This window comes from Ahaetulla prasina, chromosome 9 (genome assembly GCF_028640845.1).
Source record: "Ahaetulla prasina isolate Xishuangbanna chromosome 9, ASM2864084v1, whole genome shotgun sequence".
NCBI classification, from domain to species: Eukaryota; Metazoa; Chordata; class Lepidosauria; order Squamata; family Colubridae; genus Ahaetulla; species Ahaetulla prasina.
The window spans coordinates 31,106,369-31,213,258 of record NC_080547.1 but is presented as its reverse complement, the minus strand read 5'-3'; the positions used below and the strand labels follow the sequence as shown (position 1 = coordinate 31,213,258).

General features: G+C 40.1%; 4 protein-coding genes and 2 long non-coding RNA genes across 12 annotated transcripts; 3 read left to right on the top strand and 3 right to left on the bottom strand.

The window, feature by feature from the left end:
- Positions 1-8,376: 8,376 nt before the first annotated feature.
- Positions 8,377-10,944, bottom strand: LOC131203781 (uncharacterized). Its single transcript, XR_009156480.1, has 3 exons — positions 10,515-10,944; positions 9,866-9,953; positions 8,377-9,423 (listed from the first exon to the last, which is right to left on the bottom strand). It is a non-coding gene; the product is annotated as an uncharacterized LOC131203781 (long non-coding RNA).
- On the top strand, positions 9,962-15,301 carry LOC131203780 (uncharacterized). Its single transcript, XR_009156479.1, has 2 exons — positions 9,962-10,163; positions 12,267-15,301. It is a non-coding gene; the product is annotated as an uncharacterized LOC131203780 (long non-coding RNA).
- Positions 15,302-28,350: 13,049 nt separating this feature from the next.
- Positions 28,351-35,981, top strand: PLPP5 (phospholipid phosphatase 5). Of its 3 annotated transcripts, none has more exons than XM_058194440.1 (7): positions 28,351-28,503; positions 29,598-29,706; positions 30,701-30,791; positions 31,245-31,308; positions 32,189-32,313; positions 34,377-34,547; positions 35,422-35,981. In XM_058194440.1, the coding sequence occupies exons 1-7, from the start codon at positions 28,427-28,429 to the stop codon at positions 35,589-35,591; spliced, it is 807 nt and encodes a 268-aa protein (XP_058050423.1). In that variant the 5' UTR covers positions 28,351-28,426; the 3' UTR covers positions 35,592-35,981. The 3 variants fall into 3 exon arrangements, with proteins under 3 accessions (XP_058050423.1, XP_058050424.1, XP_058050425.1); XM_058194442.1 differs by lacking the exon at positions 28,351-28,503 and adding an exon at positions 28,550-28,887; XM_058194441.1 differs by lacking the exon at positions 34,377-34,547.
- On the bottom strand, positions 30,731-70,600 carry DDHD2 (DDHD domain containing 2). 4 transcript variants are annotated; one of them, XM_058194437.1, is made up of 19 exons: positions 70,475-70,512; positions 68,563-68,658; positions 67,632-67,850; positions 66,397-66,587; positions 63,066-63,155; positions 61,287-61,407; positions 59,673-59,762; positions 57,498-57,630; positions 56,711-56,919; positions 54,186-54,253; positions 52,164-52,286; positions 51,316-51,411; positions 49,341-49,457; positions 43,419-43,574; positions 41,727-41,829; positions 40,927-41,100; positions 40,087-40,249; positions 39,386-39,507; positions 30,731-30,868 (listed from the first exon to the last, which is right to left on the bottom strand). In XM_058194437.1, the coding sequence occupies exons 2-18, from the start codon at positions 68,579-68,581 to the stop codon at positions 39,426-39,428; spliced, it is 2,154 nt and encodes a 717-aa protein (XP_058050420.1). In that variant the 5' UTR covers positions 68,582-68,658; positions 70,475-70,512; the 3' UTR covers positions 30,731-30,868; positions 39,386-39,425. The 4 variants fall into 4 exon arrangements, with proteins under 4 accessions (XP_058050420.1, XP_058050419.1, XP_058050421.1 ...); XM_058194436.1 differs by lacking the exon at positions 30,731-30,868 and adding an exon at positions 37,719-39,171 and having other exon boundaries at positions 70,475-70,511; XM_058194438.1 differs by lacking the exons at positions 30,731-30,868; positions 68,563-68,658 and adding an exon at positions 37,719-39,171 and having other exon boundaries at positions 70,475-70,600.
- Positions 70,601-77,258: 6,658 nt separating this feature from the next.
- BAG4 (BAG cochaperone 4) lies at positions 77,259-88,159 on the bottom strand. 2 transcript variants are annotated; one of them, XM_058194572.1, is made up of 5 exons: positions 87,877-88,159; positions 84,094-84,195; positions 82,963-83,217; positions 82,062-82,307; positions 77,259-80,643 (listed from the first exon to the last, which is right to left on the bottom strand). In XM_058194572.1, exons 1-5 carry the CDS (start codon positions 88,024-88,026, stop codon positions 80,155-80,157), a joined length of 1,242 nt encoding a protein of 413 aa, XP_058050555.1. In that variant the 5' UTR covers positions 88,027-88,159; the 3' UTR covers positions 77,259-80,154. The 2 variants fall into 2 exon arrangements, with proteins under 2 accessions (XP_058050555.1, XP_058050556.1); XM_058194573.1 differs by lacking the exon at positions 87,877-88,159 and adding an exon at positions 87,525-87,848.
- A 231-nt stretch (positions 88,160-88,390) lies between these two features.
- Positions 88,391-99,547, top strand: LSM1 (LSM1 homolog, mRNA degradation associated). Its single transcript, XM_058194787.1, has 4 exons — positions 88,391-90,454; positions 92,267-92,335; positions 97,742-97,857; positions 99,015-99,547. Exons 1-4 carry the CDS (start codon positions 90,253-90,255, stop codon positions 99,183-99,185), a joined length of 558 nt encoding a protein of 185 aa, XP_058050770.1. The 5' UTR covers positions 88,391-90,252; the 3' UTR covers positions 99,186-99,547.
- The last annotated feature ends 7,343 nt before the right edge of the window (positions 99,548-106,890 follow it).

The window sequence follows — 106,890 nt, the reverse complement described above, 5'->3', positions numbered from 1 at the left end:
CTCAGGTTCAGAGGGACATCTCCACTTTCTTCTATTACATTTCTGGATTGCTTGTTTCCCATAGCCATAACCCCACTGGCTATGAAAGATTGTGTGTGGATGTCTAAGCAGACTTACTGTTATGTCTCTGAATGCCAGTAAGTGAACCCTATTATAGCCCTATTATATATAGAGTGGAACAGGGAAATATATTAGGATTTTGTCATCTGACTCTACAAGAAAGTGAATAATTGACGTGCATCAGGATAGAAGTCCAAGCCCATGCACCAGGGGTGAAATGCTCCCAGTTCGGACCAGATCGCCTGATCCAATAGTGATGGTGGCGAGTGGTTCAGAGAACTGGTAGCAAAAATCCCTGCCCCTCCCCCACCCATGCCCAGCTGAGCCGCGTGATCATCAGAGGGTTTTTTTTTACTTTTTTTTTTACTTTTAAAAGCATTTTCGGCCAAAAAATGCTTTTAAAAGTAAAAAAAAAGCCTCTGATGATTGCGCAGCTCAGCTGGGATCATTAGAACCCTTTAAAAGCATTTTTTTCTACAACCTCTTCAACTGAAAAAAGGCTCCTCTGGCGATCCCAGCTGAGTTGCCTGATCATCAGAGGCTTTTAAAAGCCTTTTTTTACCACCTCTTCGGCCAAAGAGGTTGTAGAAAAAATGCTTTTAAAAGAAAAAAAAAAGTTGGCCATGCCCACCCAGTCACATTACCCACTACCACCAAGCCACGCCCACAGAACCGGTAGTAACAAATTTTACATTTCGTCCCTGCCATGCATATTTACTATGCACACCAGTTTTTTAAAATGTTGCATTGCTGTTCCTTGATAGCAGAAGAAACCTCACTCTGAGATTCTCCAGAAGTATTGGAATAAAATTTGCATTGTCCCAATATAAATTTTAGCCATAGTCAGGGCCAGCATTAGGCCACGACTAGGTAGGCACTGCTCTAGAATGCCAAAGCTTAGAGGTGCCAATGTTGTCCCTTCTAAAAATGCAAATCTTCACATCGGCAGGAAGTGGTATTATCCATCGTGTCTTTTAGGAGACAGTGCTTTTTTTGACTCCTGGCAACAGCAGTTTTCTTGTACAGGCTTTTCAGAAGTGGTTTGCCATTTCCTCTTTCCTGAGGTTGAGAGAATAGAATAGAATAGAATAGAATAGAATAGAATAGAATAGAATAGAATAGAATAGAATAGAATAGAATAGAATAGAATTTTTTATTGGCCAAGTGTGATTGGACACTCAAGGAATTTTTCTTGGTGCCTATGCTCTCAGTGTACATAAAAGAAAAGATACCTTCATCAAGGTACAACACTTACAACACTTAATGTTTGTACACATAGGGTACAAATTTAACACTTAATGATACAACACTTAACGATAGTCATAGGGTACAAATAAGCAATCAGGAAACAATATCAATATAAATCATAAGGATACAAGCAACGAAGTTACAGTCATACAGTCATAAGTGGGAGGAGATGGGTACACATAGGTCTTCACAGAAGCTGACATATGATGTTACAGTATCTGTGAAAGAGCACAACTGGCCCAAGATCACCAGCCTGGCTTTGTGCCGAAGATGAGACTAACTCAGACCTTACAGATTAACAGAGTTGGAAGGGACCTTGTGGGTCATCTAGTCCAACCTCTCACCCAAGCAGGAGACCCTACACCAGGAGTCTGCAACCTATGTCTCTGGAGCCACATGTGGCTCTTTCACCCCTCTGCTGTGGCTCCCTGTCATTCAAAATAGGCATCACAACCACTGACGTGCGACACCTGCCAGAACATGAGTTATTGAGCTTTTCAACCCCTGGTAGGCCAACCAGGGTAAATCCAAGAAAAGAAAAGTTTCAGAAGAAAACAGAACGTTTAATTCAACTACATATGGTAGTTTTGTGGCTGCTCAAGAAATAGTCAGGCACAGGAAGGGTTTTGTGTCTCCCAGTGTTTTCTTTTCTGTGAAAAATGGGTCCAAATGGCTCTTTGAGTGTTTATTTATTTATTATTTATTTATTTAATCAAATTTTTATACCGCCCTTCTCCCAAAGGACTCAGGGCGGTTCACAGCCAACTAAAACCACAATAATAAATATAATAAAACAATAATTAAAAAACCTATCAAATATGGCCAATTTAAAATATATATAAAACAATAAAACCCAATTAAAATTTAAAACCCCAATAGTAACATATAAAATTCTAAAATCCTATGCCAGTCCTGCTCGAAGAAATAGATACGTCTTCAGCTCGCGGCGAAAGGTCCAAAGGTCGGGAAGTTGACAAAGTCCCGGGGGAAGTTCGTTCCAGAGGGTAGGAGCCCCCACAGAGAAGGCCCTTCCCCTGGGGGTCACCAGCCGACATTGCTTGGCCGACGGCACCCTGAGGAGTCCCTCTCTGTGAGAGCGCACGGGTCGGTGGGAGGCAAACGGAAGCAGCAGGCGGTCCCGTAAATAACCCGGTCCTAAGCCATGGAGCGCTTTAAAGGTGGCAACCAATAGCTTGAAGTGCACCCGATAGACCACAGGCAGCCAGTGCAGCTTGCGCAGGAGTGGTGTTATATAGGAGCCACGATAGAATAGAATATTCACCTGCATTCTGGACTAACTGCATTCTGGACAACTGCATTCTGGACTAACTGGAGTCTCCAGGTGCTCTTCAAGGGGAGCCCCATGTAAAGAGCATTGCAGTAATCCAAGCGAGAGGTAACAAGAGCATGAGTGACCGTGCATAGGGCATCCCGGTCAAGGAAGGGGCGCAACTGACGGATCAGGCGAACCTGATGAAAAGCCCTCCTGGAGACGGTCATCAAATGGTCTTCAAAAGACAACCATCCATCCAGGAGGACGCCTAAGTTGTGCACCCTCTCCATCGGGGCCAATGACTCGCCCCCAACAGTCAGCCGCAGCTGCAGCTGACTGTACCGGGGTGCCGGCATCCACAGCCACTCCGTCTTGGAGGGATTAAGCCTGAGCCTGTTTCTCCCCATCCAGACCCGTACGGCTTCCAAACACTGGGACAGCACTTTGACAGCTTCATTGGGGTGGCCTGGGGTGGAAAAGTACAGCTGCGTATCATCAGCGTACAGTTGGTAACTCACCCCAAAACCACTGATGATCTCACCCAGCAGCTTCATATAGATGTTGAACAGGAGAGGCGAGAGAATCGACCCCTGCGGCACCCCACACGTGAGGCGCCTCACGGTCGATCTCTGCCCCCCTGCCAACACCATCTGCGACCGGTCAGAGAGATAGGAGGAGAACCACCGATAAACGGTGCCTCCCACTCCCAAACTCCCCAACCGGTGCAGCAGGATACCATGGTCAATGGTATCAAAAGCCGCTGAGAGGCCTAACAGGACCAGGGCAGAGGAATAACCCCTGTCCCGAGCCCTCCAGAGATCATCAACCAACGCGACCAAAGCTGTCTCTGTACTATATCCAGGTCGGAAACCGGACTGGAACAGGTCTAGATAGACAGTTTCATCCAGGTACTGGGGTAACTGATGTGCCACCACACTCTCTACAACCTTCACCACAAAACGAAGATTGGAGACTGGACAATAATTTCCTAAAACAGCCGGGTCCAGGGAAGGCTTCTTGAGGAGGGGTCTCACCACCGCCTCTTTCAAGGCGGAAGGAACAACCTCTTCCAACAAAGAAGCATTGATAATCTCCCGGAGCCAGCCTCGTGTCACCTCCTGCGTGGCCAGCACCAACCAGGAGGGACACAGGTCCAATAAACAAGTGGTGGTATTCAGTCCTCCCAGTAACCTGTCCATGTCCTCAGGAGCCACAGGGTCAAACCGATCCGAAATAATCTCAACAAGACGAGTCTCTAAGACCTCACCTGGATCTACCCAATTTTGATTTAAGGTTGCAGACCCCTGCCCTACACCATTTCTGACAAATGGCAGTCCAATCCCACCTTGAAAGTCTCCAGTGACAAAGCTCTCACAACTTCCAAAGGCAAATTGTTCCATGGGTTGATTGTTCTGTCAGAAAATTTATCCTTATTTCTAGGTTGAATCTCTCCTTGATCAGTTTCCATCCATTGTTCTTTGGCCTTCAGGTGCCTTCAAAAATAGCTTGACCCCCTTCCTTCTCTCTGTGGCAGCCCCTCATATATTGGAAGACTGCTATCATGTCTCCCCTGGTCCTTTTCTTCACTAGACTAGCCATGCTCAGTTCCTGCAACTGTTCATCATATGTTTTAGCCTCCAGTCCCCTAATCATCTTGGTTGCTCTTCTCTGCACTCTTTCTAGAGTCTCAACATCTTTTTTATAGTGTGGTGACCAAAACTGGATGCAGTATTCATCCAGACTAGAATCATGGTCTTCTGGTTTCTAGCCTGATACCTTAACCAGAACAGCAGGCTGGCTCTCTCAATGCAGCTTTCCCATACAGCTCAGATTGCCAATGTAACTAGCATAACAAGATCTTGTTCATATTCAGCATTTGTAATCTTTGCCTCATTTGTCTCCCCCAGTCCATTGTCTCTTTTCTTCTTTGAAGTCAGACTGCAAATAAATCGGGGTGTGTCTGGTTTCACTTATTTTGCAATCTGCCATATATGTCAACAGTGGTACAAGGCCCCTCCAATACCAAACCTGCATATTCAAGTTCAGAAATAAAACTGAGCCTCCACCCAATATGATATACATTTCTTTACCCTAGAAATATTCACAGTATATATATTTGCTGATACCTTCAAAAGAAGAAAAGTTTTAATTAATTCCTACCACTCCCAAAGAAAATCAACAAGTCCCTGCAAACTCCTGATTCCGTAGAAATTGCCTTGCAAGAACCTTATTCCGGGTGAAGGATATTAAATTACTCAAGATATAATAATTCTGAGTGTGCTAATGTAATGTGTAAAGCCTACAGGAATTATTTTATTATTATGATTCATTGCACAATCAGCCAGATGTTCAGGCTGGATTTGGCATTTTTCTTCACCTATTGAGTCCTTCTCAAGGAACTGGGATAAGCAGATGTAAATATTTAATGGTATTAAGATATTATCACAGGATATAAGATGTTCCAAGTAAAATTGTTGTCAGGTTTTTTATTTATTTATTTACATTTATATCCCGCCCTTCTCCGAAGACTCAGGGCGGCTTACAGTGTGTAAGGCAATAGTCTCATTCTAATTGCATATTTACAAAGTCAACTTATTGCCCCCCCCAACAATCTGGGTCCTCATTTTACCTACCTTATAAAGGATGGAAGGCTGAGTCAACCTTAGACCTGGTGGGACTAGAACCTGCAGTAATTGCAGGCAGCTGTGTTTTAATAACAGGCTTCTTACAGCCTGAGCCCTAGTGTTTCCAAGTAACACCCCCAATGAAAGAAGACTCTAAGGCTTGAAGTTCCTCTAAGTTCCATTTTATTAGAGATGTCATATTGGCACATCTGGGCAAACCCGAATCTGAAAGCTTCCAGGTTTTCCCCACCCAAAGGAAAGTCCAAGTCCCTGCCCAGCACCCACATGTCCATCACATGATCCAATCAAAACACCATCCCAATTGGAGATGCCTCCCAGTTCCAGCCCTCCAGGGACAGGGCAAGATGTCCTTGACTGTCGTGTCCCACTCCTCCGCTGACGGCCGGGTCAGGGAAATCCGAATCAGGCTTGCCTCTGCAGCTCTGCCCAAAGTCCTAGCAAAGTCCTCAGAGCAGGCAGGAGACCAGTAAGTGACTTCAGCAAGATAAGTTCGACTTTTGCCTGACTCAGAGACTGCCAGAAAGCAGATCCTTTATATAGGCCATGGGGTGTGGCTCCATGACTCAGCACTCATTAAGGCCTGCCCCTCCCTTCCTTCTGTTGCCTCCGCCTATCCAGCCTTCTGATGCGAGGGTCACACCAATCAGCAGCTGTTGGGAATAAACCCTCCTCAGGCTCACATGCTGTGGAGGAGGGGGAGGGGTCTAGCTGCTCCGTTTGCCTGGGCATGGAGTCAGGGCTGGGGCCGGGAGATGCTCCTTCTTCTGCAGTTTGTGTGGGCATGGAGCCAGGACTTGGGCCGGGAGGCATACATTCCTCAGTGTTCTGGAGCAGGTAAGAAGGCCCCGGCTGCTCTGAGGGCGGGCAAGACACAACATTGACTCTCTAAGAAAGGAATGTTATTATGACTATATATGCTCTATACAATCCCCCCCTCCCAATTTCCCACAGTAGTAAATATGGCAGGCCTGAAGGCCCAATGCAAAAGATGGCTTCCAGGCCTGAGAGCTGCCTTTTGCAATTGATTAATGGTGAATCTGTCAATGCCGATGATGTTCAAGTGGTGCTCCAGTTGTTTTGGAATTTTATTATTATGGATCATTGTACAGTCAGCCAGATGTTTGGACTGGATTTGGCATTTTGTCTATCTATTGAGTCTTTTCCAAGGATCTGGGAGAGGCAGATGTGAATGTTTGATAGTATTAAGGTATCATTGTAGGATATAAACTATTCTAAATAAAGCCACCTTTTGCAATTGACTGATGGTGAATTTTTCAATGCCAATAACATTCAAGAGATGCTCCAGTTGTTTTGGGATTGCACCCAAGGCACCCATTGGTATTACTTTTGCTTGTTTTTACTATTTGTTAAATTTATTTGCCATGTATCTCACCATGGAGCTACTCTAGGTGACTTACCACAGTAAAAATCAAGGAATGAAAAGAAAAATGTAAATGTAGCAACATAGTGAAACAATACAACAATGAAATAAACAATGAAAATACCATAATATGAGTTTAAAAGATGGGCAGGGGAAGCAGGTAATGCAGGGGGAGAGTGGAGTTTGTTGTCAATCTATTAGCCACCTGCAGTTTGTTTGATTTGATTTGATTGGAGTCAGTTTCCCTGCCTGTCTCCTCAAATTCAGTTCTCTTCCCTAAAAATGGGTGCGGCATATTTGGTGTAAACAACAGACAGTTGTTTATGACTGCAAATTTGCCATTAAAACTCTGGACCACATTCTACTAATTGGATTAGGAAATGAGAGGGATTGAGTGCTGAGGAAAAGCAGGAAACATTTGCCTCTGGTCCCTGTTTCTAAGGATGGCTCATCTGTCAAACACCCGTTTGAGAGAGCATCTGATTCTATTTCCTGATTCTGTCTCTTAGTATGAAATTAATCACTCTTTTGTCAAACATCCATGCCTCGCGTATGTGAAGATGTGCTTCCTATCTACAGCCAGTGCAAATTTTCTCTTTTTTCTTCTCCTTCGTCCAATCTGAGGAACAGAACACAAATTACAGTCATGGATATGATTTCAACTTGACCATGTAACATTCCCAATTTCATCCCAGCAAAGCCACAACAGTAATAATCATAGAAATAAGTTATTGGGGCAACTGCATTAGATAATCTATAATCTCAAGGTGACCCTGAGGACACAGATAAACCTCCAAATGCTTCAATGACCCTCTAAAAGGATGCAAATTATCAACTGTCCGCAAGGAATATAAATCCTTTCATTCCCCACTATCCTGTCAAAGCTGAAGAAGCTTCTTGGATGAGAAGTGAAACGTCTTCAAAAGAAAAAACAAAGTCCAGTTGCCGCCTGAAAAAGCACCTTTGGAACAACCATGACCTGGATGACTGAGAATCTCTACAGACTATTTATTTATTTATTTATAATTTAATTTCTATACCGCCCTTCTCCCGAAGGACTCAGGGCAGTTTACAGCCAAGATATCAGATAATTGAAATTTGAAATTTGTTGGCCCCCTATATATTTATCCAGATGTCTAATGTTAAGCAGGTATCGGAGTACATTCAGTGTCAAATTCAGTGGAGCATGTTCAGTGTCAAATATCACCTATGGCTTACCTTGCAAAACAAAACAGAAAACAGCAGCCTTTGAAACAGATTATCATTCTGCTAAATGGATTTGGAAATCAGATATTTTAATGTGTAATTCCCAGTCTTCTGAGGAAAAGTAGATGGCTCAGTAGCTTCTAGTAGCTTCAGTAGTAGCTTCTGAGGATAAAGTTGAATGCTGTATCTTTTAAAAAGATTAATTTTAGTGCCACGAATGTCCACCTGGACTGGTCCTGGGAGCATTAAGGTAGTTTAAATGATGCACCGAATCTTGCATGGGGAAAAGAAATTCAGCAACTATCAGTAAATGGATTTCTTTTTTCTTCCTTTTGTTGGCATTTTTTAAATTCAGGCTTACTTTTTAAATCACCAGGAAGTATCATATTCCTACTGTGCCTCCAAGTCTTCAGCTGCCATTTTCCCCCAGAATCGTATATGTAAAGGGATGTATCACTTCTTTGCAAATAGCCTTTCCAGAAACATAAGAGAAAACAATTGATTGGTACCAAAATATCTATCTGCATCTCTTTTCTTCTCCTTCGTCCAATCTGAGGAACAGAACACAAATTACAGTCATGGATATGATTTCAACTTGACCATGTAACATTCCCAATTTCATCCCAGCAAAGCCACAACAGTAATAATCATAGAAATAAGTTATTGGGGCAACTGCATTAGATAATCTATAATCTCAAGGTGACCCTGAGGACACAGATAAACCTCCAAATGCTTCAATGACCCTCTAAAAGGATGCAAATTATCAACTGTCCGCAAGGAATATAAATCCTTTCATTCCCCACTATCCTGTCAAAGCTGAAGAAGCTTCTTGGATGAGAAGTGAAACGTCTTCAAAAGAAAAAACAAAGTCCAGTTGCCGCCTGAAAAAGCACCTTTGGAACAACCATGACCTGGATGACTGAGAATCTCTACAGACTATTTATTTATTTATTTATAATTTAATTTCTATACCGCCCTTCTCCCGAAGGACTCAGGGCAGTTTACAGCCAAGATATCAGATAATTGAAATTTGAAATTTGTTGGCCCCCTATATATTTATCCAGATGTCTAATGTTAAGCAGGTATCGGAGTACATTCAGTGTCAAATTCAGTGGAGCATGTTCAGTGTCAAATATCACCTATGGCTTACCTTGCAAAACAAAACAGAAAACAGCAGCCTTTGAAACAGATTATCATTCTGCTAAATGGATTTGGAAATCAGATATTTTAATGTGTAATTCCCAGTCTTCTGAGGAAAAGTAGATGGCTCAGTAGCTTCTAGTAGCTTCAGTAGTAGCTTCTGAGGATAAAGTTGAATGCTGTATCTTTTAAAAAGATTAATTTTAGTGCCACGAATGTCCACCTGGACTGGTCCTGGGAGCATTAAGGTAGTTTAAATGATGCACCGAATCTTGCATGGGGAAAAGAAATTCAGCAACTATCAGTAAATGGATTTCTTTTTTCTTCCTTTTGTTGGCATTTTTTAAATTCAGGCTTACTTTTTAAATCACCAGGAAGTATCATATTCCTACTGTGCCTCCAAGTCTTCAGCTGCCATTTTCCCCCAGAATCGTATATGTAAAGGGATGTATCACTTCTTTGCAAATAGCCTTTCCAGAAACATAAGAGAAAACAATTGATTGGTACCAAAATATCTATCTGCATCTCTTTTCTTCGCTATAATTTAATTGGGAGAAGAACAATGGCTTTAGTTGTATTCCATTTTATTTACCAAGGAAAAAGTTTCCATAGCAACAGATATATGCTTGCTGAAGTTTCAAGGTTAATGATAGATGTGACTGAGTGTTCCAGCTTTTTTGTCAACATAGTCAGTTACTATAGCTGTTACAAGAAAAGATCCTGATCTATACAGTACTGATTTCTTAGTCTGGTCTAGCTTGTTGGGCTGACATCATATTGTATCAATCTGACTTTGCTAGAATTGTACTCAGAGGCATATGCACTTCACATAAAAGACCTTCAGACACTCCCAAGTAATGATCATATACTCCTAGTTTTAAAACTAAGGTTAAGGGATATAATTTATTCTACCTTCTCTCTTTGCGATGGTCACTAAAAGCACAGCTTCTGCCTGTGATGGTCTGGTCGGGTTTTCTTTCCACTGTATCAGAACATCCCTCTAGAAAAAAATATTCAACTAATTGCAGATGGTAACCACAGAGTTCAGGGATGACGGATCCTCTGAAACATTGCCCATACTTGGCATTTAAAGAACCCCTCCTGCCATTATAAATTTCAAGAGAGATCAATCCTCCAGCATACAGAGAGACCTGCCTTTCCAAAGAATACACCTCCAGATAAGCCCACCAGGAATAATTCCTACTGAGAGGTAAGTTACTCCCAAGAGTATTCAGTCTTTGTAGTGCTTAAGCAGCGTTGTAGCAGCCTTCCTCCCTGGATAGGTTGGACTACAGTTTTTTTTCATCCCCAGATAGTATGAATAAAGCTATTCACTCTGGCTGTGAACTTTTACTAAAGGATTTATTAGACCATATGGGAGCCTAGCCAGAAACTAACAAGTAAAATTATCTGGAGAATCAAATGAATACTTACAAAGACTCTCTCCCAAAGTGCCAATCAGCTTTTCAAAGCAATCAAGCTTCTCGTTTACTATCTAAAGCATCTCAAAGAAAAGAAATAACTGTTTCTGCTATAAAAAAGGATGCATTTACAAACATACCTCCATGGCGAGTTTCCAAAGGTGGTTGTAGAGAGCTTTCTCCTAACTCATTCGGAGGAAGAGATCATGCAGAATCTGTTAGAACTGTAGGTAAAGGCTGAGAGTCCAGCAAAGTAAATCTATTAGTGGATGAAAAAGTTTCCATAAATATCTTCAGTTCTTTCCTTATTAGATAAGAATCCATTTTTAGCTGTTTTGCTTCGGTGTGGCTGGTAGCTTGTTCCAGGAAAAGACATGGTCTCTTTTTAAACTCCGTTCTTCAGGTTATAATGCTTTTTATCCTTTGAGATAATTTTTAAGCCAACAATTCAAGGGCTAAAGTGTAAAAAAATGAATGTCCAGCTGAAAAAGATAAAAGTATATAAAATAGTGAAACTGGGGTAGGTTTTCATGGCTGGTATCTGTTGGACAGTGCTGAACTTCAGGGTTTCGTGACCGTGATCTACACAACAGATTTCCTCATATGTTGCTGGCTTGTCATCTTCAGATGCAGACACAACGTATCAAATTTCATCAAGAGCTACACGTAATCTTAGCAAAATGCTGAGGAGCCTCTTGGAAACACGTTTTTACAATGTCTAATATTTACTAAGTTTTGTGGAAAAGAGGATATATAAATATGTTTGTGTGACGGAAGCTAAAGTTGTCAAAGGATATTATCTTGAGTTGCATACCTAGTAGATGGAATTTGATAGGTTGACACTGTAAATGGATTCTCTGGAGCCCTACTATAGCCAATAGACTGATAATGCAGTACTGGAAAGATAAATGTATGGTCCCATTTACTCAATTTATTGAAGACCTGATTGGACTAATCATCTATGAGCAGATTGCCTATAGACGTAGACTTTGTCTGGCCAAGTATAATGAAACATGGAACACATTTCTACAAAATACAGTAGGTTAAAAATAGTTATATAACTGTATTACCATTAGAAATAAATATGTATGCACTTGGATAATATTTACATTGGAAAAGTATATGTAGATTTGTAGCTGTTGGCTGTTTTGACAATATCTTATGCTTTGATTCTTTTTTCCTCTTGCATTTTTTCACTTTTTAAAAAAACAATTTTCTAGTATATATCATAATTACACGTGTGTTTATTCCTTTTCTTTTTCTGTTATTTTAGAACAAAAAATAAATATAAAATTTCATCTATGTCTTTGCTGTTATCTGCCATTCAGTCTCACTCCTTTCACACACAAGCACACTGGGATGTAGTCAGGATTCCCGGGGGGGAGGGGGAGGGCATTCCAGAGGAGCAAGAGACAACTCAGTTCAGATATTTTGTGTGAGAGACACAGGGTGAAGACAGTTCCTCCCTAAGAGTTCCCAGAGTATATGCCTCAAGGAACTGTGAGCATGCTTTTGTTTAGCAAGATTTCTGTTTATGGGTGAGTGACAAAAAAAATCTGTGGAAAAGAATCACAAGATGTTTTTCTTGGTTTTTGGAGCTGACACACACACTAGGGGTTTTTTTTATGGCTTAAATGTAAAGGAGTTTTAATTTGATCTTGGCTGGGTAGTGCAGAAGAATCTATCTGGATGTGAATCTTAAGTGAAAATGGAGTTTCTGTGGGCTAGTACTGTTCTTGCATGCCAAAGGAAGTTTCTTTTTCCTTAGCAGGCAGAACAAGAATTAAACTACTTTAACTACAAGAATTCTTATAGTTGCAACCATTTCCAAACTTTTTCAGTATTGCTACTTATGCGATATGTGAGCACTTACCTTCTTTTTCTTTTCAAAGAGTTCACAATGTGGAAAAATCTGCTGGCCGTGGTCCTCCTTGCAGGCCTCTGCAGCGAAGTTGGTCTCTGCGTGAGAAGGAGCGGCTCATATAGAAGGCCGTGGAAGAAGTTCTTCAAAAATGTCAAAAAAAATTCGACCACCCTGCAAAATCTTTGCTATGGCAGCGCAATGATTGAGAACATGACCCTAGAGGCCAATGACACAATTTTTTACAGGGAGAATGCCAAGGAGTTTCCCAATGGAGTTTTCTACCCCAACTGTTCTTTGCCCCTCCAGCTTAATGAGAGCAGAGCAACTCAAACTGAGGAGTGTGTTGACTTCATCATCACTTTGACCAGCTTGAGCCTGCCCGATGGGAAGAATGCAAGCGAACCCAGCAAGAGGGTGATGTGGCACGTGATCAATCATTTGTGTGCCAATGAATCCTGCAGCCTGCCATGCCCAAGGTCTTCAAATGTTAGCAGGGCCCATTCCTTCAGTCAAATTCTAATGATGAGCCTTGTGGCTTACTCCGTTCTTAGCTCACAGTAGAGTATGGGAGAAAGTCCGATGAAAACCAAAAGGGAAATTTGCAAATAACGAAGCTTCCTTCCCCATGCTTGAGTTTCTATGGATAGGGAAAAGATTAGTCCATTATGTGCAGACATTTCCAATTTTCATTCAACCATCAGCTTCCCCATTCTGCTCCCACAATAGAGGAAAAAGTGCATGCTCTAAATGCAAAGGGATGCAAATGTGTGAATGATATAGAGAATTGTGATTTAATTAAGGCAGTGGTAGTCAACCTGGTCCCTACCACCCACTAGTGGGTGTTCCAGCTTTCATGGTGGGCGGTAGGGGTTTTGTCTGATACTGAAGCACTTTCCTTTTTTTTAATTTAATTGACTTTAAAAAAAATATTCATAGCATTATTTAAAAACATTTTCATTCGGTTTTCATAATTTATGCTTCTATGTATGCAAAGTATAAATAAAAAGATAGATTTAACTAAAGCAAGTTGTTTTATAAAGATTTAGTCTGCCAAACTTAGCAAAAGTCCGACATAAAGTATTTGGTAAGTAATTATTATTATTATATGCTTTAACTTGTTGTATCTCTCCTTTATAAATTTTATAAAGTAAAGTTACTTCCCTACTTTATAAATCACCATTACTGTGGAACCAGTGAGCGGTTAGAAAATTTTACTACTAACAGAGATACAAAAGTGGGTGGTAGGTATAAAAAGGTTGACTACCCTTGAACTAAGGTCAGAAAAAATCAAGGTTATCTTTAACCAGCCTTTGAGCTTTGTCAATCAGGGTCACTCTGGAATGAAATATTTCTCTTTCTAAGCAGTTTCCTAACAGTTAGAACAATTAATCAGTGGAACAACTTGCCTGCAGAAGTTGTAAATGCTCCAACTCTGGAAATTTTTAAGAAAATGTTGGATAGCCATTTGTCTGAAATGGTGTAGGGTTTCCTGCCTGGGCAGGAGGTTGGACTAGAAGACCTCCAAGGTCCCTTCCAACTTTGTTATTATTATTATTATTATATGAATAGGCACCTCTGAAACTATTAATCATGTTTTATTATATTGCAAATTTATGCTGATACATATTTGGATAATCCCATGTCATCTCAATCTTATATCTCTTATTTGATTTATAGATATGTGCAGTTCTATTATTGTAACTATATCTCACTATATCATGTGTAAAAACTATAGCCATCTTATAGATGTGTCTACTTAGTCTATAATTAATATTTGCCATATTTATTTAGGTATAATACAATAGTTATTCATGAAAATAATAAAGGCGATAGATTAGATAGAATAGAATAGAATAGAATAGAATAGAATAGAATAGAATAGAATAGAATAGAATAGAATAGAATAGAATAGATAATTTATATTATCAAGTTTAATTATGTTCTGGTCATTGACCACCTTAAAGATTTTCTTCTTGTGTGGCAAGAAAATGTATATCAGGGGAAGAAGACAGGCAAGTGCCATCATGTGCATCATACTAATTGCACACATGATGAGTATTACATAATTTGTATCACTTGGCATCAGTTCTGCAAATGACATCTCTGTGAATTATAATTGATGCTCATGTATAAATGGTAGGATTTTAGAAACCAGTTTAGAGAAATTACTGTAGACCTATGCAGGAAGGCAGATTGGGATCTACTCAAAGATTTCTGGATGATTAGGAACAGCTCAGTCGTCTTTTTTTCAGATCTCCATTTAATATATATATATATGCCAATCTCAAACACATGACTCCAGATGGCTTGAAAATAAAATAGTAAAGTAAAAAATAATAATACCAATAAATAACAAATATAAACTACAGGTGAGTAGCTAGACTCAAAACTCATATTAAATTATTTTATGAATGCCACAATAATTTATAAATCACAATATATCATATATTATGACTGAGTTTGTAAAAAACAAGACACAGGACAGTTTTTGCTCCAAGCCTGAAGATGCTCCAAGTCTATCTGTAAGATGAAATCCCTTTATCACTATTTTAAACCAAAATGAGATAGTCTCTTCGGGTCCAGTGCAATTAAGAATGAAAATGAATAATAAAGGTGCTCTCATAAATCTCCATTTATTCACTAGATTTTTACATGTGAAGCTCCACCATAACCCGTTAGCTATCAATAAAGAAAGGGAAGAAGAAATATCCTAAAGAAAACCACCTTTGCAGGCACTGCTTCTACTTCTTTTTATTTCCATCGTTTTTCTAACTTACCTCCAAGAGTCATCTTGTATGATGGAAAATGCATCCATACAGGGCCAGGGGTTAGTTTATTTATTGCAGCCAAACATAGAATGAACCAATTGCCATAACTACAAACCAAACTTTGCTTTCAAATCCAAAGGAGAAGCAGACCATAATTCTCAACTTGTAGACCATAACACTTGATTAACTTGGCCAGGTTATGATTGATCATCTTGGGATTAGTTTGGTTTTCGCTCACGGTGTTATGTAAATCCAATCAATTGTGATGCAATCAATAAATAATAGTTATAGAAAAGTCTGACTTTGTGCAATGTATCACCTCAGTTTATAATAAATGTCAGCAACTATCAGGGACTAGAGACATCCTCATGGACTATGATTTGGCCATGTAAAAGAAACATCCATTTTAAACCCTCTCCTACAAATTGTCCATAAGTGGATGCCTCACTGATGTTTGCTTTGAGCTTTTTTGTGTCAGTAATGGAAAGTCTGATTCTTCATTTTCCATCCTTATTGACAAATGTACACATTAATCTTATCGTTCTGAGTCTTCATTGGTTAGAACTTTCCTTCCCATTAACTGAGCCATTATCTCTTAAGTAATCAGTGGAATAGCATCCATTAGATACACCACAAAGAAGACACGAGCAAACACTTTGAGTTGTTTGGCAGGGGGCCCATTTTCTACCAAAGACCTCCTCATCTGCCATCTTAATTTATTGTAGTTGAAAAGCAGTGGTCTGGATACTGATAGAGAATATTTGTAGCTCAGGATTGAACTGTGGGGTCCTTGGTACCCTCTGAACTTGGTGGTTTTCTTGCCAACGTTTAATTTAGCAGCCCTAACGATCAGCCCTATCCTGGATTCCTCCCCCCCCCCTCCTACATACTTTTTTTGGGTGTGTGTGGTGTGTATAGGGGGAGGATGCTGGCACCGACTATTTTAACACCTGGAAAGAGGATTCCATGTGAGAATGTCCATCGTTTTACCATCTGTGGGTCTCACGTCATCGACCCAAATATGACTGCTTTACCATCTTCTACGGATGAGAGACATATTGCACCATTTATGCCTGATTGAGATATGATTTATTCTTCAGCTGAACTCCATCATCTGCGAGGGTCCTTCGCCTCGCAGAAATGGCCCTCTACGTTATCGAGGGCTTATCTCAATGACGGGTTTTGGGACCCAGAGAGATGGCATGCGTTGAAAAAGAACCTATGGGATTTTTTAGATAAACAATTTTTAAGGGGTGGGAGGGTAAAAACGGGTATCGGAGGAAACCCATTGGGGAAAGAGCCAGTTCTTGCAATTGCTCGCGGCGCTATTTCATTAGGTCCGGAGGTAAAGGGGAAGCTTCTCGTTCCAAGTCCAGAGGGTTGTTCCATCAGTACGGTAAGTGGGAGAGGCAGATATGGTGGAAGGGGGGGGCGTATCATGTTCAGGGGGTGCGCACTCGCTGTTTAAAAGCGATTGCGCGCTCCGGCCCCTCAGACTTTTCCCGTTCCCCGAGTGGCCAGTCTCCTCAGGGCTTGGACCTTCGGCTGATGTTATGTAATGCCAGATCCGTAGCAAATAAAGCCCCCCTGATTTATGATCTTATACAGGGGGGGGCTGCGGACCTTATGGGCATCTCGGAGACCTGGTTGGGCATTGAAGGAGGGATGCCCTTGGTGGAGATGTGCCCACCGGGTTTCTGGGCATTTCATCAGCCGAGGGCCCAAGGTAGGGGTGGAGGGGTGGCGGTGGTTATTAAAGAGAGTCTAGAGCCGATGGAGGCCACTGTACCTCAGATAGCCGGTTGTGAAACCCTTTACGTGAAGTGGGGACGTCGGATGCAGGTGGGCTTGTTGATCACGTACCTGGCTCCTTGCTGCGTGACAACAGCCCTGCCCGAGTTGCTGGAGATGATAGCCGGGTTGGCAGTTGATACCCCTAGGCTTATGGTCGTGGGGGACTTCAACCTGCCATCAGCCGGTATGTCGTCAACGGCGGCTCGGGAGTTCATGGCCTCCATGACGGCCATGGACCTGACCCAATTAGTTGACGGCCCCACTCACGTTGGGGGAAATACACTGGATCTGATTTTTGTCTCTGGACAGTGGTTGAGTGATCTGGAAGTACGAGAATTAGTCAATGAATCTTTGTCATGGTCAGATCACTCCCTCCTTCGCCTGGATTTTCGGACCACCACTCAACACCGCAGGGAGACGGGATCAATGCGTTGGTTCCGTCCCAGGCGACTGATGGACTCGGAGAGGTTCCTGATGGAGCTTGGGCCGCTCCCTGGCGATCTGGCCCACGGCTCGGCCGAGGAGCTTGTTGCGACCTGTTCCCAGGCCGCGGCGGGAGCCTTGGACCATGTCATACCTATGCGGCCTCTGACCCAGCGTAGGTCTCAACCAGCTCCTTGGTTCTCCGAGGAGCTGAGGGAGATGAAGCGCCGGAGAAGACGCCTAGAGAGCGCTTGGAGGTCCAGCCGTTCCGAGGCTGACCGTACACTAGTTAGGTCTTTCACCCAGACCTATCTAGTGGCATTGAGGGAGGCCAAGCGGGCCTATGTTTCTACCCTCATTGCGTCAGCAGAGAACCGCCCAGCCTCCCTGTTTAGGGTGACTCACTCACTCCTACATCAGGGGGGGTGCGATGATCCCTCACAGGGTTGTGCTGAGGAATTCAGCAGGTATCTGTTTGACAAAATCGCTTAGCTTTGGGACGGTCTGGATCAAAATTGGGTAGTTCCGGGCGAGATGACGGAGGCTAGTCTTGTTGAGACCATCTGGGAGGAGTTTGATCCTGTGGCTCCCGAGGACATGGACAGGTTGCTGGGACGGCTGAATGCCACCACATGTTTATTGGACCCGTGTCCCTCCTGGTTGGTGCTGGCCACCCGGGAGGTGACACGAGGCTGGCTCCAGGGAATTGTCAACGCTTCCTTGGGGGAGGGTGTTGTTCCCACCGCCTTGAAAGAGGCGGTGGTGAGGCCCCTCCTCAAGAAGCCCTCCCTGGACCCAGCTGTTTTAGGTAACTATCGTCCAGTTTCCAACCTTCGCTTTGTGGCGAAGGTTGTTGAGAGTGTGGTGGCACATCAGTTACCCCAGTACCTGGATGAATCTGTCTATCTAGACCTGTTCCAGTCCGGTTTCCGACCCGGGTACAGCACGGAGACAGCTTTGGTCGCGTTGGTGGATGACCTCTGGAGGACCCGGGATAGGGGTTATTCCTCTGCCCTGGTTCTCCTAGATCTCTCAGCGGCTTTTGATACCATCGACCATGGCATCCTGCTGCGACGGTTGGGGAGTTTAGGAGTGGGAGGCACCGTGTTTCGGTGGTTCTCATTCTATCTCTCCGACCGATTGCAGACAGTGTTGGCAGGGGGGCAGAGATTGACCTCGAGGCGCCTCCTTTGTGGGGTGCCACAGGGGTCGGTTCTCTCGCCTCTCCTGTTCAACATCTATATGAAGCCGTTGGGTGAGATCATCAGTGCTTTTGGGGTGAGTTACCAACTGTACGCGGATGACACCCAGCTGTACATTTCCACCCCTGATCACCCCAATAAAGCTGTCGAAATGCTGTCTCGGTGTTTGGAGGCGGTGCGGGTCTGGATGGGGAGAAACAGGCTCAAGCTCAATCCCTCCAAGACTGAGTGGCTGTGGATACCGGCATCCCGGTACAGCCAGCTGCAACCGCGGCTGACTGTTGGAGGCGAATTATTGGCCCCAATGGAGAGGGTGTGCAATCTGGGTGTTCTCCTGGATGAACGGTTGTCCTTTGAAGACCATTTGGCGACCGTCTCCAGGAGAGCTTTTTACCAGGTTCGCCTGGTGCGCCAGTTGCGCCCCTTTCTAGACCGGGATGCCTTATGCACGGTCACTCACGCCCTCGTCACTTCTCGCCTGGACTACTGTAATGCTCTCTACATGGGGCTCCCCTTGAGGAGCACCCGGAGGCTTCAGTTGGTCCAGAATGCAGCTGCGCGGGTGATAGAGGGAGCCACTCGTGGCTCCCATATAACACCAATCCTGCGCAGGCTGCACTGGCTACCTGTGGTCTTCCGGGTGCACTTCAAGGTGTTGGTTATCACCTTTAAAGCGCTCCATGGCATAGGACCGGGATATCTTCGGGACCGCCTTCTGCTACCATATGCCTCCCACTGAACGGTACGCTCCCATAGAGAGGGTCTCCTCAGGGTGCCGTCAGCCAAACAGTGTCGGCTGGCGACCCCCAGGGGGAGAGCCTTCTCTGTGGGGGCACCTACCCTCTGGAACGAGCTTCTCCCAGGACTTCGACAACTTCCTGACCTCCAGACTTTTCGCTGCAAGCTGAAGACGTACCTATTCTTCCGAGCAGGACTGGCTTGATAGGGGCTTTTAATTCGGTTTTAAATGGGGCTATTTTATATTATGTATTTTATATCTAAATTTAGGCCACATTGAATAAGTTTTTTAAATAGTTTTTATTGTAATATATTGTATTGTTTTTACTTGGCTGTTCACCGCCCTGAGTCCTTCGGGAGAAGGGCGGTATAAAAATTAAAATATTATTATTATTATTATTATTATTATTATTATTATTATTATTATTATTATTATTATTATTATTATTATTATTATTATTATTAGCAAGCTAGGTAACATCATCAATGCTAGCATGGTGTTAGTAATGAGCTTAGTAATGAAATATCTGCAAAAAAACCAGCAAGCTCAGGGAGCAGCGGTCCACAGTGGTCTGCATGTTATAACAGTGATGTTATGGACCCCCTCCTTCCTTTTGGGAGAGGAGGGGTGAGGGGTTATTCCTCGGGTTTGTAGATCTACCGGGGGACCTCTTTTCCGGGAATTGACAATGCCAGCGATGGTGGGGACGATGATGCTATTCACCTACTTTCCATATGGGATTGCTGGCCCTTTCTGATTTACCACTGGACATAGCGGCCTCCCATTGGACGGATCATCACTAACTTGCCTGCCCATTCTGAGGACATGATTTTATCTCGCTGTCTCTGTTTTCAACATGTGATACTCCGCACATGAACTCCTCCGCCTGCGAGGTGCCCCCGCCTCGCAGGAATGGCCTGCTACATTACCTAGGGCCGGCCTCAATGATGGGTCTTGGGACCCACAGAGGTGGCATGCGTCAAGGAAGAGCCTTTGGGGTTTTTTAAATAGGGAATTTTTAAAGGGGGGGAGGGTAAGGACGGGTGTTGGGGGTAACCCGTCGGGGAGGGTATGTCCAGTCCCAGCGCGTGCTCACGACAGTATTTTAGTTGGTCCGAAGACAGGGGGGAGGGGATTGTGCAGAGCAGAGAATGTTCTTCCATCTGTACGGTAAGTGGGAGAGGCAGATATGGCGGAGGCAGGGGGCCGTATCGTTTTTCGGGAGCACGTGGTCGATGTTTAAAAGCGATCACGTGCTCCGGCCCCCCAGTCCTTACTCGTTCCCTGGATGGTCAAGACCCTCAGAGCTTGGGTCTTTGGCTGATGCTTTGCAATGCCCGGTCCGTGGTCAATAAGGCTCCCCTGATTTGTGATCTTATTCAGAGGGAGTCCGTGGACTTTATGGGCATTACGGAGACCTGGTTGGGTACAGAAGGGGGTGTACCCCTGGTTGAACTGTGCCCTCCGGGTTTCCGGGCATTCCATCAGCCGAGGGCCCAAGGTAGGGGTGGGGGGGTGGCGGTTGTGATTAACAAAAGTTTAGAGCCGAGGGAGTCCACTGTTCCTCAGATAGCTGGCTGTGAATCCCTCCTTGTGAAGTGGGGCCACCGGAATCAGATGGGGTTGTTGATCACGTACCTGGCTCCTTGCTGCCTGACTGATACTCAGCTGTACTTTTCCACCCTGGACCATCCCAACGAAGTGGTCGAAGTGCTGTCCCGGTGTTTGGAAGCTGTAAGTGTCTGGATGGGGAGAAACAGACTCAAGCTCAATCCCTCCAAGACGGAATGGCTGTGGATGCCGGCACCCCGGTACAGTCAGCTGCATCCGCAGCTGACTGTTGGGGGCGAGTTAGTGGCCCCAAAGGAGGTGGTTCGCAACTTGGGTGTCCTCCTGGATGGACGGCTGTCTTTTGATGAACATCTGGCGGCCGTCTCCAGGAGGGCCTTTTACCAAGTTCGCTTGGTCCGCCAGTTGCGTCCCTTCCTTGACCGGGATGCCTTATGCACAGTCACTCACGCTCTGGTTACGTCTAGGTTGGATTACTGCAATGCTCTCTACATGGGGCTGCCCTTGAGGTGCACCCGGAGGCTACAGTTGGTCCAGAATGAGGCTGCGCGAGTAGTAACGGGAGCCGTTCGTGGCTCCCATGTAACACCACTGCTCCGTAGTCTAAACTGGCTTCCTGTGGTTTTTCGGGTGCGCTTCAAGATTTTGGTTACCACCTTTAAAGCGCTCCATGGCTTAGGACCTGGGTACTTACGAGACCGCCTGCTGTTACCCTTTGCCTCCCACCGACCCGTACGCTCTCACAGAGAGGGTGTCCTCAGGGTGCCGTCCGCCAAACAGTGTCGGCTGGCGGCCCCCAGGAGTAGGGCCTTCTCTGTGGGGGCGGCAACGCTCTGGAACGAACTCCCCCCCGGCCTGCGTCAAGTGCCTGATTTTCGGACCTTCCGTCGTGAGCTTAAAACACATTTATTCCTTCAAGCGGGACTGGCATAATAGTGTGGAATTTTAATTTCGGGCTTTTGTTAATATTTTAAAATTTTAAACTTAAATTTTAATTATCAGCCTTTATAATTGTGCTAAGTTTTAACTGTGGTTTTAATTGTATATATTTTGTGTTTTTACTTTTGGCTGTACTTTTGGCTGAGTCCTTCGGGAGAAGGGCGGTATAAAAATTTAATAAATAAATAAAATAATAAATAAATAAAATAAAATATTTTTTTACATTTGGTTGTAAAATCTGATGTCAACAATTTGAAAGCAGTACAGTTAGACCTCGACTTACAATAGTTCATTTCGTGACTGTTCAAAGCTACAATGGCACTAAAAAAAAGTGACTTATGACCGTTTTTCACACGTATGATCATTGCAGCGTCCTCATGGTCACGTGATCAAAATTCAGACACTTGGCAAGTGACTCATATTTATGAACATTGCTGTGTCCTGGAATCATCTGGTCACTTTTTATGACTTTCTGACAAGCAAAGTCAATGGGGAAGCCAGATTCACTTAACAACTGCAATACTAACTTAACAACTGCAGTGATTCAGTTAAGAACTGGGGCAAGAAAGGTCATAAAATCTCATTTAACAAATGTCTCACTTAACAACAGAAATGTTGAGTTCAATTGTGGCCATAAGTCAAGGAATACCTGTAATTATCAACTAGGAAAAGAACATGATTGAAAGAATCTCTCCGTTCAGCACTTAACTAAGAAAGTTATCTATTGTTTCTCATTCAGAAGTCCATGTATCATTGGTGATCCACAGAAGTAACCTAGCTGACAAATGATTCTTTTCCCAAGATGGGACAGCAGAGCAGGGGGCCAGAAACCACAGCCTCCAGGTGGGTCCTCTGAACAAAGAGCCACCTAGCTCAGCAAGGTTTGGGTTTAAAAACTAAGCTTAACATTTTGCAGTAGTTAACTTTATCTTCTCATTTGGTTATATAGTGGGGGGAAATGGTTAAGTTAGGACTTAGGAGCAGACACTGCATCAATTCCAGCGTAGAGAAGTATTGCTAATAGTACCATAGCAATTTTAATGCTCTGAAAATTTGTTATAATTGGCACATACAGTATAACAGAAGTTCTGGTATCTCTCTCTTCTTCTTGGAAAAACTAGACACTTTATTTCTATTTTCTGGGGACTCTCATTCTTTGATAGATTGATTTGACTTTGGATGCAAAAAGTTTAAAAACAATGAGCTAAGCTTGTTTGCACATTATGCTATTGGCTAGCAATATAGTTTCTATGTTATGTTTTAGCTATGATTTAGTTATGATTTTTTGAATAGGCTGGGTTAATGCCATACACAGTTATAAACCATGATATTCAAATCATAGTGGATTGAATTCAGACCACATAGCCAAAGGAAGAAAGAAAAAAATGTGCTAATACATTATGTGAATCCAAATACAAACAATTGAGCTTGGGATCCTGATAGAATTTTATTATGCAGGATGATTTCTTAGGCATCCGATGTAAGAAAATGGATTTTATTCGCTGTTGAAATGTTCATTCTGTGTCTCTATCTTTGCTCAACTGCAAATTAAACAAATATTGCAAATGCCATTCAGTTTCCAGTGCATTTTAAGAAAAAGGAAAAAATGTGGATAGGAATTTACACCTTGGATTTTCTCAGACTCTGAAGAAGTGCATTAAGAGTGAAATCAAGTCAAGCTGTACTTAATTCCTGGATGTCTCAGATGTCCATGAGTACTTGGCTTGCTGCTACCTTCTTCTGGAATAGTTTTTGACTTTGCAGTGTAGCCTATCAGATTCCTTGACCATTTCCCATCCCAATACACACATACAATTCCTTTTTTCCCCCCAAAGACATCAATACTTTTTAGATAAATGATTCCATTAGCAAAGATGCTTGGCAATCAACCCTTAATTAGAAATTGGAATAGTGCTTCTGTGACATGAGTCCAAACTATATGTGTCGTGTATAAAACAGGGTGGGTCACTTCCATTTCCAAAGAGTGGTTAAAATACATCAGGGTTTCAGTTCCTTGCAATGAAAGCTGTTAAGAAGCCCATACTAAACGTATTAGACCGATTCAGAGTACACTGTATAAGGAAACTGCAATTCTGAATACTGCTTTTAGAAAGAACCTGACCCTATTTAGATCTTGAGTTCAGACATAGAAGACCAGAACGCTACCACCTACTGAAATCAGGCGCAAATCATTAATTTAGATTTTGATTAACTCCTAAGAAGAGAAGTGCCATCTCAGCAACAGCTGCAACAAATCTAAATGCCGGACTGGCTTTCCAGATGTTGCTGAATTGGAGCTTCCTTCCCTCCCTCACCTTGGATCCACTAGGTAAAGCTGCCAGTTGTCTCTTCCTTTATGCCAAGGGTCTCCAACCATGGAAACTTTAAGACTTGTGGACTTCAACTCCCAGAATTCCTCAGCCAGCAAAGCTGAAGTCCACAAGTCTGAAAGTTGGCAAGGTTGGAGACCCCTGCTTTATTCAATGTCAATAGGGCCACCTAGTGGTCAACGGATTATTGCCACCCTTTTCTAGTAGTCTTATTCTGGTTAACCATGGATTATCAATGAAGAGGGGCTCCTACTGTATACAGATAGTCCTTGACGTAGGTCCACATTTGAGCCTAAAATTTATGTTGTTAAGTGAGACCTTTGTTAAGTGAGTTTTGCCCCATTTTACGACCTTTCTTGTCACAGTTGATAAGTAAATCGCTGCAGTTGATAAATTATTAACAAGGTTGTTAAGTGAATCTGGCTTCCCCATTGATTTTGCCTGTCAAAAGGGAATCAAATGACCTTGGGACACAGCAATGATCATAAATATGAACCGTTTGCCAAGCATCTGAATTTTGATCAGATAATCATGGGGATGCTACAAAGGTGGTAAGAGTGAAAAATGGTCGTGCGTCACCTTTTTAGTGCCATTGTAACTTTGACCAGTCCCTCAATGAACTGTTATAACTTGTACATCAGTGGTGGGTAGCTACCAGTTCAACCTGGATCAGGTGAACTGGTAGCGGTGGTGGAAGGCTCCGCCCACCCACTCAGATATCTTTGCACATGTGCAGAAGCATCATGCGCATGCGCCCACGACCGGACTGGTAGCGATCAAAATTGAGACCCACCACTGCTGTACATCTATGGAGTTGATCAGTCATTTCATTATAGCAAACCCCACACTCACTTGCACTGATGTTAGGTCGTCAGGTAATGAACATCATCACGTCGTCATTAGGTCATCAGGTAATGACCTACCTGCACTCGTCAGGTAATGAAAGGTCTCCAAGCCAACAACTAAGCTCAGAGGGCACCAAGAACTCCACAGTTCCTCCCCCGAGCTATAGACAATCTCTTTTATTGGAATAGATGATACAGATATAAACAAACCTGCTCGAATAAAGCCCGAGTTAACTGTTGGGAAAGTCACAATCTCCATAATTCTTTGCAAAACCACAATGTCTGCATTCACACAAGTTGGCTAAGTAGCAGATGACTTTGGCCAACAAGCTTGGCTGAGGTTAACCTTGGTTAGCTGGGTGGCAGTGAGGGGAGTGCAGAGATGGAGGGCTCATCCTGTTGTCCATACTCAGCTCTGAGGGGTCCTTGGTACTCTCTGACTTGGGTGGTTTTCTTGCAGATGTTTCATCACCCAAACTAGGTAACATCACTGGGACCACTAATGACATTACCTACTTTGGTAATAGAACAGAATTCTTTATTGGCCAAGTGTGATTGGACACACAAGGAATTTGTCTCTGGTGCATACGCTCTCAGTGTACATGAAAGCAACAAGTGATAAATCATGATCATCATAAAATATGATCATCATAAATCATAAGACACAACACTGATAAGTCATAGGATACTAAATAAGCAATCAACATAAATCATAAGATACAAAGACCCTTTGAGCTGTATGCAACAAAATTTCATTTTAATATATGCCAATTACTGTACGTTCAAAGTGACAATAAAGTTATTCTATTCTATTCTATTCTATTCTATCCTATCCTATCCTATCCTATCCTATCCTATTCTAAAAACAACAGTTATAATCATAAGAAGCTAAGGAAATAGGTAATCAAAAAAATGAGAAGGGGAGGAAAGAGAGCTAATGAGCCACCAAAGCACTAAGGACCCTTCATTTCAACCCTGAGCTACAAACACCCTCCTTCATCAACCCTCAGCTCTCCTCATCACTGATGGTTCCAGATTTGAAAACTGCTGATCCAGTTCTACAGAGGAATTATTGAGTCTGTCATTTGCACCTCTATAACTGTCTGGTTTGGTTCTGCAACCCAACAAGAAAGACACAGACTTCAGAGGATAATTAGAACTGCAGAAAAAACAATTGCTACCAATCTGCCTTCCATTGAGGACCTGTATACTGCACGAATCAAGAAAAGGACCGTGAGAATATTTACCAATCCCTCACATCCCGGTCATAAACTGTTTCTCCTATCCTCAAAACAACACTATAGAGTACTGCACACCAGAACAACTAGACACAAGAACAGTTTTTTCCCGAATGCCATCACTCTGCTAAACAAATAATTCCCTCAACACTGTCAAACTATTTACTAAATCTGCACTATTAGTCTTCTCACTGTTCCTATCACCCATTTCCTTCCACTTATGACTGCATGACCATAACTTTGTTGCTGGTATCCTTATGATTTATATCAATGGTAGTCAACCTGGTCCCTACCGCCCACTAGTGGGCGTTCCAGCTTTCATGGTGGGCAGTAGGGGTTTTGTCCAATACTGAAGCATTTTCCTTTTTTTTAATTCAATTGACTTTTTTTAAAAAAAAATTCATAGCATTATTTAAAAACATTTTCTTTAGGTTTTCATAAAGTTCCCAATGACAATTTAAATTTCTGAAAATATACTATTTGTATCACCCGTGCATAAATTTAATTCACGTTACGTAAGTGAAACTAAATGGCGCTATAGTGCAACCACAAACAAAAGAGTCTCGTCCCAGAATAGCTCACGCATTTCCCCCCACACCACCCAGCTGTAACAGACAAGCAGAGCTGGTAGCAGCCCCCCCCAAACCCAACTCAATCCACGATGTGCGAGAGGCATGCACAGACAATGATACACTTTATAAATCACCATTACTGTGGAACTGGTGGGCGGTTAGAAAATTTTACTACTAACAGAGATACAGAAGTGGGAGGTAGGCATAAAAAGGTTGACTACCCCTGATTTATATTGATATTGTTTCCTGATTGCTTATTTGTACCCTATGACTACCATTAAGTGTTGCATCATTAAGTGTTAAATTTGTACCCTATGACTATTTTTTTAATTTATTTATTTGTCAAAAACAACATTATATATAAATATCAGCCTGAAATAACAATACGAATTGGATACAATCAAGGGAACATTAGGACAAGAACGGTAGGCACACTTGTGCTCTTATGCACGCCCCTTACAGACCTCTTAGGAATGGGGTGAAGTCAATAGTAGATAGTCTTTGGTTAAAGCTTTGGGGATTTTGGGAAGAGACCACAGAGTCAGGAAGTGCATTCCAGGCATTAACAACTCTGTTACTGAAGTCATATTTTCTACAATCAAGATTGGAGCGGTTCACATTAAGTTTAAATCTATTGTGTGCTCGTGTATTGTTGCGATTGAAGCTGAAGTAGTCTTCGACAGGAAGGACATTGTAGCAGATGATTTTATGAGTTATACTCAGGTCATGCTGAAGGCAGTGGAGTTCTAAATTTTCTAAACCCAGGATTTCAAGTCTGGTGGCATAAGGTATTTTTTTGTGATCAGAGAAGTGGAGAACACTTCTTATAAAATATTTCTGGACACACTCAATTGTATTAATATCTGAAATGAGGTGTGAGTTCCAGGCAGGTGAGCTGTATTCGAGAATTGGTCTAGCAAATTTTTGTATGCTCTGGTTAGTAGTGTAATCTTTCTGGAGAAGATTAAGTTTACAACTCTTAAAGCCTTTTTGGTGATGCAGTTGCAGTGGGCTTTGTTACTTAGATCGTTTGATATGAAAACTCCAAGGTCTTGACAGGGTGAGGCTCATCTACAAGGTAATGTCCATCAAGCTTGTATTTAGTGTTCTGATTCTTTTTTCCAATGTGTAAGACAGAGCATTTGCTGGTTGATATTTGGAATTGCCAAATTTTTGACCATTCTGACACAAAGTCAAGGTCTTTTTGAAGGGTAGCCGCATTGTTGGTAGTGTTGAATAGTTTAACATCATAATAGTTTTAATAGTTTTATTAATTAATCATATTAATCATTATATTAATTAATCATAATAGTTTTAATAGTTTAATTAATTAATATTAATAGTTTAATATCATTAACATCATAATGATACACTTAATGATAAAACACTTAATGATACAACACTATCATAAGTGTTGTACCTTATGATTCTTAACAAATGTATCTTTTCTTTTATGTACGCTGAGAGCCTATGCACCAAGACAAATTCCTTGTGTGTCCAATCACACTTGGCCAATAAAATTCAATTCTATTCTATTGTATTCCTTGTCCCCTCTCCACCCTCCCCAAAGAAGGTTAATGCAAGGGCCAAACGAACAGCGCCTCCTGCGCTCTTCCTCTCCCACTTCAGCCGGGATGAGTCACCTCGGCTGCCCGCCTCTGGAAGTGGGGGGGGAGGGGGGAGGCGAGCGAGGCTCCGCCCCTCTTTCCTCCCCGGGACGCGAGCGAGAGCGCGCGCCGCGTGGCTTGCAGCCGCAGCTGGAGCGAAGGATGTGGCCGGTCCCGCGGGCGGGGCTGGCCCTGCTGCTGGAAGTGGGGGTGCGCGCGTTGCTGCTGGGTCTCTTCTTGTGAGTGCCGAGGAGTGGGAGGGTCTCCGTCTCCGGAGGGGGTCGCGAGGCAGGAGCAGAGAAAGGAAGGGGCGTTTCTCTCCCGCTTCTTGGGGACGGTTCCCACTCCCACGCCTTACCGGAATGCCAGTGGGCAGCCTTCGTCTTTCCTTCCCCCTTTCACCATCCTCCGCACCCGGAGCTTTTCCGGGCTTGCAAAGAAGTTACGTGGCTTTTCGGCAAGCTTGAGGCGGCCTTCTCGGCGTCGTGGTTGCTAGGACTTAGCCTGAGCCGGAATGCAGGTCCTTTGTGGGCTGAAGGCCCTCCAAAGAAGGATACACCTGCAGTGTTTGGTGGCATTTTGCGCTGTGCGTCAGGCTGGGCATCCCATCCCGCGGGGGATAGGTAGGCTGGTGATAGATGCTGGGCCCGTTCTTTTGGAGCCTGCAAGTGAGGGGTGGAGGGGAGGATCGGTGGGGGAGCTTCTGGCCAAAAGCCTGCCAGACGTTAAGGCCCTTCAGTTCCAGAATTCCCAGCAGCAAGAGGGTTTATGTTACTAGATGTGGCCCTTAGAACTAGGTGGCTGTGGTGCATTGCAATTAACCGACCAAAGATCTTCAGGAAGTGCTTGGATTGCAAATGCCTGGAACAAAAATGCCAATCTCCATCAAAGACACCTGATACCTGCCTTGCATTTTCTATACCTAGGCATATCCCAAAGAGATCCAGATGGATTTGAACAGAGAGAGGGAGAGGAAGAGACAAATTGTGGTTTGTCCTACCTGGTCATAAGAACCACCATTCTCCCTTTTCTTTGCATGCTGTCTTTTGGATTATAAACTTGATTATTATGAGCCTTTATTTTTGCCCTGGGGAAGATGGGTTAAGGTTAAAGATAGCTAAACAGGGATGGCAAGCTGTGCTGTATTGCATAGAATTAGAAAGATACTAGACAAATGTATGTTTACAAACATTGGGATAAAGGGTGCTATATTCATGGACCAAGGATGTGTGATTACATGTAACTGAAAGGGCAATATGATGCTGTAAATTGCTATGGAGAGCAGCCCGTAATCTTTACAGAGCCAAACATATTTGGATCCTACTTTCTTTAGGTTCACTGAAGTGTTGCCACCTTTCCAGCGAGTCATACAGCCTGAAGAAATGTGGCTCTACAAAAACCCCTACATAGAGTCTGACCATGTGCCCACCAAGTCTATGTTTGTAAGTGTTTTGTCCACTCTCCCTTCAACTTTTATTTGCATGCCTGTTTCTTGGCAAGCAGAACTTTGCTTAGATCTTTGCTCAGTGCAATGAACCCAAATTAAAGCACCCCAATCCAGATGGCTGTCTAGCCTCTGTTTGAAGAGACTTGGCAAAAGGATGATATTCTCCAGTTTCCGTGTTATTTTTTTCCATGTCTTTACTGTTATGAAGTTATTCCCCTGACATTAAAATAGAATCTTCTGTCTTACGGTTAAAAACCTTTATTCCGCACTTTGAAAGGACTGCCACTGTCTGCTTCAGAACATGTAGCTGCATGCTTTCAGATGGTCAAATCTTTGCTGTTTCAGAGCATGAAAGGTGATTTTAACCCCTTCAGAAGCATTTCTGTTTCTAGCACAAGGATGGACAATGGTGGGTCAGCCAGAAGCAGACCTTAAAGAAAAACAGCAAAATAGCAAAAATAGCATTTTTTGGACAGAACAGGCAGAAACTGAGTGGTATAAGGTGGGGGAGGCTCAAATTTCCATTACATATTATGTGTTTTTGGGAGGCATGGAATTCTTTTTCTGTCTTTAATTTTTGTTCATCTTGATCTGTTAAGTCTAAATCTGTGTTTTTCAAACTTCACAGCTTTAAGATGTATTGACTTCCAATTCCCAGAATTCTCTACTGGCTGGGGAATTCTGGCAGTTGAAGTCCATACATTTTAAAGTTGTCAAGCTTGAAAAACACTGGTCCAAATGAAGGCCTATGTACATTGCTTGCTCTCAATTTTTGGCAGAAATACCCATTTTTCTGAAAACTGCTATTTCAGCATAATTCCCAGCAAGCATCCAAAGAGCTAAGTGAACCCGCTTCTCTATAACAGGTGGTACAATCTTGTTTTAAAGCTAAGAAACAATCCCCAGTGTCTTTTTTTTAATCATTTGTGCAGCTTTGTTTTGCTTTTGCGAGTGTAGCACTTATTTGAATCTTGATCTTCTTGTTGCAGTTCATTTCCTTTGTGTCTCCTTTGGTCTTGATTTTCCTGGCCAAATTCTTCATGAAGGCTGGTAAAGAAGATACCCGGGAAGCATGCTTGGGTGAGCACGAGATGGTGGGGGATGATGTTTGCAGAAATCAAGCAGCAGGTTCATCATGCCAAATTAGTCCTATCAACCTAGTAGGGAAGAGATGAGAAGTTTGTTGTCACCTTAATGTTGGGAACAATAAACCAGGATTCCGTCTGCACTTATCCCTCTTTGAGGGAGATGGGCAATCTAGAATGAGTGAGTGAGTGAATGAATGAATGAATATTTCAATAAAAACTTATGGAGAGTGATTCCACAGTTTTCATACCATACCTGCTGATAGAACATGCCAAGCAGCTCATTCATGGTAATCCAAATTTGGACTTCCAGTACAAAACAAACTGACTGTTGAGACCCATTGAGCTGGATTGCTTCAAAGGTATTGTACTTGTATTTCTGTCCAGTTGTTCCCCTTTTCCATCATGGGGATCTAATCTAGAATTTCTTTGTTTTTCTTTGGCACAGCTGTTAGCCTGGCACTTGCCCTGAATGGTATCTTCACCAATGCTGTGAAGCTGGCCGTGGGCAGGTAAGTTTCATTTTTAGAGAAAGAGTTAGCATTTTACCCTCTGGTTGCTTATAGGCAGGGCTGATATTCTGAGTAAGTAATGTGAGAGGGCCAGAAATGAAGTGGAAGAAACCAGACTGCAGTATGGAAGAGCAACTATTAAGTTTGAACACTTCCCGTAATGTTACATAAGAAACACCAGAAATGTTCCCTTGTATTTCTTTCCAAAGGGATCATCCAAAGAGTATGTTGAAAAATATCCTTTTTCTCCCATTGGTGTCTCCATTCCATCTTTGGAAACAGTCTTATTTGCTCCATCGCTCCTTAATTTTTCCTTTCTGCCATCTAAGTTAAAGTATCAGTGGATACTTTCCTTGATAGGGAAGCTATGGAGCTTTCCTATCAAGCCCATGAAGTTACCTTCTGCTCTCCTTGCCCTAATCCCTATTTTTCCACCCATTTCCTTCACACTTAAAAAAGATAGAGAAAATATTTCCCTTCTTCCACACAGAGGAAGAGGATTTCCTTCTCCTTCAGAAGACCAGCAAGCCAAGTGCTGAGGACAGGAGTATCTGGCGTCTGGTTTTCATGCTATTTGTAGCTATTAAGGCTGCAGTTAAGATGCTGGATTTGGACATCTTTAGTGCTAGTCCTACTCAGCCATAGACATCACAGTGAGGTCTTAAGTCAGTCATCCGCTCTTACAGACCTATTGTAAAGGATAATATTTGGGGAGAATCACATCTACGACAGCTCAAGCTCTGATGAGAAGAGAGAGATGATCTCACAATATAGAAGTTACTTGAATAGGGGACATTGGATGTGGAGTGAGGTATTTGCAGGCACCACAATAGTCTACAGCTGTCACAGCAAAGTTTGACCTACACTTGTCTTCTTCTAGGCCTCGGCCTGATTTCTTCTACCGCTGCTTTCCAGATGGACGGGCAACTCATCAGTTCTTGTGCACAGGAGATGCACAAGTAGTGATTGAAGGGCGCAAGAGCTTCCCCAGTGGACATTCCTCCTGTGAGTACAATGTTTTTCCTATGAGAACTTCCCATAGAGAGCTGGCAATAGGGTTATGGCTAGTTTGGAGACATTTAATTACTCCTTTCAAGAAGTTTTGTATTGAACTGGTTCATACATTATGCTAAGACGTGGTTTAAATAACCACAGTTCACTGAATAAACCACTATTGGTTGGCTGTACCCAACACATTTAGCCACAGAACTATCAGTCAGAATAGCTAGGTTTGCAAATATGTAACTTTAAACACAACACATTGCTTAAGGGTCTTTACATCACGATATATGATGTATGTACTAGGTCAGGGGTCTCCAACCTTGGCAACTTTAAGACTTGTGGACTTCAACTCCCAGAGTCCTCTGGGAGTTGAAGTCCACAAGTCTTAAAGTTGCCAAGGTTGGAGATTCCTGTACTAGGTCCCAGTCTAATGTGGCATAAAATCAGTTTTTTTAAATGTTCCAGTTCAGTTTACAGAATTGGTTTAGGAATTCAAGAAAAGCCTAGGCAAATACTAAAAGGAAAGAGAAGTTGCAGTGGTTATGAATATATTTCTGTCCCTTGGGGCTTCATTTAAACATTATTAGGTCCTATGAGATAACCATCCTTTGTAGATTGCCTTACAATCTATAGAATATTATTTGTGTGAGTTGTTCCTCTGGGTAAATGTTCCATTATGCATATGTGCTCACTGGAGCATCTTATTGTAGGGATATAACAGCCTCGGTATTTTTTTTAAGTTGCCCATCTCTCACTTATTCATTGCTTCTGTCAGAAAAAAATGCATATATTAAAGACATGTCATTTTGTCTCTTCAGCTAGATCTGCCGTTTGCATACATACATTACATACATCTTTCCAAGCGTCCTTGCTATATTTGAGTTGCTGACAGTGCAGTCCAAGTGCTGCAGGGAAAGGAAATCATCTTTCCTTGGAAAAGATCATACAATTCCTGTTCTGCCTTTTTTTTAAAATTCATGGAGAGAAGTACCATTTATTTATTTTTTTGGTTCAATTTTGGGCTCAGCTTTTTTTAATGAGCAGTGGCATCTTTCATTGCATGTTTATGGAGTTCTTTAAACCAAACCAAAAGTGTTTTATAAGTAAGGAATGCATGTATATATGTGTATGTGTATATTCCCTCTCCGCTAGCTGGGCAAGAGTGGAGGTCAGGCTCCAACATTTGGTAGAGCTATACGTGGTCCCCCTTTTTAATTGCATTAACCACTGAAAAACAACCACAGTTGTAGTCCTGTTTGCCTGATCTGACAGTAAATTGTATTTAATTCAGTACATCTTTTCCTTTCCTTGAATTGTATGAAAAGAACAAAACATTCCCTTCCAAGATTGATCATTTAACTGGTCTGATACTATCATTGAAACAATCAGAACTGTCCTGGTTTGCCCAGTCTGTCATTCCTGGTGAATAGAATTGATAAACCCTCTTAATTGCAAAAGATTTCAATTGGCACCAGTAGAAAAGTACACTGTATCTATTGTGGTCAGAAGATCTTGGATCTAATTGCAATTTACCCACTGTAAAATTCATAAATCTCTCATTTCCTTCAATTACTGAATTTAACTCCCGTTCTTTTCTTTTTAATTCATGTTAATTGTTTTGTTTGCTTGTCTGGGAGGAGCAGTGTTGCATCACTTAGGAGTAGCTGAAAGGATGTGACTTTTTTCATGGTATAGGGTTGCTCTTAACAGCATTGTTGTCAGGCGTGAAAGTTCAGGCACACATGGGAAGGTCCAATTAAACAGATTTATTGCTAATCATGCCTACACACAGGAATCTTCTCAATGAACTGCTAGGAGCTAAATAAGGGTCAACAGAATTCAAGAGAGGTTGGATTTAGTTTGCTTGTGACTAGGGATTTTAGGCTGATCTGTCTTTTAACTCTGCCCCGGGTTCTCCCACTCGTTCTCCCACATCTGTGTCTATTCCACATTTCTTTTTGAGAAAAGTGGTGATTTCTTCCTTGGGATTTCTTGTATTTCTAACTATAGACAGTGATGGCCATTTGCACTGTTGGGTCTCATAAGGGATCTTTTCTGTTTTCCAGTTGCCTTTGCTGGGCTTGCTTTTGGCTCCTTCTACATTGCAGGGAAGCTGCATTGCTTTGCACCTGGTGGTCGAGGCCAATCCTGGCGCCTCTGCGCCTTCTTGGGACCCCTCTTCATTGCCATGCTCATTGCCTTGTCCCGTACATGTGATTACAAACATCACTGGCAAGGTGAGGGAAAAGTGCGTATATGTATGTGGGAAGGATAGTTTTTCTATTACATACAAGTCTGTTTCATTGCCCCATTGGTCAAAAGCCCAACAACTACTCATATTTTGGCTGAGAGCCATGTTTTTGAGTTTCATGATTGCAGGAAACTTGCAAGGAATGGGTGAACAAAAGAAATTCCGTACATCTCTATTTAATTCAAATGGAATAAGAGTCACAGGGCTATTCTCCAGTGGGGCATCTAATAACTTCCCCTTTCTGTCAGATGATGAAACTATTTTTGAAGCCTGGGCTTTGGTGGAAGTGCTGATGGCTTTGCAGTTTTAGCTTGTACAGCTCTGCTCCTAAAGAAAAGAATGGAGGGAGTAGAATCTTCTTTCTGTGCCAAAACTCCTGCTCGACTCAGGCCATTCCCCCCCCCCGCCCCAGTTGTAATTGTATGGCAAATTTCAGTGCATCCTCTGACCACACCACAAATTTTAATGGTCCAAATTGTTATTTTATGATTGTTTGAGGGGGGAATAGCATGCAAACCCTAAAAGGAGTCAAGGCCATTGAGCCAGCACTGTCCAAAGACATTTCCACAGTCATGTGGCCAGCATGACCTCATGGAGTGCTGTTACCTTCCCAATGAAGTGGTACCCATTTATCAATTCACATTTGCTTACTTCCGAACTGCTAGGTTAGCAAAAGCTGGGGTGAGGACAGGAGCTCACCCTGTTGCATGGCGCTCGGGTCTTGAATCTGGGCTTCCAGCTTTCCAGCTGACAAGCCCAGCATCTTAACCGCTGAGCTACTGCACCACCCAAACCCTACAAGAGGATAAATCCAAAGATGTGTTAGACATTGATCTTCATATTCTTTTGTTCCTTTTAAGATGTGCTGGTTGGCTCTGGAATGGGTTTCACCTTTGCGTATCTCTGCTACAGACAGCATTACCCTTCACTGACGGACCCCAAATGCCACCAGCCGCTGCAGCATGTATCCAGGCTATCTTCTCCAGAGAGGCAAAAGCTGACACTTTCTGGTTTCAACCTAGATGTATGAAGAAGGACTCAGGGGTTTCCTTTCTGCATATTTGCTGACTCGAGGGGGGAAAGAGCGCTTACTCATCCATGTTCTGCTTTGCTCAAAGGCCACAAGGAGGTAGAGGGAGAAGCATCATTGTTCAAAGTATACCAACCTGATTGAAACTCAGGGCCTCTACCTCTTCCCCTTCATCACATATGGCATATGTGGCCAAGAGAGTGAGTATTTTCCAGGACAGCGAAATTGCAGAGTTTGGGACGATTTATTTTTTGTGGCCAACTCACATTGAACCATTCCTCATCCGATCATAATGGAACAACAAAAGGAGTCTCTGGTCCATTCCCTCATTGTAATGCCAGGCACCACTCTTGAGTTTAAATGCCTATAAATTGATGTCACATGATCTCAGTTAGTGTGCAGTCTTGACCTGTGTATTACAGGAGAGGTCTGATGTCTTTTCCCATGATGCCCAGGGTCCATCCAAAAACAGATGGGTATAATTTTAAAATAGTAGTATGGGGGTGGGGGTGAATTATATTCTTTCAGGGTTCAATGATTTTGTGCAACAAAACAGCCTTTTTCAAAACAGAGCAGTAGCTGAACCCTTCACCAAGGAGATCAACATGCATTGAAACAGGTATAAAGACACATGCATTGGCTGTTTTCCTGCTACCTCTTAAGAATAATTACAAAGGAATCTGACGTCCCCAACATTTAAGGTGTAATATTTAAGGAGTCAAAATTAAATCCAGGAGGCTAATTATATATATTGTATAATTATTTGTTCTGCAGGGTGCCCCCCTTGCAGTTCGCTCAAGACTTGTGCAATTTTTCTATATTTATGGCAATATTTTTAGTTTTGCATCCTCTACTATTGCATTGCTCTGCAAAAATCTTGATTCTTGGCAATGCAAATTGGTATCGATTCAAAATAGTGAGATGACTCAAAGTTCATAAGACTACACACTTCCATGTTTAGACTTGCTTCTTTTGGGGGGATTTTTAATGAGTTAAACTATAGCTTTATACTACTGCTGTTCCTAAACCATTTCCCTGTCAGTTCATGTCCAATTTTAGAGCTTAAGACATTCCTGTGGTCATGTGGCCAGAATAATTATATGCCGAGGCCCAAAGAATGCTGTTACCTTCCCAACGAAGTAGTACTTATTTATCTATTTGCATTTACATACTTTTGAACTGCTAGGTTGGCAGGAGCTGGGGCAAGGAACAGGAGCTGTTGCATGGAGCTCAGGTCTTGATCCTGGATTGTTAGCTCTCCAACTGACAAGCTCATTGTGTTTTAACCACTGAGCCATCGTGCTGCTTCCTAAATCACTACCCTAACAATAATGGGAAATATTCAAATATCCCCAAAAGTGTTAAAGATAAATAGGTAAGAACTTTCCGAAAAGGAAGCAATTTTTTAGAGTCTATTTAATTCCCATCAATATTTGCACCACAATACATTTTGTTGATTATGGTGGAATTTCTATGCAATGGATCAGTGTTTTATAGCTCATAACTAATTTGTTACCTCTTGGTCCCTCAACTAATACCCAGCTTGCAGTTTTGTGCATTTATCCAAACAAACTCCCATTTTTCAAAGGTATTTCCTTAGCTGAAAAAGACCCAAAATTCAGTTTATCCATGTCATTACCCACGTACTTTGTTTTTAATGTTGGGGTCATTGGATGCCGCTGTTTTCATGGGAAATTGCCATTTCTAACATCAGAAATTACGATTTTTTAATTTTTTTATACTATTCATACCATACAGCAGATTGCTAGTAGATGCAGTCTAGGGTGAAACATTTTTCTACCATAGATAGGTATAACAATTGCAAAATTTTACAGAATAACCAAATTTGTGCAGCATAACAGCACTCAGGTATTGTTTTAAGGTATCTGTGGTTGCGTTGTGAGATTAATCCTACACATCCTTAAATCTCATTTGAACAGCCAATCTATGGATGATGATCTTACTGCCTTAACAAGATGAAACCACTTGAGATCACTGAGATTACTCTATAAGAAGTCAATCCTAATAATTTAACAACTGTGCTTATTAGAAAGAGAGATAAAGAGGCCTAACAGTCAGTCAGGGTTCTCCTTGCAAAGATCAATAATTTCACCAAAGGCAGACAGCTGCTGGAAAAAAGTTAAATATTTTTTTTAAAAAAAACAAAAAGTAATATTTTACAAAGTGCATTCACTTCCAACTGCTTGACTTTTCCTATTGATACTCCAATTGAGAATTTGGTCATGTCAAATGGCATTCTGTTTAGCCACAAGTGTACATGAGAGGCTGGAAAATTCAATGATGCAATAACAATGCAAACATAACGAGAACAACTAAGTATCCGGCACAAAATTGGAATACACAAGGTGAACAGAGTGAAGCAACAGCGTGATCACATACCACTTGTAAACATGCTGCTTGCTGCTCCCTTGGCCAAGACTTTCTTGAAAAGAGAAATTTTGTAGAATGTGAGATAAGTGAAAAGCAATTGACCACTTTGTGACAAAAAAAAATAGGTTATGCAACAGTTGCAGGGCCCAACATACACCATGAAATCACAGGTGTGTTCCACAACTAGCCAGCCAAGATTATGTTGAGCAATGCATTGAATTTACACTCTAGCAGACTAAACCAGCAATGTGAACTCTGTCCGAATGGTCAGCCAATCACCCTGAGAGCTCCCAAGTAAAACTGCTGGTATAAAGCTGCCCTCATCTGGCGCTTGAAACAATCTGCTGTCCAATGACTATGCAGGTAGAGGTTTCTAGGATGTGACCTCGTTCTTCAGATGCTTTCAAGAACCCAATTGCATGCATTGAAACAAGGGTGTATCAAACTGCTGCTTGTATGAAGTTTGGCACCTCCCACGCCAGAACGTAAACATACAGCTTCTACAACAGTGTTTACAATATAACAACACAGGGAGAGGAATCACTCATCCATATCCTGATCATTGTGAACAAGATCAAATTTACAAGCTTTGCCAGTTCCTTCCCAGGTAAGTAGTTACAAACTTTCCCTGCTTTAGAAAAGTAGAGTGATACGATTGCTACTGCTGGCATCACCATCATCGTCACCATCATCATCATGCTTATTATTTCAGAGATGAATGGGACTTGGCTTGCCCAGCTTTTCGCTTTGATCTTGAGCCCTTTCTTGAGTAAATCAGCAGCAGCAATAAGATAACACAAAACAAAAATGAACTCCCCACAAACAATCTGACATGTAATGCTTCCGGTGCTTCTACCGGAAGTCAAATTCCTTCACTGCCCATCACTCATCTTGAGGTTTTTCTAATGGAGACAAGATGCGAAATTGTAGCACCAATTTCAGGTCTTGACTAGTGCATAAACTGAAGGTGACACAACTGGTATTGCACTGGATCTAAAGACACACTGGCTGTAGACAGAAAATGCAGATCACTTAATTCACAAGGGCCTGAATGTACCAGGAATCGGACAGGATCTCAATGCTCACTACCATCCCTGAATAGGATACTGGATTTTCCAGAGTTCCAGACTGTGAGGAGGAAGCATGCTGGGCACATCAGACAAAAGAGGAGGAAGGTGACACAGGACATCTGTAAAGCATAAAGAAACAACATGGTACATCAGCCGTATTAGGTGAGCTTTTCAGTGAAGGCAGCTGATCTTGAAGGGGATCTGATTCAAGGAAAACATAGAAGGGATACAATATACACAGCAGGATAATTTCTAAATCTTCAGTTGCTTTTTGTCTTTCTCAAATGGTAGCAGACTCAACCGGCCCCATATCAAAAAAACAAATAGACTTACGTATTTGGTGTCCAGAGTTGTGCAGCTGGTCAGTTTGTCTCTACAAAAGGGGCTGATCCATGCTGATGCCCTTTGTTTGATAAATCTCTTTCAACAACAATAATACTGTGTCTTCTGACTCCCTGGAAGGAGGGATAGAAAAAAGGAAAAAGAAAGAAATAACAGCTATTCATGATTGGTTACACAGTGGCAAATTTCTGATGTATATATATTTCATGTACTTAGAATCCTAGCTGTAACACATATAAGCTAAATTCAATTCAGGACATCATGTTTTTCCCACCTTTATACAATTTGAAACTAAATGTGAAAACAGTGAAGACTGGGCGTAAGCCTTAACTTCCAGCTCAGCAATTAAAATACAATACAATACAATACAAAGGAGGAAGATACATAAATAGTCATGAGCCTCTTGGAGAAGAAAGGAATGATGGAGAAGATGAAAGACAATACAGTCTTCTTCAACTCCCACCTTGCATGGCAATTCAGATGAGGGGGCAAACTGGCTGGAAGGGTTGGCTGATCTAGATTTCTAGGCTGGTATCCTCTCTTTCCTTCCTGGCTCCATGTGTGTCCTTCCCAAGTCTGCACGCTTAGTGGAAGACCAGACCAATATCTTGATCAAGGGCATTTGATGACAGCCCCCATCCAGCAAAGCTATTGGGCACCAGATCAGGATTGGCCCCCCAGGCAGAGCTTACCAGTAGCATAAATGGCCTTGCAGTGCAAATAAATATTCGTTAAAGCTTTCAATGGGTTTCTCTTGAAGCACGTAGTCAATGCGATGGCCCCCATTCAACAGCCCCACATTAACTGGAGGCGGATCCTCTTTTGCTGATGTGGTTGGTTCCTCTGGTTTCTCCTCTGTATTCATACGGAAGAAAACTGAATCAACACACTTGCAGTCAGTGAACAGGCCAGTTAAGCTAAAACCAACCTTAATTGTCCTGCCAAAGGCAATGGTGGCAGCTCAGTTTTATAGGCATCTCCAAACCTGGCAAGTTTTAAGATTCGTGGATTTCAACTCCCAGCATTTCTCATCCAGCCATGGGAGTTGAACTCCTTAGCCAGAATCCTGGGAGCTGAAATCCACAAGTCTTAAAGTTGCCAGGTTTGAAGACTCCTGGATATTCTCAAAAGAGCTTTCTTCACACAATATTAAAAAGAAGTGGCAACTCTTGCCCACAAGTACTTAGATGGCAATTCTAGTTGAAGAGTTACAGTGCTCCATGCCCAGCCCTGGAAACTGCTCAACTCAATCCAAAGGCCATTAGATCTCTTCATTAAATAAGCAGAAGGAACCCTTACCTGGTGCCAAGGAGGCCCTTAGGCATCTCAGAATCTCTCAAATATAACCCGTGTCAACAGTCATTTTGCGCTATTTACCCCAAACCTTTATTGCAATGGGAATTTTGTAAATGGGAAGCCTGAGCCAAAAACAGCTGCAAAGCAACACAAAATGTGTTCCTTTGCATGCACCAAAGGTGACACCACACTCTTGAGTGTGCAAACCACAACTTAAACCTAGGTTTTAAACCAACCGGGTTGCTTCTCCATGCTGGTTTCAGCTTCCGATTCCTGTTCCACATCTCCGGTGGCTCCTGCCTCCACAGCTGGCAATGATGTTCTGGTGAAGGACTGCCAAGCAGTCCTCAAGGAGCCCAGCAAGTTATTTTTCAGGTCCATGCTCATCCGAGTGAGGCCTTCCTTCAATTCTGGAAAAATGAAGAAAAAATTCAAAACTAGAAAAAAGACAAGATTGCCTAGATGTGCAATCTAAATGCAGGCTTGAGACTAATGTCTATGGAAGTTCTCATTCATTCAGGCAGTGGTTCTCCCAAAGGCGCTTTTATTTAAAGGCAGCTGAACTGATTCACTTCTCATCCAAGAAACTTTGTCAGTTCTAACTAACTGGTGGGGAATGGAAAGGAGTTATATGCTGTGCATTCAGCCAATTGGGCCAGGTTCTAGAGTGTTTGCTATTGAAAAAGCCTGTCATTCTAAATCAGTATTTCTTAACCCTGGCAAGTTTATGATGCATGGATTTCAACTCTCAGAATTACCCAGCCAGCCTTCATACATTATAGGGAAAATTCTGAGAAAGTGCCTTCATACATGTGCGCTCATGGGACACCTAAAGAAGCATTCTAGGATGGATGTGATAAGTTAGCTGCCAGCCATCCTGATTCAACTGTATCCCTAATTCTTGCATGGACAATGCAGATATATCAGGACACATCACATGGAAAGCTCCAGTTGGAGTCCCATTGAAGATCATGGTATATTTAGGTATGTAAGATGAAGAAGGAACAACACTTTTTTTTTCCTTTTGTTTTTTTACCTAAGTGCATCCTCTTCCGGCCCTTGTGGTGGGGAAGCAGCATGGGTTCGAATTCCACATCAGGAACAATCATGGGCTCAATCCTGTATGCTACTGGGTCAAACTACAAAAGAAGAGTTTGCAGATATTTATAATCTGTCTATTTTCTATACTATCTTTAATCCCAAAGGAAGCATGCAAACCATTTTAAAAAAGAAATTAATGCCACAATTAAATAAAAAAGTATTACTTTTTTTTTTTGAAGGAGTGGGAAAGCTGCAGATTGCATGTGGCTTTGTGGCTCCTCTTTATAGATTGATATCAAATTCTGATGCATAATTTGCTTCTAAAATTCAGTGCCGAAGAACCCTCATTTTAAGAGCAATTTTGTTTCGTTTTAATTTTTTATAAATTTGTTTGTTTATTCCTTGACTTTGTTTATTCCTTGACTTTGATTCCCCCCACCCCCACCACTTTCTTTCATTTGGAAAACGTAAAAGATACAATTTCAAGATCCTTTGGCACATTTCCATTTTTTTTCTGATCATCTCTCAGCAGTATTCATCTTCCCAGAGTTGATTTCACATTGTTACAAGAAGAAAACTTTCCATCGCACAAAAGCAGTCCTCATTTAGCAACCATAATTGGCAACTTTTCATTAAGTAAAGCAATTGCTAAGTGAAACCACAACTGCACTAATTATCATACTTCAATTTTCTTTTGTTTTACAGACTACAAAGGCTGCAAATGTGAGCATTGGTTGCAAAGTTACTTTTTTACAACCATCGTAATTATGAACAGTCATTATAGAAAGCAGTCACTAAATGAGGACTACTTGTATTATCTTGGCACCAGGATAATAACCATCCCTATCAAAAGAATCTTAACTTTTTGTCATCTACACTGATTTTTTTAATGAAAATGGGGAAAATGAAGACATTGATTTAAATTGCAGCTCTTTTTCTGTTTGGTTTGTATAAACTCTACTGTTTAGGTTTTTACACCTGCATGTTATTATGGTGCCATTTTTATTTTATATTGAGCTGCACTTTTCATTAAGCTACCCAGAAGGCCTTTTGCGCCAACAGCAAGGCTTAAGCATTGTCAATTAACAAATAAAACTTCACCTCCACCCATGACTGAAAAGTAGGAAATGATTAGGAGTAGTAAACTTTCTTTTCCAAACTGCTCTATCCTAATTCTAATGTCACCAGATGCTTAACCTAAGCACCAATACAGGATGAGATTATCTCCAGAAAGGAAGCATTAAGGTTTGTCTAATTTAGAACTGCATAATTTAGAGATTGGATTCTTCAAGATTGTAATTGTTTCCAAATGTTTCCAAATACTTTTGAACAGACCAGAATTTGGATGGACATGTGTCTATAAGAAAAGTGCCATAGAACCTTGGTGTATCTACATTCCCTTTGTTATGATTCTTGGTTTTCTTTTATCTTTTTTTCTAAGGCTGGCAGATTTGTTAATTTCTCATCAGTTACATGGATAACCAAAATCTTATTCCATACTATGCAGATACCTGCCACCCAGTGAACAATAGGAAGGACTGGGGCCAATGTAAACTAGCCATATCTGAGTCCTATCAATTTCAATTGCTCAAGTTAGTCATGATCCATTTGAGCAGCAATGCAGCCCACTGTAATTTTCTCTTTGGACTCCTTGGACAAAAGAACAAGAAAAGATACTCAGACGTACGGGATGAAAGATATTGAAAAAGCCTTTGCAGGTAGGCAGAGTGTAGGTTGGATCAATCCTATTCACGCCTCGTACAGTGAGAAACATACCAATGGGTGAGCCAAAAGCAAAAAATATCTGTGGACTGTAGATAAGCTGAGGGTAGTTTGCAGAGACCTGGTGGAATAGAAATAGAATTGAGTTTGCAGAGAACAAGCAATTCCATTCTGTCTGTCTGTTTGCCCATCCATCTATCCAAAATACTAGCATACGTCAATTCAATTAACACGTGTCAAGAATTTACTTCCTCTTTGTTTCAAATAACATTTGAAACAATTTAAAAATGATGTGATATGTTTGCAAGAGACACATATAAAATTATCAGATCAGAAATATTTGATTAATTCGAAATTAGGTAAACATTTTGTTTCTTCTGCTCCAAATAAGAAAAATGGTATAGTTATATATTTGAAGAAAAATATATCAAGTAAATTAATTGAAACGGACATTCAAGGAAGATATATTGCTATTGAATTGATTTTAGAAGGAAAAAAGACACTTGTGATTGGCATATATGCACCTAATCAACAACAAGAAAAATTTTATAAACTGTTACATGAAAAATTGACTTTTTGGGACTATAAAACATTTATTATATTAGGGGATTGGAATGGTGTAATGGACATTAGAAAAGATAAAAGAACTCTTTCTAAGAAAATTCCTATGCATGCAAAATTGCCTAAATCTTTTTTTGATTTGATGGAAGATTTTGAGTTGAAAGATATATGGAGAAGGCAGAATTTTGATGATAGAGATTATACTTATTTTTCGGATAGGCATCAATCTTTTTCACGTATTGATTTTATATTAATTACCAATGACTTGCTTTCTAGGGTTAGGAAAACAAAGATATTTCCAAGGTGTTTAACTGATCATAGTCCGGTATGGATGGAGTTGCAATATGAAGGTGGAAGAAGATCATGGAGAATAAATGAAAATTTGTTTAGATATGAGGATAATGTAAATCAATGTAAAAAACAAATGAAAGAATTTTTTGATTATAATTTGGGAAAGGGAACTTCAATAGAAATGGTGTGGGACGCGAGCAAGGCCTTTATGAGAGGAAATTTGATATATATTAATAGTAGACAGAGGAGAAAACTACAAAAACAGCGTAGGGATTTAGAAGAGGAAATTCAGAGGAAACAACAATTATTGGTATATAATCCACATGATTTAAAAACTACTGAGGCGATAAAGATATTACAGAGTCAATTTAATATGTTAATGGCAGATCAGATGGCAACCAATATACAATATGCTAAACATAATACTTTTTGTAATGCCAATAAATCAGGGAGGTGGTTGGCTTATATGTTAAGGAAAAGACAGAAAGCACGTACTATTGAAGGAATTGAATACAAGGGTAAAGTGCGATTTCAACAGGATAAAATTAAAAAAGCTTTCTTGGAATATTATACAAATTTATATGCCAGAGATACAATATTGAATATGGATATTGATAAATATTTGAAAGAATATAAGGTTAAAGGTTTAACTAATGAACAAAGGGAAGAGTTGAATCGGCCTATAACTTCTGAGGAAATTATTTGGGTAATAAAGCAATTAAAATAGGAAATCCCCGGGCACAGATGGACTTACAGCAATATATTATAAAAAGTTACAGGATGAGATAGTTGGTCCACTTATGGAGTTATTTAATCAGATACTGATGGGAGGAGGAGTACCACCATCATGGAGGACTACTTTTATTTCATTGATACCAAAAGAGGATCAGGATTGTACTAAGCCTGGGAATTATAGACCGATTTCACTCTTGAATAATGATTATAAGATTTTTGCAAAAATAATGGCAAATAGGTTAATGGAAATTGTACAACAAAGAATTCACACTGACCAGTCTGGTTTTATAAAAGGGAGACAAATGAGGAATAACGTTAGGCAGATAGTGAATTTATTGGAATATTTGGAAAAGAAAAATCAGATTCCGGCAGCGTTTATATTCTTGGATGCAGAGAAAGCTTTTGATCGTTTGCATTGGGAATTTTTATTTAAATTAACAGACAAAATGCAATTTGGAAATGGTTTTATATGAATACTTAGGGCAATTTATGGAGAGCAAACAGCTCAGATAATAATTAATGGTAGTTTGACAGATAGTTTTAAAATTGCGAAAGGAACAAGGCAGGGGTGTCCTTTATCACCTTTATTGTTTATTTTATCTTTGGAACCTTTATTGGATAAGATAAGAGAGTTAAGGGAGATAGAGGTATTAGAATTAGAAGATATGAATATAAAGTCAGAGCATTTGCAGATGATTTGGTTGTTATGTTGACTCAGCCTATAAATTCGAGTGTATATTTGTTGGAAGTAATTAATCAATATGGAAGGGTCTCAGGGTTTAAAGTGAATCAAAATAAAACAAAAGTGTTAACCAAAAATATGATTAAGAACCAGAAAGAAAAACTAGAGGAAATAACAGGATTTGAAATTGTAAAAAAGGTTAAATATTTAGGAGTCTTTCTTACTTCATCAAATGGAAATTGTATAAGAATAATTATGATGTGTTATGGGAAAAAATTCAGAAGGAAATGAATACTTGGAAAAATTACAATTATCTTTGTTAGGAGAATAGCAGCTATAAAATGAATGTTTTGCCTAAATTCTTGTTCTTGTTTCAGATGATACCAATAATTAAGAAAGATAAAATTTGGAAGAATGGCAGATTGGAATTAATAAATTTATATGGGAAGGAAAAAGCGAGAGTCAAAATGAAAATAATGCAAGATACACGGAAAGAGGAGGATTAAAAATGCCTAATTTAAAACTGTATTATGAAGCAGTTGTTCTTTCGGTAATAAGTGATTGGTTTAATTTGACGGAGGAAAGGATTTTGAATATAGAAGGTTATGATTTATTATATGGTTGGCATGCATATTTATTGTATGATAAGAAAGTAGATAAAGCTTTTAAGAATCATGTGTTGAGAATTTCTCTTCTGCGTGTCTGGAAAAAATATTATTATAAGTTAAATTACAAAATTCCTATATGGGTATGTCCTCGGCATGCAGTAGAGAATATAAATATAGAACAGGAACAAGAAATGATTACTTATAAAGATCTTTTATACAATGAGAGGGGAAATTTACAACTAAAATCTTTGGATACATTAAAAGAAGAAGGGAGGAATTATACTTGGTTTCAATATGGACAGTTAAAAGCTAGATGGAAAGAAGATCAGAAAATTGGTATTATTCAAAATGAAGAAAATCTGGTTAAACAAATTAGAAATCAAACTCAGGGGCATATAAAGAGATTGTATACTGTGTTGATAGAAATAGATTCTGAAAGAGATTTAATAAAGGATTGTATGATAAAATGGGCACAGAATATTCAAGAACCAATAATGTTGGAAACATGGGAAAAAATTTGGGTTAGAAATGTTAAATTTACGCAAGCGCAGAATTTAAGGGAAAATTTTTATAAGATGTTTTATAGATGGCATTTAGATCCTAAGAAATTATCATGTATGTATCCAGATATGCAAGCGAAATGTTGGAGATGTAATTGTGATGATGCTACATATTTTCATGTATGGTGGACTTGTAAGAAAATTAAGTCTTTCTGGATAAGAATCTGGTGGATTATGCAGAATGTTCTGAAGAAGAAGATAAAGTTCCTACCACAATTTTTCCTTTTGGGAATAACAACGGACTGTACAGTGATTGAGACTAAGTTGATTTTGAACTTAATAACAGCAGCAAGACTGTTGATTGGACAATATTGGAAGAAAAAAGAATTACCCACAATAGAAGAATGGATATTGAAAGTTTCCAATTTGGCTGAGATGGCTAAAATCTCAGCCTTCTTGAAAGACAGTACTCAAGAAAAATATTTAAATGAATGGAAGAACTGGATTGACTATATTCAAAATAGATATCAGATTAAGAAATTTTGGATTGCTTTTGAATGAAGGATGTTATTTTTGATTTTAATGGAAGAAGTCAGGTTATGTGAGAGAGAAAGATTATAATTGTGGTAGATTTTAAAAATTTAATGTATGACTGTTTTGTTTAAGGAACTATACCTTGTGTTTGCTCCGGGAAGTCCGGGGGGGGGAGGGGGGTTTTGGAGGGAGGGGGGGAGGGGGGGAAATTTAATTGTTCTTGTAAAACTTTTTCAATTAAAAAAAAAAAAAAAGAATTTACTTCCTCTTTATATCATACTGATCTGTGGGACTCATTTACAAAATTATAAACGTCCATAATGTAAAATCCAAAAAGAAACATGCTGCTAAAAAAAGGGGTTATCTTTCCAGGGCATCTTCCCTTCAAGATGTATCTATCTAAAAGCTTCACAATTTTCAGACAGTCCTTCAAGCTACATAAAGTATTTTCTGAAACAGGAAATACTTTGTAGCTTGGGCATTTGCATAATGAGTTGTGGAATTCAACAGCTCATAAAGGTTAGAGATAGAACAAGCAAGGATGAAAGAATGTAAACAAAGATAGCAAAGGATAAAAATGATGGGCATTTAATGTGATACTTCTGCCCCCATTCCAATGAAGAATCTGATATGAGATAATATGGTCTGGGCTCAAGTCTTGGCCCAATTAGCAGGGATCAGGAAAAAATACTTCACATAATCTATATAAATGTAATATTTCTGTCTGCATGACTTTTTGAAAAAGTTAAAGAATTTTTTTTTATAATTTTTTTTTATGTATTACAGGTTGTCTTCGACTTACGACCACAGTTGGGACCAGAATTTCCATTGATGAGCAACGACAGTTGTTAAGTGAGTAGCACCAATTTTACAAACTTTTTTTTGCCATGGTCCTTAAGCAAGTCAATGCAGTTGTTAAATGAATCACACAGTCATTTAGCGCAGGGGTCTCCAACCTTAGTAACTTAAAGGCTTGTGGACTTCAATTTCCAGAGTTCCTCAGCTAGCTTTGGGAGTTGAAGTCCACAAACCTTAACGTTACTAAGGTTGGAGACCCCTGATTTATCGAATCCAGCTTCCCCTCCCCCACTGACTTTGCTTGCTGGAAACCAGCTGGGAAGGTTGCAGATGGTAATCACAGGACCCTGGGATGCTGCAACTGTCGTGAATATGTAACCAGTTGCTAAGTGCCTGAATTTTGATCATATGGCCATGGGGATGCTGTGACAGCCATAAATCCAAGGACCAATTGTCAGTCACTTTTTTCAGTGCTGTTGTAAGTTTGGTCACTATGCAAATGGTTATAAGCCAAGGACTAACTGGATTGAACCGGTGAAACAATGTTGCTTGGCGACCCCCAGGGGTAGGGCCTTCTCTGTGGGGGCTCCTGCCCTCTGGAATGAGCTGCCTCCGGGGCTTTGCCAACTCCCCGACCTTCGGACTTTCCGCCGTGAACTGAAGACTCTTTTATTCCGCTGAGCTGGGCTAGCCTAATTAAGTAATTTTAAATGGGGTTTTAGTTTTTATAGTACTTAGTTTTAAATTTGGCCGCTATTTATATAAATTTTTAGTCTTGTTTTTATTGTATATTTATTGTATTTTAAATTGGCTGTTAACCGCCCTGAGTCCTTCGGGAGAAGGGCGGTATACAAATGCAATAAATAAATAAATAAATAAATAAATAAAATAAAATGTAAAGCAAAAAAAAAAAACACCGCAAGACCATAATGCTCTGCATCTCTACAGCATTCAAGAATTCGGTAATTGCCCTGTGCTATATGATCTTGGTTGTCTAGTACCAGATTAGCGTTATGTGTGAATTCAGCTATCATGGTTCATTGAACAGAGAATTATTACGACAATCAGTATTTGCATGGAGTGTGAATTCAAATCTTGTATGTTTTGCAACCTGGTCATTACCTTCGTTCAGCTAAACCTTCTGAACACTTCAACCAAACTCTGTCTATTAAAGTTACCTGCCCCGTTACAACACCTGGATGTCTGCAACTGGTTTCTGCACATGTGGGCATTGCAGGTGTTTCCTGATTGGCATCTCCACCTTCTTCTGCAGCTCCAGAGGTTAATCTCAAAGTCTACAATGAAAATAATTTTAACTTTTTAAAAAAAATTCTGCAGTTGCTTTCAAATCTCCTGCTACCTCAACAATAGGAGGATTCAAGTATCTGTATTATATTATTAACTCTTCTGCCTAGAACAGGGGTAGTCAACCTTTTTATTATTATTTATTATTATTTATTATTATTATTTATTTATTATTATTAATAATATTAATAATATTATTTATTATTGTTATTATTATTTAATATATTATTAACTCTTCTGCCTAGAATAGGGGTAGTCAACCGCCCACTTTTGTATCTCTGTTAGTAGTAAAATTTTCTAACCGCCCACCGGTTCCACAGTAATGGTGATTTATAAAGTGTATCATCGTCTGCACATGCCTCTCACACACCGTAGGTTGGGTGGGTGGGTGGGGGTGCCGGCTACCAGCTCTGCTTGTCTGTTACAACTGGGTGGTGGTGGTGGGGAGATGCACAAGCTATTCTGGGATGAGGCTCTTTTGTTTGCGGTCACACTATAGCACCATTTAGTTTCACTTACGTAACGTGAACTAAACTTATGCGCGGGCAATACAAATAGTATATTTTCAGAAATTTAAATTGTCACGGGGAATTTTATGAAAACCTAATGATAATGCTATGAAAATTTTTTAAAAAGTCAATTAAATTTAAAAAAAAGGAAAGTGCTTCAGTATCGGAAAAAACCCCTATTGCCCACCATGAAAGCTGGAACGCCCACTAGTGGACGGTAGGGACCAGGTTGACTACCACTGGCCTAGAACATATTAAAGGCTTCAGAGGTTTATAATTTCCCACAACCTATTATTAAATGATCTGAAAAAAACCAAAAGGAATAAGCAAAAGGTTAAACTGATGCAAGGGATCCACCAAGTCCAACAATGTTGGACCATGCAAAGCACTTTTATCTGGAAAAGCAGCTGGAAGATGGTGTGGCCCCAATGGGAAATGCATCAGGAATGAAAAGGGTCTAAACACAAACCCAAGAAGCATGGAAAACCGTCATCATGAAGAACACATTTTTCAACTATGGAATTTGCTGGTGGTGATGGCTGTCATTTAGGTAGTATTGACAGGCATTTCAGTCTATGGAGGATCACATCCTTAACAACAATGGCTTGTAATACTATCCAATTGGGAGTTTTATTTCTTTAGCATATGATGAACATGACAGAAGAGAAGTAAGCTTATATATACAATCCATGTAATTTTATACAAGACCTCTACAGAAATACAGTAGTGGCCTCATAACTGCATATATACAGATAATCCTCAATTTATGACCATAATGGAGCCTGCCATCAAGGTTGTAAGTCATGATAGTCATAAAATGGGCCACCACATGATCAACTTGATTTTATGACTTTCTTTGCACCAGTTGTTAAGTAAATCAATGCCTTGCTATGGGCCACTTTTGCTGAAAATTAGAAGTTATTGCTGGTTTGCGGGGAAATTATTGTAAAATGGGGTCATATTATTGTGGAACACTACAATTAGCCCTGAATAGTAGGCTGGTTGCCAAGTGCCCGACATACAGTCACAAAACCAAAGGGGGTGATGGTCAGAACTTCTGAACCAGATTATAAATATCCCCAGGGAAGTCTATTGTAACTTCAAATAGTCACTAAGTGACCAGTCATAAATTAGGAACTACTGTAGCTAACAGAAAACACAGAATTTTAATTCCAAGGTAGAGACAAGAAAGCAAAAATGAGAGAACAGTGACAAAGTACTCCTTTTGACTTAGGTGATGAAATTAACACAACATGTCCTATGTCCCAAAGCATAACCTTATTGCTATGTCCTCAAAGATGCACATTTCAGTGGCTCAAAGACTTAACACAAGGCATACCTGATAGCTGCTTCTCTTCCTTAAATAGTGGAGGATCTTGATTCTGGGTCCCAAGGGGATCCCCATCTCTTTAAGCTCCTTGTCTGTGCACAAGGCCTGCACATAAGAATTCCACACTCAGAAATACAGTTCTACTATAAACAGGATACAGAAAGGAAGAGGGAAAGGGGCGGGGCTTAGGCTATCCTTCTACATGGCAATTTTAAGAGGCAATTTAGCTTTGTAAAACCAACATACTAATCCCAAACAAAACAAAGGGAGTCTGCAAAGCCCAGAATCAGGAAACACTGCAGAAAAGGTGACTTCTGAATCACAGTCCATAAGCTTTTCCATAACCAATTCCTGTGACCTTCCCTAGTTCACAAACTAAGTCCCAAGAGGCAATGACTTTGAAATGCCACACTACAAGAGTAAGAATGAGACTAACAAAGTGCTTCTCCAAAGATTCTAGCACAGAATGGTTTTGTGTGTGTGTGTGTGTGTGTGTCTGTCTGTCTGTCTGTCTGTCTGTTAAATAATACTGTCCTTAACTATAAAATTGGGACATTCTTGTAAATGCACTTGGATTTCTAAAGCAAGACAGAATAATATAAATAAATAGGAAAGGTAGGATGTTATTCCTTGCCAAAGAAATATCTAATCCTGAACATGAACTATCCCAGATGATGCTCTCCAAGTAGACCCAAACAAAAATTCAATGGGAAAAAAATTGCTCAATCATATCTACCACCCTCTGGTAATTATTGACCTAAAGTTTATTTGCCTTAAGAGGCCATGCTGAAGACAGATATATAAAAGCTAGCAGCATTCATGTTCTAGGTAACAGAAGCAACCCCAGTTTCATTTACCAATGCTCGATTGTCCATTTTTTCCTTCTCAAACACAGCATAATATTCAGAAAGATCAAGTTCTGCTAAGATGTCCTTTATAGATTTGTTGACTTCCTGATCCATTGCCAGCCTTTGTAATCCCTGTGAAAAGTTAATTGGGAAGCTTTTAAGGTTCCTGGTTTCCTTCAGTTTAGGAAGTTTGTAAATGTTACCACTGAAATAAATGATCAAATTGTAGAATTTTACAAATGATTCTTCTAATATTGAGTTGCAGAACCTGTTTGGTGTAGTGATTAGGGTCTCAGACTGGAAACCAGGAGACCTGAATTCTAGTCTCCCCCCACCCCCCACCCCGCCGCCCCTTAGGTAGAAAACCAGGTGTGTGACCTTGGGCCAATTACTCAGGCAGTTGTAAACCACCTTGCCAAGAAAACTGCAGGGACTTGTCCAGGCAGTCTCCGACAATTGGACAGAATTGAAGACAAACAAACAACGGTTAAATCAAAGTTCAATCATGCTTGGAGCACAACTACTGAAATCAATGGAGCATGTCAACCTTTATGTCTATGGAGATTCTCAGTCATGGTTGTCCCAAAGGTGCTTTTTTCAAGAGGCAACAGGACTTTCTGGTTTTTCTTTGAAGACGTTTCGCTTCTCACCCAAGAAGCTTCTTCAGCTCTGAAGAAACTTCTTGAATGAGAAGTGAAACATATTCAAAGAAAAACCAGAGAGTCCTGTTGCCTCTTGAAAAAAGCACCTTTGGGATGTTAACTTTCACTAACTTTGAAGTCCATTGTTTAACCAAACATATAAAGCTGCCCATCTCAGGTAATGACTCTGGGTGGCTTACAATTCAAAAAATATATAATGCAATTAAAATATTAAATACAATTTAAAACACTAAGAACACTAAATTCAAATCTAATCCAGCCCAGAGAAACAGCTTAAATGTCCTGTAATTTCATTAAGGAAAACAATTAAAGATTTATTTAATCCTCCTACAGACAGATAATAAAACATTTATTGATAGCTGAAATCCTATATCACCTTATACAGGGAGTCCTGATAGAGGACTAAATTTCTGTTGTTAAGTGAGACATTTGTTAAAAGTGCATTTTGCCCCATTTTATGACCTTTCTTGGCACAGTTGTTAAGTGAATCACTGCAGTTGATAAATTAATAACCTGATTGTTAAGTGAATCTGGCTTCTCCATTGACTTTGCTTGTCAGAAGGCCACTAAAGGGGATCACATGATCTTGGGACACGGCAATGGTCATAAATATGAACCAATTGCCAAGCATCTGCATTTTAATCACTTGATCATGGGGATGCTGGAAATGTCATTAACTGTGGAAAACTGTCATAAGTCACTTTTTTCAGTCCCATTGTAACTTCGAACAGTCACTAAACGAACTGTTGTAAATCGAGGATTATCTGTAGAGACTAAGCTTCATTAGAATCAATGAGAATTTTTTTACACAGGTTTTGCTGTAATCCTCTCTCAGTGGAATTTCTAAATCCAAAAATTTGTTTAGAAGGGCCCCATCTCATCCCATATTTCCTTAGAACAAGGGTCTCCAACCTTGGTCCCTTTAAGACTTGCGGACTTCAACTCCCAGAGTTCCTCAGCCAGCTTTGCTGGCTGAGGGACTCTGGGAGTTGAAGTCCGCAAGTCTTAAAGGAACCAAGGTTGGAGACCCCTGCCTTAGAAAACCCTGGGGAATCTGTAAAGATTATCACCTTACTCAAAACTAGGGAACAATTAAGTTTAACAAAAGCCATACGATGGTTGTCCCAAAAGTGCTTTTTCAAGAGGCAAGTTCAGTTCCTCTTGAAAAAGCACTTTTCGGATAACCAGGACCTGGATGACTGAGAATCTCCATAGACCAAACTACAGTTCTTCTCCCAGGACTACCTGACAGTATTTCTGAAGATTAGAAAGTTACCGGTATCTTGGCTAAATGAAAGCACACTGTGAAAGTATCAGTGAATTTGGGCTTAACACAAATTGAAACCACAGAATAAATGCAAACATTTACCTCTTTTTTTTCTTGCTCATCAGGTGTCCATTTCTGATTTGTGAGAAGATCAAATAATATAAGAGACCCTAAGAAAAGAACATCATGAGCAGGTATCAATGTCTTGGAGAAAATCACAAATAAGGAGTGTCAGAACTTGACAAAGGTTTCAACCTTCTCAATCTATAAAATAAAAGGTAAAGGTAAAGGTTTCCATCGCACATATGTGCTAGTCGTTGCCGACTCTAGGGGGAGGTGCTCATCTCCGTTTCAAAGCCGAAGAGCCAGCGCTGTCCAAAGTCGTCTCCGTGGTCATGTAGCCGGCATGACTCAACACCAAAGGTGCACGGAATGCTGTTACCTTCCCACCAAAGGTGGTCCCTATTTTTTCTACTTGCATTTTTACGTGCTTTCGAAACTGCTAGGTTGGCAGAAGCTGGGACAAGTAACAGGAGCTCACCCCGTTACACGGCAGCACTAGGGATTCGAACCGCTGAGCTGCCGACCTTTCGATCGACAAGCTCAACGTCCTAGCCCCTGAGCCACCGTGTCCCTACATCTATAAAATATAGATCCATAATTCTTGTTAGTTTAAAAAAAGCAATAATGGAGAAATTATTGATTTTACAATTTGGAAAGTGGAACCAATGGAAGAAACTAGATTTTTTTAAATCTATAACCTAGGAATCTTATCCTTAAGGTTTTTTTTTTAACTTTGTACAAAAAAAGAAGACAAATCCCCTTCAAAAGTTTATGTTCTAATTATTATTTTTTTGCTATACAGAAATATATTATCAGTATATCACCCACTAGACATAAAAATGCAAGGAGAGGAACAAATCTATCAGCCCTGCAAATTTTTAATCAAGTGGCAAAAAAACTGCATACATTACATTCTGAAAAGTCAGAAAAACCCAGGAAATGCTGCATCTTGAAGAATAATAGCTCAGGCTGTTAGAATAATAGCCGTAATAGCTCAGGCTGTTAGAAGCCTGTTATTAGAACACAGTAGCCTGCAATTACTGCAGGTTCGAGCCCGGCCCAAGGTTGACTCAGCCTTCCATCCTTTATAAGGTAGGTAAAATGAGGACCCAGATTGTTGGGGGGGGCAATAAGTTGACTTTGTAAAATATACAAATAGAATGAGACTATTGCCTTATACACTGTAAGCCGCCCTGAGTCTTCGGAGAAGGGCGGGATATAAATGTAAATTAAAAAAAAATAAAAAAAATCCCAGGAACACGACGATCTAGTTTCAGTACAAGATTTTAAATGGATTTGAAGTAGAATAGGTAATAAGTGACCCTGTTTGTCCTGTATATTTGAATGACAGAGCTCATTCCCAGATTTTATTTATTGATTTATAAAATTGATATGCTGCCCATCTTACCTCATCCCAAATGAAATGATTTTAGAAGTCTTTACACCAATTAAGACCACTATTGACTTGATCAGCGTTTCCAACCTTTCCAGATTTGTTGACCGGAGGAGGAAGGGAGAGAAAGGTTCCGCGCGGCAAACTCACATGTGTGCAGTTTGTGTGAGCAGTGCACTCATGTGCCCACCGTTCACATAAGTGGAACATATGTGTGCAAGCTCGCCCACAAGTTGTATGCCGTTTCTGCAGCCCGTGGTTGGGGACCCCTGGGCTAGATTACCTAGATATAGTCACCTGGGATTTCCAGCAACGTTTTTTCCTTGCCCTACCTAGAGGGGTCAGAGAACAATCTGAATGCAAGATAAGTACTCTATTATGAATTGCTCAAGATCATTAATACTTGATTAAAACAATGTATTTGGTTTTAATTCTTCTTTTTCCTGTGATCTGTATATGTTTCAATTATAAATTAATTTAAGATAATCATGCATATATTGTGCTCTCTCTGGAAATTTTTTTTCTATGTTGATCGAACAGTCCAAAACATTTCTAGTCCATTATATTGTAAACTAGCTGAATACCTGTGCTTTGCTACAAAACTATGTGATCGGGCTTGATAAATCGACACTTACAGCTTGAAAATTAATGAGTAGTTACGATCAATCGGCCTCTCCTTCTCTCCCTCAGCCTTGCCCCACAGAACCTTCCCCTATCCTATCCCCCTTCTCTCTCTCAGCCTTGCCCCACAGAAACGTCTCCTATCCTATCCCCTTTTGTCCCTCAGGCTTGGTCCACAGAAGCCTCCCCTATCCTATCTCCTGCTTGCTGCTGTGAAAGTAAAACTGAAACTGAAACTCCTCTCCTCTGCTTGTGTTTTGCATTTGGAACAGATTTCTTTTCAGGTGGGGAGGATGAGTAGAACTCCTTAGCATCAGACCATGTTAATAATAATATAGGAAATACTAATCCTGATGGTCATTTTGAAAAATCCTTTCTTAGTGAGCACCTAGAAGCCAAGAGGAACATATGTGGCAAATTTCAAGTATGTAGGCTTTACGGTTCTGGAGATTTTGTGATGATGCATGAATGGTATTTTGCTTTTATATATAGATAGATAACATACTGTATGCTGATAGGCTTTGCATCAAAGTAAGAAAAATAATTATACCTAAGCTATGGCCGGCTATGGAGACTCCTCCTTTGAAATCAGGATTTCTCTCCAAAAAGAGCAGGTAGATCCGGTTCATTTCTGATGCAACCGTATCCACAATAGTTTGACAGTAGGTAGAGCTGTTGTAGAAAAACACATCCAGGATGGTATCATTGATGAAGTGACGTAAGCGGTTGATGCTTGGCAAAGTGATTCTCTCCAAATTTCTGTGAGTAAAGCAGACAAGGACATTTAGAAAGAACCATAATTTAAACAATTCCCACTGACCACTGTCATTTTTCCTCTTAGTATTCCAACTGCTATATTCTGCCACTGAAGTTTCTGTTATTGTAAGGAGGCTTCACTACAAAAGGTGGATCAAAATAAAACTCACTAATAAAAATACTAAAGTACTCTTGTGATTGGTTTTATTAACCCATAAGCACAATTTAATTCGATGAACTTCTAAAACAACATAATGAGAATTAACCTGGAAATTAATTGTTTGTAATGTCTACATCTAATTCTTATCAAGAAAAGGATGATTTGTGACTTGGCTTGGCTGAGATCACAGGAGGTCTGGAAGAGTGAGGTAATGTATCAAACTCTGAGACCAAGGAAATCAGATCTATTTTATCTATTTTATATACATTGTATAGAGTCCCCAAAAGTCTAAAATGCAGAGAATCTATCTTTATTGCCTACTCTCAGCAGTTACAATTGTAGCATTTTATAAAATGAAAAATATCTTTGTAGATCTCAGGCTATGTTCAACCTATGCAGAAACATTGCAAAATGCACTTACACATCTACTCCTGTATGTAAAGTACTGTGCCAGTTCACTGGAATAAATTCAACTCGACCAATCTGTTGCTGTTCCTGAGCTTTCTTGAAATGGGCTGAGAGCATATTCAAGGAAACGCTGCGGAAATCGTTGACTGAAGAAGAAGATGACACTATTTGGAATCAAGGTAGGTATTACTGTACACTTAACAATGGGGAAGGAAAATTCAATTTCCTGGGAAGACTGGAAGTAGACTGAAATCGGAAACCAGAACAAGAAAAAGAGATAAATTCCTCTTTCTCAGCACTGTTTATTAGATTTTTATCCCGCCTCATTACAAGTAACTCAAAGCACAACAACAACCAAGAAAGGGGCATTGGGTAGAAACAGAGTGATTGGCCCAGTCACCCAGCTAGCTTTCCTGCCTAAGGGAGGACTAGAAGTCAAAGTCTCCTGGTTTCTATACCAGACTGTTCCAATTTATTTTTAGGGGGAAAAAACACAATAAATGCAGAGAAGACTTCTCTACATGTCATCTACTGTAGTCCTAAAGTGTTTGTAAAAAGTGTGCCTTCAAATCAATTTTGGCTCCTGGTTACCCCTTAGAGATGCCTATGAAGTTTTCTTAGCAACATTTTTTGGGGGGAAATAGTAGGCTCTTGTCTGCTTCTTGGGGTGACAAATAAGAATTGGCCTCAAATCCCCAAGCTGGCTTGTGCCTAAGGAAGGACTAGAATTCAACAATTCCTATCTGGTTCTTGAAAACCACTACATCAAACTGGCTCTGTAAGCAGTTTGTAACTCTTATATATTTATTAAAAAGATAAGTCGTTAGTCCTAGCAGTAGCAGCAATTGCCTGATTCTTGTTCTTCTCTCCAGTTATGATTCTGGAAATTTAGCATTTCCACAGATACGTTTTCTCAGAAGATTTGTAAGAAAGTCCCCCCCTAGAAACCTCATCACTGACATGTTACTGTACAGGTAGTTTCAATAACAAGGTTACTTCACTAATGTAGTTGCCCCTCCAAACTGTATTTATGCAATCCATTTTATGCAGTGGGACCGTTTTATACAATTGGACGAGATGGACTTGAAAATCATTAACCTTAAGAAGCAAGATTCATTGTGAAAAAGGGAAATGTTCAAGCAACTGCTTCAACTGCTTCTTCATTTAAAAATTAAAATGATAACAGCATTATGTAAACATTACTTTGGAGAACCTGGCATTGCAAAGGATATCATTGCTCAAATCCCACCTCCTTCAATACTAGTCAAGATTTATTGATACTATGCTTAACACAATGTAATTTATATTTTCACAGATCTTGAGTTATAAGCTTTCATGGATCACAACAGAAACATAATCTTTATGTCATAGTAAAATGTGTTTTAAAGGTGTTGTAAAATAATTCCCAACAAAAGAATCCCATGTAATTGAGGGCTCCCTAATATGAAGCAACCATTACTGTTTGGGCATATCTTTCTTTGGAATCATCTCCAGGTAATTGCAACAGTAGCTAGAAATAAATGATTTCCCAACAGCAAAGTCTCTTACCAAGTTGATTATGATGATAACAATGCTAAACCTATAATTATTGTGGAATAAAAGCAACTAAAAACCATTGGTATAAATTTGTGGGTATGTCCAGGTAGTCCTTAACTTAATTTGGTGATTCTTCAAAGTTATAATATCACAGGGAAAAATGGCTTAGGAAATGCCCTCACACTTATGAGCATTGCAGCATCCCCATTGTCATATGATCAAAATTCAGATGCTTGACAACTGGCATATATTTATGCCAGGGTAATGTGATCTTCACCTTCCTAGTTGGCTTCCAATGGGCAAAATTGGTGGGGGGTGGACTGGATTTGTTTAATGACTGTGATTTCCTTAACAACTGCAGTGATTTGTTTAAAAACTATACCCCCAAAATAGCAAAATTGAATACAACTCCCTTAACAACCACGTTGCTTAGCAACAGAAATCCTGATCCCAATTGTGGTATTAAATTGAGAGTCATCTGTATTAGTAGCTCAGGTCTGCAAACAACATAGCATCCACTTGTACAGGAGGACAAATTTGGAAAAACCTGGTTTTATATGGTTAATAGTCATGGTAATAATATCTGTCAATTCAACACACCCCAATTCCTTTTGGGGATGCAGAACCAGCAACTTTTCTTCTTTGCACTTACCACATTGAACAATACTCCGGAATCGAATATCACAAGCTGGTCCAATTCCATGAACAACAAAAACTAAATGATCAATTTGCATTGGTTCCCCTGAAACAAACAATCAAGAACCTACTCAGGGTGCTGTTTCCAAAAAGATGCCAAATCTTATTAAATCTGGAGTGTCTTGGTTATTTGAAAATTAAAAATGCTGGAACTAGATTAAACATTTGATAATATTCAAGCTTATTCCAGTTGATATTATTTTTATGATGGAATGGAATGGGGATGGGGATGGGGTGGGGATGGGGATGGGGATAGAACGGAACAGAACAGCACCGTTTGGCCAAGTATGATTACACACACAAGGAATTTGCCTCCAGTGCATAATCTCTCAGTGTACAAAGCAACAGAATAATCAATCAATTACAATATAGCTGGAAGGGATCTTAAAGGTCTTCTAGTCCAGCCTCCTGCTCAAGCAGGAGACCCTATACCATTTCAGACAAGTGACTGTCTTAAAAACCTCCTGTGATGAAACACCCACAATTTCTGAAGGCAAGCTGTCCATTGGTTAATTGTCCTCACTGTTAGGAAGTTTCTCCTTAATTCCAGGTTGCTTCTCTCCTTGATTAGTTTCCATCCATTGTTGCTTATCCTGCCCTCTGGTGCTTTGGAAAATAAATTGACCCCCTCTTCTTTGTGGCAACCTCTTAAATACTGGAAAACTGCTATCATATCCCCCCTGGTCCTTTTCTCTAGACAGCCAAACCAAATCCTGCAACCGTTCTTCATATGTTTTAGTCTCCAGGCCTTTAATCATTTTAGTTGCTCTACTTTGCACTTTTTCCAAAGTCTTAACATCTTTTTTGTAATGTGGTGACCAAAACTGGATGCAGTATTCCAGATGTGGTCTTACTAAGGCTTTATAAAGCGGCACTAATACTTCATGTAATTTTGATTCTATGCCTCTGTTTATACAGCCAAGGATTATATTAGCTTTTTTGGCTGCTGCCAAACACTGCTGGCTCGTATTTAAGTGATTGTCCACTAGGACTCCAAGGTCCCTCCCACAGTTACTGTTTTTGAGCCAGGTTTTGCCTAATCCATACTTGTACCTTTGGTTTTTCCTGCCCAGGTGTAAAACCTTGTTTTTTATCACATTAAATTTCATCTTGTTGGATAGGGCCCATTGATCAAGTCTGTCAAGATCTTTTTGGATCCTGAACTTGCCTTCGGGGGTGTTGTCTATTTCTGCCAACTTAGTGTCATCTGCAAATTTGATGAGTTCCCCTTCTAATAATAGTCATAATAATGACACTAAGTAGAGAAAGTAGTATAAAGATAAGAAGGATAATAGTAAAACAGCCAAAACTACATGCGTAAATATACTTTGACATTAGACAGTCTAAAAATAAACAATTATACAGATTCTGCTGTTCCTTTCCTCTTTTTTGTTCTCTTTACTCTTAAAAATCTTGCTCAGAATAATTTTCTAAAAATACATAATACTTTCTTAATGTTTTAGTCTCATGTTTCTAATTTGTGTAAGAAATAATCCCTGAGCACTCCTTGAGCAAAAGCATATCAAACAATTAAAGTGTGTTCCAAACAAAGATGAAAATAATTATCCACCATGAGGGATTTCAACAGATATATTGTCCACTCCTCTCTTCACAGTCCTTGGCCGGCCTTGTTCTGCAGGACTCACACCCCAGTCGTCTGTGACTGCTACTGGTTGGTAATGTACCATTAACTTGAAGGAAAACAAGAAAAGCAAATCAGATCAACTAATCTGATAACAAAACGGAGATAAGCATTAATAAAGGTCTCTGTAACTAAGCAAAGATACTAAAGAAAATCCTAATGGCCACACAGACACCAACCATGCAGCGGCTTCCAGCCTCCTGCTACTGATTATGTTGTGCTTTGATTTTTGTAGCACCGCAGAGAGCATTGAGAGTGTTCCAAGGCAGGTTATGAAACAGCTACATTTATTCAAATATTTCTTAAATCCATTTAAAAACAGTAAACAGAACTTCTGCCTCCCAGTCATTTCCCAAAGCCTGGCACAGCTAAAAATACAAATTTTTGCTGGTCTCCAAAATGAGACCAAAGAGCAATGGAAAGAAACCACTTGAGAGACCCACAGCATTCCACAGTCATTGAGTCATAATAAAAAGTGCTCAAAGTTTAATAGAAACCAACCTCAGCTCTTGGAAAGAAAGCAACCTCAGCTGACCTGAGGATCCTTAGGAGAAAAAACATCTTTCCTCTTGTCCTACTAAGTTACAGTAGGCAATTTATAACAATCTAGATGTTGCTAAATTACCCTTCCTAGCATCCGTCCCAATTGGTCATGTCCCTGGGGATGGGAGCAATTATAGCTGTCAGGAGTACAAGTAGTCTTCGGCTTACAACCACAATTCAGCCCAAAATTTCTGTTGCTAAGTGAAAGAGTTGTTAAGTGAACTTTGCCGCACTTGGAAACTGAAACGTTGCAGTTGTTAAGTTAGTAACATGGTTGCTAAGTGACTCTGGATTCCCCCCCAACTTTGCTTGTCAGAGGGTCACAAAAGGGGTTGACCCCAGGAAATAGCAACCATCATAAATATGTGTTAGTTGCCAAGTGTCTGAATTTTGATCACATAATCATTGGGATCATGCCACAGTCATAAGTGTAAAAAATGGTCATAACTCACTTTTTAACTTTGAACAGTCACTAAATGAACTGTTGTAAGTTGAGGACTACCTGTATAGCTCAGGCAGCACATTTGAGTACCATAGGTTGCCAATTCTTTTCCTAGAATCTTGCAAGACACTGAAAACTAAGTTAACCTTTAAAAATGGAACATATTTATCCTCTCCTAACATGCCCCATATAATTGCTCTCCCTGCTCAATATCCTTAATATAAGATAAGGAAAATATAAGAAAATATAGTGTACATATGCTGAGTAAGATATCATCTCATTCCAATTTATCAAATATTTTAATTTAATTATTTTTTAATTGAATTTGAATTTATTGTAAAATGTACAAGAGCTCATGCAAGACCTCATTCAAGAGCTCAGGGATGTATACATACAACTCTTTCTTTCTACTTTTCTTACAACACCTCTATAAAACACCAGATGTAATTCTAATATGCATTTCTAAGCTTGTTAACTGCAACTGGAAAGTTTATGACCTTGGGCAACATCACAGACCATTAAGAGATGTTTCCTAAAGGAAACGAAATATCTCTTGGCCTATGCTCAGGAAAATTCTCCGCTCCTGCCCCAGAGCTATTCCTTGGGCACACAAAAACTTGTGTTGCATTACGGAAACTTTCAGAACTTTCCTTAATAAAGTTCATATTATTAAGAACAAGCAACATGTTTCTTGAAAGAGAAAAACATCAACTTTACCATACCTTTGGGTTATGTAATATGATTACTTCTCTGTTTGGAGATTCCAATTTTTTCTTCCATTCATCTAAGGTCACACAAATCATATAAGTGTCCTTCAAAGGAAACCAAAATAGAGTACTTTGAGAGTCAACATATTTTTTATTTTTACATTATAAAAATCTAACTATGTAAATTTTACTCAGAGTTGACTACTCTAAATAATTACATAAAGCCAAAAATGTTGCAAATGATTGTCAATATCATCCTCTCTACATTCATAGGTCAGAAGATGTCTGCAGGGGGGATGGGATGGGATGGGATGGGATGGGGAGGGAAGGGGAGGGAAGGGAAAGGAAGGGAAGGGAAGGGAAGGGAAGGGAAGGAAAGGGAAGGGAAGGAAAGGAAAGGAAAGGAAAGGAAAGGAAAGGAAAGGAAAGGAAAGGAAAGGGAAACTAAGTCTTGTTTCCCACTGCAGTGCTCTCTAATAAGGTTTGGTTTTTGTTTCAACAAGACTATAGCTACAGTTTAAAAAAACCAAGAGAACAGATCACTGCATGTTTTCCACCATAGGTGTGATTAAATATAACAGATATTCTTCTTCACTATCATGAGAATTCTCTGTAGAGAAATTATTACTTCTTTTTTGGTTTGCATGGATTACTATTTCAAATGGCTTGATTTCATTTTAATTACTTTGGAAGCAATTCATATTTTGAGTCCCAAAATATATTTTTATTTTTATTTTTATTTATTTTTTTGTCACATCATCATACAAAAAGATTATATAGTATATACACATATAAACATATATAGGAAGAAGAAAAGAAAAACAATAGGACAGGAACGGTAGGCACGTTTGTGCGCTTATGCACGCCCCTTATGGTCCTCTTAGGAATGGGGTGAGGTCAAGAGTAGAAAGTTTTTGGTTAAAGCTATTAGGATTATGGGAAGAGACCACAGAGTCAGGTAAAGTATTCCAAGCACTGATGATTCTGTTACAGAAGTCATATTTTCTGCAATCTAGATTAAAGCGGTTTACATTAAGTTTAAATCTATTGGTTGCCCTTGTATTATTGCAATTAAAGCTGAAGTAGTCTTTGACAGGAAGGACATTACAATAGATGATTCTGTGAGTTAAACTTAGGTCTTGTCGTAGGCGACGGAGTTCCAAGTTTTCTAAGCCTAGGATTTCAAGTCTGGTGGGATAAGGTATTTTGTTGTTTTCAGAGGAATGGAGAACTCTTCTTGTAAAATATTTCTGGACACGTTCAATTGTATTGATGTCAGAGATGTGGTGAGGGTTCCAAACAGGTGAGCTGTATTCTAGAATTGGTCTAGCAAATGTTTTATATGCTCTGGTTAGTAGTGTGGTGTTTTTGGAAAAGAAGCTACGCAAAATTAGGTTTACAACTCTTAGAGCTTTTTTTGCTATGTAGTTGCAGTGGGCTTTGGCACTTAGATCATTTGACATGAAAACTCCAAGGTCTTTAACGGGATGGGGGTCGTCTGTAAGGTAATGTCCATCTAGTATGTACTTAGTTTTAGAGTTCTTTTTTCCTATATGTAAGACTGAGCATTTGCTGGTTGAAATTTGGAGCTGCCAATTTTTAGACCAAGCGGTTAGATGGTCAAGGTCGTTTTGAATGATAGAAGTGTTGTCTGTGGTGTTAAATAGTTTGACATCGTCAGCAAAGAGAACACAATTACTTGAGATATGGTCACAAAGATCATTAATGTATAGAATAAAGAGTGTTGGTCCAAGGACGCTGCCTTGAGGAACGCCACTCTTGACAGGAACAGGATTTGATAAAGCATTGCCAATTTTGACCACTTGTTGTTAAATAAGATTTAAGGTTTTTGGTTCAGCTTCATATCATTAGATATCAGAATCCACTAGTTAGATTTACATGCTTTCAGTTTCCAACTGGAACATTCTATAAAATTTACTGCCTACAATCAAACAAATGTTTCTGCTCAAACTCAGCTGATGGAGGTAATATAAGCTTTTTTGAAACTATGATGTTCATCCAGAATACAAACAAATTAGTGCCTAGGACTAATATACAAATAGGTGAGGGTTAACAGAGAAAAATACGTATCTCTTACTGCTACCTACAATTTCAACTAAATTCACCACAATGAAATTAATTGTGTCCTAAAATGTCATTTCCCACTCAAAGGATTTGGGTAGACTTGCCCTCACTTCCAAACAAATATCCAGAATGAAGCAGGTACTTTGTAAGGAAAAAGGGACTCAAAGAACATAATGCAGCAAGAAATTAAAATATGAGCCACCCTCAGTTAGATAGGCCTATTAAGTAAACCACACATTGTTCCTTGCAGTGTGATGGTCAGCATACGTTACATTCTAAAAGCAAAGCAGAAGGGCAAGGTATCTTGCAAAGTCAAGACTGGTGGGTTTGTTTGTTTTTAATTGCATTTGCAGATAATACCAAGTCAACTTGGTCATGAAACAAAGAGAAGGGAAGCTACCAATAACTAAGGAAGAGGATCCAACTGCTCCAAGGGGATGGAGAGGACTGCTGAAGAGGCAGCTCTCATACATTCCGAATATTTAAATTGAAAAGGGCCTCCTTAGTCTCCTTTGGATCAGAAAGAGCTGAATGACCAAGGACTAAATTAGATTCAAAACGGCCGATTCATGAATGTGGCCTCCAAAACCAAAAAGTTAGTAAAATATTTTAGAATTTAGAAGAACAGTCCTTGGAGGGATCCTGATTCGGTTCAGGGTAGCGCTTTTGTTGATTTAGTGATGCCCAGTTATTTACTCGCTAGAGAGCCCTGGTGGTGCAGTGGTTAGAATGCGGTATTGCAGGCTAACTCTGCTCACTGCCAGGAGTTTGATCCTGACCGGCTCAAGGTTGACTCAGGCTTCCATCCTTCCGAGGTCAATAAAAGGAGGACTCAGATTGTTGGAGGCAATAGGCTGACTCTGTAAACTGCTTAGAGGGTTGTAAAGCACTATAAAGTGGTATATAAGTCTAAGTGGTATTGGTATTGCTACCCTACTTAACAAAATAAATAGATATGACTGCTCTTACACTTGATCTGTGGAAGAAATATTTTATTTCCAGGAAAGTGAGAACATGTGGTAGGATGAATTTAAACTGGGAAAGTATCACAGAGAAAACTAGTCCACACAGCACTATGAGTCTAATGGAAATTTCTTGATTGATATTTATATTTCCAAATTACGTAAGAAGTCTGGTCACAATGTCCCCCATGATCAGCTCTTGGAAAGTGTGAAGGGCATTCCCAAGGAAATCGGAAAGATTTGCCAGAAATAAAAGTGATGCAATCAAGAATATGACTCATGTTCTTAATCAACGTTACCTCTAACTGTTCACTGAAGTTTTCAGGATATGGAATGTATCTGTTGTCTTTATCGCCCTTATAAAACCAAGTACAGCGTCTTACTTCCGATTCAGCTTCTTCCCAGTAAACAGCATAGCGCACCCTCTTCTTTAAGTGGACGTCATACCGGCCCCCTTCGGTCGGCACAATCAGCTCCTTGCAATGCTTGCCTACGGAACACAAGAGTTATCATGAGACTAGCTGTATACTATCAATAGGTCTTTGTTAAAAGAAAAAGGTAAAACTGAACACAAAGATATGGGCATGTGGAGGACCTCTAAGTCAAAATTCATATAGTTGACAACCATATCATTATTATTTTTTAAAAGACAATTTCCCCTAGATGGGAAAATGTCGAGAAAAATACACAGGATAATATTTACAAAAAATACATCAAAAGGCAAGCGGCAGATGTCTTGTCCCTCTGTTATGGCCTATAGTTGGATTACTCCACTCATCTCAGCTTTTCCTTATGCCCTGGAAACCCTAATTTTATATACAATATTCTGTAGATTTCCAGTTTAAATGATGGCTGATCTAGCCTGAGAATATCTGTATCTCATAACTGGGGTTTATTTATTTTCTTGCATTTGTGATATAGGGAAAACCTGGACTCTGCACACAGGGTAGAGAAAATACAGTTACCAGTTATTGATGGACTTTAGTTGCCATCACTCATGATCACTGGCTACACTAGGTAAACCTGAAGTGCAACCAGATCCATTTTTAAAAGGTCCAAATCAACAACTTGATTGTGTCCTACTATACTAGAATAATCTCACCAGATTATTTGGCTTCCCCTGAGAACAACCCAGTGGTGGGTTTCTATTGGTTTGCTCCGCCCACCTGCCTGGATGTCATCACGGATGCTCTGTGTATGCACAGAAGCGAGCGTGCACACATGCGCGCTCCCAGTTCCAAACTGGAAGTGAAAGTAAGTGAAAACCACTTACTGGAACAACCACATAAAGATTCATGGAATTTTGGAAGGGTTGACCCCCCCTCCTTCCTGCCTAGAAAAAAGTTTCTCAACAGAAAAGAACTACATCCAACAAGATGTAGATAGAGGGTGCTAAGCTTTTGCTTTAGATATTTTCCCCCAACAGAATGGAATTAATAATTAAATCGTATCACCCTGCAAAGACATAATTAAAATGCAGAATTAACTGCATAAAAATTAGAACTTCTTTTTGGGGCATCACATTTCTACTTACTAGACTGATAAGCTATTTCCAACTTCTCTGAATCTTGTTCACTGAAGGGAATCCATTTCTCTCTGGAATCTACCGTCCTGCAGTGAAACCAGTGAGGGGAAACAGGTTCATATTTATTGGCTGCTTCTGCTTCTACAGCTTCGTAGTAAGTGGATGAATTTGAATTAGAAGATGGAGAGGCCTCTGTTGATTGTTCCTCTGTTGTGGACATTGTACCGCCTGGTACAAACATGAAAATGAAGCAAACAAGCCAAGAAAATATAATATTAAAAACTTAATTCATATGCACTCAGTAAAAACTTATAATTTATTTTTTGTGAAAAGGGACAATAGTGTTTTTTGTCAAAAATGAAAAAAAAAGAACACTAAAAAGCTGCAAATGAACCAACAGCAAGTACAGATGACTCACTTTTTTAAAAGCCCCTGGAACAATCTACAAATATATAGTTATGGACAACCTCAGCAACCTTATTACCAAGCAAAGCTGGAATGAGCCAACATTCGTAATTTTAGCTCAACTGGGTGCATCCCTGAGTCTAATTCATATACCTTTGTTAAAACTAAGCTAATAATGCAATCCTAGACACAAAAAATTTGCTCCTGAGTTCACTAGATTGTACTTTCAAATATGCACAAGATCAGCACGTAAATTGTGTTTTATAAGAACATGGAAAAACACTTTATGCTTAGCAACCATTCAATCAAAAGTGACTTTGATACTCAACTCTATATATTTCACATACATGTGGAATAAACATTGGCTCAACAAGAACATTTTAAAATTTAACAACTAAGGGCTCCACAATTACCCGAGTGCCCATAAAAAAGGGGTGTGTGAACAAAGAACATCTATAGATTGAACTGACTTTTGGCACCACCCAGTTTATTTGCAGTCAAGCAACACTGATCTGATTAAAAATGGTTCATGTACCCAAAAATGTGTCTTTCATAATTTCTGTCTGCCCTTTTTCTGAAAATTAATGGTGTTTATTTTCTTATTTTCTGTTCAATTTTTTGGCTGCTTCTCCTGAAGAAACAAAATTAAAAGATACTACATGCTTTAGAGTTTAGAAACTTATAACTTCATTTGTAACAAAAAACAATGTACAAATAACTCAAACTTTCCGAGTTCAAAGTTTACATAACAAAGAACTTTAGGAAGCAACTCACATACTTTATAAAGTAACAAAGTAGCTAACCCTGTAAAGCTGTTAAAAATTCAGGAGTGGACAGATTTCATTTTTTTCATCCCCAAAATGTGTATTCTTTTTTAAAGGGGAGAAGACAGTACTCATTGCATCTCATTTTTGGAAATGTTACATTTCTAACTGCAACTGTCTCACTAATTCAACTACACATTATGCTTAAATTAAATAACAAATTGTTATTTCTGCAGGATCCTCCAGTTTGTTTGGACTACCTCTCCCATATCACTTTGCTATAGAGGCTAAAGTATTTACAAGATCTTTGGCATTAATACAGTATCCAAATATCTGCGAAACTCCAGTCCTTTAGGAAAAATCAGGATGTGATTTACACACACCATACTAACCTTGTAGATCATTCATATAATCGACAACTTTACAGTTTGCAGCATAAGTGAAATACCAATTTCCCAGTCCTATTCAAGGGTAGGCTTTCCGGCAACAGCCCAATGATAAATGTGAATAAATATGGAAAATGTGGACATTTTTAATTCTTGCTCCCAGCTTCATCAAAGGCATTGTGCTCAGCAGTGGCAGCCCACAATGTGATGGATTCAGCCTGGAGAAGGAGCTGGAAGAAACGTCCTTCTGTCACGTTGGCATGTGCCCACTCCCAGCCATTGTTGATGGTACCAAAGCCCCATTCAGGGTCTCATTGCCCATCTTTGCTAAATACGGTTCCACTTTTTCTCCTGCATCTGATCCATCAGCTTCTGAGGAGCTTCTCCAGAGGTCATGCCTACAACCAAACCTTTTGCCTACTGGATGACCCATGACTTTTCAGTAAAGAAATGAAGCAGTTGGGCAGCCAGCCGGAGCCTCTTCTCTCCAGGGCAGGGGTCTCCAACCTTGGTCCCTTTAAGACTTGTGGACTTCAACTCCCAGAGTCCCTCAGCCAGCAAAGCTGGCTGAGGAACTCTGGGAGTTGAAGTCCACAAGTCTTAAAGGGACCAAGGTTGGAGACCCCTGCTCCAGGGGTCTCCCTGCCCCCAACCCCATTTATCTCCTCCCGTTCTAGATAGCCACCCTTAGAAATCCAAACCTGGGCAGATTTGGAAAAGACCTGGGTTCCAGTCCTCTGCCCACCTCCTCTGCAGGAGCCAGGAAAGGGGTGGGGTCCCCAGGTGGGCGCCCCTGAGCTGTGCCCCCACCCCTCAAAAAAAAAAGGCAAGGGTTAAATGTGCCAATTACAACGCTGAGTAAAATCCAGAGCCATCTCCTTTATGTCCGGCCAATTCGTTGACAGGAGGGAAACCGCAAGGAAAACCAAAAGGAATCCCTGGAATGGTCCCAGGGAAGAGCTGATTTTGTACAATACACACACATATACACACAAACACACACACCTCCTTTACTCAGCATTTTGCCCCTGACAAGCATCTCCCGGGACCTCCATCCCACCCTCCAAGGACGCTACCCCACATGACCTGCTGCCCCGTCCTTCCCCGGACAGGCGGAGGAGAGCCGCATCCCTTCCAACACGCATCCCCCTTGAACGTCTGAAAGCGCCAACCCGGAGCAGGTATAATTTCTCCCTTCTATAGCCCCCCATAGGCCACCAGTCTTTTTTTCTCTCTCTCTCTCCGGAGCCAGACTAGCTCCCGGCCCCGGTTAAAAGCGCCTTCTTCCCCTCCTCACCCGGGTCGCGAGAGCCCGAGCAGCAGGCCCCGCCGTCTCCTCACCGCCACGGCCGCCGCGGCTACTGACAGACGCGGCGGCGGTTGGGGGTGGGCGGGCGAACGCCGGCCAATGGGCCCGCCCAGGAGGCGGGGTCGAAAGGAGGGGGCGGAGCCTCGGGTCAGATTTTCCCCCCGCCATGCGGATTTGTGCTGGGTGAAGCTCCGCCCCTTTGTAGGTTTCTGGGCAACCTCCCCTGGCGAGGGTAGAGCAAGGTTGTCGACACGTTTCTTCCTGTAGTCGTCAAAACAGCGCTTTGCGGGGGCCAGAGCCATAGACTCCGCTTTCACTCCCTTCAAGGCAGAGCAAGAGTAGAATAGAGTAGAATAGAGTAGAATAGAATAGAATAGAATAGAATAGAATAGAATAGAATAGAATAGAATAGAATAGAATAGAATATATGGAATGGAATAGAATGGAATAGAATAGAATAGAATAGAATATATGGAATGGAATGGAATGGAATAGAATAGAATAGAATAGAATAGAATAGAATAGAATAGAATAGAAATATATGGAATGGAATGGAATAGAATAGAATAGAATAGAATAGAATAGAATATATGGAATGGAATGGAATAGAATAGAATAGAATAGAATAGAATAGAATAGAATAGAATAGAATAGAATATATGGAATGGAATAGAATAGAATAGAATAGAATAGAATAGAATAGAATAGAATAGAATAGAAATATATGGAATGGAATGGAATGGAATAGAATAGAATAGATGGAATAGAATAGAATAGAATAGAATAGAATAGAATAGAATAGAATAGAAATATATGGAATGGAATGGAATAGAATAGAATAGAATAGAATATATGGAATAGAATAGAATAGAATAGAAATATATGGAATGGAATGGAATGGAATGGAATGGAATGGAATGGAATAGAATAGAATAGAATAGAATGGAATAGAATAGAATAGAATAGAATTCTTTATTGGCCAAGTGTGATTGGACACACAAGGAATTTGTAAGGACACACAAGGAAAGTAAGCAAAAGGGTCCCTCTTTATTAACTCAGCTTTCCTTTTATCCCAAGGGTGCTTTTTCAAAAGACAACTGGACTTGGGGGGTTTCCTTGAAGAGTTTGGCTTCTCATCCAAGAAGTTCTGAAGTCAGAACCGAAGAAACTTGGTGGATGAGAAGTGAAAAGTTTAAAAAAACAAACAAACCAAAAGTCCAGTTGCCTTTTGAAAAAGCACCTTCGGGACAACCATGGCATGGATGATTGAGAATCCCCATAGAAATTCACCTTTCCTTTGTGTTTGTTTCTTTTTTTAAAAAAAATGTCAGGGAAGAGTCTGAAATAAGAGTGGTTTTAATAGGGGGTGGAAGAGAGCAGAAATTGGAGTTTCACCGACATGGATTGCAATGAGAGTTCCAGAGAAAGCCAGGGACCACTCCTGAGAAAATTGCCAAGACTGACCGCCATGGGGATAATTCTACAGTTCATAGCATGGGGAACTCCCTGCAGTTTGGCTGGAAGGGTAAAGATTTTAAGAATAAGCCTGTCTGTTTAAGAAACGGTTGTATTCAGAAGCCTGCTGACCCTTCACATACCATAAAACTGTTGAGTAAGAGCTTTGCACAATGGGTTGCTTTTCCCCCAATGCCTACAACCCAGTTTAGAAAAAAATGTTTTGTGACTGATGCAGTCACCCACCACATGGCCAAGCGTGAGACAGTTGTACAGTACATAATTGGCTATAAGATCAACACTTCTAAAAATAGGAATTGTTTCTCCCAACCTAGGATCCAAAAACACTGGTTGTGCTGGATCTTGTTTAAGCAGGTAACTAAGGGCTAAACTGAATTATGGGTTGCCTAGAGCAGGAGAATGTAGCTTGGTGCTCTTGGACTACAATGCTTATTTTTCCCATCTTGGTTGGGGATAATGGTGAAGGAAGTCTAGATGACAGAAGAATGGATTTCTAGATGACAGCTTGACAGACACTTGTAAGCAGCTTATTATTTAGCAGGCAGATGGTTGTAGCTGATGTGCATCTTTGGCATTTATACATCTTTGGCATTTATATATAAAGTTAAAAGCAGTAAATAACATTAAAAATGTAGAAGTTGATCATATTTATAACATGCAACATGTCTAATATGCTGAAATATTGAGGGGATCTCCTTGTAGGTATAAACGAAGTGTTGAAGATGATCCTCCAAGATAGACCTTTGCCAGTAAGTCAAAGTTTATTTCAGTCAAAGACAAGTATAGAATAAAACAATTAACAAACTATTTAAAAATAAAAAGGAAGACCAAACAAATATAACATAAACTAGCAGAAAAACACAGAATATTACTCTATTCATATCACTGAAAGCTTTGCATAGAACTAAAACAATGCAGAAAACTATCTAGAAATTAAGACAGAATTCTAAATTCTAAGATAGAAATAGATTGAAATAAAATAAACCAATATTTACCCATCCTTATTCAATATTAAGATAGGTATAGTAACTGTGCAAAGGGACGCAGTGGCTCAGTGGCTAAGACGCCGAGCTCGTTGATCAGTTCAGCAGTTCAGCGGTTCGAATCCCACGTAACGGGGTGAACTCCCGTTACTTGTCCCAGCTTCTGCCAACCTAGCAGTTTGAAAGCATGTAAAAATTCAAGTAGAAAAATACCACCTTTAGTGGGAAGGTAACAGCGTTCCGTGCACCTTTGGCGTTTAGTCATGCCGGCCACATGACCACAGAGACATCTTCAGACAGCGCTGGTTCTTCAGCTTTGAAACGGAGATAAGCACTGCCCCCTAGAGTCGGGAATGACTAGCACATATGTGCAAGGGTAACCTTTACCTTTTATAATAACTGTGCAGTAATATTTAGGGATGAGATTAGGCAACTTGAATCTTGTCTTACTGGCAACGTAACAGAATTTGGCAACATAAAGAGAAGTGGAGTCCCTTAGATCAGAAAGCAGAATTAACTATAATGGCAGATTACTGGGCTGGTCTTTCTCAACCATCCATAACTTCCATGTAAGGGTTATAAAGGATGAAAAACCCAAGACTGCTAGTCATTTTGAAAGCCTTCAACAGTTTTAACTTACCCCTCAGTAATTTTTCTGACTAACACTTCTGACACCAGGGCAGGACTTTGAGCCTGAAATCTTAGCCACACGCCCCAGGGTTGGGTTATCATTTTTAGTGACTGTGAATACACAGTACTATCTGAAAAGAGAGAGGCATAAAACCATTTACATCCAAAGTCTAAAACTCCTTCCCTAGTCTTCTCTGCTGGGCCTACATAGCTAAATCCCTAAGACGAAGATACAGGATGCATTGAAGGAAAGAATTGCCAACAGAGATCAAAAGTGAAGAACTAATATTCTATCCATGTTTTGGAAATTTTAATCATTATCCCTTTTTCAAAGCAAAGTAGTCATCATCTTCAGCGCTAATTCCAGGTAGAGTCATTTGGTAAGGACAACAGTGGTTGGCTTTATTCTTAATCCAATGAATACTTTTATGTTGCTCTATATTTTTGGACGACACAACCTTGTGAGATAGGTCTGAATGAGAAGTATCAGCTAGATTAACTAGTGAGTTTCTGCATCTAGGGGTGGAGTTGAACTCTTCTTGTCCAGCACCATAATTACTAAATCATGTTTTCCGATCTCTAAAGAGGAATTATAATTGAAGGCAGCCTTCTTTTATCTGGTGTCCTTCAAATGTCCTTCAAAGGCACGAGCATCATTGCCCCAGCGCTGTTCAGAATTATACAATGACGGTGCCTGCCAGGAACTGCAGTTCTACATCATCTAGGTCAGATTCCTCATTCAGGTTATACAAATATATATTTCTGGACCACAATTTTATGGAAACATCCCCAGGGTGCTAGGCTCTGCGTGCAATGCCACATTTTGTCATTCACCAGCATTAGTGTCCAAAGGATTCATAGCATGGCTTTTAACCAAGAGTATGTTCACTTCTTATGCAGATTAATTACGCAGATTAGCAAAAACAGTAAGCAATGGTGTTTGGGAAAATTCACCTCACACCTCCAGTTAAGACATGGTAGAAACAACAGCTTCCACTTGCTGCAGCCTGGAGATATATAGGCACACCTTCATAAAATGGGTGTAAATCCATGGGCTTCAATTTGATGCAGTAAGTGCTCTTCAGGATTTATTTATAAAACTAAACATCAGCAACCAATGAATGAACAGACGGCATTTTCACTACACCACCACATTGCATTACTGGTAGGACATTATATAAGGATAATCCTCGGCTTACAACCAGAATTGAGTCCAACAATGATTCCAAGCGAATCATTGTTAAGTGAATTTGCCCCATTTTATGACCTTTCTTGCCATGGCAAATCACTGCAGTTGTTTAAGTTGTTTAGGGGCCTCTGTGGCTCAGACTGCTAAGACAGTCTGTTATTAACACAGCTGCTTGCAATTACTGCAGGTTCTAGTCCCACCAGGCCCAAGGTTGACTCAGCCTTCCATCCTTTATAAGGTAGGTAAAATGAGGACCCAGATTGTTGGGAGGGCAATAAGTTGACTTTGTATATAATATACAAATAGGATGAAGACTATTGCTTGACATAGTGTAAGCCGCCCTGAGTCTTCGGAGAAGGGCGGGATATAAATGCAAATAAAAAAAAAAAAAGTTAGTAATACCCTTGTTAAGTTAATCTGGTTACCTCATTGACTTTGCTTAAAAGGTCACAAAAGGTGATCACGTGACTTTAGGACACAGCAAAGGTCATAAATATGGATCGGTTGCAAAGCATCCAAATTTGGATCACGTGACCATGGGGATGTTGCAGCGGTCATAAGTGTGAAAAACAATCATAAGTCACTTTTTTCAGTGCTGCTGTAACTTTGAAATCACTAAATGAACTGTTGTAAGTCGAGGACCATCAGTATAAAGTTATGACTCCTACAACAAAACTCCATTTTAGATAATACCATGAATACATTTATCCAGGAAGCAGTATGGAAATAGTTTAACATCCCAAATTACCCTGCTGTTTTGGTATTCTGTGGCAATTTCCATTCCAATTAAGCAGTCTAGCCTTGGGCCAGTACTTCTACTACAACATAACTAATAAATGCTTATCTTTTAATATAATCCAAATTGAAGTCATTCCCTTACAGGTACAGATACTCTTAGTTTACTACTGTACCATAATAAAACAGGAATGACCATCATGAAGCGATATATACGTTAAGTGAGCTGGGCCATATTGTATGACCTTTTTTGTCGTGGTTGATCCCAGTCATTAAGCAAATTCAGATTCCTCCTCTGACTCTGCTTGTCAGAAGCATCCTAAGAAGGCTGCAAATGCCGATCACGTGACCCTAAGACATTGCAACTGTCAAATACTTGCCTGTTGCCAAGCCTCCAAATTTTGATTACGTGACCATGCAACACTGAAATGGTCTAAAGTACAAGACAGATCATATATCACTTTTTGTCAGTGCAGTGTCATCGTAACTTTGAACAATTCGAGAGCTATCTGTATTAAATATGCTAAAGCCCATCAATTACAAACCAGGTTTTTGCACTGTCTTGTTAGTGAGATGAACCAAATCAGAGAACCAAATTTCAGCAATTACAGATGGTCCTTTCACATGACAATTTAGTCACATTTTTAGCTACATTTCTCAATACTGTGTAATAGTTGTATGTAATCATTACCTGGGAAGCTATTGAAACATCCTGAAGTTGTTTAAATTATGAACACAAAAAAAGAGAGGATTTTTTCAGAATTTAAAAACCCAAAACTGTGCAATGTATAAAATACAACGTAAGAAAAGAAAGAAAATATTTTAACTGAGTTCAGAAAGCAGTGAAGTAAATTAAATGTTTGGGACAAAGGGACTTAAATGAGTCACTGCTGCAACTTTACAGCAATTCTCCACCCAGGACAAATGTCTTTTATGCGAAGTTTCTCAAAAAGCCTAAATGTTGTCAAATTATACAGCATCCTTCACTTTGGTAAATATACTTTATCTGAAAGGGCCAAAATATGACATGAGCTGCATGTTTTTAAAGTATTCTGATCATGAAATCCATATAGATCTCCTGCAGTGCTAATATGCATAAGATTTTAAATGTAAAGCTTTCTCAGCCTTTTAAATCCATAGCCCTCAGGCCACAATTTTATATAAGGGATGAGACATTGGGTGCTGCATATAGCCTCCAGACCTATTTTGCCAGAAAACTAGACTGCACAGCCTAATTAATGTTGTACATACATATCAGATACTTTCTTCCAAATAGATTGCAGTATAAATTCTTAGATGTCTCCGTTAGCTCATCAAACACAAGCCACTCTTAGAAATTATATTGGTTAAACTGCCAACTGGCAGAGGGAGTTTGTATGGATTGATCCTTGTGCCAGGGGGAGATCACAAAAAACAATAAAAGTACGAGAGGTTTGTAATCAAGGTAATCATTTCATTGAGCAAATTCCATATGATAGACACTGCATTTTGCTAGCGGAAACACTGTACAAATAAGCCATAATTAGTTATCATTACATGCACTCTTTGATATGGATTAAGAATGTCAGTAATTAAGAATACGTTGTCTTAAAAATGGAATGTATAAGATATATATTCGACTTAACCCTAGCAAACACAAAGTAGGGAAAGAGATCAGGAAGTATACCTTGACCTTCTTTAGTTTCATTTCTGAGCATTTGACATTGTTTATTTAAAAACAAATGTGATTAAACTGTTTTAAACATTAAGATGCAGAAAAAGTAGTTTACAAGTTTATTCAAGACAGTTCATTCATTATTTTGCAGTAGAAAGATAACAGTTCAATTTCCTTTAGACAATATTCAATTGCAAAGTGATATAAGATATAAAACATACAGTACTTATCTTATCTACCATCTCTGCTGTTTCTGATTGAACATAGTCTGGAGTCCAGGAGGGAGGGGCTATCTCAGTGGGCAAGGCAGCAGCAGAGCTTGGAATATCTGGTAGGAAGGAAGAGGACCATCCTTTGCAGTTCCATAGAGCAGCGGTCACCAACTGGTGGTCCGTGGACCACTGGTGGTCTGTGAGAGAATTTTGGTGGTCCGCAAAAAAATTATTTGCATTTTTTATATAGCACTAAATACTGTTTATCTTTTTAAAAATTCATATTAGTGGTCCGCTAACAATAACAGCATTCTGTGCACCTTTGGCGTTGAGTCATGCCGGCCACATGACCACAGAGACGTCTGGCTCTTCAGCTTTGAAACGGAGATGAGCACCGTCCCCTAGTCAGCAACAACTAGCACGTATGTGCGAGGGGAACCTTTACCTTTACCTTTTTATTAGTGGTCCGCAGGATTTACAATTATGAATTTAGTGGTCCCTGAGGTTCGAAAGGTTGGTGACCTCTGCCATAGAGTATATTTATAGTCATGCTGATAGTCATGTTACTCTGGCAAGATTTTGTCTGTAGACAAACAATAAAGAAGCTGCTCAGAAATAATTCCACATCATTCTTGTTTTATGTGGCCTGACATCAATCTTGCCAAATACTACTATCTGCCTAACTATAGAAATGCCCTGTGAACTATTTGGGAGGGCCTGTCCTTGCTTTTTTCCTGCCTACCAGACTGTCTTTTTGCCCTCTGCGAACAGCCCCTCTCTCCCAAGACTCCTGACTACATTCAACCACACTTCCCTAATTTATCCCAACAATGCTGTCAGGCAGGTTCAGGCAGAAAGAAAATGCCAGTTTTCAAACTACTTGGAGATTATTGTTCTTCCTGGTCCCACATTGTGGGATTTCTTTAGTAAAATATACAAAGTAACATTGCAAACGTAAATCAATCACAGTTCTTCCATCTCTAATTTTATACTGTTTTCCCACTTGTCTTTTAGTTTCACATGAAAGCTTGAGGCTGTGTTTTACTCTAGAATTGATGGAAATAATTACAGAACAAAATTTAACTGGAATTTCTTTGATAAGTTGAGAACAAAAATAAACCTAACTACAACCATCACACAAATTAAGTGAGGTATGCTTTTTGTTCTCTTTATGCAACAGAAAGGTTTTCCATAAATAGTTCTGACTCTTTAAAACAAGTAAAAATGTGAAAACCGAACATGATATTTCTGTGAACGTTTCTTTCCTACCATGGAGAAAACTATGCTGTATTCTTAAAACACTGAGAACATGTGGCTTTTTTATCCAATATTTTAACAATAGAATTGTTGCACAGATCTATTTAATTTGGCTGATCTGTTCTTTTATTCATTGCTGAATCTTTATAGTGTATTCCTATCCTGGTTTTGTAAAGTTTATAAAGGCTTCAGATTTACAGCAGAAAAAGGCCATGCATTTTTTTTTAAAAAACTACCAGCTAAAATAATGTTTGGGAGTTTGAGTTCATTGAACACATATGGCAACAAACAGTATCAACTAGGCCTTTAAAATTTAAGGAAGGAAAGTCAATAGCTAAAGTTACACCCAAATATATTTTTCTTGCTGCTGATATTTAGAGCACTGGAGCACAAGAAACCAAAAACTACAATACCATATTTAAGATGTCTTTTCTGTATCATTATGTACAACCATCTTTTATTTAAAGCAGCTAAACCCTGCTTTTCAACCAGAAAGACTTCCAAAGTGGTATACAAGTCTTTTATATATTGTATGAAGTTCTCACTAAAACACTTCTAATATTTATTTTATTATTTTAGCTATTTGACAGTGTTCTTTAAAAACTCTTACAATAAATACCTGTTTTAAAAAATTAAAAGATGTATTTCTTGCCTTTTTGATCCAGGGACACACTGGGAAGAGCTGATGATACAAGGTAGTAAGTAGCCTTACCTGACTTCCGCAGGTATGAGAACTGATTATTTCAAATCAGCTATTACAGATTAAACAGGAATATAAGCAACTGTAATGTATAAAGTCTATGTCACAGCTAAGCATTTATCACCTAATTCTCCTGGCCCAAATCCTCATAATCAGTTCATTAGTTGAAAGTGCCAGCAATTCAAACATCATCTAGGTTCCTTCTTCTTATCCCATCATTTTTTTTTAAAAAAAAAATGGATTATATTTGCATAATAAGGGATGAGGGAGAAATAACATGAAAAATGCCTGGGGTTTGGTTACCCTAGTGATACATGGCTTATCAGCATGGTTGCACTTGAACATATTATATTCCAAAAGATATTACACAATTTATATGACAAACAGGAAGAATCTATAAATAATGCACAGAAAAGTAGCTGAAGAGCCTGAAGTCATGGCTTTACTGGTACTGCATTGCAACTTAATGATTTCTTTTTCTATTTTTCAAATACGACAAGTAATTTGCTGAAATCCTTGATGGTCCAGGAGATTTTCTGAGGTGTAAATCCTACTCTCTTTTTGCCAAATGATTTCTCTCTTGTAGCTGGTCAAACTATGCAACGAAACCCTTAAAACAACAAGGGCCAGCCTTTCATCCCTTCTTATTCATTGAATGGGAGAACCACCATACTAAATTCTAGATCTGATCCATTTGTTAAATCAGATCAAACTTACCATGCTTGTTTTTCTAAAGCCAAAATGCACATCCCCACTTATTGCTTTGGAGGTCAAGAGAAAAGCCAGAGACCTATATTAATTTCAGGACTGGATTTTAAAACTGTCATTCACATTAAAGACCCTTCCTTTCCAGTTCTTCCAGTACAGCTTGGATTCTATGAACTGCCTCTTTCCTTGCCTGGCGCACATTGTCCTGACCACCTGTCTCTACAGAGTCCAGTTCCAACAACTTCTTGGTCAGCATTTCTTCCAGCAACCAGTAATCCTTGTCTGTCTTTTTACCTACAAATTCATCCACTTCTTCTTCCAACAGTTCAATTCCTTCCATAACTTGTGCGATCTTCTGTATTCCAGGCTGCACATTAGTTGGAGGCTGTACGTTTATTTTACAAGCTGATCCACTGTTAATCACAGATGGTTTCTTATGTACATTATCATACAGCTGGGGCTGTGCACTATACTGCACTTTGGGACTGGAAGCAGATGGCTTAACATCAAGCTGTGCTGGACTGTAGTCATTCGTGGTCCCAGAAGGCAAACTACTGGCTTCAGGAAGATAACCATATTGGTTAATCCCTTGATCCATTTGGCTAAAAGAGTCCTAAAGCAGAAAAAAAGCAATTTCAACAACTCTATCGGTTCCATTTCCCCCCATCCTGTCTCAAAAATGCTGCGAAAGCAGATTCCTAGGTGGCCAATATTGCCAGCCAGCCTCTCTGCATATTTGTAAGATCTGCATTCTCAAAAGGTTAGTGCAAAAAGGCTCTAGTACTGAAAGCCACTATGGATAGTACCTGAACTTTGAACCTGTCAGAATGACATCACAATGTGCCATGATCCAACAGCCTAAAACCTAGGTGACCGTCTCATGGGTTCTATAGCATAGTAAGCAGTTTCCCAAAAAACAAGAATGTAAGAACTCATTAGACTAAGTGCTTTCTTCCTCACATACATACAAAACTGTCAACTGGAAACAGCAATGAAACTGTAGAGGAACATGTAAACTCAATACCTACTACACTGAAGACTTGTAAGTTTTAAATCAATCAAAGGTGAGTGTACTTTTCCTATTAGGTTTCTTTTTAAAACTTTATTTTATTGTTACCGATTTCTGCAATATCAAAGCATTTCAACTACAATCGAACAAGATTTCTCCAGTATTCTTCCCAAACTTTCTTGGCAAAATGTTTCTATATCAATACTTGTTGAATATTAATCACTTTGCTTTTTAAAATAGTTGTTTATTTGCCTCTGCAATTCTACATCTATACATATCTCCTCTAGATGTACTATAATACTGTACTACTCCATTTTTTTTAACATTTAAAGCCTGGGTCTGCACGTCTTTTAAATCAGATTTCACAAAGTACACATAAATCCAATCTTTGTTTCTCAGATGGAGAGCTGAAAATAAATCAGCATACATTTTTATTTTTAATAAGTTTTGCCTTAACTCTTTCCTTTAGAATCCAAACACTTTCAGACATTCTTTTTATATTAATTTCCTACCGTATGGTAGTGAGTTTGTTAATATAGAAAGACTCACAGTATGTATTTGAAAAGATTTATATCATTTTCTTGTATCTGTTTGCACAAAACTGTTTCAATTTTGCTCAACTGGGCTTTTTTATTGCAAGTTAGTGACACTTCGACAAGTTTATTTTAAATTAAGTTACTAAATAATTTATTTTGGCTGACTGTTGGTGTTTTCAAGCAGTTTCAATTCTATCAGACTTTTCTTTTAAAAAACCCAAGAAGGGAGGGACGGAGAGGGGGAGAGAGAGTATGTGTTGTTTACAATCCCAGGTAGTACTGCAAATTGTATATTCTCATTTGTTTAGCTCTTTGCAAATTAGCATTAGCAAAACTAAAAGCATAACACAATGATAAGCAAGGACAACACAATTTAAAACAATAAAAACTGTGGTATTTCGAAGACACAACCCTAAATTTTCAGCATATTCTTTAATATTTTGCATTAGAGGATAAATAAACTCCTTGTGTATTTCAAAGACATACCTTTGGATTGTTATTTGGGGGATGTAGAGTAGACACATCACTACTAGGCCAAGATTGTGGAACATACTGATTCCCTCCTTGCCCTGCTGGGGGAGGGGGCCAACCATAGGGAGGCTGCATTCCATAAACGCCAGGTGTTTGCCAAGTGGCATCTTGAAGTCCTGGTTGAGGAGGGGGTGGCCTCTGCTGTGGAATGTTAGGATTACAATCTCCATACGGATAGGGTGGGAGCGGAAAAGGTGGGCCCTGCAGGAAAAGGGGGATACAGAGACACGTTTCTTTAATTGCCCCAGGAAAACTCATCAATTAATAAAACATTAAAAGACATTTCTAGTAGCAGTGTTTCCATGGCATTAATTAATACTTTAATAGAAAAACAACATTCCTGTTTTCTGTTCATGCTTCAAAAGGCTGGGCTCTTTTCTGATGGGCACATCAGATTATGGTCCATGCGGGGTGTAATACAGCTGAGTAAGCAATGGTTTGCCCTCCCCCATTTCCTTATTCTCATGATCAGGACACATGCAAGCACTTTGCAGTAGATGCTTCACAAAACCCTATGTGCTCTCCCCTTCTTTCAGTATTCAAATGCTCCTTTTCATTTATTGTCTCTACATCTGTCACTTAAAAAGAAGAAAGGGCAGCAATTGAAACAGACAAAATAATATGGCCTAGAAACCAGCCGGCAAGTACCAGGCCTCCCTTAGGCATGAAAGCCAGATGAGTGACGTTGTGCCAGTCGCTCTTTACAGCCCAACCCACCTTATAGGTTTGCTGCTAGGGAGAGACTAGGAGGCAGGAAGATTAGGTATGTTTGCTGGCTTAATATTATGAAATATGAATCAATATTAATTTATGACCAAACACACACACACAATGATAATTCATATCAGATATTTACTTGTGGAGGGGAGTAACCTGCTACCTGCCTCCTCACCATGGAACCTTCGGTTGGACAGTCTGGAGGGGGATAATTCCAGTTTGATGCCGATGATGGAGTTCTATATATGCTAGAAGACTCTGTGGAGTAAGTGGCAGGAGCGTGCTCTGAGGAATAGTATGTGTTTGACTGTGGGAGACTGGGATATGGCGGCCCTGCCCCAGGAGCTGGGTATGAAGATCCATAGACACCATTTGTGTAGGAAGAATCAATTCCCTGGAGGATAAAAAGAGAAGCTATTTGAAATAGCTTGCCTAGCTTAAAGACAAGAATTAGGGTATTAATACCTTATTCAAAAGACAGTTCCAGAATTATTTCCTTAAGCAGCCTCAGTAAAGAAAATGACATCTTTTAAGATTTTTTGGATCTTGCAACTTTTAGTTATGGACAATATAGAATATTGCGTGTAAAAAAGCTAAGGAAACAAAAAGACCAGAATGTATCCATGCAAGCAGCCAACACCCAGATAAGCAGAGATTAACACCAGACAAACTATCAAGCAGAAAACAATACCCTAATCAAGAAATTAGCAAGAAGAAAACCACTTTGCCAGAAGAGAAGCTACTGTACATAAACAGAGAGCAAATTCCACATTGTACTAATGTTACTATTTGGGTAATGATGTTTGGAAGCAAGCAACCAAGCTCAAAAAGCACCAAGGATTCCATAGCAAAAGAAGCTGTTCTATTTATTAGTTATTATTGTTTGCATGTTTGTGGTAACAATAAAACAAACTGACCCAGTTGGGAAGATATTAAAATCACTGATACTTCTATATAAAAGAAACTACTTGCATAGAACAAGAAGTCTTGTGAACAGGGATGACAGGCTAATAAACAATTTGAGACAGATTTTACAAACTATCATTTAGGGTAAAACTTTAGGTCTTAAGTTTTGCACCCAGGTGACACCTAAATTTTTACACAAAACGATGTTACACAGCAGAAACCCTCCAAAAATGTATATGCTGCATTACTTAATTTGATCATTTTACAATTTTGTTATATACATCGACTCTCAAACCAGAAGCTTAATTATTTTACAAGAAGCTATGTCCAGACAAATTGCAGTACATTATTCCTATTACTCTACCTGGCCTTGAAGCTCTGATCCAACAGGGTATGGATTTGAATAGGAAGTTCTTGGAGATGGATTCCAGTAATTGGGGGCATACCCAGGATAAGGAGGCTGTTCCTAAGGAAGAACCAATACATTTAATTTCTACAAATGATTAGGCTCACACCTAGAATATTTCTAGACTAGTATACAGCTAACTTTTGCATTCAAGCTGAATGTCAGATCATCAGTAGGAAATTCAACAGAATGTTGCTGGAAAATCATCTTGTTAATCCATGACTACCAAGCTAAATTCAGCAGTCTGCTTGTAGCAACATGTGTGATTTCTGTTGTAAGAAGATCCTTGTAGCAGAGGAGCCTCTAAAAAATAATGGCTTGACTTCATCAATTCTTGGTGACTGTGTTGGGAGTATTGATACAGCTTTCTTGGTTACAGTATAGAAATGGTTTGCCTCTAGTTTCGTCCAAAATGTTTTTCAACTTCATAAGATAGTTTTCAACCCTTGCACTGCGTGGCTGAGAGAAAGCTGAGAATCTGTGGGCCAGAATGGTCAGTCTGTCACGGGAGGCTCGTCTTCACACAGCAGCACCGGCAACAGGTGGAGGCAGAGACACAGGGGAGGGCGGGACGCAGGCAATTTTTACACGCTGCACGGGCTGCATACAAACCGAGATGCAAAAAAAAGCCACTTGTCCCACCGTGAAAACCACCCGTGCGGGCTGTTTTCAAGACAGCCCGGACGGCTCATCCAGATTGCATGCCCTCCCCCGCCTGCTGCTTGGACAGGTAATCAACTCACCTGTGCTGTGTGGCCTGCAGCTGCTGCCAGACACCATCGGCCCCTGTGCCCTCACCTCTGGTGCTAGCCATGGCCACAACCCCTGGTGTTTTCAAGGTAGGTCGTATTTTCAGGGAAACACTCTGTGTGTGTGTGTGTGTGTGTGTGTGTGTATGTGTGTGTATTTCAAGTGGTGACTGGCAGACAGGTAAGGAAGTCTTGTTTTATTGATGATACATTAAGACTTGCAAAACCACTAACCATTCGCAAAAATAGGATGAGCGCATTGTAGACGACTTCCAGTCTTTTCAAGGTCATATCAGGAAATGGAAAGAGCAGGACCTTCCTTTTACATAATGCAACATCATTTATATGTATATGAACACACAGCTATGATTAATAACAAATCTAAATTTTCTCTGCAAAAGTCAAATCCTGGGAGGAGGGTAGAGAAGAGAATCAGAGAGCAGGTGAATGAAGTATTTTCCTCTACAGTACTTCCAGTATTACATTTCTGAAATGCTTTACAATGCCTTAAAGTTTAGTTCATGTGTTGGGTGATCATTACAATACACAAAGAATTGGAAACTCTTGTGGTGTTAGGTAAATGGCTATGTACTGCATTCATGGAGGGATATTATAATAATCTGATAGGAATGATCTGAAAATAGTGGCTATATAGCAATGGTTTCTACCAAGCAATGACTAGAAAATGTGTAATCTTCAAATGATAAAAGGTATAAATAAGGAACATATCAGAATAATCAATATGTATCCCAACAATACCTAAACACAAGCTTAAAATGTTTAAGTATACCCCAAAGTACAATAATCTAAAATTTATTTAAGATTCAAACAACTTATTTATACTATATCTTTGATTTTATCTCAATTATGTAAGAGAGTTAGATAGTAACACTTTTTATCCTCTAAAAAAAATCCTAATGGTAACTGAAAGACCAACCAAATTACCGCTGCATAAACTCTTGTGGATCTCCATTTACAGATGTTGAGATTGAGCTGTATTTTTTAAAAATGGAAGAGTTAATATGCTGCCCGAAATATCAAGAATTATAAGTAGATACAGAAAAATTATAAAAAAACTATCCTTTCCTCAAGGAAAACAGTCTCAGCTACTATCCGTTTTTCTTAAACCAATACAATTCCCACCTTATATTTTATAAGACTCTTTAATGAATTGTTTAAACTTAGATATTTTGCACTGGTAATCTTTAACCATCAGTAATAAAATATCTGTCTTTCAGGACCTATTTCACAGACTGAGCTATTAATTTAAATGGTATCAAAACACAATTTCAAATAATTGTTTTTACATTTTTAATATCTGCTGGTATTTGTGATGCACTAAAAATAACATTGGTAAGCCTATGTATGTTTAATTTAATAATCACCTGGGCAACTCCTTTCCTTTTACAGACTTAAAAAATAGGCTTTATCTTAAATCTCTCTTCAGCAATCAAACTACCGGTAATTAAGTTTGCCTGGACACTCTTATTCACAGCTGATTAAACTGTCCAAGAATTTATAGAATGCAAGTATAAATAGTTTGTCATCTGTCCTGAATGTGGTTTAACTGGAGGCATACATATTTAGTTATTTTTTAAAATTCTAGAGACTAAAATATTTTCCCACAACAGGAACCTAATAAAATATGTGAATTTTAAAACACATTAAAGTTATTTCTATTCTAACATTAAAATAAGGTGGCAAGAATTATAGTAATAACATTGTATTGCTCTAGTTACATTCACTAGTTTCACTAGCTGATGTTTAAGGCTATCTCATTTCTTAATAGTCTAAATTTTGTAGGACATGCCTCCTCTCTGCAATGCCAATTATTTGTACTAAAACTAATCTCCCAAGAAATAGAAATTCAGAACATACCCCGTGCTCCTTAAGAATGTTTTAGATGTTAAACTATATTAGACAAGTATTCAGAGTTTAGATTTAGGATTTCCTTGATGTTCATTCAGAATCTTTATCACTCTTGTGTAAATCCTTTATTGTTACAATCCCAATTTTTAAGCTGGGAAAAAGCTAGGGTACAATAAATGAAAAATAGCTGCTTCAAAACAGCATCTTTTACACAATACTACCACAGTTCCACTATGAACTACTTTTTTGAAAACACCAACCCTATGAATATGTTTTCATATTTTGAAGACTATGACTCAAGTTCAAAAACAAAAAAACAAATACCCTAAAAAGCAGCTAAGAGCCAGCTAATCCCACCCAAAATGATAAGTTCTATTTGCCAAGTAACGTCATCATGAATGAAAGAACCTTTTAGGAATACAAAACATTTTAAGACATTTAACGATTTCTCAGAACCTACCTTCACCACACAGAATTGTTAAATATGTATGGAGCATTTTACCGTGCGCAACCCTAAAAGAAAAGACTAAACAAAACAGACTTGCTTTATGTTTTCCTCAGATTTACGCAGCAGTGCCTTCCTCCTCTAAATGGAGAATGTTAGCCAGCAAGTCGTTTTCCAATATAGGAAAAAGCTCCCACCAAGAACATTTCCTTAGTCTCTAGGCTCCATTTTTCAAGAATTAAAGTCTATATGATTTTCCTGGGGACAGACAAGGATTGAAAAATTCTAGATAGGAACAAGACGATGAGATTTCATACAGGACTTACCATTTTCTTAACTTCTAACCAATCCAAGGTTCCCCCCCCCCACTTTTTCTTAGCCGAACCAAGGGAAGGTTTTGTTATGGCTCAGCTCCGGCATGCGTGCACTTGGAAAATGCATCAGCCAGACTTAGCTAAGCAATCATTTAAACAAAGGAGGAATAACGAGGAGACAAAACAGAACTGGCTTCGTCTCACTTCCTTCTCAGAGTAGACGCAACAGACTTGAGCACGTGGTAGCACTTCAGGGGAGGGGGAAGCGCAAAGGAGGCGCAGACGGTGGCCTGAGGGGGTCAATTACGTAACACAGCGTTAATAACAGAGAGAGGCAAAATAGGAGCAGGGACTGGGCCGTTACCTGGGAGCCACCCTGAACCGCTCTTTGCCCGCTGCCGCGGTGCTGGCCACACCTAAATGGTGCCATGCCCCACAGCGGTGGGGGAGGCTCCGGCTCAGGCCGAACTCGTTCCACTTCTGTTCCGCGTAACCTCCTCAGCGCCGCCGCCATTACGGGCTCTCAATTTAGTATTTATTTTCCCCCCTTGTAAACCAGTGCGCCTGCTCACCAAGCGACCAATCACAACGATCAACAGACCCTCTTCGGCTTCGATTGGCTGTTTACAATATTCCAGGATGTGGGGAGAGCGGTAGGGTTTTGCTACAGAAATAAATGCCGCTGCTGACGTCAATAAGCAGGGACCGCTCCCTAACGTCACCGGGGAATGCTATCCAATCAGCAAGTCTGATTTAGAAGAAACTTTCAATTAACTCTTAAAGCGCTAGAAAAAAAGAGGAATTCAGATTTTGTTTAGAATAGAATAGAATATTTTTTATTGGCCAAGTGTGATTGGACACACAAGGAATTTGTCTTGGTGCATATGCTCTCAGTGTACATAAAAGAAAAGATACGTTCATCAAGGTACAACATTTGCAACACAATTGATGGTCAATATATCAATATAAATCATAAGGATTGCCAGCAACAAAGTTTAGGGCCCAGATAAGAAATTTACCTTCCCTCCCCTTCTTGTCACTTATTTATTTTATATAGCAGAATTTGCCTTCAAGCTTTATTTCGGAAGAGGAATATTCATGGGTGGAGCATAGTTTATTCCACAAATTTAATAACAAATTTGGAGGGCCAATGGAGAGTCCTTATCAAAACAAGATTGGGTACAAAACAGAAATTAAATAATACTGTACAGGTTGCTTAACTGCCCAGGTACTTGAAAGAGAACTTTGGAAGGAATATTTTTATATTACTTCCTTTTAAACAGGTTTAAAATATAGATTGTCTCTACTGTACATGTTAAGGAATTTCAGCACGCATTCAGTTAACCGAGTTCGCAATGGTATTTGAAGACATTTTGACCTTAACATCTGGAAAGTAGCAGGTTAGGAAACTTGCATTTACAGTCAATATTTTCTTAGTCTTAACACAATAGGACAAATGGCATACAAATATTTGTTTTTCGCCTATTTTATCCTTAAAATTAGTAGCATAGATACTGTACGTATCTTTACAACAATGATAGACCAGTGTAAATGAAAATTACAAGCATTTAGCAATAATAAAATATATAAGATACAAATAATAGCTAAAATTTAGGATTATAAGAATGTAATATAAAACACTATTTTAAATTAATAATTCTTATCATTCGTTAATACTGTTGAAAAAGTAAGAATATAAAACAGAATAAAGCCAGTTTGGATGTAGTGTTAAGGCACTAGAGAGATTGTAAATTCAGGTCCCACCCAAAGCCAGCTAGATGACCTTGGGCCAGTCCCTTTCTCTCAGCCCTAGGAAGGAGACAATGGCAAACGCCTTGTGAAAAACCATGCCAAGAAAACTGTAGGGACTAGTCCAGGCAGCCACTTGGAGTAGGGGCGTGCATAAGTACACAAAAGTGCCTATCATTCCTGTCCTATTGTTTTCTTTCATTATATGTGTTTATATATAATGTTGTGACAAAGTAAATAAAAAAATAATATAAGAGCAAAAGGATAAAATGTGCAATAGTAACCCACGGTCACCCAGTGATCTTCAAGCTGAGTTAGGAGGCTGCAAGCTTACATATATATACATCATAATTTTGGAACTGGGATCATAGCACCCTAAATGATGGTTTATTGAATAAAAGACGTACTACGAGGACTCCCAGGTACTACAGACCAGAGTATAGCGGACCTCCCACAGCAAACCAGGTTTGCACGTAGTTTGCTAGGCCCGCTGCAGCCCAAATCCCCGGGGATTAGAATAGAATAGAATAGAATTTTTTTTTTATTGGCCAAGTGTGATTGGACACACAAGGAATTTGTCTTGGTGCATATGCTCTCAGTGTACATAAAAGAAAAGATACGTTCATCAAGGTACAACATTTACAACACAATTGATGGTCAATATATCAATATAAATCATAAGGATTGCCAGCAACAAGTTATAGTCATACAGTCATAAATGGAAAGAGATTGGTGATGAGTGATCGTTTAGGAGCCTAAACGAACGCGGGTCTGATGCTGCGGAGCCCATCCCGCGCATTATTCCATGCATCCAAAACGGATGGTTCAAGTTCCCCCATGACCGGCGGGCGCAGCCGATGTGCCTTTCCGATCCTGTCTTTGATTGCGCTCCAGCCAGCCGGGCGCGGCCGCTCCCGACCCCTCCGCCCTTCCCAGGCCGCCTATTTAAGGGTCGAGGCCGACGGCGCCAGACTCCCTCCTGGGAACTCCCATGCGCACCAACTCGCCGCCGGGAACGGGTCCCCTTTTGTCTCCCCGCCCCGCCGGAGCTTGTGCTTCCGGACCGGGCGGGGAGAGGCCACGAGCAGGTTCCGCTTCTCCCAGGGCCGATGCGGGCGGCGGAGCTTCCGCTGCGTCCAGGGGAAAAATGAATTACATGCCGGGCACGGCCAGCCTCATCCAAGATATCGACAGTGAGTTGCGCGCGGGCGCCCCGCCTCCTTGCAACCGAGCCTCTTCTTTCTCCTCTTCTCGGTTTTTGAACCAGCTTTCTTTCCCACTTCTCTCCTCTCGACAAATGCCTTTGCTTTAGGAAATGGCATTGCGCTAATTTAAGCGCCGCTGCTCTGCATGGCAGCAGCAGGCTGGGGTCGGGCCACGAATGCTAAGGAAAAAGGGGAGACACCTTCCCAAAAAGAGAGGCGTGGAGCGCTGCGTTGTGGCTGATTTCGGTTTGAAGGATTTGCGCCTGGCGAGCGTTCCGTGTAGTAGTAGTAGTAGTAGTAGTAGGACTCCTCTCTCTATTTTGGAGGGTGTGTGGCGGATCTTCCTGGTTTTCTTCTCTTGTTTTCTACCTTGGAAGTGGCTTGTTAATAGAATAGAATTTATTGGCCAAGTGTGATTGGACACACAAGGAATTTGTTTTGGTTCATAGGCTCTCAGTGTACATAAAAGAAAAAGAAAAAAAAATACCTTCATCAAAGGTACAACATTTACAACACAAATTATGGTCATAGGGTACAATTTAACTCTTAAAGATGGCAACAAAAAGTTACAACCATACAGTCATAAGTGGAAAGAGATTGGTGATGGAAACGATGAGAAGATTAATAGTAGTGTAGATTTAGTAAATAGTTTTAACTTGACTTGCGATGGGCTTTGAGCAAGTTAATTGAAATCATTGTTAATGGGATAACCTAAATTTGGGGAGTTTTGCACAATGCACTAAGTTGTAACCAAGAGTTTCAAAGCCACTGGTGAATTTTTACAAAAGTGGAAGGGTTGAAGCCTGTTTCCTTCCTTCCTTCCTTCCTTCCTTCCTACCTACCTACCTACCTACCTACCTACCTACCTCCTACAGGAGGCATCGAAACATCAGGCAATCCTGTTTTACACTAGTCTGATGTTTTACATGATAGTTTCCTTCAGTGATACATTTTTAATGGCTTTTAAAGGCAAACATCCTTCCAGTACTAACCCCATTTAGATATATTCTTACATAATCACCTGAACCACAAAATAGCTGGCTATATTTTTAGACTAGCATGTTGTATATGTGCAGTCCATATGGTAAGTTTATGCTGCACTGTGCAAAAGAACCCATGAACACTGAGCTGAGTAAACCATAGTTTATGGTGTATTATAAGCATAAAATGTGGCAGATTGTTAACACTGTAAAGCCCAACATTTTAAAATGGTGTGAACTAGAGAGTTTTCAGTTATCTTAGAGCAGTGATGGCAAACCTATAGCACACACGCCAGAGATGTCACGCAACACCCTCTCTGTGGGCATAAGAGCCATCGCCCCAGTTCAGCTCCATTGCACATGCGCTCATGCCTTCCGCCGGCCAGCTGGTCTTCGGGTCTCTGCTGCACATGTGCTGGGGGCTGGGCACATGCGGGGGGTGCGCACATTGCATTTTGGGAGTGCGGGGGGATTTGCAGCCATGCACGGGGGCTCTGGGCACTCAGTCCGGAAAAGGTTAGCCATCACTGGCTTAGAACGATTGAGGAAGAAAAATCAAATTCAAGCAATGAAAATCAAATCCAAATAAGGCTAATTGGATCCCTACACCTCTCTACTTGTACAGTGAATCTGATCATTCTTTATAATTCCAAATAGCAAGCCTAAGCAAAAAGCACACAAAGAATAGATAGTAATATATTTTGGAAAACTCCAAGGTTTATATAGACTTTCAGAACTGTAGAAAAGCTGATTCAACTCTCTAAAAGGCTTGATTTTTGCAAATTAATGAGATTTTTCTCTCTTTTTCCCTCCTTTCCAGAGAAACACTTGGTCCTCCTTAGAGATGGCAGAACACTGATTGGATATTTACGCAGCATTGATCAGTTTGGTATGCCAAACCATTATCTTTTCACTTATGTATCTTTTGATGGTCCTTCGTACAGCTAATATTTTGCCAAAGTCAGGAATTCAAAGGGAAAAAAAGGATTGAGGAAAGAACAAGGGGGAAAAGAAGAAAAAAAGAAAAATGTGACATTTTATTTTGAATGTATTTAATTACACCTATTGCTGACAGAGTATATAGAATCAGTTTGGTGTAATGGTGAAGACATCAGGAGACTGAGTTTTAGTCTTGTCTTAGATGCAAAACCAGTTGGGGTTTCTCTTAGCCCTAGGAAGGAGGCATTGGCAAACCACTTGCAAAAAATTTGCTAAGAAAAATGCAAGGATTTGTCAATGCAGACACCAGGTGTCAAAACTGATTCAAAGGAGAAAATGTCAAGGACTTTCCTGGGTTAAAATAAAATAAATTATTGATTTCGTAGGGTATCTTCAAAACAAGTTTGACAGCAAATAAATTTTTATTCTGCCTTTGCTGCAGGAGTTCAAAGCAGTGTACATGGAATTCATTCTTCATATTTTTTTTCTCCACAGTAACCCTGTAGAATTTTGCTTCATGGCCTCTGGAGAAAAGCTAGGGTTCAAAAGTCATCCCAGACTCTTCCAAACTTAGTTTTCATGCAGTATGTATTGTTCTAAACCACTAGGTGACCAGAAAGATCAGTCAGAAATCTGAGTATCCAACACTGATTAATACAGCACTGGATTAGTCTGAAATGGGTGAAGAGAACTGCATCCCAATATCCTTTTTTGACCAATGGTGTGAACATCCCCAAAAGTCATATCACAGGAACGCAGCAGCAAATAAATTTATTTTCCAAAAGCAAGAGTGACTTTTGAGTCTTCTCCCCTTTAAAATCTGTACCGGGGCTGACTGTTGCTTTGCCATGGAATTTGATTTTCAGCTATTAGCTGTTAATTCAAGCTTTAAGTACTGTACATGAATACATAAAAGTCTAGTTTGCTGCTGAACTCTGCTGTACCGCTAGAGGGTAGCAAATGCTACAGAAGATCAAGACTTAGGTATGCCTCTAATTGAGTTTAGAGAACTTTACTTGAACTTGGACAATCTGATTATAAGAATCATAAAAGTAGTTTCTGTTCTTAGATTAGAAGTGCATTGCTATGGGGCTGTTTATCAAACTTGTTTTTCTTCGTGCAGATGGAAAACATCTGTAAAAAAAATGGGCTCAAAATACAAAGAACTCAATGATTCAACTCTGAGCGACATATAATCCCCAGTATTGTATACAACTATTTTAGAGCTTAGGCTAGTTCCGGTATACTAAGAATTGAACAAAAATAACAAGAGCCAGGATTGACCCAACTCTCAGATTTAATTCAGAAGTTTGTATTTTTTGGCAGAGGACCAATAGGTCCTTGTCCTTTTTCTCTATTTTTCATTTTTCTTTTCTGTGCTGGAGAAAATTGGAAAGAAGTTTATATAAAGAGGCATGGGACTCTATCTGTATATCTGGAAGCAGTATAATTGTCTAACTGAATAAAATGGGACAAAATTGGGTGCAGGATGAGGAACTGCTAAATACTGAGTTTGAAAATGGATTATAACGAAGGGGACTGCAGAAGAAAAAGACTTCCTGTGTATCTCTGTGATATTGGTCAATGGTTGAAATGTTTTCTACTGGACCATTCTAAGCTGCTGTGGGCATAGGACTTAAGGGTCTTCCTGTGTTTACCTATATAAGCACGTACACACACAAATGCAACACGGATGGAGAGCAGAAACCCACATGGAGATGCAAAATGCATATGTTTACATTTACAGAACAAAATGTGAATACCTCTATGGACATTATCAGCAAAAGGCTTGGAAAGGAATTTCAGAAACCATGTTCTGTATGGTTGCCCTAATTTATTCTTTAATTTATAATGGTTTATAATCTTGTGGGTTGACCAGAGGAACAAAACTGAAATGGTATATTGTGCCCATTTTCTGGAATGAGAATAAGCAGTGGTATTTGTATATTTCTATGGCCTGATGTTAATATTTAGTATATGGTCATGGAGCAGAAGTCTGAAAGGTTCATTTCTTTCCAGATGTGGAATTATTAAATAATGCTTGTCTGCAAATAATCAAATCCCATTAATGTTGGGTAGGCATACCATTATTGTTGCATTTGACCACATCCTTATAAGTAAATAATTGCAAGCGAGCCTGTACTGACATGCTGTGGTTTGGATTTAACACTGAAAAAATGTTTTGGGATAAGCAACATGGTATATCTGTTGGAATCTCCTTATAGAAGCTGCGGGTTTTGTTTTCATGGGCTTACAAGTTGTGCAAACCCAGTAATATCATATCAGTTAAGGAACACTGACATGTATACTTTAAGTACCGTGTTCATTATTTTACTGTCTGCATAGCTCAAATGCATTTTTTCATGGCATTATATTGTTCGAGCCCAGAGAAAGATATGACTGCTTAACTGCCAACAGATATGGGATGCATCTCCATTCCACTTTGCAAAATCTTTTTAGCTTCAGATCCAATATGTACAATATAACTTTTTTTTTCCTGAACAATGGGAAACATTGTTCGGTCATCAGCATGTTTACTTACATGTATGGAACTCCTGCACATCTTTGGCTAGCAGATGAGTTAGAGGTTAGTTGTGTTAGATGCCAGACTGAGTTTGGATTTGCATACCTCTGTACAGAGAAGACTTCCTGTTGGAAAAATGAGGGATGTCAAGTGTGGTTTTGGTTTTGCTATGCATATGAAATTCTGAAGAAAGGCAACTACTCAGTGAGAAGGCATAGAGAAATAGACAGTTGGGATCTGCAACACTAAGTGAAACTGCAACTCTGCTGATCTTCCTTCAGCTGTCCTTTCCTTTACAGACCCGAAAAGTTCATTAATGCAGAGACTGGTGGTAAAGTTACTTTTGCATCTTAAACATAAGCAGTTGCTAAACGAGGCAGTAAGTGGGGACTACCTATGGTATATGCTTCCTGATAGTACACCTCTTCAAATGAACCATTCCCTTGCTAAGACCTTATTTGTAAATGGCCACATTTACTTTCGTGATCCTATAATCCTGATTACCAATCTGAGAATTTTGTAGATGGGCTTCTTAATACCTTTAAAAAATGATGGATTGTTCTCAGATCACCAAAATTGAATGTTGGAGGTGTGTACTCTTGGATTCACAAGAATATTTAATTCTGACTTAACACGGAATGTCACTTCAGCTATTTTGTTCTATGACTTAGAATAGAACACTCCAGCTATTTTGTTTACGACTTAGAGTATTGTATGAACTGTGGATTATTTAACAAACGGTAGTTAAGGGAATTGTGATTTTAAGCAATGTGCAAACACGGACACCAGCTAGTCTTTCCTGAGTTCTTTACTTTCATTTCTTTGTTTTCAGTACCCTAGAATGTAAGTACAATCTTTCCTGTCTACAACTGTTTACCTCAAAGTTAGGGGTCATTTTTAGCCTTGTTGCTGGAGAGGTGAAAGCTTGAGATGGTCCTTTCTGCCTGCAATGCCTGTGTTCTGTTCTTGAGTTTGGATCACTGAAAACTCTTGAGTAGTGCAATATAAGTTGAGAGGTCTTTGGTGCTCTGTGAGTTTGGTTGTTTTTTTGTTAGACACTGATGATGTTGCCTAGTTGGGATAATGAAATGTTTACAAGAAAACAACCAAGCTCGGAGAGCACAATGGCCCCCTAATTTCAACCCTGAGCTACAAATATTCTCCTTTGTTGGCAATTTAAGTTACATATATGACTGAGAATTTTGATGACATCACTTCCCTTCGGCTTCCTGGTTGACTAACTGTACTCTGGACTCGTTGCTCCTGTGAGTGCCCCCTGGTGGATCCGGAGGAAATTACAAGGATACCGTGCCTGCCTGAGGATTTTGTATTTTTTTTTCCTTAATGGCAAAAGGTCAGAGACCAACTGCTGGAGAGATGGAGAGAATTTTGGAAAAGTTATCTAATATGGACAAGAAATTGGATGAAATAAGAGCAGAAATTGTGACTATCCAAAAGGATTTAAAGGATACTCAACAAGTTTCAGCAGAAAACAAGCAGAAAGTGGAAGGTTTGGAGGGTGAGATGCGGGCAGTGCAGAAAAGAGAGGAGACGACAGGCAATGCTGTGCTTGGACTACAGATGGATAAAATGTCTTATTTCCTTAGGTTTCAAAATTTGGAAGAAGTGGACCAAGAAGACTTGAGAGATGTTGTGACTAAATTGTTGGGAGAATTTCTTGGGAGAGGTGTTGATTTCATGAATTGGGATGTGGATCGAGTTTATAGAGTTAATTGCAATATGCACGCACGCATGCAGTTCCCAGAGAGGTTCATGTCAAATTTGTGAGAAGAGAGACGAGAGATGAAATTCTTAGAAAACATAGGAGTGGGGCACTGATTTACAGGGGCAGGAGATAGCCATTCTGAGGCAGATTCCCAGACAGGTACGTGAAAAAGAAAGAAATATTATTTTTGTCAAGCAAATTGTACCAGAAGGAGTGGGCTTCAGATGGCTGATGCCAGAGGGATTGATGATTTTCCGGGAGGGCATTACGAAAAAAATCAGTACAATTGCGGAGGCTACGGCCTATGTGGAGGAACACAAAGCCTTCCTGGAATCAGATGACCCAGGAATTGAAGAAGGGGAGGTTATAGATCATGGGGCTGAAGCGGCTGCCGCTGTTGCGGCCCTGGAGTTGGGTCAGGCTGAACCCAGAGTTCTGAGATCCAAAACTAGGAAGTGATAAAGATATTTGGGATTGTGTTGGTTTTCCTTATTCTCTTTTGTACGATATTCTGTTTATTCTTGACTCTTCTTTATTACGTATTTAAAATTTGCAAACTTAGCTACTTCGTGTCACCTGCTTGCCTTATGGCTGTTGTATGTGTTAAAAAATTTGAGTAAAATTCTTATTTTAGATAAGAAAAATGAAAATTTACCATACCTGATATGTATTTGTATAAACCTTTTTTGACTAATAAAAACTTTTTGAATAAAAAAAAAAAAGTTACATATATGACAATGGTGTTTTTTAGGGATATACCAAAAGAAAAATGAAATACCATTATGTTTGCAAAAAGAACTATGAAGGACATCTAAGCAGTATAAACTGCTCTCATTGAGCTGTTGGATGAATAAAATAAGACAAAGATCCACTTCTTACATGTTGGAAGAAAAACAGAGGTCTCATAAGTGCTAAATAGAAATAATGCTTCCAATGCCAGACAACAAAGTGGAAATATTTGCTAATTAGTACTATTTGCTTACCTCTTTAGAACACGGTTGCACAGAAACGCAAAGGTGGAAGGTTGCAGCCTATTCCTTTACAAGCAGCCATACATTTCATCACTCTTTCCATCTTTGTTTCCTTCCTTCTCCCTGAACTTTCAGCAAATCTGGTTTTGCACCAAACAGTGGAGCGCATTCATGTGGGCAAAAAGTATGGTGACATCCCTCGTGGCATCTTCGTAGTCAGAGGCGAGAATGTTGTACTCCTGGGAGAAATTGTAAGTCAGCAACTGGTTTTTCTTTTTTCAAAGAATTGCAGGCCTCTTGGAGCAGAATTCTGGGAGTTGAAATTCTTATAGCTTAAAAGTTGCAATAGTTGAGAAGCACTGCTACAACTTAATTCTTAATTGATATTAGCTGACCTAAATCGGGATTACAGGCACTTGTAGGTTGATCTGTCTAGAGACCACAAGGTTGGGGAAGGATTTGGATTTTTTAAGGAGTTTTTTATTCTTTAAAAAGGTAAAGGTTTCCCTGTCCAGTTGTGTTTGAATCTAAGACACGGTGCTCATCTCTGTTTTTTGGCTGAGGGACCAACCCAGTGTTGTCCGAAGACATTTTCAGTGGCCCTGTGGCCAGCATGGCTAAATGCCAAATACTGAAGTGGTACCCGCCTACTTGAATTTGCATGCTTTCAAACTTCTAGGTGGACGGGAGCTCACCCTGTTGTACGAAGCTCGGGTCTCAAACTCGGGCTGTCAGCTCTCCAGCTGACAAGCTCAGCATCTTTAACAACTGAGTCACACCCACCCCACCCTCCATTTTGCTCTATTCTTACTCTTTATTGTACAATAAATGGTATCTTTTGATGCTTTTTAAAATTGAGAATTGTTTGATAATGTGGAATAGAACAGGGGCACTAAACATACCTGTACAAATTCACAGCATCTGTGTTGTTGTTTTTTAATTGAAAAAGTTTTACAATAAAATTTTTCCCCATTACATCCCACTCCCCTCCCCCCCCCCACCCGGACTTCCCAGAGCAGAGTACAAGGTATACGATCTGACAATCATAAACTAGAATACCCTAATTATCCATAAATTCCCATCCCTCACCTAAAACCTCTACTCTCCTTCTCCATAAAAAGAAACCAAAAAAAAAAAGAGGAAATATTCATTTATAAAATATTTGATGTTTGTTCTAATTATAGTCAGTCCATCTTCCTCATTCCAAGCGTCTGTGTTTTGTGTCTCAGAGCAGGGGTCTCCAGCCTTGGCAACTTTAAGCCTGGAGGACTTCAATTCCCAGAATTCTGGGAATTGAAGTTCTCCAGGCTTAAAGTTGCCAGGGTTTGAGACCCCTGTCTCAGAGGGAAGAAATTGCTGTTTCTTCCCAATTTCAAGCCCTAAAGTATTGACTCTTTTTCTACCGCAGGACCTGGAAAAGGAAAGTGACACCCCTTTGCAGCAAGTCTCGATAGAGGAAATCTTGGAAGTTCAACGGGTAGAGCAGCAAACGAAGCAAGAATCGGACAAGTTAAAAATGCAAGCGCTGAAGGAGCGGGGCCTCTCCATTCCAAGGGCTGATACATTAGACGAATACTAAGTATTTACCTGAACTGTCTCTCAAACATTGAGGAGACTGTCTACTGAAGTGCCCAAGTGATGGACAACTATTTTTTTTATTATTATTTCAGATTCCTTCCCCTCCCAACCCCCTGGTGCAGAAAACAGTTGGATCACCATGATGTAAACTGTAGTTCTTCCCATTTCACGTAAAATCATTATTTTTGAAGATTAAATATAATCCAGCATGACGAAGCAATTGTAAAAGAGAAGACTGGTTTCGGATATTTTGTTTTTGTTTTTTTAATACAGGGATGACTTCTGGAAAAAATGGGGAAGTAACCCTCTCTAACCCGTAAATAAAAGGTGATTGTAAACACTGCTGTAAGCTAAGATGCAAGTGCTACTGAGAATTTGTCTTTTTTAGTCACCAGGGCATTTTTCTAGGGGGACAGAGAAATGACAGAAAAAAACCCTTTTGTCTTCTGAACTGGGCTGATGGAAACTTTAAAACCCTCAAATAGGAGGGAGAAGATTTGACAGGAACATCTGAGTTCTTGTTTGTGAAAAGTTCTTGATGGCCTCTTAGCTTGGTTGTTTGCTTGCAGATGTTTTAGTACTGAACCAGATAACATGATCGATGAAGACGTAATATCTGCAAGCAAAGAATCAAGCTTAGGTAGCACCAAAAATTCCATAGTTAAACCCTGAGTTACAGATATTTTCTTCTGTTGCTCTTATCTGTAAAATTGCAGAATAACAGAATTGGAAGGGAAGTTGGAGATCTTCTAGTCCAATCTCTGCTAAGGCAGGATGCCCTATACTATTTTAAACAAATGGTAGTCCTATGTCATCTTAAAAGTTTCCAGTGATGGAACATCCACAACTTCTGGAAGCAAACCATTCCACTGATTAATTGTTCTCACTTTCAGGAAATTTCTCCTTAGTTCTAAGTTGGATGTCTTTTTGATAAACTTCTATCTGTTACTTCTTGTCCTGCCCTCAGGTGCTTTGGAGAATAGATCATCCCCTTTTCTCTGTGACAGCCCCTTAAATATCGGAAGACTGCTATCATGTCACCCCTATCCTTTATTACACTGTATGTACCCAATTCCTGCAATCATTGTTCATAAGGTTTAGCCTCCAGACCCCTAATCATCATTGTTGCTCTTCTCTGCACTCTTTCTAGAGTTTCAACATCTCTTTTGTATTGTGACCAAAACTAAATGCAATCGTGCAAACAGCCATTTATTAGAAAGCAAGAAGTAAGATTGTTCCTGCCATTTCTTCTAATCCCCAAGAATGATCCCCATTCGTTCAATTTAGTCTTATTTTCTTGTCAATTGAACTCACTTTCAAAGGCAGTTTTCTTGTGCTTCCCTTGCTGTATCCTGAGAAGACCTAGGAGCACTTAAAAAAACCAAGTAAATACTAGAATTGGCATGTCACAGGTCAGTTTTTCACTTGCTTTAAAAAAATGTTTTAAACAGTAAAAAATAAAAGCTAGGTGGGGCAGAGACTTCAGCAAGAGCCAAAAATTGATTTTACGTGAGAAAAATTGACACTTCCCCTTGCAGTCTGTTACTTGGTACAGCAAGCAATGAGTATCTATTTGAAAGTTGTGGTTTTAGTTTCTGAAGACAAGTCATAATTAATCTGCAGAAGTAGCCTGAGAATAAAGTCTTTAGGAAGCAAAATGCATTGTTTCCTTAAGCAGTGCCCAAGATTGACCCACAGGACAATATTGATGGCAAAGGGGCTTTTGGGGTTCAGATAAGAGGGAAATTTCTTTTTACAGATTTTTACAGCCAGGCAGCGGGCTTGTGTTCTCTGCTTCTCAATTTAGTTTAATTTAGCTGATGCCTAATAGCCTTGAATGCCCTCTGAATGGAACGGAGAAAAGAAATGAATAATATATAAGCTGCCAGTGTGCAGTCCTGCCTACTTTTGCCTGTGATCGTTACAAACATACATCCACAAGTTAAAAAAAGAAAATCCACAGGGGGAACTCAGGCAGCCTGGAAACCTCTCATTCTGACTTATAATGAGACTGTATGTTGAAGAGGTTCCCTGTAGCCACAGACTTCAGGCTGCTATTTTAGCCTATATGGTAGCTATAGGCTTGTTTGTTTCTGTGCCCAACCAAAAATCAGATAAGCTAAAACAACAGAGTTCTGCATGCCATGGGGCGCAATGTATCCATTTCCCCAAATCTTGGTTTTTGTCTTGCAAATTGTGCACTTCTTCATTAGCTTCGTTCACTTCTCTGCTTTTCAAGAGTGTATTGCATTAATTCCCCTCCCCCCATTTCAAATTAGTAGAAAAAAAGGTGTTCCATTTGTATTATTATCATTCCATTTAAGGGATTCATCTTAAAAAGATCCTAGTTCAGACTGAAAAAGCTGCTAACTCATTAACTATGGTTTGCCCATTGAATCTGTAAGGACCCACTGAACTATCTACTTGTGCTTGTGAACCAGCAAGTTCATAATAGAATCTTGATGGATCCCATCTCTAGTAAGTTAGCCTCAACTCATTCCTTTACAAATTAGCTTATTGTTCAAAAGCTCGCTGGTATCTAACTATAATACCTTGACAGCATTGTAGGAGAGGTGTGTTATGGCAAGCTGGCTGTGGAATTCTGGGAATTGAAGTCCACACAGCTCGAAGTTGCCACGGTTGAGATACACTGATCCATGGTGGTGAAAAATCAGGAAGAACCTGGTAATACTTTTTCTGATTTAGCAAATTTTGTTAACAAGCATCCGCCTTCATGAGTTGCAGCTCAGTTCCTCAGATGCATAGATTGGTTAGACTTGTTCTTTAGCATATAATGAGAACATCACAAAGAGAAGTAAACCTAGACACACAATCTATGTAACTATTTACAAAACGTCTACGGGAATATATGGCAGTGGCCTCATAACTGTATCTGCAATTCAGCTATCCAGCCTCTGGAGTGGTTTCATCAGATTTTCTAAGGAACCAGGGAATACTCATTCCTGGCTAGACTTCATACTGGTAGTCCTTGACTTGCAACAGTTCATTTAGTGAACGTTCAAAGTTACAAAGGCATTGAAAAAAGCGACATGATCGTTTTTCACCTTCAAGACCTTTGCAGCCTCCCCATGATCATGGATCAAAATTCAGCCGCTTGGCAAGTGTTTCATACTTATGACTTGCTCTAGTCCAAGGTCATGTGATCACCTTTTGCAACCTGAGAAGCAAAGTCAATGGGGAAGCCAGATTCACTTAACAATTTATTTCAGGGGTCTCCAACCTTGGTCCCTTTAAAACTTGTGGACTTCAACTCCCCGACCAAGGTTGGAGATCCCTGATCTATTTTATCAAGTGCAATAATTCACTTAGCCGTGGCAAGAAAGGTTCATAACATGGGGCAAAACTCACCTTTAACAAATGTCTCACCATTTTTGGCCTCAATTGTGGTCATATGTTGAGGACTACCTGTACAGGATTAAACCTATGAGGTTGCTTTCATTGTGTCTCTGGCTTGGGGCTGATGCAGGGTATCATTCATCTGTAGCCACACTAGTGTCAAATTAGCATCTTCCTCTTTATTCTGATGTCTGCTAGCAGCCTAAAAATCTATGACAGATTTTAGGCTTTGCCATTCATTATTTTGGAGAGGAATTGGGACCAATCAAGAATGGAGACAGGATAGGGGTCTGCAACAGGGACTTTAATGCTGTTAATATTTTCTGTTGACTTAATAACAGATACAATTTCAATGCAAGGATGAAAGGTCCTCAGGCTTGAGCAGATGAAGCATAAATGGTTAGTCAGAGTTATGGAGCTTCCTGACACTAGTTTACAGACCATTGTAAAGTTGAGTGTGTGCCTTTGTGTAGCCATTAGAGCAGATATCTCCAACTCCCAAGTCCATCAACTGGGCTGCGCAAACGAGAAACCCCATCGGTAGGATGCAGGCAGCATGTGAAACTACAGAAAAAACTCCACGGAACTGGTCCCTGATGCCCAAAAGATTGGGGTCCGGCTGCTGCATTAGAGCAGGGGTCTCCAACCAGTGGTGGGATTCAGCCAGTTCGCGCCACTTCGGGAGAACCGGTTGTTAACTTATTTATTTTTATTTATTTTTATTTATTTTTATTTATTTATTTTGTCACAACAGTATATATAAGCATAAGCATGAAAATAACTATATAATATATAAGCATGTAAATGAGCATAAGTATGTAATAACTATATTAATTGGATATAATGAAAGGAAACATTAGGACAGGAATGGTAGGCACGTTTGTGCTCTTATGCGCGCCCCTTACAGACCTCTTAGGAATGGGGTGAGGTCAATAGTAGAGAGTTTTTGGTTAAAGCTTTGGGGATTTTGAGAAGAGACCACAGACTCAAGTAGTATGTTCCAAGTATTAATAACTCTGTTACAGAAGTCTCTTGTGGCTCAACAGGCTAATGCAGTCTGTTATTAACACAGCTGCCTGCAATTACAATTACTGCAGGTTCGAGTCCCACCAGGCCCAAGGTTGACTTCAGCCTTCCATCCTTTATAAGGTAGGTAAAATGAGGACCCAGATTGTTGGGGGGGGCAATACAAGTTTACTTTGTATATAATATACAAATGGATGAGACTATTGCCTTACACAATGTAAGCCGCCCTGAGTCTTCGGAGAAGGGCGGGATATAAATTCAAATTTAAAAAAAAAGTCATATTTTCTGCAATCAAGATTGAAGCGGTTAACATTAAGTTTAAATCTATTGGTTGTTCTTGTATTGTTGTGATTGAAGCTGAAGTAATCTTCAACAGGAAGAACATTGCAATAGATGATTCTATGAGTTAAACACAGGTCCTGTCGAAGGCGGCGGAGTTCTAAGTTTTCTAAACCCAAGATTTCAAGTCTGGTGGCATAAGGTATTTTGTTGTATTCAGAGGAGTGGAGAACTCTTGTAAAATATTTCTGGACACGTTCAATTGTATTGATGTCTGAAATGTGGTATGGGTTCCAGATAGGCGAGCTGTATTCAAGAATTGGTCTAGCAAATGTTTTATATGCTCTGGTTAGTAGTGTAATGTTTCTGGAGAACAAGCTACGCAAGATTAGGTTTACAACTCTTAAAGCCTTTTTTGCAATGTAGTTGCAGTGGGCTTTGGCACTTAGATTATTGGATATGAAAACTCCAAGGTCTTTAACAGGGTGGGGGGGTCATCTGTAAGGTAATGTCCATCAAGTTTGTATTTAGTGTTTAGATTCTTTTTTCCAATGTGTAAGACTGAGCATTTGCTAGTTGAGATTTGGAGTTGCCAAGTTTTTGACCATTCTGACACAAAGCCAAGGTCTTTTTGAAGGGTAGTTGTATTGTTGGTAGTGTTAAATAGTTTGACATCGTCAGTGAAAAGAACTCAATTACTCTTAATATGGTCACAGAGATCATTAATGTATAATATGAAGAGTGTTGGTCTTAGAACACTGCCTTGGGGAACGCCGCTATTGACAGGAACAGGATTTGATAGGGCACTGCCTATTTTCTTTCTTTCTTTCTTTCTTTCTTTCTTTCTTTCTTTCTTTCTTTCTTTCTTTCTTTCTTTCTTTCTTTCTTTCTTTCTTTCTTAGATTTCTAGACCGCCCTTCTCCCGAAGGACTCAGGGCGGTGTACAGCCTTATTAAAACACATAGGTACACAATAAATTTAAAATACATTTAAAATGAAATATTTAACCGGCCAATTTAAAACTAAAAACGGTCAAAAGACCGATATAAAACCCTAAAATATAAAATTATAAATAGATTAATACAGTTTAAAATTCAATTAAAACTAAATTAAACTAAAATATCAAATTAAAATAATATTTAGGCTAGTCCCGCCCGATTGAATAGCAGAGTCTTCAGTTCCCGCTTGAAGGTACGGAGGTCGGGAAGTTGGCGTAACCCAGGAGGTAACTCATTCCATAGGGTCAGTGCTGCCACAGAGAAGGCTCTCCCCCTGGGGGTCACCAGCCGGCACTGTTTGGCTGATGGCACCCGGAGCAGGCCCGCTCTGTGGGAGCGCACAGGTCGTTGGGAGGCTATCGGTGGCAGAAGGCGGTCTCGTAAATAGCCCGGTCCTAAGCCATGGAGTGCTTTAAAGGTGAGCACTAACACCTTGAATTGCACCCGGAAGGCTATCGGCAGCCAGTGCAGGCTGCGCAGGATAGGTGTTATATGGGAGCAACATGATGCTTCCACAATTACCCGCGCAGCCGCATTCTGGACTAGGTGGAGCCTCCCGGTGCTCTTCAAGGGGAGCCCCATGTAGAGAGCATTGCAATAGTCCAGGCGAGAGGTAACAAGGGCGTGAGTGACCGTGCGTAAGGAATCCCGGTCAACTGGCGCATCAGGCGATGGCCGTCAAATGCTCCCCTGGCGATGGCCGTCAAATGGTCTTCTAAAGACAGCCGATCGTCCAGGAGAACGCCCAAGTTGCGCACCCTTCCCCTGGGGGCCAGAACTTCACCCCCCACAGTCAGCGAAGGCGTAAGCTGACTGTACCGGGATGCCGGAACCCACAGCCACTCTGTCTTGGTAGGGTTGAGTTGGAGCCTATTCCTCCCCATCCAGACCCGCACGGCCTCAAGACACCGGTCCATCACCTCGACAGCTTTGTTGGGGTGGTTCGGGGTGGAAATGTACAGCTGAGTATCATCAGCGTACAGATGATAATCCACCCCGAAACCACAGATAACCTCACCCAGCGGCTTCATATAGATGTTGAACAGGAGAGGCAAGAGAACCGACCCCTGAGGCACCCCACAAGTGAGGGACCTAGAGATCAATCTCTGCCCCCCTGCCAACACCGTCTGCGAACGGTCAGAGAGATAGGACGAAAACCACCGATAAACGGTGCCTCCCACTCCCACTCCCTCCAACCGCCGCAGCAGGATACCATGGTCGATGGTATCAAAAGCCACTGAGAGATCTAACAGGACCAGGACAGAGGAACATCTCCTGTCCCGAGCCCTCCAGAGGTCATCCACTAACGCGACCAAAGCCGTCTCGGTGCTGTAACCAGGTCTGAAGCCGGACTGGAACAGGTCTAGAAAGACACTTTCCTCCAGGTATTGGGGAAGCTGATATGCCACCACACTCTCAACAACCTTCGCCAAAAAGTGAAGGTTGGAGACTAGACGATAGTTCGCCAATACAACTGGTTCCAAGGAAGGCTTCTTGAGGAGGGGCCTCACCACCGCCTCTTTCAGGGCGGCGGGAAAGGTGCCCTCCAACAAGGAGGCGTTGATAATTCCCAGGAGCCAGCCTCATGTCACCTCCCATGTGGCCAGTACCAACCAGGAGGGACACGGGTCCAATAAACATGTGGTGGGATTCAGCCTAGCCAGCAACCTGTCCATGTCGTCAGGAGTCACAGGATCGAACTCAGCCCAAATAACATCCACAAGACTTGTCCCCGTCCCCTCGCTAGGATCTATCCAATCAGTGTCCAGCCCGTCCCGAATCCGAGCAATTTTATCGGACAGATACTGTACAAAATCCTCAGCACGCCCCTGCAAGGGGTCCTCCCGAGCCTCCTGCGAGAGCAGGGAGCGGATCACTCTAAAGAGGGTGGCTGGGCGGTTATCTGCCGATGCGATAAGAGCAGAGAGATAGGTATATTTCGCCGCTTTTATCGCCACTAGATAGGTCTGAATACAAGACCTAACTAGTGTTCGGTCGGATTCAGTGCGGCTGGACCTCCAATTTTGACCACTTGTTGTCTGTTTG

Coding starts and splice junctions, on each gene's coding strand:
- BAG4 (XM_058194572.1), bottom strand. CDS start 88,026: ATGGCGGCGGCGCTGAGGAGGTTACGCGGAACAGAAGTGGAACGAGTT. Junction 83,218..84,093: donor GATCAGAGCTTCAAGGCCAG/GTAGAGTAATAG, acceptor TTTATCCTCCAG/GGAATTGATTCTTCCTACAC. Junction 80,644..82,061: donor CCCCAAATAACAATCCAAAG/GTATGTCTTTGA, acceptor TTTCTGCTTTAG/GACTCTTTTAGCCAAATGGA.
- DDHD2 (XM_058194437.1), bottom strand. Junction 57,631..59,672: donor CCGGAGTATTGTTCAATGTG/GTAAGTGCAAAG, acceptor CTTCTTCTTCAG/TCAACGATTTCCGCAGCGTT. Junction 39,508..40,086: donor CAAGGCCATTTATGCTACTG/GTAAGCTCTGCC, acceptor CCCTCCTTCCAG/GGAGTCAGAAGACACAGTAT.
- PLPP5 (XM_058194440.1), top strand. CDS start 28,427: ATGTGGCCGGTCCCGCGGGCGGGGCTGGCCCTGCTGCTGGAAGTGGGG. Junction 29,707..30,700: donor TGCCCACCAAGTCTATGTTT/GTAAGTGTTTTG, acceptor TTCTTGTTGCAG/TTCATTTCCTTTGTGTCTCC. Junction 30,792..31,244: donor TACCCGGGAAGCATGCTTGG/GTGAGCACGAGA, acceptor TCTTTGGCACAG/CTGTTAGCCTGGCACTTGCC.
- LSM1 (XM_058194787.1), top strand. CDS start 90,253: ATGCGCACCAACTCGCCGCCGGGAACGGGTCCCCTTTTGTCTCCCCGC. Junction 90,455..92,266: donor CCTCATCCAAGATATCGACA/GTGAGTTGCGCG, acceptor CCTCCTTTCCAG/AGAAACACTTGGTCCTCCTT. Junction 97,858..99,014: donor TTGTACTCCTGGGAGAAATT/GTAAGTCAGCAA, acceptor TTTCTACCGCAG/GACCTGGAAAAGGAAAGTGA.